The 144,179-nt window shown below is 36.9% G+C and overlaps 8 protein-coding genes across 61 annotated transcripts in view; 4 read left to right on the top strand and 4 right to left on the bottom strand.

The window, feature by feature from the left end:
* The first annotated feature begins 11,557 nt into the window (after nt 1–11,557).
* Nucleotides 11,558–12,718, top strand: LOC126727396 (protein MOTHER of FT and TFL1-like). Its single transcript, XM_050433063.1, has 4 exons — nt 11,558–11,888; nt 11,980–12,041; nt 12,158–12,198; nt 12,295–12,718. Exons 1-4 carry the CDS (start codon nt 11,688–11,690, stop codon nt 12,516–12,518), a joined length of 528 nt encoding a protein of 175 aa, XP_050289020.1. The 5' UTR covers nt 11,558–11,687; the 3' UTR covers nt 12,519–12,718.
* Nucleotides 12,719–18,945: 6,227 nt separating this feature from the next.
* LOC126727395 (uncharacterized) lies at nt 18,946–24,445 on the top strand. Of its 2 annotated transcripts, XM_050433062.1 has the most exons (6): nt 18,946–19,212; nt 19,763–19,872; nt 20,679–22,017; nt 22,870–23,139; nt 23,690–23,845; nt 24,030–24,445. In XM_050433062.1, exons 3-6 carry the CDS (start codon nt 20,686–20,688, stop codon nt 24,147–24,149), a joined length of 1,878 nt encoding a protein of 625 aa, XP_050289019.1. In that variant the 5' UTR covers nt 18,946–19,212; nt 19,763–19,872; nt 20,679–20,685; the 3' UTR covers nt 24,150–24,445. The 2 variants fall into 2 exon arrangements, with proteins under 2 accessions (XP_050289019.1, XP_050289018.1); XM_050433061.1 differs by lacking the exon at nt 19,763–19,872 and having other exon boundaries at nt 18,949–19,212.
* A 2,201-nt stretch (nt 24,446–26,646) lies between these two features.
* Nucleotides 26,647–34,177, bottom strand: LOC126727394 (lysine-specific demethylase JMJ28). Of its 4 annotated transcripts, XR_007656236.1 has the most exons (14): nt 33,320–34,176; nt 33,096–33,244; nt 31,827–31,932; nt 31,601–31,733; nt 31,453–31,516; nt 30,612–31,353; nt 30,141–30,470; nt 28,762–29,325; nt 28,614–28,686; nt 28,449–28,534; nt 27,870–27,989; nt 27,726–27,793; nt 27,077–27,222; nt 26,647–26,962 (listed from the first exon to the last, which is right to left on the bottom strand). XR_007656236.1 is itself a non-coding variant. In XM_050433057.1 (13 exons), exons 1-13 carry the CDS (start codon nt 34,028–34,030, stop codon nt 27,213–27,215), a joined length of 3,156 nt encoding a protein of 1,051 aa, XP_050289014.1. In that variant the 5' UTR covers nt 34,031–34,176; the 3' UTR covers nt 26,724–27,212. The 4 variants fall into 4 exon arrangements, 3 of the variants coding, with proteins under 3 accessions (XP_050289014.1, XP_050289015.1, XP_050289017.1); XM_050433057.1 differs by having other exon boundaries at nt 26,724–27,222; XM_050433058.1 differs by having other exon boundaries at nt 26,724–27,222; nt 30,612–31,350.
* An 18,737-nt stretch (nt 34,178–52,914) lies between these two features.
* LOC126727389 (pentatricopeptide repeat-containing protein At2g26790, mitochondrial) lies at nt 52,915–109,666 on the top strand. 50 transcript variants are annotated; one of them, XM_050433036.1, is made up of 9 exons: nt 52,915–55,845; nt 90,976–91,030; nt 107,974–108,027; nt 108,104–108,205; nt 108,355–108,446; nt 108,596–108,699; nt 108,982–109,076; nt 109,158–109,413; nt 109,521–109,666. In XM_050433036.1, exon 1 carries the CDS (start codon nt 53,231–53,233, stop codon nt 55,775–55,777), a length of 2,547 nt encoding a protein of 848 aa, XP_050288993.1. In that variant the 5' UTR covers nt 52,915–53,230; the 3' UTR covers nt 55,778–55,845; nt 90,976–91,030; nt 107,974–108,027; nt 108,104–108,205; nt 108,355–108,446; nt 108,596–108,699; nt 108,982–109,076; nt 109,158–109,413; nt 109,521–109,666. The 50 variants fall into 50 exon arrangements, with proteins under 50 accessions (XP_050288993.1, XP_050288997.1, XP_050288979.1 ...); XM_050433040.1 differs by lacking the exon at nt 107,974–108,027 and adding an exon at nt 107,928–107,973; XM_050433022.1 differs by having other exon boundaries at nt 107,928–108,027.
* Nucleotides 61,977–67,225, bottom strand: LOC126727393 (equilibrative nucleotide transporter 3-like). Its single transcript, XM_050433056.1, has 9 exons — nt 66,607–67,225; nt 66,367–66,471; nt 65,751–65,906; nt 65,503–65,646; nt 65,096–65,201; nt 64,626–64,801; nt 64,375–64,535; nt 62,195–62,453; nt 61,977–62,102 (listed from the first exon to the last, which is right to left on the bottom strand). The coding sequence occupies exons 1-9, from the start codon at nt 66,646–66,648 to the stop codon at nt 61,992–61,994; spliced, it is 1,260 nt and encodes a 419-aa protein (XP_050289013.1). The 5' UTR covers nt 66,649–67,225; the 3' UTR covers nt 61,977–61,991.
* Nucleotides 109,667–110,812: 1,146 nt separating the features above from the next.
* On the bottom strand, nt 110,813–115,937 carry LOC126727392 (equilibrative nucleotide transporter 3-like). Its single transcript, XM_050433055.1, has 9 exons — nt 115,395–115,937; nt 115,153–115,257; nt 114,539–114,694; nt 114,291–114,434; nt 113,884–113,989; nt 112,107–112,282; nt 111,856–112,016; nt 111,220–111,478; nt 110,813–111,128 (listed from the first exon to the last, which is right to left on the bottom strand). The coding sequence occupies exons 1-9, from the start codon at nt 115,434–115,436 to the stop codon at nt 111,018–111,020; spliced, it is 1,260 nt and encodes a 419-aa protein (XP_050289012.1). The 5' UTR covers nt 115,437–115,937; the 3' UTR covers nt 110,813–111,017.
* A 3,005-nt stretch (nt 115,938–118,942) lies between these two features.
* Nucleotides 118,943–120,941, top strand: LOC126728833 (uncharacterized). Its single transcript, XM_050434594.1, has 3 exons — nt 118,943–118,981; nt 119,283–120,134; nt 120,222–120,941. Exons 1-3 carry the CDS (start codon nt 118,943–118,945, stop codon nt 120,939–120,941), a joined length of 1,611 nt encoding a protein of 536 aa, XP_050290551.1.
* Nucleotides 120,942–143,990: 23,049 nt separating this feature from the next.
* The window catches only part of LOC126729195 (equilibrative nucleotide transporter 3-like), a 3,356-nt gene continuing 3,167 nt past the window's right edge, over nt 143,991–144,179 (bottom strand). Inside the window, exon 8 of the mRNA XM_050434880.1 lies at nt 143,991–144,179. This exon is cut by the window's right edge and continues 61 nt beyond it. Within this exon, the coding sequence (XP_050290837.1) occupies nt 144,130–144,179 (50 nt within the window). The 3' untranslated portion in view covers nt 143,991–144,129.

The raw sequence follows: 144,179 nt of genomic DNA, 5'->3' as shown, positions 1-144,179 counted from the left end.
TTTAACTTATTTTGTTTCTAATGTGATTTTATTATTTAAACTTTTAGGCTGACATAGCATTATAAATTTTCGTTGATGGGCCTCCTCTTTAAAGGGAATAAAGTGTGTATATATTAATTTTGGAAAAACTGCACTCATTTGTGAGTGTAAATGTGATTTATAAATATTTTTGTCCCAAAAAAAAAACGTGATTTATAAGTAAATTAATTTTACAAAATTTAACTAAAATGTAATTACATAGTAGGTTTTTTTTTTAAAAAAAAATATGATTCTATATTTACATCAATGGAGGGGAGATTTGAACCCGGATTCTATGTTAGCTTTTCATCTTGTGTAAATTCTTATTCTCATTCCGTCATTAATTACTACTAGCCAATGTCTCGCGCAATGTGTTGATATTTTGTAATTTCATTTTGAAATAATTTTAACTATTTTAATTGCCCATATACAATACCGATAATATAATATTTAGGGAGTTATCTATAGTTATCTATAGTTATAGTATGTCACTAAGAGGAGGAAAAAAAAAACAAAATTAAGAATATGAGTATATCCCCCGAGTGAATTAACAATTATTTAACTTGGTAAGATAAATAATATCATCCATCACAATAGAAGGTACACATAAAAACAAACATATCTGGTTAGCAAAAAAAAAACATAAAAACAAACATATCTAAACCTTAAGTAATAAAAATACAAATATACCAGAATTATGGCTAATAAAAAATAATGTGTAAATTGAAGAAATTTTTTATTAATTTAATTAAAATTAAATAATAAAAATAAAGTAATCTTTTACGCTGGGTATATAATGAATGCATATTGTGTAAGACTAAGGTTTTTATATAATAATAATAATAATAATAAAATATAAGTCTAGTAATGGAAGATGATAGATAACTATATAACTCTTTTTCTTTTCTTTTCTTTTTCCTGAGAAAAAAAAAGTATTCAGGGAGTTTGCATAATATATATTAAGCTTTAAATCTTAAGTACTCACCATTGCATATATAAATGCAAAAACCTAATATAAGTCTAGTAATGGAAGATGATGGATAACTATATATCTCTTTTTTTTTTTTTCTTTTTTCTTTTTTTTTTGTCTCTCTAAGAAAAAAAAGTATTCAGGGAGTTTGCATAATATATATTAAGCTTTAAAGCTTAAGTACTCACCATTGCATATATAAATGCAAAAACCTTGAATTCAGTAATTATAAACAATCCAAAAATAATAATTGAAAGCATATTTAGGTGGTAACCTTAATTCAATAGTCAAGAACAATCCGAATTACTAAACTTCAAAAATGAAAATGGAGAAACTCACATGATAATTTAATTTTTGTCTTTGAAAGATGGGGAGGAGACACTAAAACTTGGGCAAGTTTCTTCTTTAATACCTTTTATGCAATAAATTGTTTATATCAATCCAAATTAGACCAGATTGCTTTCACTTTAACCTTTACAACGGTTGCTTAGACCTTTTGGTTTTACTTTTGATTACAGACTATTAATTACTTATACACTAATAAAAAAATGACTATTAATTATATAGGCAAAAACAACATTCCAGATGTATGTAAGTTATTGTTCGACAATGATTGCAACAAGGATATTGCGATATGCAACCAAAAACATACAGAAAATTGAAATATTAACATTTAAATCTTTCATTGTTTTACGCCTTTTGGCTTAATTTATGTTTGAACATTTTAATTTTTTAAATTAACTCGTGAATGACATGTTTTTAAGATAATGTCATCCAAAATATCAATTTCCTCACCAAAAAATAAGAGGAATAATTCAAATATTGCACTAGTTAGCTATTAGTATTTATGTAATTTTAGAACTCCTATTTATGCCTTTCACGAATTGGCATGAGTGAAGCACTTACAGATTAGAACAGTACATATCTGGCAACTGGCAAGGTATGAGTGATCCACACCACTGTACTTGTAATTGTCAAGAGCCAAATTCGTCTTAGAATCACCCGCTAAGCCTGAACAATGGATTCCAAATTAATGGATGAGGATGATGCCAATTATGTTAATGCAAATAAAATATTGAAAAAAAAAAAAATCAAAGTCACAGATCATGCATGGAATAGATGTAAATAAACATGAAGAGATAAAATTAGATTAGACAAATGAAGAAGAACAAACATTGGAAAAATTAGATAAATGGGAAAAAGATAGAGGAACTTCACTTCTTGGAAATAGGAATTGCGAACACAGAAAAATCGAGTGAGGTTTGAGAGTGAAAGAGAAGTTTTTGTGAATGTGGAGACAATGTCAATGATGAAGTTGAGGGCCTTTGAACTTTGAAGTCATTACTATGTGTGGGTTTGGGGTGAGCTAAATTTTTTGAGTGTGGCTTCTGTTCAATGTCCTGTGACATTGGACTCTCTATGATCATGGCACGTCTCTGAAAATGGACACATGTCATGATCGTAATGGATCCAGTGCACTGGACAAAAGGTGTGCCCGAATTTTTTAACTTATCTCCACTTTTGGCTTATTTTTACTACTTTTCATGAGTCTCACTGCACTTTTTAGTATTATTCATAGATTTCACTGCACTATTCAGTTAATTTTTACCTTTATTCATAGTACTTTTAATAAAAAGTTTTCAACTTCAGATGTTCACAAACAGACACTGTATAAATAAATGTATGGGAAAGAGAGAAGACAAGAAATGGCAAAATTGTAAGAGTCGAACACACAAAAGAGCTAAAACCAAAATGATAGGCAAAGCAGAGAGTGAAGTCTAAAAAACTAGGTCTAGCAATATCTCCAAATAAGACAAATTGTTTTTACTTATTTACAGTCACTCTCTTTATCCGGAGGTTACTGTAGATGAGCAAAGCAATTTGTCGTCTTTAAGTTTATAAAGATAAACTAAAATACTAATATTTTCTCTTTCCTCTCTTCAAATCTTTGTATTTTTTAATTTTTTATATAATTGTTGGGAATGAATAAAAATAAATAAAGAAATAATATTCAAATATGATAAAAAAAATGTATAGAAACTTGCTTAAAAAATGTATTTAAAAAGGCATGTCGGCAAATTGTAAAATAATTGTTTACTCTTCAATACGGAAGATAGAGAGACCATCCTAAAGGAAAATGCCACTTGCAAAATGAGGTATTTGGTTGTGTGTGTGTGTATATATGTATTGATTGATTAATTTGCCCATGCTGCTTGCATTTTTCCTTCTGTCATTTCATGGGTCTTCTTGGCCATTGTCAAGGTTAACACACTTGAGAATCCTCTCATTATGGCCTGCCAGTTTTGCTGAAAGACTTATCCTCGTTCAAGTGGACTACATGTTGTGTGAAGTCTTCTCCTGTCCTGCGTTGAAATCTTTTATTGTACCTGTCATTTGTCTATCAAGTCAAAATACAAGTCATTAGTTCATCATAAGGACCATAGTGTTTCATCCATGGTGCTTTAAAACAGCGGATTTATGCTCCTGTACTGCTCTATTCATTGTAGCCACTTCCCAATCCAATGTTGGATAGAGCAAGGTTGCAAAAGAATTGAGGTTCGATCTTTGATCACAACCGCATGGCTTTTGCATGAGGAGTAAGGACAGGATTAAAAAAAAGGTGATTAACAATCTCTTCCTCAGACTGACACACATCACACATACTTTATCAGTCACTATGTTCCTTTGAGCTAAACAGGATTTCATTAAAAAAAAAAAAAGCATTATTCAACAGTTTCCACAGGAAGATTGTAAGTCTGTAAGGGATCTTAAATTTCCGTAACTGTTTCAAACCTCACCATCCATTCTCCTCCAATTTTTACCCTGCTGTGACTGCTGGATAATGGATTTGTATTCTTTTTTAACTTCATAGTTTCTACTGATGGATTAGAGGCCAAATGAGGTTGTCCTCCCTCTTTGTTATTGAAATGGGAATTTCGCTCATGGTTTTTTTAGCTTCTTCAAAATTATAAACTTCGGTTTGGTGATTCCTTGTTCCAAAGTTCTGATGTATGAGGTCAGCTACTCTATTAATTTAACACCCAACCCTTCCAGCTGAGTGTTATCAATTTTAGTAGTGAACCAGGCAGCATGATTTATCTCAATGCTTTTGCCTATGCCTATCCTCCATTTGGCAAGAGTTAAGAGGGGAATTTGTGTTGAGCATATAGACTTTTCCAGAACTAGAAATCCTAAGGTTTTAGTTTCCCATCAAGGGGGAACTATTAGGGAAGTATTTGGCCTTCACAGTTTTAGACAGAACAGAATTGGGTTGGCTGGATAGTCTTCAACCTGTTTGGCTAACATAACTTTTTTCAACCAAGATGCTTTCCTCGTGCCTAGTCGTCCACCCCTTTTGGCTGACACGAAGCTTCCTAACTCAGTAGGTGAAGTTTCCTTTTGTCATTTTAATGCTACCATCAAAAATTACAGAGGGTTCTATCCAAAGCTCTTCAAACAAACTCAGGGACCTTAAAACATGAAAAGATGTACAGGGTAAGGGAATTTAGGACAGATTTTATTAAGGTTAATCTACTCGCTTGAGAAAGGAGCTTAGGCCTTGTTTGGATTTTATTTTTTCACCAATCATCACTCCTCACTCAATTTCCGTCACTCGTTACTCATCACTCAAAATACCCCAACTCCCTACACCCAACCCGTTTGGCACCATCACTCACTTATCATCACTCAATATTTTTCAACTGCTTGTGGGCCCATACCTATAACTTGGTCAGAGCAAAGCTGTTAGCCTACCCGCCCATCAGTTTGTCATCTCTCTCACAGACGCAACCAACCCACACAACCACCATCATCAAGCAACCACCATCATCAACTCAGCCTCCGGCCTCCCACTGAGCAACAAGATTGACACCAGCATCAAAAAAAAAAAAAAAAAAATATATATATATATATATATATATATATATATATATAACCCAAAGAATAGATCGGCGATCACCAAAAATAGCCCACCACAACCTCAATCACTATCACGGCGACCCACACCCATCATCACTCATCACGGTAGAAAAACCTAGAAAAAAAAAAAGAACATATTGGCAGAATCACTACTGTGGCAGAAAAACCTCAAAAAAGAAAAGAATAAATTGGCGACTTAGTCTCTGATCGCCATGTCTAACACCAAATCGACAGCCTCAAGCTCAACCAAAAAACTAGATCGGATCGACGACCCACACCCATCATCACTCATCACGATAGAAAAACCCAGGAAAAAAAAAAAAAAAAAAAAAAAAAAAAAAAAAAAGAAAGAACAGATCAGCACAATCACTATCGCGGCAGAAAAACCCAGAAAAAGAAATGAACAGAAGCTTAACCTAGTCTCTGATCGCCATGTCTAACACTAGATCTTTCGCCATTGTTGGAACTGAGAGAAGCTTTTTAGATTTCAATTTCTGAAATCTCTTCTATTTCTCGTTTCTTTTAGATTGAGTTTTTGTGTCATTGCAAGGAATAAAACTAGATTGGCGATGGGGCTTGAATTGGCGAGAGTGAGTTGATCTGATGAAATGTGAGAGAGTTTATCGGTGAGAGTAAGGTGAGAGAGGGAGAGGCAGAGCGGGGACCCATTATGTAGTTTTAATTACAAAAATGCTATTGAAAACAGAGTTATTGAAATCCAAATGAGCTTTTGAGTCATGAGTCCCACCATTTTTGAGTTATAAGTTATGGAAACATAGTTATGAGTTATGGAAACTAGAAATCCAAACACCACCTTAGCTTTCCATCCTTGGAGCTTCAAGTTCACTTTATCTAAGAGAGTTTGAAATTGGAAAGCTGTATTCTTGCTTTAGTTGAAATTAAATCCTAGGTATTTCCTTGGTTGATTGACACTCACTATATTAAGAGCTTTTTCCAACATGGAGATAAATTTGTTTTATGGTTATAGATATACATAAAGTAGAAATAAACATGAACAAAACTTAGGTATAGTTCCTTATGTGTTGTACCTTGGATTTTCCATATAAATTCAAGGTGAAAATGCACTTTTCGTCCTTACATTTTAGATCAATTCCCATTTTGGTCCCAAAATTAATTTCGTTGCAAATTTCATTCCTAAAATTTGAAAATCATTTTTAAAATCGTCCTTGCTGTCAACCAACAAACGGAACCCTCCTACGTGGCAAATGGAATGCCCTACTTGCTGATGTGGTCATTAAAATATTATTTTAAAAAATTATTTGGCATTTTTTAAATACCATGTCAGCATTTAAATTTTTTTTTTAAATCACATCAGAAAATTTATAAAAAAAAAAAAAAAAAAGAAATTAAATTTAAAAAAAACCTTAAATCTAATTTAATTAAAATTATTGTTAAAAAAACAAAAATAATTATCCTTTTAATTCTTTTTCTTTTTCTTTAACCTTAATTCTTTTTCTTTTTCTTTTTCTTTTTACCTCATCAGTGATCAGATTTAAAACATCTCTAAACTCTCTCTGTCTTTAATTCTCTCTCTCTCTTCACCCTCAACGGAATCTCTCTCAGACCCATACTCTCTCAAAATCTCATCTCCGCCGATCTGCCAAACTCTCTCTAATCTCAATGATAAGGTCGCCGCTGCCGAACTTGTTCATCCGCCGATCTGACCCAAACTCTCTTTAATCTCAGTGATGAGGTCACCGCCATCGAAATCATTTAAGATCGGAGTTTGGGTCTATCGTTTCGGTAACTCACCATAGTCGCCGATTCAATATGGCTCCGTTATACGAAACCCCAGTCACTGATTCGGTATTGGAGCCTAGATCAGTGGTTATGAAGCCAAGATCAATGGTTATGAGGCCAAGATCAATGGTTCTCACACCTCTTTCTACCTCACTGTCTCTCTTTAAGGTTGATTTGGAAGTTTTTAGCTTAGGATTTTTGTAGATTTGATGTTAAGGCTTTGCTAGTTGCTAGGAAATTTTGGAAGATTTGATTCGGTGGTGGTGCTTTATTGGATGTTGGGTTTCTATTCTTTTGCTTGGATTTGATATTCATGTTCTTTGATTCGGTGGTGGTGATTTGGGGTGTTTTTGTTTGTTTTTCCTGTGGGTTTTTCTGTGTTTGTTTGCCAAGAAAATTTATAGGTTTAGGTTTGAAGGCTAAGGTTTGCTTTGCTAGAGATATGAGTTTGGCGTTTGGTTGAGATTTGGGTTTGGGGTTGGGTTCTTTGCTGGAGATTGATTACGAGAAAGAACAAGAAAGAATAAAATAACGAAAGCAATAAAAATAAAATAAAATAAAAGATAAGAAATACGTTATTTATTTTGTTTTGATGTGTTTGGTTATAAAGAAAGTACAAGAAAGACAAAGAAAATTATAAGAAAATAAGGATTAATTTGCTTTGCTATGAATATGAATCTTAGAGATTGGAATAAAAAAAAATTATTTTAATTAAAAGAAAGTAAAATTTTTGTTTAAAAAAAGAAAAAAAAATTATTGTTTTTTTTTTTAATTTTTAAATTAAAATTAAAGTTAAAATTGAGGAATTAAAATTTTTATAATTTAAATGCTAACGTGGCATTAAAATGCCAAATAATTTTTTTAAATAATATTTTAATGGCCGCATCAGCAAGCAGGGCATTTCGTTTGCGACGTAGGAGGTTTCCGTTGGTTAGTTGATGGCAAGGACGATTTTAAAAACGATTTTCTTTTTTTAGGGATGAAATTTGCAACAAAATCAATTTTGGGACCAAAATGGGAATTGACCCAAAATATAGGGACCAAAAATACATTTTCGCCTAAATTCAACCATGTATAGTTATATTGACCAATGAACCATATGATTGAATTTTGAGATAATTACCCGTGGTTTCAATTTTGACACTTTACCCACCTGTGATTCCCTTCGTTACTAATCTGTAACCCACCTCTCCTTCAGCCGTTACTCTAACACATAATATGTCAAAAACAAAAGCCTAGATCAAAACACTTCTCACTCCGTCCAACTTGCTCACCAAACTAAGATCATAGATATTACAATGCTAAAATGGCAACAAAACTACCAACAATGGGTGCGGCATGCTTAACAATGTTTTCGACTAAAATGAAAAGAGACTCAGCATCAAACTCTTCACCACCAGTAACATGGATTGCATCAATTTGCTTCAAGATCTCCTCCTCGTTATACCCATTTGGCACACCCATGATCTCAAACTCAACAGCTTGCTGCTTGGATCCTAGTGCTTCCATACTGGCCATATTGTGCTATACAAAGCAAGAAAAGGCCAAAAAAACTTTTGGGTTTTACACAAAATGTGATGTTCTTCCAGATCAAACTCTGGGATAGGTGGAGGACTGGGAAGTTAAGATGGCTCGTGTTCTTTGTTTTAGCTTTTACGTGGCCAAATTATAACCATTGAAACTGGGATGATGAGGACCCAAGCTAACACATCGCGTTAATTATTTTTTTGTCTATATTCTCTCGGTTTGAAAGTTAGCTTCAAGTGGGTCCATATCATCATGGAATTGCAGACATTAATACACGGGTGACTTTGTGCACAAAGTATAGTATAGTAATTACTCATGCAACAAAATCCACATATCTACCAACATAAAATGGTGCTTTGACAGCATTCTCAAATTCGCCATTTTAGCATTGTAGCATCTAGGATCTTAGTTTGGTGAGCAAGTTGGATGGGAGTGAGGAGAGTTTTGATCTGTTTGAGTTTTTTTTTTTGACATATTATGTGTTAGAGTAACGGCTGAAGGAGAGGTGGGTTACGGATTAGTAACGGAGGGAATCACGGAGGGTAAAGTGTCAAAATTGAAATCACGGGTAGACAAGTCAAATTAGAGGCAAACAACAGGTAGGTAAAGTGTAATTATCCCTTGAACTTAATTGTATGTAAAAAAAGATAACAATATTTATGTAAAATGATTAATATAACTATGTGGTTGAATTTTATTAAAAAACATAACATAAAACACCAAATAAACTATAATTTTGAGTTTGAAATATGTTGATACCCTTTATGCTAGGAAAAATACCCAATCCAGGACTTGGAAAGCAATTAAAAAAAGAACTTATTTGTGACAAAGGTTCTAGATGGCTAATAGGTAACAACAGTGGTCTTTCCTTTTGGCATGATAAATGGCTAAAAGAAGGGTCATTCAGAAGCTTCATCCATGGCCCTTTAAATAGAGAGGGCCAGCGACAAATTTCCAATATCTGTTTTATTGGGGATTGGAATTTTAATTTCATTTCCATAACTTTGCCCCCTTCCATCTCTCTTATAATTAAAGCCACTCCCATTAGAAAAGTCTCTGCTAAGTGCTAACATTGACAAGTTGAGTTGGATCTCCTCTGCAGCTTTGACCCTCAAAAATTGGCTTTTGATGACATGGATGCCACCTCTGACTCCAATGGCAAATGGATTATGAAACTTTCCACTTGACAAAATTCAAATATTTCTATGGAAATGCTTACATGACAGCCTGCCTATTAAACAAATTTTAATGAGCAGGGGCTTATTAAGCTCCAATATTTGTGATCTATTCAATGAGGAAAAATGAAAGTATAGCGCTCATGTTCTCGGAGACTGCACAATTGCCAAGGAGCTCTGGTTAATGCTGGAGTATCTCCTGCAAATAACTTCTTTAACTCAAAATATTTTGGACTGGTTTTAGTCCAATGCCCTTAGCAAAAAGACTAGTGTTCCTAATCAGGTTCAGTGGTGCAATTACTTCTTATTTGGAATTTGGTGCCTGTGGCTTCAGCAAAAGAAATTTACTTTCAACAATCAAACCGTCAATCCTTCCTTACATGCTGAAGTTGATAAGCATATGCTGGAATTTACTTTCTGCATTCAAGATTCTGGTCTTGTTAGAGAAAGAAACACCAAGCTAGTCAGATGGGACAAAAAAAAAAAAAAAAAAACCTGGGCCTAATTGTGTTAAACTCAACCATGATGACTCATTTGGAAACTTTGGAATGGCTGGTTGTAGGGGCATCATTAGAGATAGCCAAGGGAGTTGAGTAAAAGGCTATTCTAGAGAAGTGAACATTGCCTCTAACATTGAACCCTGGGGTCGCAGAGATGGGCTGCTATTAGGCTCCCAACTCAACTTTAGTGCCATAGAATTAGAGGTAGAGGGTGTTAGACAGTCCCAAGATTTTGTTGTTTTTTACACCCCCTTCTTATGTTGCTCTTAGTTATATTTAGACCATTTGGGAATGCATTATGATAGACATGGTGTGTCTTGTATCCAAATTATTTAGTTTTTCATGCAATTCCTTTATTACCCCCCCCCCCCCCCCCCCCCCCAAAAAAAAAAAAATGTAGCTAAGTTATAGGTAGTGTTGTTGTTGTACATGTTGCCACATTTTAGATCTTTTTGGTTGTTTTTTGCTAAGTAAGATGTAAGAGAGGATGAATTTTAGATGCATAATCTTGGAAATGAGTATTTTAACTCTTGAGGTTGCAACATTCACCAAAAAATCTACATTCTCTCTCTCACAATTTTTTAATGTGAGAAGCTTATGGGGCTGTTTGAAGGATTTTTTTTTTAATTATTAAAAAAAGTAAGAAGAATGAGAGGATAACAAAAACAATTTAAATCACTTAAGATATGAGTTTGACCCAAAAAGAAAATTAGTGTTGGTCCAACCAAAATATAGGTACTGTCTCAACCAAATACATTGGAACAACCTAATCAAGTTCAAGGCAAAAGGTGAACTTATCATTAGCTATTGTTTAATGGTTCAATGAACTTCTGTCCATCCACAGATTGCCACCTATTATTCAAAGCCTTTCAAATCAAATAACATAGAAAGATCAGGTGGGAGGGTATTCAGCATTGACTAATCCAATAACCTTAACAGGAAGCCACCACTTCATTTCAGTGGGAGCACGTTCAAAAAAAAGGAAAAGGAGTGTAGAATATGCTTATGTCTCTATAGTAATCTCCCTTTTTCTTTTGATTAAAAAAAATTATTTTGACAATTTTTCACATTTTTTTAAAATAATTTATTAACGAATGATCTTAAGTTACCTGTTAACTGAACGTTATTATAAATATAATTTTCAACTTAAAACATTCTGCATGATAATTGTTTTTTATTCTTAGATTTTGACATTAATCAGTTATTGATTTAGATGGGATTCAAATCCAGTTCTATGAGGAATGATTGTTCTTTATTATATTCTATTTCGGCGGAGAGAGATTTTACAAGTCAAGTTAATTAAAGTTATCTTGACAAATCGACAAAGGGTATATGGGTCCATTCGTAATAGCGGCGGCGAGAGTGCTGCACTTGTACATCAAAAGTCTTTATTTGCAACAGTGAATCAACAACCGACAGGCATTCACAAGACAGACACGTGTGTCATTGGCACTATCATTGTGGACAAGAACAGTGCCCATTCATCAAGCACTCTGAGCTACGTGTCACTCCCACACATGATAATTCCAAAACACATATGTTGACATCTCAATCTGAAAACATCAAAAACAATCTCTGAAGCAGAGTCAGCTAAAAAACATAATAGTAACTAGGGTCCCATATCTCTCATGGCATAGTTTAGTGGGTGCAACTTGCAAGTAATGTTGTGTGCAACAACAGCCTGTATCTTTTTTTCTGCTTCTCTCTCTCTCTCTCTCTCTCTCTCTCTCTCTCTCTCTGGCTTTGGCTTTCACTACTTATAAGTACCAAGTGTGTTTTGGTTTGCACCACTTACATAATCACATTTAGTCTTATGCTATGGCTCGAACCATAGAGCCACTAATAGTTGGAAAAGTGATTGGAGAAGTGCTTGACATGTTCACTCCAGCTATCAATTTTACAGTCCATTATGGGTCCAAACAGGTTGCTAATGGTTGTGATATCAAGCCCTCTATGGCTGTGGATAGGCCCAAAGTTCAAATTCTTGGTCCTCGTGTCTCTACAAATCTCTATACTCTTGTATGTAACTCTTTTATTTTCTTCATTTTGAAGTACCTTGTGAAAATTTGCATGTTTTTGTATGTGAAACTATAATGATTTTGTCTAATAGATAATGGTCGATCCTGATGCTCCTAGCCCTAGTGAACCAGCATTGAGAGAGTGGCTCCATTGGTGATAATTTTCTTTTACCCCTGTTTTAAATAGAGCTTATGTAAAAAATGTGAATTATTGTTCATTGCAAGGATACAATTTTTAAATATGCTTCTACATGTTGCTTCATTATTCAGGATTGTCGTAGACATCCCAGAAGGGTCTGATGTCACCAAAGGTTTAATTTTGTTCACCATTTTATTTGAAGTATGAATTTAAGTTATCTTAAGGTATAATGTTGAAAGAAAATTTATCTATATGGTTTGGATTGTAGGAAAAGAATTGGTACCTTACATGGGACCAAAGCCACCAACAGGAATTCATCGATATATTTTTGTGCTATTTAAGCAGAAAAGTGAAATGATGGTGGGTTGTTCACCTCCAGATGCCCGTGGCAATTTTAGAGCTCGACAATTTGCTGCTCAATATGAACTTGGCCTTCCAGTTGCCGCGGTTTATTTTAATTCACAGAAGGAACCTGCAACTAAAAAACGTTGATCAATATGTTAGTAGTTTGATGGTGTGTATGCTATTCGATCTTGTATGAACAATTATCCCATATGCCCAATATACTATACATTTATCTCTCATAAATATGGGTCTCATGCACAAGATCTACGTGTGGAGTCCATTTTTTCATGATGTAAGAGGAAAGTGTAGTATACTGGCTACGATAAATAATTTCACATTTTGGTATAGCTTTGGCTAGCAAAAGGGTAGAATTTAGATTCACATGGTTACTTGTATGCTGGTTTGGTTTGTGTAAGTTGCTTACTTGTCTTGGATTTTTAAAGTTGATGAAAAAGTACCCCCTTCCCTTCTTGTTGGAATTGCCAGAAAATTATAGGATAATGTTTTTTTTTTTTTTTTTCGAGTTCTCGGGTGATAATTGATTGCCATGATGACATAATTAAGAACTTCCAATTAGTTATCGGGGACTAAAATAGTAAAATGAGCACAACTTTTTGGAACATGGTCCCAAGACTTTTGAGCAACTTCGATTTTGCAGTTCACCATGGCAATTGTCAATTGGTTGATGCTCCTTTTGATTATCGCATGATAGCAATGTGTGCTTTTTTGTTTCTTGAAAAATGTAAAGGTGCTATGTGCCGCAGAAGGAATGGCTACACTAGAATAGATTGGGCAGTTTCGTATCGCTTTAACTAACTCTAGTTGACCCAAAATCTATGAGGCCTAAAGTCCATTCCTAAGCCCAACTGCGAAGTAAGGATTTGCCAAACATAGCGAGTACTTCAAATGCAACCCTGGTGACCATGTTTCGTTGGGTTACCTTAGCCCAAAACTCATTGAAGTGCAATGATTTCCAACCTAGATGTGGAGTAGTTTGGGCCATAGCATGGATTGAAATTGTGGATGGACACCTAATCTACCAAGACATGTATTTATCTTCTTTCATTGTCTAACTATATATCTTTTTTTGTTCTTCTTTCTAATAATTGCCATGGCACCTATGTACTCATGATTCTTTAATTTTTTGTATTCTTTGCATCTATCTTTTGGTGAAAAAGAGATGCCATTCTTTGTAAATAAACTAATGAATGTAAATATAAACTTTTTTCTTCCATATAGTCTCTATTTCAAGTAATCTCTCCTTTTGTATTTGTGTTATTGGAATTAGAGTCAAGGTTTCCTCATTGTTGGAATATTCACATGTGAAAGAATAATTTGAAGTCCAACATTGGATAATAATAACAATAATGAATGATTGATTTAATATAATTGGATAGGTTTCAATCAATTTAATAAGTAAAGTTTTTTGTTGTTAAATAAGAAATCTAAGATTTGAATCTTGCATACACCAAAAATCGATTGGTTTCTTGCCCCTGTTTGATATGTTAGTTCCTCATTTTTTTTTTTTTTTGAGAATCTAGTTCCTCAATTGAAGTGTTGTATCATAAATTCAATTTTTCCCACTATACTGCATATCATGTAAGCTTGTATTATCTATAAACTTTGTTAAAAAATTACATATATTAAAACTTGGAAAATATTCCATTAATAATTATGTGTGCAGTGATATCTATTAAATCTAACTAAATATATCAATCAAAAAATAAATTCATAGTAACTACAATCAAATTGATTGCACTTAAAAATTATATATTTTTTTGTATTGTTGTGGTTATATGAATTTCATAGAATAAAATTAATGAAAACAAAAGGAGGAAGAGAATAGATAATCAAATGAAAGAGATTAGTATATTTAAATAAATAAATAAAAGACCAGAACTGTAGGGTCTCGATTTACAGTCCAAGCCCAAAACGTATGGGATATTAGCCCAATAAGCTCAATACAATAAATTTGTAGAGAGTGGGTCGAAAAATTAGGCCCTAATGAGTTGAACAACGACTAGTACCGAATTGAATGACAAGCAAACACAAAATAAGAGATTCTAATGTCAATAGACTTTCAGTCCGAGGAGGTCACACTTGTATATATTAATCACAATTGAATACAAAGACAATTTTGATTGCCACAGTCTTCTTTTCCTCTTTCTTCCTCTCCTTTCTTGAAGGAGGGTTTCTCACATTATATAGTTCCCTTTGAAACATCTTGATTCTACACTTGTTGATCATCTGAACCTCCACTTAAGTACTTGTCCCATCAGATACCCTTTCTGACTTTCTGTGAGTTGTGGTAGCCAAGGTAACACTGTTCAGAGGTCTTCTCCACATAAATGCGGCCAGCAAAGTAGCTGTCATGCATTTAATGCGGTGGCAGCAGCTTTCCCCTAGATATTTTTGGGCTTCCTTCCTTCTTGTATGTTCATGAAGCATGTTCTTATCATTTTAGCTTCTTGGAGGGTCATTCTACTTGCTGGAATACATATTTGAGCTACACACGCCACATCCGAGGAGTAATTCCTCCTTGGACTACTTTTCATTGTTCCTTACTTATGAGACTTTAAATTGGGACCCTAAATGACTATTTGCCCCTCCTCGGACCATTCAGCGTCCTTGGACAAAAGCCCAAGGCCCAACATATTATCCTGGGCCTTTATCCCTACAAGAACTATTTATAAATAAGGAGAAAAAGTATATATGTATCATAAGCCTATTTTTACTAGAAATGCCAATTAAAAAGTTATATTTAATCGGGATAAACTGATCAACACTGTCACATATGCGAATCTATCTACTCATATCTATGGTTTTACTTTGGGTTTGGGGGGGGGGGGTGTGGGAGGTTAGAGTGACATAAAGAAGCAAAAGGGAGTTACACGAATAGAATGAGTAAGAATTAATATTAGTTCCATAAGGTTTTACCCATGCATTGACTCCCATCAAGAGTAGGGGTGTCAAATGGGTGGGTTTGGGGTAGACATAATTAGGTTGGGTATATAAAACTTATTTACCCATTAAAACCCATTTAATTAATTCATTCTAGCCCAAATCCAACCCAACCCAATTATTATAGGTAAACTCCAACTTACCAAATTACTCAATTATCAAAATTACCAAAATGCCATTAAAGTGAAAACCTCAACACTTTCTTGGACTCCCTTTTCCACTCTCTCTCTCTAGTCTCCATTATTGGGATTAAAATATTCCACATAAGCACGTCCACGTTAGCAATTATATTAAAAATTCAAATAAAAAAAATTTCTTTTCTTTTCTATTTTCTCTCACTTTCTTGGCAGCCAAACAGTACAACAAATACCCACATTGAGCTCACCAACTATAGCTTCCCAGTCGGACTCTTACCCTCCTTAGTCCATGGCTACTCCATAAACAAGACCAAAGTTCAATGCAATCTTCTGAACCTTTTTCTTCCACTAGCGCGCTCAATCTCTCGACGTTCCTCACCGGAACCACCACTTGGATCCTGACTACGACGATGAGCTACACGGCCGGAGAGATGTCAGACCGGAGGATGGTGGTGAGGCACAAGGACTTGAAGGAGATCGTGGAGGCGATCAAGGAGTATTTCGATAAAGAAGCCGCCGCCGGAGACCAGGTCTCTGAGATGCTCAAGGTCGGCCGAGCTCAACTTGATCAGAGTTTCAGACAGCTCAAGATTTTTTGCTTTCCACTTGAAAAAACTTGTTTGGTTACCGAGAAAATGTAGGAAAATGTTTTTAAATTAAAAATTTTAAATAATTATTTTTGTTGCAGAGATTGTGTATCATTCAAATAGTGTGTTGAGTAACTTAAGCTTGAGTGATCGGAAACGTCTAAGGGTTGGGTTTCCCCTCTCTTTTTTCCTTTTTTTTTTTTTTTTTTGTGTGTGTGTGTGTGTGTGGAAGGGTTGGGTTGAATTTGGGTATACTATTTTTTGGTTAAATGGGGTTTAATGAGTTTTTAGTTAAAACCCAATAATTATTAGGTCTAATTGGGTTGATACTCATTTAACCCAACTAATAATTGGGTGGGTTTGGATTTAATTAGAGTGGGTGGGTTTGGGTGGACAAATGAGTTTGAGCTTATTTTGCCACCCCTAATCAAGAGAGTCTGAATGGTTAGACTCAATTTCACAATTATTTCACTTTCAATCACTTGGTTTAGCATTCAATGAGATGCGGTCTGTCCCCCAAGCAGGAGTGCCAACTGTGTGTCTATTTTTTTTTTTTTTTTTTTTTTTTGAAGAGGAAGCTTTATAACATAAAAACCAACAAGGAATACAATAAGAGACAAAGACCACAACAAGCTACAAATACAACAGGAGCTAAACCAACGCCAATAGGTCCTTTTGAACTAGCCTAGACACCTCAAATGGGGTAACCCCATTCCACATGCAGGAAGACTCAGTTCTACGCGCAAGTTGAGCCAACTCATGCACAACAGCATTAAAATCTCTACTCAGATGTTTAAAAATACAGCTTTCAAAGCTCTCACACACAAGAAGAACTCCCTGCAGAATGTGTCCCAAATCGCTACCTATGGTATTGTCATTAATGGCTTGAATCACAGCAAGGGCATCACTCTCCACAATGATTCTTGACAGCTGCAACTCCTGAGCCAGTAAGACGCCTTGCTCCACAGCCAGAGCTTCCACCTGATCTGCAACAAATCTGCCTTGAAGGTATTTACTGAGGGCTACCACAACATGACCATTGCAATCCCTAATAATTACTCCAATGTTGGAGTTATTCCCCAGATCTGAGGTAGCCTCGTCAACATTGATTTTGAACACTCCCTGGGGAGGAGTTTCCCATCTGGATGAAGGATGACTTGGAGGGGTGAGAGCCAAAGAGTTGGCCTTTCTGAAATCCTCCAAAGTGCAAGTTGCCAACTGTCACACCTGAGATGGGGAAAGGGGGGAATCGTTATGCTCCAATTTATTTCTGTTAGACCAGATAGCCCAAGATAACACAAAAAATAATTCTAACTGTGGGGCATTTGATTGAAGAAGGTGCAGAACCATGTCTAGAAAGGACCACATGAGACACAAGGAACAAGATAGATCAACCCAGTGACTCCAAACTGGAAAGGCAGCTTCACAATGAAGGAGAGCATGATTGATATTTGAATCCCTCTTTTGCTCATATTCTCAAAGGTAGGGAGCCCATTAACACAAGCCCTCCAAGCAAAGATTTTTGTATCTAAGTATGCATTCTAGCTTGATTGCAAATGCATGTCACATTCACTGAGAGAATACAAAAATATTATGAGATAGACTAACACAAGTGCAAACTATGAGTATAAATACCCTCACTCCTCACTTGACATAGGTATGCAATTACCAAGCTCCCGTTGTTCTTTCAAATAACAAATTTTATCACTAGTGCCAGCTAAATTGTTGGAGTGCTCACCCTTAGCTAGATTCCCTTCAATTGAATTCTATTTCTAGCTAGATTTGCAATACGCGTTATTTAGCTAAATTCCCTCCAATTGAATTCTATTTTTAGCTGGATGCATTACGCGTTATTTATTTGATTTTTAAATACCACATATCTTACATCTAAATAAAAACTGAAGTCAGTGGGCCTAAGGGGTATATGTGTTCATCATGTACATAAGTTCGCTGAAGATACCTTGCCTTATTTGTGAGAGGATCCACTATATTTCTTAAATCCCATAAAAAAATTTTCAACCCACCTAGAGGGAGATTGATGATCTTATACTAAAATTTTGGCAAAGATTATAGGAAAATTCTTAGGTAGTCTGAGAGTATATTGAAATTGTGCTCCATTCTCTCACATTTATGGTGGATTTCACCATGAATTTAATGAGCAGACCCTACCATAAATGTGAGAGCAAGGAGCACAATTCTCTGTGCTCCAGGAGTACTTAAAAATTACTCAAGATTATATATGTGAACTTTATGAACCAAAACTTGCCAAAAAAACTTATTTTTTTTTATAGGAACTTATGAATTTAAATGAAAAAAAATACCATTTGTATATTAAAATCTCGGACTGGGGCAAAAGCAAGCATAATCTCTGAATTAAATTCGTCACTGCTGGATTCTCAAAAAAAAAAAAAAAAAATAATAATAATCGTCACTGCTGCTATCATTCATATTCATTGTATAGAGTCTATTGAAGTTTTACCAAAATAAGAGTCAATTGACTTTGCAAATGATTTTTTTTTTTTAATTTTTAGTTTCGGGTGCATGAAAATCATTCAAAATTAAAGTATAATAAAATTAAGAAAAAAGAAAAAAGAAAAGAGAAAAAATCTTCCATCTCTCAACAACTTCACTGGGGTCCTTCTCAATCTCTCCTTCATTCCATAAAGCTCGCAACAAAACTTTCTCCTTTTACTTTATTTCCATGCTTCCCAACCTTTTTGGTCTTGTCTATTTATTAAATTTCTAATTCAAAATTATTATTAATATTATTTGGGGTCTAAGATGAAGCGCTTGGCGTGAGGTCCACGTGAAACCTAAGGTTTAAGTAAAGCCAGCAAGCACACGCACCGCCATAAACCACTGTGGGCCCCAACGGCGAATCCCAAAAGAAGACCCCAAAACAAAAACAAAAAACGCACCGTTTCTACCATCAAATTCTCTCTCTCTCTCTCTCTCTCTCTCTCTCTCCTATGGTGGCTGAAAGCTAAACCCTAGACGATGAACAAGGCTGAGTCTCCAACGAAAAAATGCTTTCAACAACAACAGCAACAGCTACAGCTACAGCTACAACCATTCACCATCTGCGCATGTTAGCACGTACCACTCCTTTTAAGATTCTCATTCTCGTTCTCTCTCTCACGCCGCCGCCATGTCTAGGTCCGTCTTTCTCTCTCTCTCTCTCTCTCTCTCTCTCTCTCTCGCTCGAGATTTTAGGGTTTATTTTCTCAATTTTCGGATTTTTATTTTTCCGAGTTCGCTGCACTCTGCTGACTCGTTCCTCCTTTTTTCTTGGAATCTTGGGAAACTCGGTGCAAATATCAGTCTTTGTTTTTGTAACTCGTTGCACAGTTTTCTCATTCCACAATATTGAGGGATTGACTAAATTTTTTATATGAATGTAAATTTTTTTTTCTGGGTTCTCAGAGTGTTTGATTTATGGTTTATCTTTGCTATTTTAATGCAATATTAGCTGATTTCCTTTGTGTTGATTGAAAATATTTTTAGTGTTTTACTTTTCGATTATGGTAATCCCATTTTGTTGAATCTTAATGTATTTTATTTTATTTGAAATAGTTCATAATGGGGTAGAACCAAGGCAACAAATTAAGTGTAAAATTTTTGTTTTTTTTCTTGGTGGATAAGTTAGACATGCACCCAGTAGGTCTTGAAACCAAAATCTCACTCTTTAATTCTATTATTATGGTAGGTGGAAGTGCGATTTGAACTAGAGCTTATTGGCAAATTTTAAGATTTGAATTGAGGAGGTAGAGTGCATCGGTAGAAGTGGTCATTGGCGAATTGAGGGAACAAGAAAAGGTTGAGAATGACCAAAAATAATATTATTAGTAGTTTAAAAGGACATGTTATGTTAATTAAGGTAGTAAGTAACACAGACTATGACTTCAGATAGAATAGAATAGATGAAAGAAAACATGTGGTCGACCCTAACTAATGTTGTTGAGGACCTGTAGCCGACTCCAAAATTTTGGGACTTAGGCTTTGTTGTTGTTGTTGTTGTAGTCTGAGAAAGTCTTTTAAGCTTCATGGGTTACTAGATATTTCAAATTTTGAGGTTACTATTATTTTTTTTTATTGGTAAGTTACACATGCACCTTATTGATCTCAAACTCTTGATCTCACCCTCTACCTAGCACTTAAAAGGGAGGAGGTGCCACTTGAGCTAGTGCTCATTGGCATTTTGGAGGTACTATTATTTTTTTGTGACAGTTTTAGTATTTTGAATGAAAGGGCCCTTGCCGTTAGCCAAGGGCTGAAGTTATGGAGAAAGAGAGATTAATATGCTGAAGCGTGCATTCTCATCTTGACCTATCCAAAAAAAAGAAAAAGAAACATGCATTCTCATTTTGGAATGGTTCTAATGTTGGACTTATTTTGAATCGTAAAAGGCAATAAGTTGTGTTATTAACTGAATAATTAAGATATGTTAATTTGTTTACTTATTTTAATGATTTTTTTATAAGTAAAATAATTGGGATTGTAGGGATATACAATTTATTTTAGTGATTATAATTAGTTTAAAAAGATTTATGATTATGTTAGCTGTTGTGTAAAATTTTGCAAAATGTTTGTGGTGCTAAGTAACATAATTCTGAAAACTGCAGACTTTTGATGTTTCGAAATATAAAGAAAGTTGCGAATTCGGTTCTTAGAAACCAAGGGAGGAATTATCCAGAAGTAATTAAGTACACGGGTATTTCTACGGTTGGGCTGCATCTACCACAATACAATTTATACTCGTATAATAGGTTTTCAAGTAGGGGGAATGCTTCATTATCATTGTATAACGCCAACAAGAGTTTTGGCCGCAGTTGTTTACACAGGAATTACTCTGCCGTCTCTGCAAGTAGGATAGTAACAAATCATGCCCAGGTTGCTTGGAAAAGGCTTCACCAAATATATTCTTCCAATGGTCATTCTTTTACCCACTTAAATAGGATTGCTCAAGCAGTAAGCTTGGCCTTGACACGCTCTCACTTGCTAGTTCCTGGTATTTTTGCCTTCACATGTGGACAGCTAGCATGGGCCCAGAGAACATTGGCAGACACAGAATACTACCCATCACAGAACAGTTTGTATATGCGTGCACAAGATGGGCATGCATATATGACCTCATTACTGTTCTCAGTAGTAGAAGGTGTAATATTGTTCCTGAGAGCCCTCTATTTATCAATTTTGTTTTCGCCCAGCATCATGATGGCACCATTTGCAGATTCTTTTGGACCTCAGTTTAGAAAAATGTGGCTTCAGGTTGTTCATCGGACGCTTGAACAAGCGGGTCCTGCATTCATAAAATGGGGACAATGGGCAGCTACTCGACCAGATCTTTTCCCTAGAGATTTATGCATCAAGCTTTCAGAGCTTCACACCCAAGCTCCTCGACATAGCTTTGCCTATACAAGGAAAATTATTGAAAGATCATTTGGTCGCAGGCTCTCTGAAATTTTTGAGAATTTTGAAGAGGAACCTGTGGCATCTGGAAGTATTGCCCAAGTGCATCGAGCTTCTTTGAGATTTAGATACCCTGGTCAACAGGCGAAACCCATGGTAGTTGCAGTAAAAGTTAGACATCCCGGTGTTGGTGAATCAATCAGGAGGGATTTTGTGATAATGAATTTGGTAGCAAAAATTTCACAGTTCATTCCTACTCTTAAGTGGTTGAGGTTGGATGAAAGTGTACAGCAGTTTGCAGTTTTCATGATGTCTCAAGTAGACCTTGCGAGGGAAGCTGCTCATTTGAGTCGATTTATTTATAATTTCCGTAGATGGAAGGATGTTTCATTCCCTAAACCAGTGTATCCACTTGTGCATCCTGCAGTCTTGGTTGAAACTTATGAGCAAGGGGAAAGTGTTGCACACTATGTTGATGGGCTTGAAGGACATGAACGTATTAAATCTGCGCTTGCTCATATTGGGACTCATGCACTTCTAAAGATGCTTCTGGTAACATTTTCTATTTGGATTTGACATGGCTTGTATTGATTCTGTCGCTTTGGCATTTGGTGATTGCATTGCATTGACTTTTTAATTCTTGATTTTCATGCGAATCATGCGATGGTTTTATGACACATAAAGTCTAAAGATATCTCTATAACTTATCCCCCCCCCAAAAAAAAAAAAAAAATCTCTATCAATTAAAGCTAATGATTTTCTAATGATTGATGATATACCCTGAAAACATCCTGAATAACCTACACAATCAACAATTGTCACGGTATGATTGAGTCAAAGACCCCCAGTTTCATGCTATAGTAAATGTTTTTCCTAGGTTAAGATCCCCCCAGCTCCTTCATGAAAAATTTCTATAGGATAATTACTAGATGCCCCTTTGGCTGTGCATGCCTTGCCTCCTCATTCATAGTGTCATCCTTGATTTATTTTTTTGGATAAGTAGTGTCATCATTGATTACTCATTCTAAAACTCTAAATGTCTAGTTGTAATTGTGAACGTCTCTCTCTCTCTCTCTCTCTCTTGATATTTATAAACTTACAAATAAGAGAAGCATAGCATACCTAATATAGAAGCATATTTTCGAGGAAAATGAAAGAGAAAAACGAAGAAAAAATGGAAACTCTTTCTTTCCTTCTTTTGCATTTTAATGCACTGGTGATTTAATATGTTCTTGATTTTGCATTCTTGTTTCTTCTGTGATAATATCATTTTCCAGTTGTTAATTATTAGTTGAAGTTATTTATTAAAAAAAAAAATATTAGTTGAATTTCTGAGGTAGTTTTGTTTGAAATTTAAGTACGATATAGTTTTGGTTTCCAAGATATCAGAATTTTTTCTTTCAGGTGGACAACTTTATTCATGCAGACATGCATCCTGGAAATATCCTTGTACGGGTACCCCCGAGCAAGTCTCGTCGAAAAGGGCTCTTCAAAACAAAGCCTCATGTCATTTTCCTTGATGTAGGCATGACTGCTGAACTTTCTCAAAGTGATCGAGTAAACTTGGTGGAGTTTTTTAAGGCTGTTGCCCGTCGAGATGGCCGCACTGCAGCAGAGTGCACACTGAGATTATCAAAACGACAAAACTGCCCAAATCCCAAGGCTTTTATCAAGGTAAGATGTTGGGGACAGCTTTATTCTTAGGAATGATTGTTCAAAGTCTGTGTAGGTATACTCTCTACATAGGACCGTAGAAATTTAATTGTATATCTTTCATAGTTTTATGTATGATAAGAAATCATCCCTCCTGAATCATATGCATTTTTTTTTTTTTTTTTTTAAATAGTAATGAGAAAAGAAAATGTGTTTGTAATTTTCTAAATAGTTATGAGCATAAATCATGGTTTCTTTGTTTCTCTAATAATTACTTGGTAAATGAATAAGAAATGCTTAAATGTGGCACTTAAAACATGTATTTATACTGAGTGTTTTCGTTATTTATTTGACGACTTCATTTTCTCCATGATATTCTAACATTAGTAATTTCTTTTTATGCTAAGTTCATCCATAATATATACTTTTGTTATATGATCTTTGATTGATTTTGTCCACACAAGTTTTCTGAATATATATATATATATATTTAAATTTGTTTTTAATTTCTATTGTATGATTTTTGAATAGTTTTCTGCACACAAATTTCCTGAATATCTTGTTTTAACAGGAAGTGACAGATTCATTCACTTTCTGGGGTACTCCAGAAGGTGATTTTGTCCATCCTGCCGAGTGCATGGAGCAATTGCTTGAGAAAGTTAGGCGTCATAAAGTCAACGTTGATGGCAATGTCTGTACTGTGTTGGTAACAACATTGGTTCTTGAGGTAATTTCTTACTTCTTTTTGCCATATCAGCTCTTGTATGACATGCCTGTTATGACTTCCCTTAATTAGTGAAATAATATAATTTGGTTTGCTGACTGAAGTGCCTGTTTTTGCTGAAAGTAGTCCTCAGTACTAGTTTATGTAATGCATTTTGCTGATTTTGGTACTTGGTTTTATATTGTAGGGTTGGCAGCGTAAACTTGATCCTGCATACAATGTGATGCACACACTGCAAACACTTCTACTCAGAGCTGACTGGGCAAAGTCTCTTTCCTACACTATTGAGGGGCTGATGGCCCCATAAAAAAGGTTCTTATATGTTGATGCTCTTGAAAACAATTTTGACAATGCTGAAACCTAATGGTATACCAGTCCTAAGAATATACATGATTGTCTTAGGTTTGTTTTGTATTTTTTTCCTGCTGCCTTTTTGAAAAATTTTGTTTTTCTCCCATTCATTTTGTGAAGGTCTTATCCTTCTGTATTTAACGTGTTATTTACCCCGGCAACTGCTGTTAACTCATGCCTCACAATTGTCAAGCAGATACAGAAAAAATGAGTAATATAAAAAAAATAAAATGGTTATTTGAAATTCTTTCATTCTTAAGATTGTATAATTACCATATTTTTATGTACAATTACCATATTTTTATGTAAGACTGTAAGAAGAATAATTAGCTAAGTTTTATTTGAACTTCTGGTTAATGTATCTGCTTCAACCATTATTTGACTTGTATAAGTAGGGTATTGATAATCCTGTAGTTAACTAGCTTAGTTGGTTGAGAAATCTTTGGATCGATCATACAGTCAAATGATGGCAAATTTCGATGCAATATAGCACCAACTAAAGAAGACTAGTATTTCTTGTTTAAGCAGATATCAAGTTGATTGTTATCTAATTATTGATGCTACTTCCTCCCTCAACACCTGGCTTGATTCTGTTTGCCATGTCAATGTACAGCTGGAACTGATCATTCAGACAGAGCGGTGGCCTACCCAGTTACCTTCATGTATATATATGCTTTTTCTATCCATCTTGCTATTTGACACGTTTGTTTAAAAATATGTAGTTGAGTAAAGATAGGACTTTTAGCTAGCTAGCATTATATTGGGTCATTTCTGAGGTTTTGGCTGATTTTTGTAGCAGCCATTTGCAGGCAAAGTTTGCTGTCTCTTAAATTTACTATAACCCGTTTGTGTCTTTTTCAGACCCAAAAATAAAAATCCATTTACTTAAAATTGGTCTGCTACCTCTGACTGGGTTTGGATGAGGTCTAATTGCGCATGATTTGAATGATAATTACTAGAACATGTAGGCCCACTGGGTTGAAATATAAACCGAAGCCCGTTCAAATGGAAATGGGTTATATCAGGCTGAGGAGGCCTCCAGGCCCCCATGCTCTGATCTACGTGTTTAGCCAGCCAGCCAGCCAGCCAGCCAGCCAGGTACAACATCTCGAATTGAATTGAATGTCACAAATCAGCTGAGCTGTTGGGTGGTTGCTCCTATCTGGATCCGATGATTTCATTTTCATGAGGTCCCTAAATCAACCACCCTTAATTAATAGTAATACACCACTACTGGCTGTGTGTTCTATGGAAAGCTTGTAGTTAATTAGTCCAATCAATCAAAATAATAATAAATAAAGGTTCCTCTCTGGCTACTTTCTATTCTTCCTGCCTCAATGGACGTTATTTAATGTTCCTTCCACTACCTGTCCTACTTACCGTTCGCTTAACTCACATGCCTAATGCTAGTTTGCACGTCTCACCTTAGAAAAAGAAGGAACATGGAACATTTAACATGATTTGTTTTTTATAATTGAAAATATAACATGGTTGCCTTTTCAAATTCAGTAGGTACTCCATTACTCTCATTTTATTTATCTAGATACATTTAGGTATTTCATTTTTTATTGTCCCAAAATGCTCATCGGTTTTAATTAAAAGTCATAAATTTACTGACTTATCGACATACACCTAATCTTAAAAGTTTTAAGGACAATTTTAAAAACTTCTACAATTTTTTTTTTTGAAACAAAATTCAATGTTCCTTTAAAAGTTAGATTTTTCAAAAGTGAAGGAACAAAGCGGGACAAAAGAAGATACTTTAAAAGTTTAAACTCATTTCCCATAAGAATTAATAGATCATTATAGACGAGATTGCATCCACAAAAAAGATTCAGAAAACAGCTATACGCATGAATCAGAGCTGTTCCAAGTTATGGCTCTTTTTTCTCTCACTTTCTCGTATGAACAGCCGAGCAGAATCATAACCTAGAATTGTGATCTTATTAAAAAAATATTCTGATTGGTATATTTGCTGGTAGCTACGAGCATAAGCTATTATGCAACAAATGCCAGTAAATCAAAGATGAGCATTAAATTTACTCTGATTTCCTCATTAAATATTCCAGATGGTTTTTGTGTTCAATCAAAATCCATGCGTGCTGTAGACTGTTTGCTAACAGCATAATAACAAGTGGAAAATTTTCCGTGAATTGAACAATATCCAATGCAACAACAGAGAATTGAGAATAGTGAGATCTAGTATTCATTCTCTTGAGATGATCGAAGCAATTCCCCTGCACTATAGAAAAAGAAAAAAAGAAAAAAAAAACCAGCCGCTAGCCATCCCTTGTTCAAACTAGCTTTGGATGCCCAAAGGAATTTAAGGCACCGTGAAATCAATAGCGAACATGGTCATATGTGAATTCTAATTCAAAGACCAATATGATGAACACTCCATAGATAGGTTAAGGGCGCAATGTGACAAAAATTAATGACATGAAAGTCAAAACTTTAGAGTTTCAAGAGCTTGCTCATCCAAGCTTACTGCATAAGGTGGGATGAATACACACACACACAGCTATAAACGAGTTAATAATCACTCTCAACACAATGGACCATTACCGTATATCAATGGAGAGCAGTGTCCCAGAAAAAACTACAGCTATAGTCACATAAGTACATAACCATTGCCTCTCGTTGGACATGTAAGTCTGTCCTTTTCTTCTACCGAATGCAAGAAACATCTAATTATGTTAGAATGGCCCTTTTATGGATGGGTGCCCTTCTTAGCAACTGTAGTCTCTAAAATTAGAACCAACAATGTATCTACATAAAAAAAATTTCAAGTTTTTTATATGCCATTACTGCAATCATTCATAGGAACCATCCATAATAATGAACTTGAAAAATGAATATGTACTATAAACAGATTCAATGTACCAGAGTAGGAGCAGCCCGTCAATACACAAACGATACCACACTTTCTGAAGTACTCTTGAGCTTTTCAAATATATAGACACTGGATCTGGTTGTCTGAAATAACTCTATTCTCATTGGGGTGCTACTTTCTGAGAGGTCAGGAGGTCCTAAGCCATAGCACATTATATGCATCATCAGGTGATTAGTGGTATGTTGCAGCACATGTATACTTTTCAAGTTATATACAAACATGCAGATTCTTTTGGCTTTATATTATATAACCCTTCTTTCAGATTTGAACCCATCCCATCAGCTGTATTACAATTTATAAGGGACATGTTGGACCTCCAGCAAATTCTCAGACTCACACAGATATAGTCTTCTCTCTCTACCTGGTATGTTTTTCACATTTCTGATAAATAAACTCATCACTTCTGTTAAGTATGAAGAGAGTAATGCAGACCATAAAATGGTAATTACAGTTTTAGATGGCACCTAAAAGTCCAAGAATACAGCAATAAAAACAAGAAGTGGATACTCCACATTTTTTATTTGAATAAGTATCGTGCTACATCTTGACATGCTCATGGCAAATCTACCAATTGATACAAGTGCAAGCCATAGAGATAAACAGGCAAGCAGAATAGAAATAATCAGTAGGGACACTTACATAGTGCATGTAAGCTCACGGATTTCTTTCACTGCAGCACTTATACTATGAAGGGCCATTTTCTTCACCTGCTTTCAACAAAAAAATGGCCTCTCTATTATTGATCAATTCTAGATGATATATTAAGATTCTAATAAAGTCTACCTCTAGCTTGTCTACTTTTGCCTTGTGGTCTTCAGGAAGCAGCCGCACTTCATCAATCAAATGGATGCACTCAGTAACATTTTCAGGTGAGACAAAGTCCAACACCACATGAACGCAAGACTGTAGGTCAAAATAAATGAAGTATACAAGATTATGATGGGGGTATCACAGATAATATTAATATTATTTCTAAATTTAACCAAGAAACTGAAAAATATTCAAGTTTCAGATCCACTTGTAACAATATACCAAAATCCTAAAAATCAATAATCCAAATCAGAACAAACACGCATCATTCATCAATCATATATTTACTCCATTTAAGCACTTTTTTTGGGTTCCTGTTAAAAATTGAAAGAAGAAAAGAAGCATACAAAGAAGATTATCACATTTTTCAGCCAAAAATAAAAATAGTACATAAAGTCATCCTAAAGTTTTCACCAATATGCATAAATAATGCATTATATAGTGATGTATGATAACAGGCTGCACAATTATATGCATAAAATCCATTCATTCATCCAGAAACTATTATAACTTAAGAAGAAAAATAGGTATCAATAGAATTGCACACGTGACCTTGGGATTCCTAATCTGGTATGGACATCCAGCAGGAATGATGACAGCTTCACCAATGCGTTGCTCAAAAGTCCAGGGTTCAATTTCTGGTGGCAGTGAGACGTGGGTTATTTCAGTTATTCTTCATTGAAAGAAAAAGATGAAACCCATGGAACATATACTTACCAAACTCCTCCTTAAGCCTCATTTTGTGGGTTGTATCAAGAAAGACACTCTGATCAAGAATTGGATGAACTACCTGCAGAAGTATTTAAAGTGAATCAGCATTAACTCTGACCTGCTAATAGAACGTTTCTTCTTTTTTTGCACTTACATGCTTGTGTAAACCAGACATATGGCTGAACTCATTAGAGTGCCTTTGGAGATACTCTATAAGCTTTGGAACATCTTGCCTACGAAAGACATCCCATTGGGCACCAGAAGACTCGGAAAATAATTTCTTTCTATAAGAATTAGAGTTTTGACTGTGATTTCCAAACTTCCTCTTATCTGATGTTTGAGAGCTCAGAACAGGCCCATTAGAAGATAAAGAGGCTTCAGTATCAAAGTCGGAATCAGAATCATATCCCTCATCTTGGGACATCTTACTATTTTTGAGACTCCTAGCACATTTTTCATGTGAAGCAGGAGAGAAGCAAGATACTCTAGCAACTCTCTTTCGCAAGTGCATTTCCTCCCCAGTTATATTCTGCAATCCTGAGTCTTCTATGTTTTCACCATTTGACAATTTTTTATTTACTTTATTAGCTTTTATTTGATCAGTAGTCCTGGATGACTCCCTTTGACATTGAGAATTGTGCTTTTTCAGCAGTTTTCTTATTTTTGTAAGCTGTTCTGCAGAGATAGGGGCATCTGTAGTATGTGCCAAAATATTCACCTGGAATCACAGAAACAAACAAATGGCACAGATTACACAATTTTCACAGAAGCCTCGACTACATACATGCCAACCAATCTCTACCTTCTATAATATATGAAAGAATGAGCACCAATGCATATATATTCAGAGGGAATGCTACAAGGGGAAGAATAATGAAATAAGATGCTACATTTGAAGATGCTAGCTTCCCAGAATAACATAGATTACAGCAGAGTTAGATGCTTTTCTTTCAAAATATCATATATGACTAGAAAATTGGATAAGAATTGGTCAGGTTGATTCTCCTAGATCACTAAAAGCATGTGTCACAGACTCACAATAAACAAGAGTAAATAATTTAGGTTTGCTTGAACAACTAATTATTTTGATTAGGAATAAGGATAAGGGCACCACTGAACACATCATGGCTTGGTTACACGAACTATTGGCCATTGTCACATTATAGCACAAGGAACCTACAGAGAGAACAAGGAAGGTCATACTAAAGAGCATGCATGTTTCAACTGAAGCTTATTCTCAAAAGGATGAGAACTTCAACTAAAATCTTTGATCAGCATATATATAACACACATTATTGCAAAGATAATGGAAATCTGATCATCCCTAAATGATAGATTTTATTTTTCCTTCGGGAAAAGAGGTGGGGGTGGGGGAGGTTTAAAATTGTCAATTAAGTTAGAAACAGAGCATTTCTTTTTCAATTGAGTAAAATAGAGTGGTTTTGACCCAAAAAAAAGAAGAAGCATAAATCCAAAATTCAAGAGATGAATTGTAAATTTGATCACAATGCTGGGAGAAAGGACTAGGCATACCACATCATACGAGTCATAGCATAGTTTTGCCACGGAATCAGCCTGTATAAGTTCCTCAGCATAGCCATAGGAAATATAGACACATGGACCTAGGTCCGGCTTTGGGATTTCCTGAGGCAACTTCGCAGCTAAATTTAGAAGACCAGATATGGGATTCATATATTCTTGAAGTGGTAAAGAGTGGATTATTTGAGCATAATGAGATGGAAATTGTTCTTGAAATAAATGCGAAGAAAGCCAACCCTTCAATTTAAACTTCTCTTGCCACGTATTCTTATGTGTTTGCCCATTCAGAGAACCCATAAAATACTGCCTGATACCAATTTCTACCTGCCATGACAGAATCAGGATACATGAAGCAAACAAAAACTGTGAATAAGAACCATGATTTCATCCTAACAATATTAGCATGAATGCAAAAAAGTATATCACATTCTAACATGGCATATATTTTCATGGGAATACACTGACCTCGCACCAATCCAAGCAATTGGTAGCTTCGAGAAAATCTTTATTATTCTCATATCTGGCAATGCTTTGCTCAAGATAAGTGCAGAACATGACTACTGGATCCCAGTTCAAATCTGATGCAGACTGAAGCACGTTACGAACTATTACAGGATGGCCTCTACCCCAATGTTTCTGAAAGTGTTCAAGCTTATCATTGTGAACATCCAGAAGTGTGGGGTAATACAAATAATTGTCAATAGAATCTTCTCTTGCAGCTGCTTCTTGCAAATGCTCAATTCCATCAGCTTTATGATCTATGTCAAGACATACTGAGCAGCATGAAGATATGTCAAAAGCTTCTGGAACCTCATAGCTGCAAACTATTTCTTCAGCACTTACTTCCAGCTCTTTGATCCAGCTCAAGGAAAAAACACATCTCAAATCAAGGAAGCTATCACCACAACCACCAAATTCCGCAGGAGGACAAGATATCCTGCCATTAGCATTACAAGCTTTCCAGTCAGACACTGATGCAGGTGAGGAAAGGTATGTACCAGAATTTTGCTTGGCCAGCTTCTTCAATGAAAGTTGCTTGTCACCAGATATACAAGCTTTCCTTCCATTTGAGTTCTTTGAAATAAATGTGTCAATTCTTCCAGTGAAGCTCCCACAACAAAAATCCTTACAACAACTTAAACAGAGATTATATGAACAATTTGGACAGCTTCTATGGAGATCCACAATTGAAGTTTTGCAGTTACTGCTGTGCCCAAAGTCATATCATGCAAAAGACAGACAACAAAAGACAAATTAGTCAAATTCCATCAATGATATCAAAGCTTTCAAGAAGAATATAACATACCAGCAATTTTGCTCATTGCAGCCAAATTCAGACTGCTTGATATGAACTTCGGAAGTTTTCTTCCCTGTTGCACACAGATACATCAGAACAGAAAATGATGATAAGGTGAGGCACAAAACATCAATAAGTGGAGAATCATTGTCACTACCATTTGTATTTGCCTCTGTTTCAAGCTCAACACTCCGGTCGTGGTTCATTCGTTTTAATACAGGAAGAAGCATACAGATCAAATAATGGAAGCGTAGTATTTTTTCAACTTTATTTTCCTCCCCTAAAGAATCCTGAAACAATGCATATACAGAAATTGAAGAATCAGCACTCAAAATTGAAACAAGCATGCATAATTCACCTATCAGCCAACTTTAATGTCAGACCTTACTTTCTCTGTCTTTAGATTGATTAGCTGAACAATCCTTACAGGTGCAAGTTCCACGACAGACTGGACACGCCATCTTAACATCTTCTTGAGTATCAAAATACCTAAATAAAATCAATTGGGTCAGTGACCTGGATATAAGTTTAGATAATGTTGCTAAGGGGCATAAAGATGTTTCACTCATGTATAATTTCAATAAATAAGTTGGGAAAAAATATATAAATTATGAAGTATAGGAATAGTTTGAAAGAAAGCATGAGAGGAGGCTGCACGCACAAAGTTCTATAAACAGTTCTAAATGAAAAACCATGAATGAATGAATGGTTATGCTCCTCCTCCTCTTAAAAAGAGGCTTTCAAAGGTATGATTTCTTTGCCAATGTTGGCTGCAATATAAAGAATTGACCACTCTTTTCTCGATCTATGCCTGTGCAAGTGCATGTGCGTTTGATATTACTACTACATTTTTTTATTACTATCTAGGTTATTGCGTTCTTTATAAAATAATTTTAGCTAATCTCCTACTATTTTTCAGTAGGAGGACCTGTTCTAAAAGATTCTTCATCCTGGTCCACTTATGAGTTAAGTGTTGGGCCTACTCGTACATTCACAAGCTGAAATGCATCATCACATGACATGACTTTTGAAACAATGTTAAGACAAAACCGTTTTAAGCTTGAAAGGGAAAAGATATAGTATAGATAAGGGAATTTTTACCTGTAGGATCCAAAATTATCTCCGAAACTGTTTTTGCTTTCCTAAGTAAGTTCTGGCCCCCAAGGGGAGGGGACGGGGAATTGCTAACTAGTAACCTTTACTTCATGAGGCTTGATCCCTAACTAATTATCCTACCTATTATGTCATTGTTTTCAGAAGTGTGATATACAAAATTGGATAAGGAAATAGGTAAATAGTTAACTAAAGTGGCTAGACATAAATTGTTTATGCCTTTGATTGACATCAGGATTTAAATACATCCTGCACCAATTTTTATCATTCCAAACTCCTTTCATTCTTTTCTTTCATGATCTCACACTTGTACTATATAATATATAAATATGGATTGTTTTATGATAAATAGTTAACTAATTAAACCCTGCTTCTCCATTCTTTTCCTAGTCTCAACACTGCACCAATAAATTGAACATTTGTAGCAACAACCCACATTATTCTACACACAATTTAGCTAAACTCAATACAAAACAGAACATTGATAATCATTTTCAATTAAATGAAAAACGAAAGCCGAGTGAGCGAATCAAACAAACCGTTCTTTGATGCAATCCGCACAGAAGAACTCTTTCTGACAACTGGAACACGAAACAAGACTCAACGATCCGCTTTTTCGACAACAATGGCACCTCCTCTTCCTCTTTCCCCTCCTTGATTCCGCCACATTCTGACCACAAGGCATGAGCTACATTCAATAAAATCAATCAGAAACCAATCAAAAAGCAATAAACACAAACAAAGAAAAAATCACAATTAGTACCTGCATTGTGCCGAACGGTAAAGGCTCGATGTTCTTGGACCGGAAACACCGCCGCCTAGCCACTCCGTTCTCCACTCCTACTTTCACATCGCAATTTCCATCTACATTGTTGAAATTCCTCGGCGAAGGCGACGGTACTGGCGATATCGCCATTACTCCGTTCGGCAATTGTCTCGTCAACTCTTCTTCTTCTTCTTCTTCCTCTTCGCTATTGTCCTCCAATTCAATCTCATTCTGCTTCGTCTTCATATTCTTCTTCTTCTTCACCAAAGGAAAATCGCTTTTCTTCTTCTTCTTCTTATTCTTCTTCTTCTTCTCCAAGTCTCTCTTGAGCACCATTCTGATCAGCTCCAGCTGCAAATTCCCTTTCTTCTTCGACTTCATCTTCCGCAATGTCTCGTCCAGCAACGCCGCCTCCGAGCCCGAAACCCTCGCCGGTTTCTTCACCTTCCGCTTCATCTTCACTCTCTCTACCCTAATCCCAAACTCCGAAGAAGCCGTCTCTTTGCAGCCCTGCGATTTCTTGCTCTTCTTCTTCCTCTGGAGTTTCAGAGACTCAGGTACTTTCTCCTTGTACTGCCTGTGACGGCCTTGGAGATAGTGAATCTCGCAAAGCTTCATGTTCTCCATCACTCTCCTCTTGCACCGCCATTGCCGACCGTCCGTACGGCTACACCGTAGATGGTCCGCCAGAGCCTCCTCTTCCTCCATTGCAAATTTTTTAAAAATTTTCTCGGAAAATTGAAATTTTCTCGAGAAAATTTTGCTGGGGACTGAGAAACGAGAAGTGGCTGTGGTTTTTGGGGTCAGAGAAAAAGAAAAGGGCTTTCGTAATTTATTTAATAATAATTTTTTTTTTCTGTTATCTCTTCAGTGAGTATTTATTGTGACAGATTGAAGTTAGAGATGGCATATTCCGTAATTAACGGGAAAAAAAGAGTCCAATTTGGTCTCGATCTCTTCAATTTTTGGTCACAAGTGGGGATCAGGATCAGTGTAATTGCCACGAATCACGACTCTTTTAGATTTTGTTTTCGTTATTAGCAGATTTTATCTTTTATAGCAGACTGTCAATCTCAAAGCAGATTATAAATTTTTTTTTTTTTTTTTTTTTGGAGTGATTCTGGAAGCAAATTTTGTTGGTAAAATGAACAAATTGGAGAATATATAGGAGAATTTTTGTTTTTTGTATTATTGTTTCATATTTGATATGGTCTAATTTGATGTCGGGGAGTGAAAGCAATGCTATATAGACTATATTAATATGCTTTAATTAATGTTCTTGTCAATGTTCTAAGCTTTGGGACCAATTATTGGTAATGCAATGAGTAGGAAATGCAGTAACCAGTGTGGAATGAGTCTATTTTTTATTTTTTATTTGTTGATCTGGGGTTAACAGGTTACCTACTCTATTGGGTTAAATTTATCAATCTTTATCTTATAGAATAGGCTTTATAAAAGTGTGCAATTCATTGAAAGATTGCTATCTGCATTATCTTGTTGTGTCATATGTAAAGTTTGATCTGAAAGTTTCTGTCCATATTTGGAGTTATATCATATGATTAACAAAGTTATTCGTCCAACAATCAAACTCCATTTTGGTGCATGGTACAGCAGATTTTGATTTTGTTGCTGTAGAGGCTTGATTCAATAGGATTTAAAATCTATGACGTCCTTTGATTTTGTTGCTGTAGAGGCTTGATTCGATAGGATTTAAAATCTATGACGTCCTTTTCTAATTCGTGTAGCTGAATTAATTCTCATCAAGGGGATTATGTGACATAAACCATTTTCATAAAATTTGCTAATGTGGATTTCCTTGGCACATGTAAATGATTTTCTCACTTACTTACCTGGAGGAAAAAAAGGAATTTCTCACTTTGTTAACATGGGGCCTGCTAAATATAGTAAAGGGCTTGACTGCAATCCATTGTGTGTGTCATTCTGAGATGGTTAGGTCATAGGTGTAGGGTTTCATTTTCTTTTATATAAAGCAGATATCATACTCAGACGGGTTAGAATTTGTATAGATTCATTTGAGGCATTGGGTTCAAAGTTCGTGTAAATCTAAATTGAATGCTGCTGCTTAATCCTTGTTCGTTGCTATTGACATAAATTAAAGGCCTTTGATGCATTGCAGTAGCCAAAATGGATTTCCAAATAGCAAAAAAAATAGTAAAATGAACCATATTCTTATAATATGACAGATTAATAAATGAAATATATTTCTTGTACACTTTGTCAATTGTCATTGATGACCATATGTGGATATACAGAATTGAATGACATGGACTGACTGTTGGATATACAAAACTATGTGACAGTAAAGAATGCAATTACCCCCAAAAAAAAAAGTGTGCTATGTTTAAGCATATCTCGAGAAGCTCAATTGAACTCTATACTATAGAGGGCTCATTTATTTCTGGTCCCAATGCTTCACGATAAATTATACTGCATTGTTTCATAAAAAACGTAATAGTTTAATACTGCATTGTTTAAATCTGGCTGATCATCGATGAGGGCAATTTGCAACAGTGTTCTTAGTTCACGACCAATCCATCATTTCTGGAAAATAAAGAGAGAAATCAATTTTACTCTGAATTGTAGATAATGTTCAGTTGCATTAAGGCTCCAGGTGTTTGCTTGTAAAAAAAAAGGAAAAAAAAAAAAGAAAAAAGAAAAAAAGAGCTGTTCATGCTTGCAAGCTTGATTTTGAGAGGACTTGCTTGTTGGTATCTATTTCCTGCAACATGGTATATTGAAAACGTTATAAGAAAAAAATCTCACATTTTCCCTCTCCTTGGGTCAAAACTTGGTTGCAACTTGTATATATATATAGAAAATCGATTTAGAGATCATTTCCATTCCTTTAATAATGAGAATTCAGAATATCACACATGGATCAATCAAAGAAAGATTCAACAACTAAAAAGATATCGATTCTTTGGAATCTTTCGTTTCTTCAAACGGAATGTTAGAGATAGAATCAGGCCGATTCTCTAAATGACTCTCTAGATGTTTTTCAATGTCCTGACTATTCACGAAACATGTGAAGAATTTATGAGGAATTCGATATATATGTATATATATAATAAATGTTAAAAGGAAGCCAATTTCATTATTCTGAACAATTTCAAGATTTGCTATTTCCAAACAACAAAGGGAGCCTTAAAAAAAATTAAACAAGTGAAGAAGAAAGAACCTGTGATGTTTAGGTTTCTCTGTAGCATTGCCCCCATATAGCAAAAAAACATGATTGAGTGCAGCGCTAATGAAATTGTCCCACAACACTGGCCCATGATTCTCCCTATAGAAAATAGGAAACAGACGCACACTTTCATCAACGCTGCACTCAATGATGTTTCTTCAATCTGGGAGTCTCCAATGCTTACTATCAAACTGAATCACATCAAATTAAGCATCTTGGTGTATTAAATTTGTATGTATATATGTATATATATATATATATGCAAAGAAGCCTATATAGTGTAGTACACGATTTGTACTACCATTTTTTACTTGCCAGATCCAGAGCTAGTGCAACTCTCTACTAGGCTGATAAATCAAATATAAAAATGCTTTATCAAGATGATATTTGTACTAGTAAACTGTACTGGAATCTTCAATCTTGTACTACATTTCTTCCCAAGCCCCCCAACTGTCTCATTCTTGACAGGTATACCAAAATATTAGTCCCATTTTTTCGTTTTTCATTCATTCCCATATAGTTGGTAAGGTTATTTAAGTATCCTATTGACGTTTTCATAAGCTTGACATATTCATGGTACATGTTTGGAAAGGGACCTTTAAGTGGTTGGTACATATCTGTCATATGCATAATTTTTAAGCTACTTACTTGTCATCTAGAATAGGACTTCAAGATGTTCCGGAAAGACAAAAAAATTACTCTATTTTGTGTTTCACATAGCAATAGTTGACTCACAAACGCAGTGCCTCTCTTTCTTTAAAATTTATGGTGTTTATTCTATGATAATTGCTTTGTGTTTATAGAAATATCATTTAAAATGAAGTGGCAGTTGTAGTATTACATATTGTGGTATAAAAATGACAGTGACTGGTGAGTCGTGACTATGCTTGAAGTCCTATATAGGGAAACAACTTCATGAAAATAAAATAAAGTGAGGTAGAAGATCCATGAAAATGAAATCATTAGAAAATGAAACAGAAATGGAAATTTGCTGAGCTGAAATGAGTTATTTTAAGTAAATTTGAGGAAAACTCAGAAAGCAAAATGAGATGAAAGGAACATTCTAAACTCATTTTTGATGGTATAGCACGCACATGGTACTACAGAAATGATTAAATTGTTATTTTTTATGAACGAAAATGATTAAATTGTTATAAAAAGTCAAAACGGGTCCCCTTTTATAACTTTTTTGTTTTTTGTTTTTTTTTTTTTTTAGAAGAATAACTTACGTTAGTTACATGTGTGCCACGACATTGACAAACTATTTATATGTGAGAAATCTGACATTATAAGAAAGGGCCTAGATCAATTTTGCAGTGCATAAACACTAATTTGTACAATACATTTCAATAAAATTTATAACTAAATACATTTTGGCGGGTATCCAATGAATTGCATATACAAGATAATTAACCATGATGAAAGATGCTTATGAGAAATGTTAAGCATCTTACACATGAAAAATGAAGAATTGCTATATACGTCTTCCTAGCTAGCAATAAATGTACAAACTAATAAATAAACAAAAACTAGTCCTATAATAATCTGCTTATCTTAATCGAAGTACAGTCTTACCCTCAGCATCGTCTTTCATAATGGCTAAAAGTTCATCAGGAGGGACATTCCTCCAAATTCCAGGCTTCTCCATATGATGGCCAATCTGAGCAAATTTATCAGCAGCTCTATTACCTTCTCTATATACATGAGTCACAAGGCAATTGTCTAGCTCCAATATAATCAAATTTATGTCCCTAATATGCCTTTGCACTTCTGAGGATTTAACTTGTCTCCTTTTTGCAATAATATCAATCAATGTCTTGGCATCTCCTTCAAGCCACACGTCGTTCCAACCATTTTCGAGCACCAATTCAAGGCCTCGTCGAAGTGCAGCCAATTCAGCAATGGTGCTATTAGCCCTTCCTATGGATTCTGCATAACCAAGTATGAATTCAGCCTTGTGGTTCCTAAACACCCCTCCAATGCTGGCCTTGTTTGCTTTACCTTTGGAAGACCCATCAAAGTTCAACTTAGTCCACCCTTTTTCAGGCTTTTCCCATACCACAGGAATTGCTTCTTTGTGCCAATTGCGTATCAAAATTCGAACTGAGATTTGTTTTGTTATTGGTCTTTGACACCTCAATATATTTGTAATAGATAACATGGTTTCTCTAATAGTTTTTGATGATGGGAATTAATCAAACCCAGAAATGTTGCAGGGAAAGATGGTTTATAATGTTCTCAAACTCAAAAAAATATATATAAACAAAAGTAATAGAGAAGACCATCTTTGTTGTGGTAACATAATAAGGAAATGTTGCTACACGTAAGTTCTTATTAATAAAGTTGGAGTATGGGAAAAGTAAGGGAGAGATTCTGAATTTCACAAACACAAGGCAACAATTTGATACACGGACAATGAAGATGGACACACAGATTTCTTCAAAAACTCTCAAGCATATTCTGTTAATGGAGGAATTTTTAAAGAAGCTAGGGGTTACGTGCATGAATAGTTATATCTCTCATAGAAGAAGGGTTATTGCACTGCATGAGAAGAGAAGAAAGAGTAGCTACGCTTCAATATTGCATGTTGACAGTTAAACTGTAACTGTAAAAGTAACTGCTTTTGTCCTAAAGAGGAAAGTGGAAAGATTGACTATAACCATTAAGGTCTAGAGTTTCTAATTAAAGTTTAAAGTTTATTTAAAGGTTGGTAATATGGTAAAATCCAATTCATTAATTTCAAAATGGGTAATTGCTAATTAAAATTTTTAGAATTCTACGAAGTCTTCAGATAGTTTTAATCCAACTACTATAACTATTATTATCTATAAATTGGTGTTTTACCTAAATCTTAGGAAGATGCCAAAGCCGATTGAGATGTGAGAGAAATGTTATTTGCATAAATCCTGTAGAGTAATGCTAGAAATTAAATACTATCAGTTTTACTATAGAAAAGTCTTATCAGCGTCATTTTTTTTTTTTTTGAGTGGATAAAAGATGAGAAAACCAATGTCAATGTAAACATAAAATGTAATCAAAATTTTATTTCTTACATTATTAATTCAACACTAATTACATTTCTTGTTAAAAATTTTGTAATAAAATTAGTAGTAAATATTTTTTTTGATACTTTTTTAAGTAGAAGATGATGGGATTGAAACCTCAAGGTCTTGAATATAAACCCTAGGAAATGCCATAATATTGAAAGTATGTTTCAATCTCTTATGCACCAAATAATTAGGGCCATGTTCAATCTTTTAATAAAAAAAAAATTAGGGCCATGTGAGGTATGTGGATGGTGGCGGGTTACAAGGGCTGAAATCTTTAACTTGCTTAAAATATTTGTACTCTGTGTAAGAAGCAAAAACTAAGAATTAGTATTTTGACATTTTCAGATAAGTAAGAATTAAAATAGAAAATCAAATTAAAATTTTGACATCTTGGCAATTAGTTGACCCAGTTTTGGTAATCAGTTTTTCTAGCAATCTTCTAGCAAATTTTTGCCACGTGGCATGGGTACTTTTCGTATACAGTGGGGTTTTCAATGTACCCACGTTAAGAATCACAAGTTCATTTGATTTGGGATGATGTACATTTAATCAACACCATCTGTTTTTAGTATTAGTATCAAGCTGCTAACACTTAACAGTCGTGTGGGTTCGGTGCTTGCGTGCTAATACTGTCTATATATATTTGGGTTCCGTCTATGAAATCAACAATACTCCTTTCGGCACGTTTCGTCTCAAAATACAGGAAAATCAGTATGGATATCCCCTTAAAGGTTAGGGCAATCTTGGATGGGCCTCTTTTTTTTTGTGGGGGAAGAAATGGGCCAATAATGAATAAATATAGGGCAAAAATGGCCCATTACCATCAATTTTGGAAATAATTTGCCCAGAAACACTGTTTCTGAACTATATAGCAATGTACCACTTTTTCGGGTACTCGAGCTTGGTGAGCTCGAGTACCATGTTTTTTTAATCCACTGTCGCCCCATATTCAAGGAGCCCTATAGTGGCGTTTTTAAGCCCTATAGTGACGTTTTCGGGCCCTATAGCGGCGTTTTCCTGCAAAATTTTTTTTGTAAGTCCCCATAACAAGTTCAAGGGGCCATATAGTGGCGTTTTTAAACCCTATAGTGACGTTTTTGGGCCTTATAGCGGCGTTTTCCTGCAAAATTTTTTTATAAGTCCCCATAACAGGTTCAAGGGGCCCTATAGTGGCGTTTTTGGGCCCGAAAACGTCACTATAGGGCTTAAAAATGCCACTATAGGGCTTCTTGAATATAGGGCGACAGTGGATTAAAAAAACATGGTACTCGAGCTCACCAAGCTCGAGTACCCGAAAAAGTGGTACATTGCTATATAGTTCCGAAACAGTGTTTCTGGGCAAATTATTTCCAAAATTGATGGTAATGGGCCATTTTTGCCTAAATATAGAGTAATTCCAAATTTGGTCTTTATTAATCTTTAACATTTATTTCAAAATTTTCCATTTTCTTTTTTGATTTTATTGATCTCGAAGTTTGGCAAACAGATCTTTCTGTCTAATATCTAGTTGTATTGGATCCATCACGATATGGTGACACGTATTTATTTTTGGTCACATGTCATCATCTCAACAGTCCAATACACTAGATGTACTGAATCCAAACCAAACCAAAGTTAGACATATTCGATCACCATGCAATTAGTAAAAACAAGAAGAATAAATATAATTTCCTACCCTAAAGTTTCAAATTAAATCATGAAGTAGACCGTAGACATTCATTATCAATTAACCCTTACAAACTTTTAAAATCATATATCAATTTAAACCCTATACTTTGTGGGTTCAAATTAAATATATATATATATATATATATATATATATATATATATATATGATTTTACAAGTTAAGGATCTTATTTAAAAGTAACAAAATTATATTGTTTAATTTGTAACTATCTTAAATTTTAAGATCGCATTTAAAAACTTAGAAACTATAGTGTTTGACTTGAAACCACCTTAAAGAATAAGAGATCAAATGTAATTTGTCCCAAAAAAAAAACGGTATGTTAAATAGAAGAAAAAAAAAGAAGATCTACACAATCTACACAATCACTTTTAACACCGTAACAGATAATATTTTTTTAAAAAAGAAGAAAAAATAGAAAGGAGGAAGGGAGAATAAGAATAAATTTATAAAACTTTTTTTTTTTAAATGGTGATCATAATTAAGCTTGTAAAGATAGAAAAATAATATCGAACACTCATACTACTTTGAACTTTTCACTAAGCTACTCAAAAAGGCAGCCTGAATGATACTCTTTGCAGGTAAAATTCTTCTAGATTGATACATGCAATTATGGAGACTAATAATGATGCACTCACTGCACACATTCCTTTGAAATCGTGTTTTAAATTTGATTTTAATTAAAATTATAAAATCGTGTATTTTAAAACATAATTTCAAAAAAAAGCATGTATATACAAAGATCTTGTAATTTAAGTATTTTTAAGTGAGATTTCAAGATTCAAATCCCCAAGTAACTATCAAAATATTAAAAAAAAAAAAACAAAAAACGAAAAACAAAAACAAAAACTAAAACTAAGATGATCACTCTCACTTGCCATCAAAACAAAGAATGGTGGAACTCATTACAATGCGTTTCCCTCTGACGCAAACAAAACACGCGGCCGAGCATGAGCAGGAGCAGGAGCCGTCGACGACGGCGGCGTTGTTGAACCCATGGCAAAGAACATGAGGCGGCGGCAACGCTTGTTGCGGCGGCGAATGGGAGTGGGAGGCGGAGACGGGGAACTCATCTGATACTCTTCTTCTTCTTGCTGATGGTCTCTTGTTGCTGCGTTGAGATGACAGCTGTCGAGAGACAGCGTCAAGAAATCTTGTTGCAAAGATCGCTTCCTTCCCAAAATTTTCTTCGTTGGAGTTTTCTGCAGGCAATTCTTGGCCTCTATCTCGGTCTCTGTCACTGTTGCGATTTCTTCCATTGATATTCCAAAGGGAAAGAAAGACGCAGAGCAAAAGAGGGTATTTTTCATTGATTCTTTTTGTTGGATTTGTGTTGTGGGTGCCTTTGGTTTTGATTTTGTAGTACCTGCATATACAAGGCGGTTTAACGGTCATATTATTATTATTTTTTTTTTTCAAGAACCAACGGTCATATACTCATGCGCGTTGGCCCAACCTAAGTCCTATTTGTATTAGGAATAGGATTGCCCATTTGTATAGAGATTGAATTTAATCAATATATATATATATATATATATATATATATATATATATTTGGCAGAAATTTAATCAAATAAAAAAAAAAGTCCACTTAGAAGATATCCAATTATTGATTTTATTTTTATTTTTATTTTTTGAGAAAAATATTTTAATTTTAATTTTTTAGTTAGAAGACCTTCACGGGTTTATGCTTTATACTAACATAAAAAATGAAATTCTTTCATGCTCAGATGCTCTTAACAACATTACATTATCTATTTATATATATATATATATATCTGTATATATTAAGAGGATTCAGAAAGGTAGTTATTGCTTTTTTTACTGTTAAAAATACCCCTAATCTAATCAGATAACCCTTATTCTTAAAAAATAAAAAATGCGGTTAAAATTGTAATTCAACAAAATTCAATAAAATAAAAAATATCAAATAAACTTTTTTCCTAAAAATTAGCACAATCTTTATTTAAATATATTTCACGCATGTTTGACATATTTTTTTTCTTAAAAAGTAGCAAACACTAAACTAGAAGTTTACTCCATTTCAAATCCTAAATTTTAGGGTAGTTTTTTAAAAATTCATTCCCGTATAAACTCACTAACAATAGATAAATTCAAATTAAAAAACTAAAAAAACTTCCAGATAATTCTCTATATAACTTCCCACTAGAGTCCTAAATAGATTCAAACTTCTCTCCTATTTTTAAAAAACAAAAAATCTTTTCATCCGACGAACACAAATAAAACCACCACCCCCTACTCCTTCCCAAATACAGTTATTTCCAACCTATTAGATTGAGGAAAACTGCTATTCACCTAAATTTCCAAATACAGTTATTCACCTAAATTTCGCCTCTTACTTGCTTTTCGAGGACAAACACTAAACAACATCTCCATTAGATTTATAAAATCCAATTAATTCTCATGTAACTTTTGTGGGTTTGATTTTTTTTCTTCTCAATTGGAATTCACAATGGACTTCTTCGATGGTCAAATAAACCCATCTCTTTTGTTAATAACAATTTCTTACAGGCAAGTCTTTTCCCTACAATAATTATTTTTATTTGTTTAAAAAATAAAAAAAATATTTCTAAATTATAATAGAGACATATTAAAAAAAACAAAAACAAAAAAACGTAATAAAACTACAGCAAACCACGATACTCTACCAGCTCCTCCTCGATGCTCTCTGCCATCCCCTACCATCTCCTCCTCAATCAGACCCAGGGCAAACCTACAGCAAAGCATTGCATCGCATACAAACCAAATCCACTTTTATTTTCTTCAGCTCCACTCACACACAACTCTCAAACTCTCATTCTTCTCAAGCTTCCTAAGAACCCCAGGTCCAAAAATTCCCACCACAGACCCAATTTTCGTGTTCTAGCTTCTGCAAACCCAAATGGGTCTGATGGGTTTTCATGGCTGAGTCTGACTCGGTCGGTCCGGTGTGGCTTGGACCGGCTATGGTCGAAACTCGGCGAGTCAGGGAAGAAGGAAACTGGGTTTGCTTGGAAGATGCCAATGTGAAGGTGGGTGAGTTTGTGGGGCGAGCTAAGGAAGGGGTCAACAAAGGTCGGGGTGAGTCGGAACGGTTTAGGAGTAGTTAGTGCCTGAATTTTTGAGTTAGAATCGGTGGGAGCGTTGGAAGGTAATTCTACACTTTGAGACCCTTTTGTTTTAATTTTTGTTTGGTAGATAAGAAACTGCAGGAAAAGGATAGAAAATGGACCAGTTTAAGTATTTTCTTCTGAACTGTGGAGTTCATTGATCTGGAGCTCTCGCGTTTTATTGCAGCTATGAAGCTTCATTGTAAGATTGATAAAGTTTCAGGAGTTCTTGAGACTAATCGTCCAAAGGCAAAGAATGCTCTTTACCAAGCAACTATCAAGCGAGGGGACTTCCTATTGAACCGGATCTAGAAGCTATCTCGTGTGGTTGATCTGTGAAGCATTATTATTATTATTATTATTATTTTTTCCTGTTTTGGAAACAGTGCCAAAATTTGCTGTCACTTCCCAAGGATAGGAAAAAATGCTCATGGTTAGTTAGTTATTAAACTCATTAGGATTATTTTAGCAATATTTAGTCCACTATTTGTATCTGAATGCTATATCAAAAGTGTTGATGTGAATTTTTGTAGCTTTGTATTGGAGATGTGTTAACTATGAGTGTACCTTGCACAACCAAAAAAATAAATATATATACAAATAAAGATAGCATATATGAACTTGGTGGAAATGGAAAATTTTGAGCATTCCATGTAATCTATATATATATATATATATATATATATATATATATATATATATAACCGAACACTATGAAGTTCTCACAATTTTTCACATCAGCACAATATTTAAATAAAATTATTTTTATATAATCCAAACTTAATAAGGAGTGAAACTTTATCTCTCTAACAAATCCAAATTAAACCCAAACTCAAACTCATCAGTATCATTTTTTTAAAACAAAATTATTTTTGCTCAATCCAAACTTAACAAGAAGTGAAACTCTATCTCTCTAACAAGTCCAACTTAAACTCAAACTCAAACATTGATAATATATCTCCAAATTTGCAAGGTTAATGATGAACACTATAAAAGCAAAGTAAACCCCAATATATATATATATATATATATATAAATATTTTTTTTTTAAGCTGAGTAGAGGTATAAGCTCTTCTTATATTATTTTCTTCTCCTTTATTTTGTTAGAAAAAAAATTTTATTTTATGGTTTTTCATGTTTTTTTTTAAAAGTAATTTTCGTACATAAATCACAAACTCTCTTTAAGCGTTTTTTACGAGATAAAAAAGCTTGCAATAATTGAAATTATTATTTCAAATGTACCCCATCCTTCTCTTATATTTCTCTATTGTTTAGTCACATATATTTTGTTTTGTTTCAATAATTTCTAAGTAGTGAATCATTTGATTCTTTAATATTTTTTGGTCTTTCAGAAGTTTTAATATCTAGATTTTTGAGTTATTTTTTGCAGTATCTGAAATTTCTGACAAATTTTTTATAATTTATTGCACGTTCAAGTAATAGCTTCTTCATTAAATTTTAACACAAATTGAAGTTATATAAGAGCAAATCATGCAAGAGTGTAGTTTCTTAAATTTTTTATAAAATTATTTTAATCTACCTTACAAATAGGTAGGTTCCCGTGCATAGCACGGTTTGCGACTAGTTAATTTTAATATGATAGGGACCGTGGTTATGTACGATGAAATAAATTTAACTTTGTTAATTTCTATCAATTTGTTTTTAACTTATGAGTACATTCTGGGAATTTCTGTAAATTTCATCAACTTTATATTCTAAATAAATCTTTATTCCCTTTTAGACTCAATTCTACTTTTTATAAACATATCAAACAAGTATTTTTATTTTGGTAAAATCACCAGTTCTCAAATTTGTAATGTGCTATTAAATTGTTATCGAACAATTTACATGAGGTGGGTTGCAAAGAGGGTGTAACTAATGCGAAAAAGAAAAGAAAAGAAAACTCTCCCTCTCTCTCATTCTCTTGGATTATCTTAACCATTGTTCTTAGATCGCAGATTTCATGCATCTTGTTTACAACACAATACAGCTACATACAAGGCTTTGGAAATACGTATTTGATTTCTTTTAGCATACGAGAATTATGGAATTATATAATACTAATAAGTTATTTAATCATTGTCACCAAAACCTTCTCAATAAAGTTACTTATTATGTCTAGCCTATTACCTATATTATATCATATAATAGCATTGGTGTGGGAGATTGCCTTGTTAAAAGGCACCTTAGTGAGGTGGATGGGTGCCCCATTTGTCTAAGGGAAGTTGAGACCATTATTCATAGGCTTAGGGACTGTGAGATGGCAAAAACAACTTGGACCAGCCTGGGGGTTCGGCCAAACAGCAGGTTTTTTGAGGATAACCTCCATATTTAGTTTGAGAAGAATTGCAAAGTAATGAGTGCAGAGTGCCCAATCAGCCCCCTTGGAGAATTCTATTTCCTTTTGTCATTTGGTTGTTGTGGAAAGAAAGGAATAATGTTGTGTTTAGAGGCCAAAACTTTCGGCCTGGTGTTCACAGTGAGGCTATGTTCCAGGCGCTTGAGTTTTTGCATTGTGTTTTGAATCCTAAAATTGCAGGTAGCAGAAGGATGATTCGGATCAGATGGGAGAAGCCTTCACTTGGTTGGGTTCGTTTAAATATTGACGGATCAGCCTTAGGGAATCCAGGTAGAGCTGGTTGCGGTGGCATCATTCGGAATGATCGTGGAGAGTGGCTTGGTGGTTTCTCTAGATGCATCGGAATCACCACAAGTTTTATAGCTGAGCTTTGGGCTCTTCGCGATGGTCTTAGCCTCTGTCATAACATGCATCTTCAAGCTATTGATATTCAAATAGATGCCAAAGCCGTTGTTGAAATTATGGGAGATCCTTTTTATTCTAACTGGGTTGTTATGCCTATTATTGATGATTGTAGACAGCTGATATCCCAATTTGGCCAAGTCCGGATTGGGCATTGCTATCGTGAGGCTAATTTTTGTGCTGATTTCTTAGCTAGGAAAGGGGCATTGCATGATTGTTACCTATGTGTGTATCAGGAGCCTCATGTGGACCTGCTAGCTAGACTTGATTAGTGTGGACAAGGAAGGTGTTTTTTGTAACAGGGCTGTTCTTGCTATTGCGGGTAGCTTTTAGCTTCTTTTAATGAAATTTCCAGATTACCAAAAATATATATATATATATATATATATATATTATAAAAGTTATGTCTTTTTTTTTTTTTTTTTTTTTTTTGGGAGAAAGAATAAAATTTATGTCCTATACGTTGTGGTTATGTTAAATGGACACTCTTTTTTTTTTTTTTTAATTAATCTTTTCCTCTCTTTTCTTTCCCTTATGTGTCATGTGCTTAAGTGAACCTTTGTTGTCAAAGTATGTTAAATTAGTAACATAATTGTTATAAGTGAACCTTGTTGTCAAAGTTTCAGAAAGTTTAAAAGGTACTACTATAATAAAAAATAGTGTATACAATTTTTTTTTAATAATTCTAATATTCTATCATAATTTTTTTTTATTTAATGATAAAATTATGATATAACATATACAACCCAACTTTAATAATTCTAATATTCTATCATAATTTTTTTGATTTAATGATAAAATTATGATCTAACATATACAACCCAACTTTAAAGTTGGGTTGTATATGTTAGATCATACAATCTCACTCAATGCAAGTATTAGAAGTTATATGGTATAATATTGTGATTTTTTTTTTTTGATGAAATAATATTGTGATTAATATGTACATTAAATGATTAACACACCTTAAATGAAACTCTACTACCAAAAATAAAAAAAATAAAGATACCAATGCGATTAAAATTCAATAATAACAATCTTAAGATATTTAAAATGAGTTCCATTATTTTTTTAAAAAATATTTTATAATCCATTATAATTTTCGGTTTTTGATAAAAATTTAGAGTTATACTATACTCATTTGTCATGTAGCTTAAAATGAAAAATTTTTAATTATAAAATATAAAATATATTAATGAATATTTTTATAAAACATTTTAACATTATTCTTGATTAAAGTGTGCATCTTATGAGCATAATACTAATGTAGAATAAAAGTGGCAAGTAATGGAGTTACATGAAAGTTTCAACTTGCCATCTCATACTATCGCGAGGACAAAGTTAGAGTAATGATTATCACACATGAGCTATTGCACACTTATCATGCACACTATCACGTGGGTTGAAATTGTTCTTTCATGGTATCATAATTTTAATTGAAATTGTTCATGATTTCATAAGAAGTGTATTCAGAGTGTGTAGTAAGAAGTAGGGGTGTGCATGGGTCGGGTTGAAGGGATTTTTTGACCCAACCCACCATGGTGGGTTAAAAAAAATTCAATCCAACCCAACCCACATGGGTTCTGTTGGATTGGGTTGAACCCATGGGTTGGACAAATTTTTTTATTACTATTATTATTAAATTGAGTAGAAAAAAAATATATCAGATTTGCCACCTGGGTTGATAAACAAAATATACATTAATACATAAACTAATATTCCGACTCAGTTGTAAACAAAATATGTCTAAGTATCCAACTAAGTTGATAAACAAAATATAAATAAACTAGTATTCTAATTCACTTATAAACAAAATATAAATGTGTTCCTAACTCATTTATAAACAAAATATACAAAACTAATTCTATGAGTGGATTTTAAAAGAGTTTTATACTAGTCCCACTAAGAACCAAAATATCCAAACTATCCAGCATTCCAATTTCCAACTAATCTTCCTCTTCCACTGTTATGGTGCTTTGAGATGCAAACTTTAGACAAATCAAAAAAAAAAAAAAAGAAAAAAAAAAAAGAAATTCAAAACCCAAAAGGCTTCTATAACAATTAAAAAATTACTTTGTTGAAAAATTATCTGACTCAAGACCCTCATAGGATTCAACTTCTTCATTGATTCTTGAAGATCAATTATATTAGTAGCTCTTAACCAATTCTGAGCACAAATCAACATTTCAACTATGTTAGGCAACAAAGAGCTTTGAAATGGATCCAACACACAAACCCCAATACTAAATGTGGACTCAAAGGCAACTGTAAAGAGAGGAATGGCTAACACATCACGAGCTACTTTTGAAAGAAGCCGATATTTTGAGGAATTCACCTTCCACCAATTCAAAATACAAAAATTTGGAGAATCTTCTTCCACACAATTAGCCAAATATCTTTCCACCTCTGATTTGCTTACCAAACTATTCATTGCCAAATGCATCTTATAAATAGATTTTACCAATGCATGGGGATCTTACACAGGTCTAGTCTCAACATTGTTTGAAAAAAAGCCATCTTGACCTTGCCCATTTGAATACCCACCACAATCACAATAGTGCTCATACATACAAACAAGAGCCCTTTTCACCTTTTTTGTCATGTTCTCTACCACTATCCCTGGATTCCATTTGGTAAACCAAAAATTTATAAACCTCAACTTGTACCTCAGGTCTAGTACAATAGCAACAAACATCATCAAATTAAGCTTCTCAATTTCCCCCCAATACTTATCAAATTTCTTATGCATATCCCTTGCCATCATACTTAAAAGAGGATCTTCACTTTTACACAACTTTGTCAATTCAGTTTTCATCACGCAAAGTTCATAAAAAAATACATTAGATGTGACATATAGAGGACTAGAAAATCGTAATGTAACTTCATAAAACAACTTCAAAAATTTCACAAACACCTTCACATTATCCTAATCCTTAAAATCAGGTGGTCCTAATATTTTTTTCCCACTTCCATCATCCAAGAAGTAACGAATATATTGTGCATCATTAACACGTAATCTTTCAAATGCCCTTTGAAATTTTTCTACATTCTCTAGCATCATGTAGGTCGAGTTCCATCTAGTTGGAACATCAAAACATACACAACCCTTGCTAGCAATCTATACTTTTTCCATACATGCCTTAAACTTATCATACCTAGATGGAGAGAACTTCACATACCTTACCACATTACGGACTTTGACAATTGACTCATGAAGGCTTTTCAAACCTTCCATCACAATAAGTTTCACAATGTGTGCATGACATCTTATGTGAATAAACTCACCACCTAAGATAGAAGCACCCCACTCTTTAGTTATCCTATTCAAGTAGGTTACGGTCCCACTGTTAGAGGCAGCATTGTCAACTGTGAGGGTGAAAATTTTATCAATGCCCCAACTAAGCAACAATGACTCCACCACCTTTCCAATGGTTTCACCTTTATGATTAGGGACTTGACGAAAATTTAAAATCCTTTTGTGATATTGCCAATCATCATCAATGAAATGAGTAGTGAGGCACATATAATTAATATTTTGGATTGAAGTCCAAGTGTCAATGGTGAGGGAAATCCTTTGAGTAGATTTTTCCAAAAATATTTTCAACCTATCCCTCTCTATTGAATAAAGTCTTATTCAATCTCTCGCAATAGTAGTGCGAGTTGGGACAGTGAACCTACGCTACAACACACCACTATAGTTCCTAAACCCTTTATGCTCAACAAATTTAAATGGCAATTTATCCACAATTATCATCCTAACAAGTGCTTCCCTACACATGCTCTCATTGAAGCTTACAACAATAAGACTATTACTATTAGCACCCTTCGCATCATCACTCTCTTTAGGTCTGAAGGCTAAAGTCATTTGAGTCTTATCCTCCTCCTTATTCCTACCATAAGGATATTTTTTACACCGAACTTCCAAATGAGTTCTTAAGTTAGTAGTGCCATAAGTTTTTGACCCATCAGCATAGGTTTTGCCACAATACTTACATTCAGCTCTCTCACCTTCTAATAAGATGAAGTGACCCCATATATATGATCTTTGGTTAGGTTTTTTTATACCTTCTATGGGAGGGAGATTTAAGGTAGCAGCATAAGTATCTGTTGCTGCTATTTGAGAGCCTCATTTGTGGGAGTGGGTGCCACAGGAACCTCATTTGTGCCGCATTGAATTTCATATGCCATCTATAAATATAAATATATTTAAAAAAAAATGGAAAGATTAGTATCAATGTAACTCCTTAAAGGCAAACAACATTAATGACTAAACAACAATAGTAAAAACAATAGGGAGAGGGCCAAACAGAGACAAACTTGCAAAGCAAGATAGAGAGAAAGGGACACAGCAAGTCAGCAAGAGAAAATATTGTAGAGTAAGAAATACACCTGTAGGTTGAGACAAAGCAAAAACATTTAAAAATCAACCAAAAGAAAACTAAGAAATGAAAAAAGCAAAAGCCAAACATTGATCCACCACAGTAAGAGAGATAAACATATAGAATGAGTAAGAGAGAGAAAACATTGAGAAACTTTACCTAACACCGGAAGAGAGAGCTACCACCAGAAAGATAGAACCACTGTCGAGGCAGAGATGATAACTGATGGATGGCAATGGCTCAATAGAGGGAGAAAGTGTTAGAGTTCAAAAGGGAGTGAAGTGTGAGAAACTGAGAGGGGAGGGGGAGAGGGAGGCGGCACATTTTTGTGTGATTGTGAACTAATAGGATTTTATATATGATATAGGAGGAAACCGAGGAAGTGTTGGACAACTAGTTTTTTAAAATTTTTTATTAATTATATAATATATTTAAATATATATTAAAAGAGCTGATAGGATTTTATATTATATATGATAGTAGGAACCGAGGAAGTGCTGGACAGTTGGTTTTTAAAATTTTTTTATTAAATATATAATATATTTTAAATATATATTAAAATATGGGTGGGTCGGGTTAGGTTTGGTGGGTTTATAATTTTATGACCCAAAGTCAACCCGATCTGTTATAAAAAAAAAAAATTTTGTAACCCAACCCAACCCACCAAACCCTAAAAATTGACCCAACCTGCCGGGTTGGGTCGGGTTTGGTGGGTTTTCTGCACACCCCTAGTAAGAAGGGCATAACAAGATTTAGCCAAGCTAGAAAGTATTTCAAACTTTGGCTAAAGAAACTCATTGGCATTTTGAGCAATTATCACGTAAGTATCAATTAAAAAATGGATAAAGTTTGGGGACAAAACTCTATTCAATATATTTTTATTGAATGTAAATTTTGACAAATTCACAACTGGATTACATTTTCTTCTTATTCCCTCAATGCTTGCAAAATTTTCAGAAGATTAAGATTGATAGCTATATAATCAATCAAATATTTAAATTTCAAATTTTTGTAGTTTGAATTTATGTATAAAAACTAATTTTATGATTTGAATAGTAAATAACATAATTGACACAAAATTTGACATGTATATTAAAAACATAAAAAATATACAATTCAACGATTAAATTTTTAAAATATATAGCAATGTTAATTTTGTTAGTAGAAGTTTAGTTACTAGTTACAACTAATTTTGTAGCAAGATTTTTTGTTCTTAAAAAAAAATTTGTAAAAAAAGATGATTTATTTTTATTTTTATTTTAAAAAAATCTAGTCTAAATAGTGAGTGTCCAATTAAGGACTGAGATTGATTTGAAATAAATCCATGGTTTAAAATATGCCACGTCATTTAAAATCATTAACCGAGCAAATTTAAGCTAAAACAAACGTTAGCTTCTCAACACCTAGGTTTTCTTTCTCTGTCTTGACTCTCTATCCCTCTCCTCTGCTCAAACCCAGCGGTGGTCTCGGTCGACCTTCTCCTTGCACCCACCACCACCACCGCCGCCGAACCGCCATCATCCGGCGGTGATATTCCGAATACAGGCTGTGCACCACCAACTGTGTTGAGTTGAGGTAAGGTATAACACTTCCTAAACACACATTTGAGTTGTAGTGTTCATTGCTTGGTTTTGGTTTAGTTTTCATTGGCATAAAACATAGTTGTATGTATGTTTGTGGTGTTTGGGAATCTCTCTCTGCTTTCGATATGAGTGTTAATGTCCATGTGGTTTCATCCATCAGTTAGACTCAATTTGGGTTTTCCCAGAATATTGAGTTCCACTTCTTCTTCTTTCAAGTCCATCTCTACTGCCCTTGCATTCCTCAACCCAACTCAATCTTCTGATGATGAATATGCATCATCATCATCGTTGTCCTCATCTACTGCCTCTTCTTCTTATGCTAATAGTACTGCAACTGATATTTCTGGTTATACCCACAACCTTAACACCACCAAAACTAGCACCCCTGTAGCTCAGGACTTATTTGATGCGTCCCGGGTTGTCCAAATCTTGAACTCTATGAAAAGGGATCCCAAGACCGCAATTTCATTCTTTGACCGGTTAAAGGAACAGGGTTTCGCGCATGATGTATCCACGTATGCCGCGCTTGTTAGGATCTTATGCCATTGGGGTCTGGATAGGAAGTTGGATGCTGTGTTTTTGGAAGTCATTGTTGGGTCCTCTAATGGCCATCGTCAACACCCGGGTTTTGAAATTTCTGATTTGTTTGAAAGGCTTGTGGTGGTGGAGGGATTGCAGGCTGATGAGACATTGGTTAGAGCATACAATGCGTTGGTTAAGTCTTATGTTAGTATCGGTATGTTTGATGAGGCCATTGATGTTTTGTTCCAAACGAAGAGACGGGGGTTCATTCCTCATATCTTCACTTGTAATTTTCTAATGAATCGATTAATTGAGCATGGCAAAGTGGACATGGCTGTGGCTATTTATGAGCAGCTGAAGAGATTAGGTTTGAGCCCTAATGATTACACCTATGCAATTGTGATCAAGGCACTCTGCAGGAAGGGTGATTTGGAAGCAGCTGTTCATGTGTTTCAGGAGATGGAGGTAGCAGGGATTACTCCTAGAGCTTTTGCTTACACTGCATATATCAAAGGGCTTTGCACCCATCAGAGGTCGGATTTGGGATATCAAGTGCTACAAGCATGGAAAGGGGCAGATGCCCCTATAGAAGCGTATGCTTATGCTGCCGTCATTCGTGGATTCTGTGACGAGATGAAATTAGATGATGCAGAGAGTGTCTTTCTTGATATGCAAAAACAAGGGGTGGTCCCTGATGCACAAAGCTATGGTGCATTGATCCGTGGGTACTGCAAGAGTTGCAATTTGCTAAAAGCTTTGGCTCTCCATAATGATATGGTGTCAAAGGGTATAAAAAGTAACTGTGTGATTGTTAGCTCGATTCTTCAATGCATGTGTAACATGGGCATGTCTTCGGAAGCATTGAGTCTATTTGAAGAATTTAAGGGGTCTGGAATTTTTCTTGATGAGGCGTCATACAATATTGTGGTGGATGCTTTGTGCACACAGGGGAAAGTTGAAGAAGCTGTGCAACTGCTTGAAGAAATGAAAGGTAAGCGTATGAATTTAGATATTATGCACTATACAACCTTGATTAAAGGGTATTGTTTCATAGGAAAAATTGTTGATGCCTTGAATCTATTTGAGGAAATGAAGGAAAACGGTTTCAAGCCTGATATCATTGTTTATAATGTACTTGCTGCTGGGTTTTCTAGAAATGGCCTTGCATCTGAGGCACTTGACCTTTTGGAATATATGGAGGCACAGGGTTTGAAACCAAACTCTGTTACACACAACATGATTATTGAAGGTTTATGTAAAGGTGGCAAAGTAAAGGAAGCTGAAGAATTTCTAAGTACTTTAGAGGATAAGAGTGTGGATAATTATTCTGCTTTGGTTAATGGGTACTGTGAAGCCAACTGTACAAGTGAGGCCTATAAACTTTTTGTTAGGCTGTCAAAGCAAGGATTTTTAATTAAAAAAAGTTCATGCGTTAAACTACTCACTAACCTTTGCTTGGAAGGTGTCTGTGATGCAGCTCTTATGGTGCTTGAGACAATGTTGGCATTGAATGTAGAACCAAGTGAGATAATGTACAGTAAAGTCTTAGCTGCTCTTTGTCGGGCTGGAGATATGAAAAAGGCTCGATGGTTTTTTGATTTTTTAGTTGAAAAAGGGTCAAGTCCTGATGTCATTTCCTACACAATGATGATACATGGTTTTTGCAAAATGAATTGCTTACAAGAAGCACAGGATCTCTTCCATGATATGAAGGAGAGGGGGATTGAACCTGATGTCATCACTTACACGGTTTTGCTAGATGGTCTTTCCAAAACGAATCTAAGAAGGGTTTGTTCCCCTTTAGATGCAAGGGAAAATAAGGAAGGGAAAGTGGATGCTTCAACTGTTTGGACAGAAATGGGGGACAATGGTATAAGACCTGATGTTATTTGTTACACTGTTTTAATTGATAGGTACTGTAAGACAGAAAACCTTCAGGATGCTGTTGCCCTCTTTGATAATATGATTGACAGAGGACTAGAACCTGATACAGTGACATACACAGCTCTTTTGTCTGGCTATTGTAATAAGGGAGATGTGGATAAGGCTGTGGACCTCTTTAAGGAGATGTCTACTAAGGGAATACTGACAGATACCCGCACTGTCTCTATTCTACACCACGGAATTATAAAAGCCAAGAAACTGCAATTTCGGAGATAGCACTCTATTGACTGCCAACGGTCAGATGAACCCAAAATCCAAAAACTAGTTCAGTCAACTATTCAAAGGTAGATCGGAATGAATCATGCTATAAATTGATTTTCAGTACTTTACATGGGAAAACTTTTTGTTGTAACCTTACATTGAAGGTGGCTGTTGATTTTGCAGGCAGAGCAGAAAGGAAGCTCTATGGGTAGGCCTCTCTAAAGTCACTCATCTTCAGGTATCAGAACTATATATTTGAGTCAAAATGGAATTAACTCTGCATTCAAGTACTTCTGCATATATTTATTTGATGAATCAGTAAGAAATATTATTGCAAGCTCAAAGAAAAACAGTACCTACATATTTGCTCTTTCCTGTAATATGGGGTATATAAAATTACTGCAAATAAAGGAGGAAAACCACTTTTGTATGAGCATATCTGTCATGCATTTCTGTAGCGTGTGTTCTGTCTTTTTTTTGCCCCTGCATGTCTTAGTTTTTGTTTAGCATGACTTCTTCCTTTGCTTCACTAGAGAACTTCTTGGTTGCAAAGCTTATGATTGGCTGTTATGCTTCCTAAAAAAAAATAAATTATTGTATAAAGATGGGAGGTTTGAAGCTTGTTTAAGTTGTCTTTTTTTGAATGTAACCTTTCTTTTAACTTTCAAATGAAATATAAACATAACTTATAGGGAAAAAGTACTTTATTTCTCAACAAATCTTGACTAAACTTCTTTATGAGGCTGGAAAGTGGAAACTAATAAACTGTACCATCATTTACCATGAATTAGTGTTTTAAAAAAAAATTTTAATCATTAGAAGTGGAAGATTTAAAGTTGCAAATAGACTCTCTCTCTCTCTCTCTTTGTGGAGTTGGATATCAAATACTTTGATCTTGGTCTCCCTAATTGTGATGCCATCAACAATAGAGTTATAATTGAAAATGCTTAAGCCACTCTTAAGTGTGTCTACTATCTTTTACCTCTTAGCTTCTTGTTCATAACATTGTTTCTATTGTTATATTATACACGCAGCCAATGGCTATCAAACTCACGACATAACCCTCCACATGTTTTTTCTGTAATTCTTTAGTCTACTTAGTGCCCGTTGTGAATGAAGTAGGTTTTTTTTTTTTTTTTTTTGGGTTAATATAATTACTCTCACCTATAAGGAAAAAATTGATTATCATCTTCAACAAAATGTGGCTTGTTGCTGTGTCCATTAATGCTGGTTTTCTTTTTGAACAATGTATTAGAGCTGTCGCAAAGAAAGAGATTGTAATTGCTTGCCCTTACTTTTGTTATTTAAATAGCTTGCTTGTAGAGTTGTTAAATGCTGTGTCTTGTATTTCTTAAAAAAAAGAAAAGAAAATGCTGTGTCTTGTTGCCAAATTATGTGTAGGCTACTTAGATAATTTGTAAACAGAATTTAGGGGTATGACAGAATTTAAATTTAAATAAAATAAAATTCCTTGTTTGGGTGTGCTGTAGGAAGAAATTCTAAATTCTGTATAGAATTTTAGCCAGAAATCCAGTTCTTAAATTTTGATTTACAAATTCTGCCTATTCAGTTGTTATTTCTAAACTCCTCCACGTTTCTCGCTCACTCGCTTGTTATTCAATACCTCCTTCCCATCTCCTAGGCCCCTACCAGCTTGTCTCCAGCTCCCACGTCATCACCTGCTGTTAATACTCTGGGGGAGATCTAATGAGGTCTTTAAATTCTCACTTGTTGCTTGGGAGAAAGTTGTGTGGCCAGTGGAGTCTGGTGGCTTGGGGATCCGGAAAATTGGGCTGTTTAACCAAGCTTTGCTTGGGAAGTGGCTCTGGAGATTTGGAAATGAGGTCACACGGTTGTGGAGGCAGGTTATAGCTTCCAAATATGGGGAGGCCAGTGGGGGATGGTGTGAGTTGTTAGAGGGACTCATGGTTGTGGTATGTGGAAGAACATTAGGAAGGGGGTTGAGAGTTTCTTTGGTCATGTGTTGTATGCGGCAGGAGAGGGTTTTTGTATCAGATTCTGGCACGACCCTTGGAGTAGCCCTATTGCCTTGAAAGATTTATATCCAGCACTGTTTGCTATTGCGGTGAACAAGGAAGCTATGATTTCAGAAATGGTTGATTATGATTCAGATGGGGGTGGTAGAAGCTGGAACTTATGTTTCTGTCGTGCATTTCAAGATTGGGAGACAGGGATCTTTTATGATTTCTTTGCGTATATCTCTTCTAAGTTACCTAGGGGGGGTGATGTTACCATGATATGGCAATTGAATCGTAGTGGTGTTTTTGATGTGCGCTCTTTCTATAATTCATTGCTAGCAGCTCCAGTGGTGTCTTTTCCTTGGAAGAGCATTTGGTGTGTTAAGGTACCTAAAAGGGTGGCTTTCTTCTTATGGACAGCTGCTAGGGGTGGGCTTCTTACTATAGACAACCTCGTTAAGAAGACATTACCTCTTGTGAATTGGTGCTGCCTTTGTCGATGTGAAGAGGAAACTGTGGATCATTTATTGATCCATTGTAAGTATGCTTATACTTTGTGGAGTGAAGTCCTTCGTTTGTTTGGGGTTCAGTGGGTGATGCCGAAGAATGTTGTTTCTCTTTTTATTGCATGGTGGAATTGGTTGGGGAGTCACACTTCAAAAGTGTGGAATATGGTTCCAGCTTGTATTATGTGGTTAATTTGGAAGGAGCGCAATGCTTGTACTTTTGAGGAAACTGAGAGACTTGTAGACTGTGTGAAGTCTTTGCTACTCAGGACTTCGTTTGAGTGGTCCCGGGTTTGGGGGTTTACGCAGTGTCACTCTTTGTTTGATTTCCTTAATTCTGTTAGCCTTTTTGTTTGATCGGTTTGTATTCTTTTCAGTGCAGTGAGTTTACTATCGTAAATTCATTGTGCTTTTTTATCAATAAAACTGTTATTATCTATCAAAAAAAAAAAAAAAAAATACTCTGGCTCCTCTGACCTTGGTCAACTTGTCACTGACTGAAATACTCCTTGCTATGCCACAACCTTGATCAAAGTCAGCACCACTAGATTTCTCTTTCTTACCTCAACTTTTCCACCATTGTCCCAGATTTGTTACAGTTTTGTTCCTCACTTCAATTAATTGCATCAAAATCACTCAAAATCGCTCTTCTGATGGGCTTTTCAGTTTAGTATCCTCAATTCAATTTGGGCAAACTTTAATTGAGCATGACATGATTAAAGATTAATTCTTACGCTTTCACCATTAAAATACGCATAAAACAATGTGGATTTGCACGCCAAATCTTGCTGATATCATTCCATCAAATATTTTATTTTCATTCTGAAGGTGTCTTGACTGTGGCAATGTCATTTAAGTGCCAAATTTTCACAATGCATGCCCCCAAATAGTACATTCATTTTCCAGTATATTTTAGAGCAGTGAGCTCGAGATTCTGTGGTTTGGCCCTTAATTATCAAGGCAGCTAGCAGCTTTCCTGTAACATACCCTGTTGCACTGTTCTGCGACAAATATATAAATAATTTTTACCAAAACATGGCCACATAGTATTTTTATACAGAGCAATAAGTATTTGATGGGATTCAGGGTCCCCCCTCCTCTCTTATAAATTTGATAAAGTAGAGCAATAACTGGTCAAGGAATTTCGGAATTTTTTAAACAGGGAATTTTACGTAGATATTGGTACTATTTCCTTGTATTTATATATAATAACGAAACAATGAAATTGATAAATGATGGGGTTTAAACCCCATTCTTTTTTCTGTGTAAAGATAAATTCTTTACCCAAACCCATGGTAATGGTTTTTTGCTTTATTTTTTTTTTTTTTGCTCCAGATTTTTATTTGATGAAAGAGGACACTGTGCTTTCCATTTACACCAGGTACTCTTTTCAAAGAACCAAATATCTTCAAAAACATCCCCCATCTTGAAAGAGGTTTCTAACGTTTTCTTGACTTGGTTTGTAATATTAAAAAGCCAAGGGCCCAGATTAACTTGGTTTTCTTTCTCAGGTTGGACTGAGCCTATGTACATTAAATGTCATGCTTTTGGTGATCAGTACAGGACAAAAGATACAGTTATACCAGGATCCAGAAAACTTAAATTGGTATTTGGTAAAATCCTCTCCCAGTTTTCAGCATTTCAATGATCTTATTAGTTTCACTTTTTATAGAGACTTGTTACGGCTTAGATTTTTCAGTTCTATATTTCTATCAATGCCTTCGTATGTAATCATGCTATTAAGGGAAACTGGAATATCTGCAGTACTGGATAAACATGATGAGAAGAAAGAGTTAGAGGTTTTCGACTTTACTGGTGCTGGAGGTGTAGCCTTGTCCATGGATAACACTGATGAGGTTCAGATCTCACAAATGCTATTCTTTTTTCCTTTGTTTCTTTCATACTTGGTGCCTGGCCTGAATTTGACTTGCTAGAAGAGTGTTTTTAGTGTTATTATTATTATTTATTATTTGTTTTTTTATAATCTTTTTGAAAACAGTCCATTCATGCTTTTACCGAGGCTTCAATGAATACTGCTTACCAGAAAAGGTGGCTACTTTATCTTAGTACTAAAAACAATATGATGGAAGGTATGCTGTTACCTTGTTAGACTTTCTTGGGTATTCTAATTCTGCCCAATTTTGTTCCAACTGAATTATGCATGGCCTTTTTTCTTCTATGTGGAACTTTAGTGTCTGTCTTACTAATTATGTATTGAGAGGCATGACCTTTTTCTTCTATGTGGACCTTTAGTGTCTGTCTTACTTATTATGTATTGCCAGTTTCTTATCATGTGAATTTCATGAAGATTCAAGGACATATTTCAGGAAGTTCATGAAACTCAATGGAAATCTAAATTTGATGCTGCAGGGATATGGTGAGATATCCAGTTCATCATGCTAATTACTTTATGAAGTTTGAGTAGTTTGTCATCAACTTATGTGGTTGAATTGCTAGGAATGAATACCGTCACTGATAATATGGTACCTTAGGTTCTTAAAGTGAAAGAGGTTACGTGGACTCACAGAAACTATGATTGCAGTGTGCAGAGTGATTGTTTCGCCCAATGTTTGTATCAATGCGGGAATTGTATGAAAAGTTTTTAGCTCTTGGAGTGTCCTAACTGAGTGTGAAGTTATTCATCTAGTTTACGATAAAAACTCTTGCCATTGGTACAGGATTTGGATCTCTTGGGCTGGTGACATCAGTGCTGGTATGTTTCACTGTTCTCATTTTTATTTTTCCTGGTATTTTTTTTTAAAGCCTTTCTTTTTGGTCCATTTTTCACTTCTAATACATGTGACGTTGGTCTTGGGTTTCAGGGGTGTGCCTAGATGGAAAGACAATCAAACCTGAAGCAGCACATGGGACAGTTACCACTATTACTGGCTCCATCAGAGAGGTGGTGAAACCAGCATAAACAGCACGGCATCAATATTTGCTTGAACAGCACACAGGTATCAGATTAATTTCTTCTTTTATTGATGAGTTTTGTATAATTTTAGTTCTGTGAATTTGAAGTTTTAGGAATTGGATTTTTCATTTTTCTTATTATATAAATCATCAGGTGAAAATTGAGCAGGGCGGATGACAACACAGAACTTTTGGATTTACTGTGAAACTGGGAGCAGCATGTGTTGGAACAGTCAAATCAGGGAAGATGACGAAGGATCTTGAACTTCTTATTCATGGGCCCAAGTAATTGCTGCCAAAAGCTATTTCTTTTGAAAGTTATGCTGTTGTGCTTAGTTTCTATACAACAACAACAACAATAATGCCTTAGTCCAGCTGTTGTGCTTAGTTTCTATAAAACAACAACAATAACGCCTTAGTCCCAAAATTTGGAGTCAGCAATGAATCCTCAATAGATTAGATTGGATTGGCTATGTGAATTCTTTTCTTCCATTCTATACTATCTAAAGTCATGCTCTTGGTTCATAAAATTTATTGTACCTCCATCAAGTTTAATTATGAGGTTTTTGATAGTTTAAACAAAATTAGAAAATGTGATGGCTATAAAATTAACAATATAATTCAAATGCATAAAGTTTATTTATGAGGTTTTTGATAATTTAAACAAAATTAGGAAAGGTCATGGCCATATAATCAACAATATAATTCCAATGCATAAAGTTTAGTATTTGGCTATTCATCTAATGATTTTCACTCTGTTATGTGATAAATGGACAAGAGGAACTGACTTTGCTTCATTTATTACAACAATAACTTGGATAACTTGGATCTCTAAAACCTTCCTTTACTTATGAGCCACAACCAATCAAGAGCTACTCCTGCAAATAAACCACATTTAAGACACAACACAAGCAAATTGCCCAAAGCATTTTGCTCAGGTCCCTACAAAACAATGAAACCAATATGTATTAATGAGGAACCACTGGAAAACTTTATATTTGCTGCACATTATGTAGCATTCTATGTCAACTAACCTTGTAACCTTTGGGTGCCACTGTAAGGACACAGACATTAAGGTAGCCATTAGATACTCCCAATAAGGATGTCAGCAGGATCATCCATCCCTTATCACCATATTTTGCGCAAAAGTAGAACGCTGGGATAAATAAGAAACGAGAAAGAATTGCGATCATAAGGCCCTTCCTTGATTCTAACTTCAGGCTTTTGATGAGAGGAATGTATCTTGATATCAGATCCCCGACATTGTACATTGCAATCAGAACAGGTGAATACCTGAAAGATCATCATCAATGTGCTAGTATTGTAGTTTCACTTTTTTGGTTCACTAGACAAGGCAAACATATAGGCAACCAGCACATAGCCAGGCATAGAAAGAATACTATGGTTTGAAACTGCAAACTTTATTCAAAGTGCAATTTGAAACAATGGAAAGCTGCAAAGACATCATTTAGAGAATGATAGTGTTAAAGAACTGGACTAATGGAGTATATATATCCAAATGCTACAAGTTTTTATTTAAACTAGTCGTAGACCCGCGCGTTGCGCGTAAAAATATTATTGTAGTTATTATTGGTTAATAGTTAGTTTTTCATTTTCTTTCAAGTTAATATATTGACTTTTAAAAAATATACAATCTAATATATTAATTCAACAACAATAATAATAATGTTGAATAAAATAATATGAGAAGAAAAAAAGTAAAAATAAAAGATATAACAATAAACACCAAATTAATTATCTCTAAATAAATACCAAATTATTTAAATCATATTATGTAATATTAAAATATTACATTCTTATTTACTATCTTAAATTCTTTACAATGCAATATGATAAATTTTAACAACCAAAGTGAAAAAAAAAAAGAAAAAAAAAAAAGAAACAATTAAATTGCATCAACTTAAAGTAAAGTTCTAAAAAATACAAAAATTTCTCAACCTAAAGCAGAGATGCAAAATATATATATATATATCACCAAAAATTGAGAGAGAAAGAGAGAGAAATAAATTTTTTTGTGAAGAAAAATTATGCATATAATGGAAAAGAGAATGCCAAATTTATACTAAAAGGATAACAATAAGAAGAAACAAAATAAAGGGAAAGATGAAGAGTGATATTACGAGAAAGGGTAGTGGGGAGATGAAAATGTAAAGGGAAAGAGAAAGGTTGGAGAAAGTGTAAATGTTAAAAAAAGTGAGTACAGTTTAATTTATTTAAATTTAAATAAAATATTATATGTTTAATTAAAAAAAGAAAATATAAATAATTTAATTATATGGAGGATGTGACTGAGTATTGAATAAAATAAGATGAAAAGATTAAAAAAGTAAAAATATAATATATATATATATATAACAATAAACACCAAATTACCCAAATCTTGTTATGTAATAGAATAATATATTATATATATATATATATTATATTTTTAATTTTTTTTTATAACGCAATAGTATAATATATAAGAATCAAAGAGAACCAAAAAAAAAAAAAAAACTTAAAACATAAAACTAAATCGTACCAACCCAACGTAGAGTTATAACAAACACAAAAATTTATCAACTTATGCAGAGATGCAGGAAAAAAAAAATACTCCAAAAATTATTGTGAGAGAGAGAGAGAGAGAGAGAGAGAGAGAGAGGGAGGGAGAAACAATATTTCTGTGATGGAAAACTATGTAAAGAATGGAAGAGAGAATAACAAATTTATAGAAGATGGCATGAATGTGAAGAGACAAAATAAAGGAGATGAATGGAAAGATAAAGGGTGACATTAAGTTTGAGGGTAGTGGGGAGATGAAAAGGCAAGGGAGAGAAAGATGAAGAGACAAAATAAAGAAAGATGAAAAGTGATATTAAGGTTGAGGTTAGTGGGGGAGATGAAAAGGTAAAGGCATAAGAAAGGTTAGAGAAAGTGCAATTATTAAAAAAAAGTAAATGTTAAAAAACAATTATAGGAAATTGGAAAGAAAAAAGATAATGACGTGGATGCTGATGTGGCTCAACGTGAGCACAGTAACATTAAACGCCACGTTTTAGCTTTTAGTAATATATAGATATAGATTAAAAATGAAAATGATGGTTTTTGATAAAAAGTAGGCTCACTTAGAATAGAGTGAAAAACATTTACTCATTCAACTTCCATCGTTTGAAAAAGTAAACCAAATGTTCCTCTGTGATAATTGAGCACTTACCATGAGCCTAGCCCATGTGTTCCAGTATTTTCATACAAGAAGCCGGGGAAAATTGACAGTGTTAACACATAAATCAGAAATAGGCCAATTGCATAATCTATATTCTGAAAGAACAATTGCTTATTGCCCAGGCGCTCTAGTTGTTTTACGTCATCTTCATCCTGTGAAAATTTCTAAGGCCATTAGGATATTGCAATCTCAAAACTTCATTGAGCATGATGCATTATGAGGTTAAAGAGAAGGTGCATTACTCCTTGGTTAGAGTTTGTTTGGATGCCAGCAGCAGCAAGGTCAGATGATACAGTTTTTGATCCTTCCGATGCTGCCTTTGAGCGATAGTACTTCACTATTGGCAGTTTAGCGAAGACAATTGCATAGAGCAGAATACACAGAAACTCAAAGAATGTGGAAATTGCAAGGAACAGTACTGCAAAATAAAGATGTTTTTTTAGTCATCTTAGCTTCAGAAAATTTATATAAAACCAAAAATTTTATTTTATGCAATTTAGTGAAGCTCAATTTCCTTTTCCTGTATGCTTAAATTCAACTCGATATTGTTGGCTTCTCAATACTAATAATAATAGTGTATGAGAAAGATTGAAATTTGAAACAGCACAAACTAGTAAGGAACATCATTTTCCATCAAATCAGCAATGACTACATATGAACGAAATTGTGAAAACCATAACAGTCGACTACTAGTAAAATAAGAGCAACATACTAGCCCCCTTGCGAAGCCCACTATGAGTTTTCTCAAAGGATACTTTTGTGAGTAGCCTTAAACCAGAGGCCAGAGCCCCTGATGCAGCTAGACCACCAAGGAAAGACTGCAGAGCATAAAAAATGGACATGTATTAAAGTTAAGGTTAAACAGATGAAGACAACAATGAAAATTGTTGAAAACATTCAGCTCAAATATATTATCGATCCCTATACTTCTGCCCACAAGAGATTTTATTTCCTAAAGTTTAAAATGGTCACTTTTAGTCCTTATATTACGTGGCCAAACTAAAACTGACATGTCATCACTCCATAGGGACTAAAAATGAACATTTTAAACTTTAGCGATTATAATCATTCATGGACTAAAATTTAGGGACATAAATAGAAGAACTCGAGAATATCAACCTGAATGAATTCAGGGCACATGAAAGACAAGTCTCCAAGCATTCCACCTTGAACATGGGCATCTGCAACTCCAAAACAAGCAGAAAGCACGCATATACCAATAAAAGGTCCAATTCCACCTTCCCCTGATGTGGCCAAATCTAACTGTCACCAAACATGTAGGAAGGGTAATTACAGTGAATGCAATATGAATTACATGTATTAGATGGCCAAAATTAAGAATATAAAATGGGAAAAGCTGTACTTACAACTAAGACTAACAAACTGCTTGCAAAGAAAAGAGTGTATCCAAATATGTTGCGCTTCCTAGTATTAATCTTTGATTCATTGTATGCTAGTATCGCCATTGTTCCAAGTGTGAATGGTTGATAAACAATCGTAAGTACCCTTGAAGGATGGTATTTCTTCCAAAGAGAGGGAAAACCTTGTAAGTCTAATTAATCTCAAAACTCATCTTACAATAAATCAAATGAAGTACAGGATGCCATAAACAATAGTTTTGTCCTTAAAACTATTTTGTAAAACAGGAATAGGTACCCCCATTTTTAGGCTCTAAGCAATTATACCATAGAACTATGGTTGAAGAATCATTTTTTTCTCACCCCCCCCCCTCCCCCCCCCCCCCAAATTTTAGTTTACTAGCTTTTCAAAGGGCATATATAATATAAAATATAAAACAAATAAAAGTAGAAAAAAGTTTCAGTTGAGCCTGCCCCTTCTCATACAGTATCAACATTGAATTTCAAAAAGCTGTAGTGTCTTCCTTGCTTCAAAAGATTAAAGTACTTGTACAATATCTAAAGGGAGCAGTTTATGCAGTCATCTTTAGCCTCAAAAAATATATTGAAAATAAGCATGACTTACCGGGAACAATTGATAATAGTAATCTCCAATTGTCAGCATACTATTCCATGACACAAGAGACCCAAACCCGAGAAAGAAACAAACTACCATTGCTCTATGCTTTCCCTGCTTATTACAGATATTAATTAAATATTAGATATAAATGTTCTGATTGAAATAAATTCCACTCAGTCTCTTCTTTGAAAATTTGCAAAATCCCCCATGTTAATGTTCTAGCAATGAAACGTGTGAAGTACAAACCTCAAGCCTTGTTGGAGCCTCAGTTTCTACAGCAATAGTCATGGCTATTTCTCACAAGTGAAGACTCTGCAATAGTTATATACTTTTATTGTAACTGATACTTATAATGGTCCATTGGAAGCAAACAAAACATTGAAGGAAGATCTATAAACTGAAGAGTTATCAATTATCATAGCATGATTATGGGAATAAACATCTATATTTATGCAGCCTACTTATGATAAAAAATAAATGCTAGCATGAGTTTCAACAAGCCTTGTTTATAGGTTTTGAGTAGTGACTAGCTCCTTCCAAGTACAAGCCTTTCAAAGAAGATTAAAAAAAGTGGTAGGAATGGCTTTAAGAATGCAAAAGGAGGAAAACTCATGAACCAAATGTTCACTTTTCAATGTATTAAAACAGAAGGCTAGAACTTACACAAAAGGAAATGCAAACTATAATGCAAAAGATGGATATAGAAACCTTATCAAGACTATGGAAGCAAAGAAAGGAGCTTTAGTTAATAGTTATATAGAAGTATGGAGGTGGACTGCAAAGTTTTAGAGCAAAAATGGGCGTGGACCATATAATTTTATAAATAAAAAGAAAAAGAACTAAGATCTCAACAACACAAATTGGAACCCACAAATACACAACTCTCAGATAGTTGCGGCAGTAATTTTTTTTTTTTTCAATTCTTCCTCTCCACCGCCAAAATGCTTCTTCCTGGATCGGTCTTACAGAAAATCGGTCACGCGAAGAGGCAAATCGGTCTCGCGAGATTTAAAGAAAGAAAGAAACAGAAAAGAAATAAAGAAGAAGAAGAAGCAGCAGAGGGAAGAACTACGCCTGAAGAAAAAAGAAAAAAAAAGAAAAGAAGGAGAAAAGAAGAAAGTGAAGTCGGTGTGAAAAGGAAAGAAAAAAAAAAAAAAAAAGACCCGTTAGTCTGACTTGATTAGACCATTCATGAGGTGCGTACTATTTATTTGCTTGTTTTTTATAATAATGCCCTTGTAAAGAAAAGAAGAAAGAGAAGTGGGTGCAAAAAGGAAAGAAAAAGAAAAAAAAGAAAAAAAGACCCGTTAGTTTGACTTGATTAGAGCATTCATGTCTTTCAAAAAAAAAGAAAAGATTAGAGCATTCATGAGAGTGGGTCCTTTTATTTGCTTGTTTTTATAATAATACCCTTGTAACTTATTTCTCATCATCTGAAAACACATAAAAGTTGGTATCAGTTTTCTCACTCTATGCTCAAAAAAAAAAAAAGTTTTCTCACTCTAGGTCCGTATGTTTTGCGTGTCTGACATCCATGTTTTACGCGTTTTGTGTTTCAGCATTTTGCACGGTTCATGGGAATTAAATAATACAATTATTTTAAGATCAAGAGGCATTAGACAAGGGGACCCCTTGTCTATGTACCTTTTTATTATTTGTATGGAGTATCTCAGTCAACTCATAAAGGAAAAATGCAACCAAAAGCTCTGGCCCCCGGTTAGAACCTCCCAAGGAGGGATCCCTATTTCCCATCTCATGTTTGCTGATGATGTGGTGCTTTTTGCTAGAGCTGACCATGTTAGTTGTTCAACTATAAGGGATGTTCTCGACGATTTTTGCAGCAAATCTGGCCAATTCATTAGTGAAGCCAAGTCTCGGGTTTTCTTTTCTCCAAATGTGGATAGAGACCAAAGGGAGTCTCTTTGTAACATTTTGGGTTTTGCTTCTACTCCAAATCTAGGAAAATATTTAGGGATTCCCATTAAACATCCAGGTACACCGATGGATGTCAGTTTTGTCTTGGATAGGGTTAAGCAAAAACTTGCAGGATGGAAGGCCAATCTTTTATCACTAGCTGGTAGGTCTGTTCTCATCCAGTCCTCGTCTTCAACGATTCCTTCCTATGTCATGCAGTGTGCCCTTCTGCCTAGTAAAATCCTTGAGGGTATTGATCGGGTTAATCGTAATTTTCTATTGGGGATAATCTGAAACAGCCAGGAAGATTCATTGGGTGGGATGGAATAAGGTGACTAAACCAAAAAAGGAAGGTGGTCTTGGGCTACAAAGTGCTAGAGGAAGAAACACGGCATTGCTAACAAAATTAAATTGGAGGTTTCATACTGAAAAGGAGAGTTTATGGGCGAGGGTATTGAAAGCAAAATATGGCTCCAATCGTCGTATTAGTTCCAAAGATCCGAATTGCCTTCCTTGCTCCCAAACTTGGAAAGGTATGAAAAGGGGAGCGGATTTGTTTCGGCAAGGTTCAAGATGGGTGATTGGAAGAGATAGTAATCTTAGTTTTTGGTATGATAATTGGACTCACAAGGGACCTTTAAGGCAGCTAATTCAAGGTCCTCTGCCATTGGGGGTTTCGGATTGGAAAGTTAAGGATATAGCAGCTCTAGGAGGTTCGAAGTGGGAGCTGGTTCCTTTTGTTGTCCCTCAGGATTTGAAGTTGGAAATTCAAGCCATTCCTTATGCGCTTGTTGCTAGTAGTGTGGATAGGTTGATGTGGAAGGATTCTGCAAGAGGTGATTTCAACATGAAAAGTGCTTATAGGATGGCTGCTGGGTTGGATCAGATTTCGGATTATAAGGGGCTTTGGATTTGGAAGCTGCAATCTCTCCCAAAGATCCAGTTTTTCTTGTGGAAGTGTTCCCATAATAGCATAGGAGTTAATGAGTGTCTAGCTGCCAGGGGTGTGAACATTGACTCTACCTGTCCTTTATGCAGAAAGGAGCCGGAATCTATTCTTCATGTTCTTCGAGATTGTGATTTGGCAAGGGCGGTTTGGAATGATTTAGGAGCAATAGGTGTTGATAGAGGTTTTTTCGCCTCTAACCTTGGGGACTGGATGGTGTCTAATGGAAATCTGGATATTGCTCTTAACCAATTCTCTCCTCCTTGGAAGATTATTTTCTCCTTTGCCGTGTGGAATTTATGGAAAAATAGGAATCAGATGGCGTTTAAAAGGCGGCCACACAATCCAAAGCTTGCAAAGGACATTATTGACTATGCCACGGAGTTCTTTCATTGTGCTGTCTCTACAAAGCATATTCAACCTCGGGTGACTATCCAGGTGCGTTGGGATAAGCCTGAACAGGGGTGGATGAAGTTAAACACAGACGGGTCATCCTTGGGAAATCCAGGATTGGCGGGTGGTGGTGGTGTTGTTCGGGATTGGACAGGTAGATGGATCTTTGGGTTCACCAGAAAAATTGGCATTATAACCAGCCTGTTGGCAGAGCTCTGGGCCATCCAAGATGTTTTAATGTTGTGTATTGAGCGCAAATTTTCCAAGGTTGAAGTCGAGCTAGATGCCAAGGCAATCGTAGACATGCTAACAAATTTGCAGTATGATAATATGTCAATTTCTTCAATTCTAGAGGATTGCAAGCTTCTGGTATCTCAAATTCCGCAAACTAGGATTAAACACTGTTACCGCGAGGCCAACAGATGTGCTGATAGGCTAGCAAGGAAAGGTGCTGAGCTGAATGAGAGTTTGGCTATTTTTGATAATCCTCATTTGGATATTTTAAATGTTGTTGAGGCTAACATCAGGGGGGCTTGTTTAGATAGGCTCTGCCCTGGGTTTTCTGCTTTAGCTTAGTTCTTCCTTTTGTATCCGTTTGACCAAAAAAAAAAAAAAAAAAAAAAAACAATTATGAATAGTACTATTCATGCATATGAATAGTAATTTTAAAAGGAAACAGTAACCGAAAAATGATTTTTTATTGTTTTCAGTTTTCAGCAAAATAAATAATATTCAAACGCACACTCTTACTCAAAAATGATTTATGAGTAATGGACGATGAAAATTGAAAATAAAACTAAACCAAACAAGCTACCTTGAAGTGGGGCCCACAAAATTTGAAAATTGAGTTATGAAAAGTGAAAATTGAGGGCCCGTTTGGTATATGTGTTTAAAAACTGAAAATTGTTGTTTAAAAACTTTTGTGAAAATACATGTGGGTGAAAAAGTGTGTGGATATATGTGAAATGTTGTTTAAAAACTGAAAATTGTTTAGAAACACTCATCAAACACCCCTGCAGGGATTCTTTGAATTTAGTGTTTTTATCACCCATCACTCTATTTTCATCACTTATAATTCAAAACTGGTGGCTCCCATGGTTGTTTGGTTTGTTTGGATTTGTTTTAAGTTTTTGTTTCCATCACTCAATTCTCTGATTTTTGAATGATGAGTTATGGAAACTAAAAAAAACTTTTAGGTGTTTTTGAGTTTTGGAAATAGAGTTATGATGGCATTTTGGTAATTATACATATTTGAGGGACCCACAGTCAAAGAGTAGTCAAATCTAGTCTAGTCTTTTTTTTTTTTTTTTTTTTTGTTTTTCATTGGGTTCGGTGAGTTTAGGTATTGGGGGTTGAAGGAAAAAAAAAGAAAAAAAAAAAAAAGTAAAAGCTGCACCAAGTCAATCGGAGGGTCCCACAAAAAGCAAAATTTTTTGAGCTATCAAAATTGAAAATAAGTGCCAAACATGCCACCTCAGGAAGTTGTGATATTTTCAGTGATAAGTGATGAGTTATAGAGTAATGAGTGACAAGTGATGCAAATTGAGTGAGAAGTGATGAATGATGGTTTTTTAAAAACCAAACAAAAACTAAGTGATGAAAACAAGCTAACTAAATATGGCCTAAGATTCTTTTGTTTTAGAATCATGATAGGACAGAAAGTAATTGCGATTGATGAATGACTAATGAATCAAAAGGATAGCCAAAGAATCTTGGTGGGTGAGTTTTGACCAGTGAATTAAAGTTTTGGATGAAGGAATTGTTTTTGCCAGAACTACATTTACTACTTGATCCAAGACAACCTAGTGTCTTTAAAGTTTGAGTCGTGGGTGAGGTCAGGATTGCCATAGATTCATCTAAGAATGTTGGCTCAAATTTATAGTCAATCAGTGGGATAAAATTCTAGTAAAGGCCAAATGTTAAAAAGCAAAGGAGTCTACTAAAATAGCAAGGCCAAATACTACCATTTTGCAAAATTTGTAGCAATTTAGCACTGTTTCGAAACTAAATAGCAATCTACCACTTTTCTAGTACTCAAGTTCTAAATGGTAGTTGAGTTTATGAAACTCGAGTTCCTAGTGAGCATTCCACCATGGCACTATCTGAGCTGACATTTGGGCATTAAAAAATGCCACTTGGTACTTGAGTTCCCAGGACTCGAGTATTGTGTTAGCGTGGTACCCAAGTTTTTATAACTCGAGTATGGCTCGGGTATAATAAGCGAAATAAGTGAAATCATCCAGATTCATACTTGAGTTTCATGGACTCGAGTATTATGTTAGCAATACCCGAGTCCACTAAACTCGAGTATGGCTTGTCTATGATGTAGTTATGTTGTTGAAAAGGGAACCGTCGACATTTATTGTAGGTTCCGGCTAGGAGAGCTTGCCAATGTTCTCAAAGTGAGCACCTTGGGATCACTGTTGTGTTGAACCTCTTGGTATTCTAAGAGAAGGTTCAGAGCTGCTTCAGCTACTTTCACAAGCAGTATTTCCATTAAGTTCTAGCTCTCCTTTCTCCCAAAAAAAAAAAAAAAGTTGTAGCTCTCCCAGGTCTGGACCTTTTGATCAGACATAATGGACATTTTTAGCTCCAGGTTCCCTAATCACATAGATAGGAATACATTTGAAGGAAGAGGCTTTGTTAGAGCCATTACTGTTATCCATTTCAATTTCATTTTCCCTAGGGAGGAGAGCCATTATTGAACAAAAATTTTTCAAAGAAAAGGAAAACAGCTATGATTATGAAAATAATATCAGTAAATTACGACATGGAAGAGCTTTGATTCATTAGCAATTGGGAAGTTGTACTGCCTCTTTCAAGAGGAATTGCAAGAGACAAAGAAGAATATTGCAGTGAAAGTAGCTACTCTCTGTTATACTTCAACCTTTGATCTATTTCAAAACAATTGAAAATGAATCGTGATGGAGATGGATTGGTAGAGCCATTTGGGTTTGAAGGCAAGATATGTACAAGTTCATGCCTTACTTCAGTTTTGAGTATATTTTTCACAGAATGACAAAATAGCATCCTTAGTCAAGAGCCAACAACAGCACAGATCGAGCCAACAACAGCACAGATCCATCTTTTTTAGAGTCGCTGAGGGATTGAATAAATTGAGCCCACTGTTTGACAACACAGCATCATGAAAGCTAGGGTTTGTTAGCTTTGGGAGAGATGACAGGTAGTGCAGGGAGACATCGAGACAAGTTTCTCAACTCTTGGAAGCTTGTTAAAGGTTTAAGAGCTGCATCCCTGACATGAGTCTGATCCAAATTCAACCTTTCCAAATGATTGAGACTTTCAAGTGCTTTCAGTGAGAGAAACAAGTCTGGCTCAACACCTTCCTGGTGAATGAAACCTGAAAATCTAGAAAGAAGTTTCACAGTATAACAAACAAAAACAAATATCAATTCAGGTATACAAAGTACAAGTGAAAGAACTTGATGTTACATTATCAGGAAAAAGAGTAGAAAGTCTGGCTCAGCACCTTCCTGGTGAATGAAACCTGAAAATCTAGAAAGAAGTTTCACAGTATAACAAACAAAAACAAATATCAATTCAGGTATACAAAGTACAAGTGAAAGAACTTGATGTTACATTATCAGGAAAAAGAGTAGAAAGTCTGGCTCAGCACCTTCCTGGTGAATGAAACCTGAAAATCTAGAAAGAAGTTTCACAGTATAACAAACAAAAACAAATATCAATTCAGGTATACAAAGTACAAGTGAAAGAACTTGGTGTTATATTATCAGGAAAAAGAGTAGGAAATAACAAATATATGGTTTGTTAAATTTCACATAATCAACATATATTTAGAGTTTAATTGGTAACACCTATTAGTCACCCAGAAATAAAAGAAATCCTTCAACTCATTGATCATCCAAAAAATTTCATTAAGGAATTGGCACAGAAACAATGGCATAGGGACAAGCCAAGCCAACACAAGACAAGCCCTAGTGCTAATAGTAATAGGTACACAATAAGCAACTGCCATTTTACAAGCATTTTTTAACCTATCTTGTCCTGCAATGGGAAAGCAAAAGGGGGGGGGGGGGGGGGATGGGTGTGTTTGCATGCACACATATGGTTGATCATTTAGCAAGCAGGGCAGGGGAAGCAGATTAGGTTTTCAGATGATACTGAACATCCTATGATTTAATGACATAAAAAATATGATTAAGGAACACTGTTCTAAAGGTACAAGCGTCATTCTGATACAAGGGGCCTACAACACACTGCTGTGGTATGCACTTTTTATTTTTTATTTATTTAAAACAAGTGTATTGAATAATTTTTACCTTTAACATTGGTATTGCTTAAGTCGACAACCCTCAACAAAGAGCTTCTCTTTCCCTCTGAATTTTATTGATGCATAGGTGATAGGTCTGTTCTGGACTTGGATGCATAGGTCTGTTCTGGACTTGTGTCAAAATGCTTTTATCTTATTCTCCATATCTGATCCTAGCCCTTTCTCAATATCTACAATGAAAAGTAGTTGTTTCAATATAACCTAAATTAGGCTCAGTTTGAACCAGAGAAATCACACATAACTAAAACTGAACTTCTTCACAAGCAAATAAATCACTAGAATAGAAGTAGTTTGAACTTCTTGCTGTTAGTAATAAATTCCATCCTCAATGCCAAATTTTGTTGAACCAATCACAAAAATAAGTAATGCCAGTGGATAAGCATACAAATCAAATAGTCTCATAGCAATTTAAAAGATCTAAAAACGTTACGAAAGAGCCTCTTCAAAACTCATCGAGTACACATTTTTTGAGTAATACAACTTGTAAATGGGAAGAAAAAAGCATCCATAAGGTTGCCTAAAGTAAAAGGAAGTTTCAGTTTTCAAGACATACTGATGACAAACAAACAAATTGATGAACATAAAGTGAGAAACAGCGAAAACCATACTTACAAGAAAGCAAGCTGAGGGATTTTGGCCAAAAAAGGGGAAAAGGCCTAGACAAGCTATTGTTGTTTAGCCTCCCAGTCTCATAACAATACAAAAATAAACAGTATTAACTAAGATCATATAATTGATTACATAAAAAATCCTAAAGCATAAACTATACACAGAATATATATATATATATGTATATACATATATCTAAAATTACAAATTTTGCCTTAAAATAGTGTATTACAACTGTATGACTAATTGGTTGTGAGCATAAAAATTTGACACCCTTAATTAGCAATGTACTTGAATGGTAGGTTACTTGAAGATGATCATGTTAACAGAGGCCAAGTCAAAGTTGACACCCTTAATGGTAGGGTACTTGAAGATGATCATGCAAAGGAGAGTGCCTTCACAATTGTAAAATATGCAATCAGAGAAAACTTCTAAGATTCAATAGGTTAAAAGTGGAAAAGTGAAATCATAGCCAACCCACAAATGACCTAACACCCTTAAGAGGAAGAAAAAAAGAAAAAGAAAAACATTACATTACACATAGGGCAGTTACACATTACATTAAACAATTAGTATGCAATTTTTGCGACAAACCAAATGGCAGTGCTAATGACTTTTTGTATGCATCCTATAGGGAAAGTAGCTTATAGTATAAATTCCATATTTGGTCCTTAAAATTTTATCCAATTTTTCTCAAGTTTCAAAAATACATAATTGAATGGCATATAGCATGCATTTTGATCTAATGACATATATCATGCATTTTGTTTCAAGTTGCATTTAGAAGGATGCCACGGTTCAAGAACTCTATCTTTGCCAAATCGTAAACAATGCACTGGAATGTACTGGAATGTGAGAAAAAGAAATCTATCTTTGCTAGAAGTAACAAACAAAATAGATTAATTTGACTTGTCTGTCTTTTGGGCCATAGCATAAAAGATCATCAAGTCAAGAATTCATTACCTCCACAATAAATCCAAAAATAGAATTTAATGAAAGCATTTCTTTGGTTACAATTTCTTCAAGTTGCCAGTGGATGGAATACTCCAGAACTCCAAGCAAGCAACAAAATGTAAAACGTTGCTATAGGGTATCTATAGGTCTGAAATGGAAATTTTTGAAGTTCATTGCCAGAATTTTGCAAGTTACCAACAAAAAATATATCAGCTTGTAAGCCCAAATCTTCAAGTTCATTGCCAAAAAATCACTCAACTCATATTCATTTGTTAAATACAATAAAATCTATCCTAACACAAACTCTTGAAAAACTTTGTAAGAAGAGAGTTTATGACAAGTAGACTTTGACAATCAGTATTTTTGAAACATTTTAAACAAAACTCATCAAGGCATTTTGGTGTGAAACAGAAATAATAGATTGCATACATAATATACGAAACATGTGTATAAAGATAGAAAAGAAACAACACATGTGAGGATAGGTGAAAAACATACATCAATATATAAAGAATATAAGTACAATGTATGTCAAAATGGTCACAAAACCAATATACAAGATATAATATATTTGAAATGGAGAGAAAAGAAAAAATACATCAAATCCTCATTACACCCCTCAATGTACACTCCCCTTAACAAAAATATCCTATACTAACCCTCCCCCTACGAGTATGATTACTCTTATATCCAAAACTACTCCCCCATTTTGTCATGAGTGACAAAGGGTAAGAGTATCAAATAGACATCTCGTCACTACTAGAAGAGCTAACATCTCCATCCTCATCATCATCTTCATTGTCGGAGTCATCATCGTCCTCAAATGCCTTGGGAGGAGGAGAGGGAGACTCCACAAAGCCACCAAGGCGAGTCTAGCAATATGGCTTACACGGGTGTTTACCTGATACAACTTAGTAGAGAGTGTATCAAGGCAAGCATCCATGTGCTGAAGCTGTGCCATGATCGCATCCAAAGTCACACCTCTTGCAAACGTAGAGGGAGTGGAGGTAGATGGAGTCGAAGGAGTGGGAGGAGTTGCCGACTCGGACTGCCTCGAATGAAACTATGCCTCGCTCCGTTTAACGGTAGCGGCGTCAATGGCACACATAACATGGAAGTGGTCGGAAATGGGAAAGGGAATAGAAAAATAGCGTAAAATCCTTTTGATAGCAGAAGGGAAGATGAGCTTATCATGAGATGCCTTATCCCTATATATGTCTAGAATAGAAAGAATGAAATGAAAGAGAAAATCTATAGTGAGATGCTCTAAAAGAGAAAGCAAAAATCTAGCACGGGGCTCAGTAATAGAGTTATAATGAGAAAGAGGATGCAAAACAAAAGTCATGACTATGTTAAGAAAACAAAGGCCTTTAGTAAAGGCCGAACAAGGAGTGAACTGACGATCACCCCAATTAGAGGGACACTCACAAAAAGCAAATATGAGCTCGTCTTTGGACACAGTCCTCAGATGATCACAATTGGGGTAGTCAGGATGCGCTACCCTCGGGACATAGAGCACATCAGATACAATATCCAATGTGACCACAATGCGCGTACCTTGAATGCGAGTAGAAAACTGAGGTACTGAAAATCAAAACCATGCATGTTGGATTAGAACTCCTAAACAAGCACGGATGGACAGGTAACTGGGACATCACATAGTGACTCCCATCCCCTACTGTGAATGATAGTGGGTAGGTCAGTGTCGAAGAAGTCTGACAAGATGACTTGGTGTTCCGAATGAATGCCTCGTTTAGAGAAGTTCTCAAAGAGGTCTGTTTTGGCCTTCTCATCATGGAACCGGACGTGTGAGGGAGTAGGATCATAAGAAATGGATGCCCTGGAATGAAGAGGGTTTTGGGATGGAATAGACTTATGTTTTGGTGTCATGACGCATTAACGTAAACTAGAGATGTACTCCTACCAACACACATGTTGACAACAAAGTAAACACACATCTAAGAATGCATGAAACAATGTTATAATGCAGATGAGATGCAATGCATGATGTTTTAAGATAAAAAATATACAACCCATCCCAAAAATTTTGCAAAAATCTCTTTGATTTGGAAAAACCCCAAATTTTTCATCAAACCCCAAAAGTTAGGTCATAAAAGATGAAATGCATGAAAAAGAAAGGATTAGGATCCTTACCAAGTGAGGAAAACCTTGATCTAGGCTGAAAAATCCTTGAGGAAGAGGTTTGGAGTGAGAGAGAGAGGTTTTGGGAGGTGGAAAGTCTAGAGAGATCGAGAGAGATCGAGCAAAATGAGTTTCGGATCGCGCTGAACAAATATATAGAAGCTTAGTAATTCTCGACAACTATGGGTGTCGAGAGGTGTCGAGCTTTAAAAATGGTCGACAGGTGTAGCTATCGAGAAAGTGTCCAGAGGTGTTCATAGCAAAAAGAAGCTCGATGGATAGAGGAGCTATCAAGGAGCTATTGAGGGGACAGAAAGTTTCTCGATCGATCGACCTAGCTATTGAGAGGTGTCAAGATTGCGATAAAAAGAAGCTGAAAAGCTTGATAGATAAGCCACGTGTCGAGAGGTGTCGAACAGCTGCCGAGATTGCTTTAAAGATAGTTTTTCAAGAAGGGAAAAACACAGACATGAATGCAATCAAACATGCAACTCAACCAAGGATCCAAACAACATTTTGAACTCTCAAAATCATATCTCTCAACAATAAAAATGATAAGCATTTATATCTCAAAACACACACACACACACACACTAAACAAGTCTAACCAATTTTATATTTCAAAAACAAGTTAAGACAGTTTAGTGAGCATATATTATTGTAAGGTTGAATTTATTCAACCATCTAATTGGCTTTATTCCGTGCCAAATTTGCTTGTAATTCAGCATTTAGTAACCCTGTATTTAGGTGGGATTGCTGTAAGGGTAGTGAGTGAGATAGAGTGAAGATTGCTCAAGAGTGTGCAAGAAAACAGAGTGTCGCGGCTGGGACTCGCGGGTGGACTCGCGGCTGCAAGCCGCCAGAAGCTGCACACGTGCCAAGCGTGCTGGAAGATGAACAGTCATGCTAGCTGGAGCACTACAGGACAAAACAGGACAACTGGCCATACGGTTAACTCGCGACTGGATCTCGCGACTTTGTCAAGCCGCGAGGTCAAGCCGCGAGCCACCCCTGTTTTGGAAAAACCTGACGTTTCACATTCCTCTTCACTCCAGTATAAATACCCTTTTAACCCACGATTGAAAGAGAGCTTCCAGAGAGAATTTTGAGAGAGAAACCCTAAAGAAAAACAAGATTGTTTCATACACAATCCCTACCTTAGAGTCTCATCAAAATCCCTCACTCTCTTCCTCTCCATTGTTAAATCCTTGAGAGGCATTATACCAAACCTGGTTCTCACCATTATCATCTCTGTGAGACAGTCGTTTGGAGTTCTGGGAAGCAGTTAGGAAGGAGCCAATCTTCATTGGTTGATGCTACGGTGTAGTAGTGGAATCCGGGAAGCTAGAAAAGAAAAAGGTTCGGCGCAACCTCGTTGGAGCAAGAAGCTTGGAGGGCTTAGGTGCACTGGGTAGATTAGGCTTGGAGGGTCTATTGCTGTCCTTGTATCCCAACTGTATTTTCTAGTGGATTGATTACCGCTTGGAGGGCGGCGGAGAGGTTTTTCGCCGAGGTCTTCGGTTTCCTCTTCGATAACACATCGGGTGTTATCTTTGTGTTTGCTTCTTCCTTCCTCTCTATCTCTGCCTTTACATTATCTGCTGTGGTTTATTTTGTTATGGCTTAGATAGTTGTTTAACCAATTTCATATTATAGCATATGTTAAGTTTCCGCACACTTGTTGTTTGACATATTGCTTGTGTTGGTTAAGTTGGTTTTTGGGGGTCTAAACGTTCAAAAGTGTTTTTGTACACGTTTTTGAACTTTCAATTGGTATCAGAGCGGGTACACTGCTGTTTGGTTTCATTACCATTTGTGTGATCCTTGACTCCCTTTTGAGATGGATAGGTCTCAATCCCTTAATGCACCTCCATATTTTGATGGAAGTAATTATGCGTTTTGGAAGGTTCGTATGAGAGCCTTTTTGTGTTCTATTGATGAATCCGTGTGGGATGCTGTTGAGATAGGTTGGACCAAACCTGAGGCAGCCAAATCCACATGGGATAAGGCAGCACTTGCTGCATCTAATGCTAACAGTAAAGCACTAAATGCTATTTTCTGTGGTGTGTCTCCAGATGAATTTCACAGGATTTCTCACATTACCTTTGCCAAAGAAGCATGGGAGATTCTGGAAACCACTTATGAAGGCACGAAGAAAGTGAAAGATACCAAGTTACAAATGCTGACCACTCGGTTTGAGGAGCTCAAGATGAGTGAGGATGAGTCTTTCGACTCTTTCTATGGGAAGCTAAATGAGGTGGTTGTTAGTAAGTTTAACTTGGGGAAGAAAACGGAGGACTCAAAGATTGTAAGGAAGATCCTTCGATCATTGCCGGAAAGTTTTCGTGCTAAAGTGACTGCCATTGAAGAGAGCAAGGATCTTGACGACATTAAAGTACAGGAGCTGGTTGGTTCTCTGCAGACTTATGAGATGTCGCTGCCAAATCAACGGAAGAGTAAATCCCTTGCTCTAAAGACCATTAATGAGAAGGTGGAAGATCAAGACTCATCGGGAGATGATGTGGTTGACAAAGATGTAGCCTATCTTGTTAAAAATTTCAGAAAGTTTTTGAAATTCAAAAACAATGGAAAATTTGATGATAAGAGAAAATTCCAAAATTCTGGTTCTGGAAGGGAGAAGAGAGATTTCAAAAGGAAAGATGGAAAAGAATCCCAATCCACACAAGGAGTCACTTGTTTTGAATGCAACGGGCATGGACACTTTAAGAAGGAATGTCCGAATTATTTGAAATCGAAAGGCAAAGTGTATGCCACGACCTTGAGTGACTCAGACTCGTCTGACTCAGAATCTGAAGAGAGCTGTGATGGAGAGGGGAACTATTCAGCTTTCATGACTATTGCTCATGTTGAGTCTTCGGATGAGTTGAATTTGCTTGTTCAAGACCTTGGAGAACATAGTGATGATGACTCACTAGGAATTGTTGAAGAATCAGAAGCTGAAGAAGAAGAAAGCACAGCAACTCTTCAAGAAAATTACAACTCACTCTTGGAGAAGTCGGGTGAATACACAAGGGTAGCCAAGGCTGCTGTAAGAAAAATGAAGAAGGCTGAGGAGGACTACAAAAGTCTTCTAATCCGGTATAGGGAGGCCAAATGCGAGATTGAAACACTGAATGGTGAGCTGTCCGAAGCTTACACTAAAGTGAGATTTCTTGAGAATGAGGTTGTTCAAGCAAATGCAAAAATAGAGAGGGTCACCACCAAGAAGCTAGATGATGTTATATCATCTCAAAAGAGCTTTTCAGACAAATCCGGACTGGGATATACCGGAGGAAGTAGTTCATCTGGAAATGTCACCAAAGAAGTGAAGTTTGTAAAGGCCAAAGATCCAGTTGTAACTGACCGTACTGGTGTGAAGCTCGAGGTGGAGGAGAAAAAGAATGTGGTGGACCAACGGATGCTGAATCATCGTAATCAGTATGCGGGCAGATCTGAATCTCGTGCCAAGTCACGTCCACAACCACAAAGAGGTCCTAGAGGAATGTATGTGTGCCATTATTGCGGACTTCAAGGGCACACTCGACCAAATTGCCAAAAGCTGAGAGCAAAGAACAGTGCAACTCCTCAAAGGTCAGGAGGACCAAGAATTGATAGGAGAACTTGGGCAGGTGATCAACCTAGAGAGCAAAATGGAGATCCCGGAATGATGAACGTGATGAAGATGATTGGTGCATTCACCAACTGCTTGGAAAGCTTCTCACGAAGGTTTGAAAGCCCTAACTCCCATACCTAATCCTTTAAGGAAATCACCCCAAACGCAAGTGACGTGTGGGTGAAAAGGGGTACTCATGCATAAGCATTACAACATGTCCATGCATTAATACTTCCTATGCTTTGTGACTATGTTTGTTTGGTATGCTTGTTGTTGTTGTTTTTGGTTGCTTGCTTGTTTTCTTGTGAATATTTATTAATTTTGTTCTATCAATCTTTTTGTTTCATGTGTCAAAAATCCAAAAATCACATAAAAATTAGAAAATCAAAAAGCTTGTTTGACTTTGTTGAGTTTTGTCTCAAAACTTGTTTTGCCTTGTACCTTTGTGCTAATGGCTTTGTGCATTTTCGAGCATTGCTTGTTTTCATGCACTCATATCACTGTGGGAAAAATCTTGAAATCTATGTGATTGTTGTAAATAGATCTTCAAACTTGTCATGAATGATTAGTGAATGGTTATGTTGATCTTGAGACATGCATAGACTTGTGTCTATATATCTTCCCACTTTTTATTTTTGTTTTTGCTAAAAAGAGCTCACCAAATGTAAATCTCCAAATGAAAAGAGATATTGAGCTGCAAAAGCCTGTCGCACATTCTAGTATTTGACTAGGAAAAAGGGTAAGCGACCTTATATTAAAAGTGAAATTTCATTCAAAAAGGCCAAAGGCCTGTTCTTCAAAGAGAAATGTTATATATCCCTCTCACAATGAGAGATGATTGCCTCAAAAGATCAAAAAGATCAAGTGTTATGATTGTTAGTGGAGTCAAATGAAAAGCTCCAAGTTATGTTATCAAGTTGTGTGGGAGGTCATATATACATATTTCTATAATTGAGATGGGTCACATGATCTAGTGCTAATTGTGTATACCTTGGTTGAATTGATCATTGAAGCTTCACATTAGACAAAGGACTATCTCATTGTTGATATCCACACACAACACACAAGTTTATGTTCAATAAATGCCATATTCATTTGTGTGATTGTACTTGATAAAATGTGTTTTTCACATGCTCAATCTTTGTTAATTCAAGCACAAAAAGATTTTTGAGTGTTTTAGGTGTTTTTGGAAAGTATTTTGTTTGAAAAATCTGAAAATTTCAAAAATACATTTTTGCCCTGTTTTGGCGGCTCAGTCGCGGGTATGTCAAGTCGCGAGCCTCAGTCGCATCTTCGCTGGTCATTTTTGGCGACTTGTTCGCGAGTGGAAGGTCCAGTCGCGAGGTTCACTCAGAGATTTTCGCGGCTCAGCTCGCGACTCACTCGCGGGTAGACCTTCCAGTCGCGAAAAACACTTAGAAAAATTTTTCAAAATTTTGTTCTTGAGTGCTTTGGCGGCTTGAGCTGGCGACTATGTGGCGACTTAATCCAGTTGCGAAAATCGCGTGTTTTGCAGAAACAGGAGCAGTTTTTAAACTTTTTCAGTTTTTCCCTCGAACTTTTGTAACTGTTCATCTTCTTTTTAAACTGTTCTTCCTCCCAAACACTTCGTGAATCCATTTTTCAAACCCCTTTGGTGCTTCGGTTCCTATCCAAATCATCAAGAAAAGGTATGGGTTTTTGCTTTCTCAATCTCAGTTTCTTTTTCCTGCATATTTCTGTTACTGTTTGGACTGGTATTGTGTTCGTTATTCTTATCTCTGTGTGTAATGGGTATGGAGTGTCTTGTTTGATATTGTTCTCACCAGTTTTCATGCTGAGCAGTCAATGTGTATTTCATTGTTCTGATTTTTTTTGCCTATTATTGAATCTGAGAATCTTTTCTGAAATGGGTTTGGTGTCTATTTGACTTACTCATTACACTTGCCTGAATATTGATGTTGGTGTTTGGTTTTGGTCACTGAGTGGTTATGTTACCGTAATGTATGTCTCTCATCCACGTGCTTCAGTGTGGATGTTTGGTTTATTCATGACTGAAATATTTTCCCCATGTTCTTGCCTCTGATGGAGTGATTTATGTTATCTGCTCTAAATGTTCAAATGCTGTGTCTTATTGCATATCATGGTCATGTTAACCTGTCTCAATGACAGTTTTGTCTGTTGTGCCGTCTATCTTTGTCTTGGTGCACTTTCACCAAGGTTGATACACGTATTAGTTTGTGCTTCTGTGTATTGTTGAAAGTTTTGGTTGGGTCTGCATTATCTTCAGTTTGTGTTTATATATTGAAATATTGTTTACACTGAATCCTGTTGACAATCTTTTTGTGGGGTATTGTTGCTTGGTTCTTTTCTGTTGGCCTTGTTCTCTTGCAGATGTCTCGTCGATCTTCCAGGGGCAAAGACATTGTTGCTGACGAACCAGCAACACCAGTTGCTAAAAGGACTCGTCTATCATCTCAGGCATCTCAAGATCCCAATGAGGACAGATTCAGAGTTCCCCTTAACTCACACGCCTACTCAAATGTGTTTGACAAGTCAACCACTATAGTGGAACGGGTAGTAGAGTTCAACACCTTAGGGACTACTTTCATCCCTCGAATCTTTGAGAAACGAGATTGGGCAAACTTGTTCGGAAACTTTGATGATCCAATGGATGAGCTGGTCAAAGAATGCTTCTCCAATGCAACTGATCTTGGACCTAACCTCATTTTCTGGGTCAGAGGAACAGAGTTTTGTGTTACCCCAGACTCCATCGCAGATCTTCTCGGCATCACCAGACCTCAGAATGTGAATTTAACTCCCTATGATGAACGAAATCCTGAGGTTGGAGAAATTTTACAAATCCTAGGACACGATCATGAGGTATCCAGTGCAGGAACTTCCATCAGCACCGCAAAGTTTGCACCTGAGCTGACCACACTGAAGTTGATCATGTTCACCAATCTCTACCCACTGTCCAACACTACATTCATCAATCTTGGGAGAGCTATATTTCTGTGTGACCTCATTACAGGAGCCCCCATTGATATATGTGCTCACATCTACTACAACTTGAGGAAGACCGCGTGTCGATCTACAGCTCGAGGAATCATTCCATTTTGCAGTCTCGTCATGAAACTCATTCTTAGTGCTGGCATTATTCCTCCTGCAGATGGTAAAATGTTGACTCGTCAACGTCCCATTTCCTTGTTCACTCTTCAAGCGAGCAGAAGTCACTCCTCTAAATCACCAAGAAGTGTTCACATCTCTTCGTTTACTCCATCTGCCCCTGACTCAGAGACACCTGCACATACCACATCTGCATCACGTGCTGTTCCTGAAGCTTCACCGACTGGTATTCCGCAAGCACAAACTGCTCCTCATACTGACAGAGTTGGCAGTGTACTTGAGCATATTCAGAAACGCGTTGATGAGCTTGTGGCACTCCTCTACTCCACAAACAACCATGTCCAAATGCGCCTCGAAACTATGGAGAATCAGCTAGATGAGATTCAACGAAAGTTGGACGAGAGTCTTTAGCTATTCGTGACAAAAAGGGGGAGAGCATTCAGTAAGGGGGAGAAAAGTTCAAAGGGAAGTGTGCATAGTGATAAGGGGAGAACACACATACTTCTGTCATACTTTTGTTTTTAGTCTTATCTTCTAAACTTATGGTTTTTATGGTTTTGATACACTGTGTTTTGGTGTATAACTGTTTCTAACTCTTTTCATATATTCTTGTTTTAAACTTTAAAATATGTTTGATGATGTTATTCAGGAAGTTGTTGGTTTGTACCCATATGCTTATGTAAGCTTTTAGGGTTTATGGTTTATGCATAGTTTGTAGGCTTTATGGTTTGTACCTTGCTTAAGTGCAGCCTTTATACTATGTTTGAAATCAGTACTTTAATCTAAATGTTATGCATTTTGGTTTATGTACTGTCACTCTTGTGCCCTTGTAGGATTGTTCCTAGATGCATATGCCATGTGTGCTATGCATTGGTTGAGTGTTAAGCATACAAGTGTCTTGCCTTGTGCTTGTTAACTTGTATGTCCTTGTGTTCATTCCAAGTGTGAATGAGCACTGTGATCACTACCTTGTGGTGTTCACTTGGTTGATCAAGCCATGGTTTGTTTATTAACTCCATCTTTGCTTGATCTCATATTGCCTGTTTCATATGCATTTATAATTTTCTGCTTACAATGATCATGGTGTATTGTTGTGTTTCAGGAGTTTATGTTCATATGATTCAAGTGCTTCACAGCTTCTAGAGTTAGGTGTGAGTGAGTTTTGTTCAACTGTTCCCAACTCACATGTTAAGTCTAGAGTCTGTTTTAGGGTTTTGTCACGGAATAGCCAAAGGGGGAGATTGTAAGGTTGAATTTATTCAACCATCTAATTGGCTTTATTCCGTGCCAAATTTGCTTGTAATTCAGCATTTAGTAACCCTGTATTTAGGTGGGATTGCTGTAAGGGTAGTGAGTGAGATAGAGTGAAGATTGCTCAAGAGTGTGCAAGAAAACAGAGTGTCGCGGCTGGGACTCGCGGGTGGACTCGCGGCTGCAAGCCGCCAGAAGCTGCACACGTGCCAAGCGTGCTGGAAGATGAACAGTCATGCTAGCTGGAGCACTACAGGACAAAACAGGACAACTGGCCATACGGTTAACTCGTGACTGGATCTCGCGACTTTGTCAAGCCGCGAGGTCAAGCCGCGAGCCACCCCTGTTTTGGAAAAACCTGACGTTTCACATTCCTCTTCACTCCAGTATAAATACCCTTTTAACCCACGATTGAAAGAGAGCTTCCAGAGAGAATTTTGAGAGAGAAACCCTAAAGAAAAACAAGATTGTTTCATACACAATCCCTACCTTAGAGTCTCATCAAAATCCCTCACTCTCTTCCTCTCCATTGTTAAATCCTTGAGAGACATTATACCAAACCTGGTTCTCACCATTATCATCTCTGTGAGACAGTCGTTTGGAGTTCTGGGAAGCAGTTAGGAAGGAGCCAATCTTCATTGGTTGATGCTACGGTGTAGTAGTGGAATCCGGGAAGCTAGAAAAGAAAAAGGTTCGGCGCAACCTCGTTGGAGCAAGAAGCTTGGAGGGCTTAGGTGCACTGGGTAGATTAGGCTTGGAGGGTCTATTGCTGTCCTTGTATCCCAACTGTATTTTCTAGTGGATTGATTACCGCTTGGAGGGCGGCGGAGAGGTTTTTCGCCGAGGTCTTCGGTTTCCTCTTCGATAACACATCGGGTGTTATCTTTGTGTTTGCTTCTTCCTTCCTCTCTATCTCTGCCTTTACATTATCTGCTGTGGTTTATTTTGTTATGGCTTAGATAGTTTTTTAACCAATTTCATATTATAGCATATGTTAAGTTTCCGCACACTTGTTGTTTGACATATTGCTTGTGTTGGTTAAGTTGGTTTTTAGGGGTCTAAACGTTCAAAAGTGTTTTTGTACACGTTTTTGAACTTTCAATTAACATATGTATTCCTTGTGATGGCCAAATCATATTGTACCTGCACATGTATCAAGAGTAGCAAAAAATTTTGCGTGTTGTGTGTGAAAAATATCGCAAGATTGTATAAGTGTCTACATGTTATGACGATTTGAGATATGAGAAAATCACTTTAACTCACTCACAATTATAACTGTTTGATGGAGACTATCACCTTCAAGGTACATCCTATAACTCCCACATCTCCTAGAAAACACGTTTGCAATCATATATAAAACATTTTTATTCTTTTTGCTTTTCATTTTTCTTTACGTATTTTTTCTTTTAAACAAATCATGCATGGGCATATAAGAGAAAGAAAAGAAATACCCAATGATGTTAAGCTTTTGACATTGCACTTTTACTATGCTGAAGCATACAGATGTCATTGACATTGCACTTTTACTATGCCGAAGCATATAGATGTCATTTCATGATTGGCAAGCAAAAGTGGTGAGATGGTTATTTATGCTTTTCTCTTAGAATTTTCTAGTCCTTCCCGTCAAAAAGAGTGATACGAGTGTTAAGTTCAAGTGATCACTTAACCTTACTCACCACAAACACGAGCCACAAAGCTTATTTGTTTAGTTGTGCATAGAGATGCTCATCTAAGCTACAAAAGATACAAAGTTTAGAAAATTTTGTTTCAATGGCCATCCAAGGTACACAAGTACCAATGTACACAAACACACACTGTTTTTTATTTTTCTAATTTTTCAAATTTTTTTTTTTAAATTCTTATATGAAAGACAAAACAAACCAAAACTAAAAAGAAAACAAGCAAAAACAATTAAATAAGGCAATGCATAAAACTAGACTGACTCAAAAATAATAAAGCAAAACACACAAGTAATGCAAACAAAAAAACAAGAAGAGGAGAGAGAAAAAGTGATAGAATCACTTGGAGCCCTTTCTTTCCACACCTTGGAAGAACCTTTTCGTTTAGCGAACCCTTGATCCGGTGGTGAGGGGGAAGAGTTAAAACTATTCAAGTTCGAAAGGAACATGAGGGCTTTGAGAAGATCTCCAAGGGGAGCAAAAGAGGATGGAAACTGATTATGGTTTCTTGATGCGATCATGCCATTACTTTGTTGAGTGGCTAACCACTTATAGCAATTAGGTCGAGTATGACCAGCAATTCCACAGTAATGACGGAGATGTTACTTCTTCTGTTTAGGCTTTTGAGAGTTAGCCTTCTTAACCATAGGGTTTTTAATCTATTTTTTATCAAGCTCAGGGGGTGCTCTTAAGATAGATTTACCCTTGTCTATGTTCTCACTAGCTAATTCATTTTTAGTAACATTGTTCTTAGTTTCAATATTATTAGTAGGAGGAACAAAAACAGTAGTACTAGTAGAAGCAGTGCTAGAAGAAGAGAAATCATATTCTAAACTAGTTCGATCGGAAGTAGATTTTCGAAGACTGAGCATTCCATCGAGCTTAGCGCTTGAAGTTCTTTCCAGCTGAGCTCTGACTTGGAACAATTCTGCCTCAAGCTTCTTGGTCTTCTTAGCCAAGAAATTATTCTCAAATCTCAGTGCTCTAATAGTCTGATTTGCTTCATTAAACTTTGTAGAGATTTCTTCTCACTCAAGCTCCACATCACTAAGCTTCTTGGTGGCCAACCTATACATCTTCTCATGCTTTTCTAAGACCTTCTATAACTTTGCATATGCTGTGTGGATGTCATCTTGTTCATCCATCTTCTCAAACTTAGACTCCACCAATTCCTCTTCTTCATCCTCATTTTCAACAATCCCCTTAGTAGGATTTACAGTGGCAATAAAGGCATTTAAGATCCCATCATCCTCAGGCTAAGTGTCACTCAACATAGTAGCCAGTGCCTTACTCTTCCCAATGGTCTTGAGATACGTAGGGCACTCTTGTTTCATATGTCCAAAGCCTTGATACTCTAAGCACTTTGGTCATGAGGGAATAGTGTACTGACCGCCATCCTTAGCATCCTTCATCCTTCTTCCCTTTGTCTTGGGTTTTGAACTATGAGGAGCTAGATTGCCTACGGTCTTTATCGAAGCCCTTTCCATTGGCATTTTTCATGAACTTCTTGAATTGTCTTGTAATATAGGACTTCATCTTAGAATCTTCATCGTCTGAAGACTTATCAGTATCACTGCTCTTGGCTTTCAATGCTATGCTCTTGGCCTTCAAAGGAATTTTGTTAGTATCTTTCAATTCTTCAATTAGGGTGATCTTGGCATGAAATCTCTCAGGTGGAGATCTGAGCACCTTTCTCACAATCTTAGGTTAAGAAATGGTTTCCCTAAAATTGAAAGCTGAGTTCACTATGTTCTTGAGCTTGTCATAGAACTCATCGAACGACTCATCCTCCTCCATCTTGATCTCTTCGAAGCTAGTAGTTAGCCTTTGAAGCTTCGAGTCGTTAACAGCCTTTGTTCCCTCATAGGTTGTCTGGAGAATGGTCCATGCTTCCTTCGTAGTTTCAGTTAAGGATATCTTCTTGAACTCTTCATTTATAATTGCACTGAATAAGGAATTCAATGCACTACTGTTAAAGTTTGCCACCTTAATCTTAGCATCATCCCAATCGGTCAGCTCTTTTGTAGGCTTAGTCCAGCCTATCTCCACAACTTGCCACACTTTCTCATCTAAAGACTGCAAGAAAGCTCTCATGCGTACTTTCCAGTATGCATAGTTAGTGCCATCAAATAAAGGAGGTATAATAAGAGACTGTCCTCTATCTATTACAAACAGGGGTCAATAGATCGCATAGCAAAGATTAATCATAATCAGAGTGTGCCCGTTTTGATACCACTTGATAGACCAAAAACATATTGACCCATTGTGATAAATTAATTGATTAATTAGCCAAGTTTATTAATTAATCAAATTAACAAGCAATATACGTGGTAGCACAAACAAATCACCAATTAAATTAAGTATGCAATGGAAACTAAATTGACATGGTGATTTGTTTATGAATGGGGAAAACCTACACGACAAAAATCTCATTGAGTGATTTTAAGGTCACCACTCATAAGAATCCACTATTATCAAAACAAGGGGTTACAAGTAAAGGAATCCCAATACCTTATACCAATTTACAGTTGAACCCTTATCCCAATACCTAATTAGACTTGTTCTGTAGTGACAATCTCTCCTTTCAGTGCACGGCTCCCAGTATGTGACTAACTAATTGATGCACGAATCCCAGTACACGACTTGATCACCAACTAGAGAAAGATGTTGGCTGCAAAATTCTTCTGTTCATCAAATGATGAAGATCATGAAGTTGCTTGGTCACAAAACCCTATGGTGTACAAACACAGCATCTTTTTCAAGAGAAAGAAGAACTAGGGCAAACTAGATTTCCGGTTACACTCTTCTTCATATTTGTGCAATTGTGCTCTTGTGTAACTGTGCGTAACTTTTTATGGCCCTTAAAAATAATCATTATATATATGTTTAGGGTTGTGAAAAAAGAAAACTCAAACATACATTCACGGATTTGATGAAAAACAGTCCTGAAAAACTGAGTTTCATAAATCTCGATAGGTAGCCATCTATCGAGCTAGCTATCAAGGCACAGGCTTCACAGCTTTTAAAATCTCGATAGATGCTAGCTGTCAAGTTTTAATGAACAGCGCTTTCTGACTTGGTTCTTGGACAGACTTGCATGACTTTAACACTTGAACTTGAAACCTTGTTTCTTGAAGAATTAAACACATCCTAGATCTACCCAATTACAAATGCGTTTTGTCAAAAGATTAACTAATTACATAAAATGGTGACATTTGAATCATATATGTCCTAACATTCTAAGTAACTCAGCAAGTAATTCCCTTGCGCTGTTCAAGTTTAAGAAATCAATGAGGGCTAGTTCCCCCTTCTACTAGAACCTGATAATATGATCGACAGAGGACTAGAACCTGATACAGTGACATACACAGCTCTTTTGTCTGGCTATTGTAATAAGGGAGATGTGGATAAGGCTGTGGACCTCTTTAAGGAGATGTCTACTAAGGGAATACTGACAGATACCCGCACTATCTCTATTCTACACCATGGAATTATAAAAGCCAAGAAACTGCAATTTTGGAGATAGCACTCTATTGACTGCCAATGGTCAGATGAACCCAAAATCCAAAAACTAGTTCAGTCAACTGTTCAAAGGTAGATCAGAATGAATCATTCTATATATTGATTCTCAGTACTTTACATGGGAACACTTTTTGTTGTAACCTTACATTGAAGGTGGCTGTTGATTTTGCAGGCAGAGCAGAAAGGAAGCTCTCTGGGTAGGCCTCTCGGAAGTCACTCATCTTCAGGTATCATACAACTATATATTTGAGTCAAAATGGAATTAACTCCACATTCAAGTACTTCTGCATGTATATATTTGATGAATCAGTAAGAAATATTATTGCAAGCTCAAAGAAAAATAGTACCTACATATTTTCCCTTTCCTGTAATATGGGGTATATAAAATTACTGCAAATAAAGAAGGAAAACCGCTTTTGTATGAGTATATCTGTCATGCATTTCTGTAGCGTGAGTTCTGTCTTTTTTTTGCCCCTGCATGTCTTAGTTTTTGTTTAGCATGACTTCTACCTTTGCTTCACTAGAGAACCTCTTGGTTGCAAAGCTTATGATTGGCTGTTATGCTTCCTAAAAAAAAAAAATTATTGTATAAAGATGGGAGGTTTGAAGCTTGTTTAGGTTGGCTTTTTAAAATGTAACCTTCCTTTTAATTTTCAAATGAAATATAAACATAACTTATAAGGCAAAAGTACTTTATTTCCACAACAAATCTTGACAAAATTTCTTTATGAGGCTGGAAAGTGGAAACTATTAAACTGTACCAACATTTACCATGAATTAATTTTTTTTTTTTTTAAAAATTAATCATTAGAAGTGGAAGATTTAAATTTGCGAATAGACTATCTCTTTCTCCCTCTTTGTGGAGTTGGATATCAAATACTTTGATCTTGGTCTCCCTAATTGTGATGCCATCAACAATAGGGTTATAATTAAAAATGCTTAAGCCACTCTTAAGTGTGTCTACTATCTTTTACATCTTAGCTTCTTGTTCATAACATTGTTTCTATTGGTATATTATACATGCAGCCAATGGCTATCAAACTCACGACATTACCCTGCACATATTTTTTCTGTAATTCTTTAGTCTACTTTGTGCCCATTGTGCATGAAGTAGTTTTTTTATTTTATTTTATTTTATTTTTAAATATAATTACTCTTACCTATAAGGGAAAAAAAAATGATTACCATCTTCAACAAAATGTGGCTTGTTGCTGTGTCCATTAATGCTGGTTTTCTCTTTGAACAATGTATTAGAGCTGTCGCAAAGAAAGAGATTGTAATTTCTTGTCCTTATTTTTGTTATTTAAATAGCTTGCTTGTACAGTTGTTAAATGCTGTGTCTTCTTGTCAAATTATGTGGAGGCTACTTAGATAATTTGTAAACAGAATATAGGGGTGTAATGAGTAATATGGGCAAAACAGTAATATCATGTACTTTATATATAAATAATATTTTATGTGTTAGGGTTGACTGATCAAATCCTAAAACACTTTCACAGTTAACAATATGGTATCAGAGCCACCAACCCGTCGCTGCCGTTAACCCTCCGACCACCACCCACCGATATTGTTGTCGCCGGCAACCATAACCTTACTCGCCAGCTCCGATGACCTTAATAGAGACCTCTGACGATCTCGATTTAGTGGCCGAAGGAGTTTTCTAGTGCTGGTGACCCTCTCTTTGGCCTCGTGACACTAGATTGACGTCGCTTGATCGCGAGAGAGGTAACGTTTTACTCGCCCTCCTCCGGCGACCTAGCCTACCTTACTCGCCGGTCCTCGCACCGCCTCTCCTGCACCTTGCTTGCTCACTCCCAAGTGCAGGAGATCGTAGCAATATAATTCTCGGAGTATCGAGGTCGAATCACAAGGAATATGATAGATTCAAAGACAATATAATTAAACAAAAATTTGGGTAAAGAAGAAAAATACTTTTGTTTGGTGATTGTTAACAACAATAATAATAAAAACTAATTTAAATCAATAATGTAAATACTAGGGCATCGGGGTGTTTCCCTATATCGATATGAAATTCTTTGTGTTCTAAGAAAATATATATTTCATAATTGATTGTTCTTATACAATTAAAAATTTATGATTCGGTTGAACTGAGACAATTCAAGAACGCATGATAACCTCGATTAATAATACGGTTAGAAAAGTTTTCAGAAAAACCCATTCACTTTAAAACCTGATTTCTATTTGAAACTATTAGAAATTCATCTAAACAATAAGAAAAACATGATTGAACTTATTGAAAACATGGAAGAACTAATACATCAAAAGTAATCTAATTGAACAATCAAATATGTTGTTGATAAAATCCTAGAAAAAATCACATTAAATATTCATACCGTATAGAAGAAACATAACCCCTAGCCCTAGCAAAGAGTTTAGGCTGCCATTAGAGAAAGAAAAATACAAGGTTTGCTCTCCCAAATTCGTTCTCACAGCCTCCCTTCTCCACCCTCATGTCTAAGTGTCCAAAGAAAATAAAACATTTACTATTTTAATTTCCGTCCAGGTTTACAGCAGTAACTTGTGAGTTAATTTCGGCCATCAGAAATTGAGAATTTCGAAAAACTCAAAACTGGAAAGTTGTAGATATTTAAATCACAGTTCCAACCCATCTGACCTTGTATCAATTGGATTTTTGAGGAGAGAGATACGTCCAAAATACTGATCAGTGCTCAAATTAGATTTTTCCTTTTCAGATTCTGCCTCTTTGATTTCTTTCCTTATTTGAAGCTTCCAATCATGGTAGACGATCCAAGCACTCCAGCTGCACCTCCTTAGACATTTAAGCATGGTCCTTTAGCTCCACTTTAATTCTAGTTTGGCCTCCATTCTCTCACAAATTCCTGTAAACTCATCTTTCTCACATGATTTCCCGAAAGTAGAAAATTACACACAATGAATAGCATCTTATTCAAGAAATTATGTAAAGATAAATAATAGGGACTAATGCAAATCATGCCTTAATTATACAAATTAAGCATAGTAATAAGGAGATAACACCCATATAAATATATAACAAGTATACATTTTAAGGTAGGGGTGTGCAAAAAACCGACGAACCGAACAAACCAACCGAACCGTTGCCAAATTCTTGGTTTGGTTTCGGTTCGGTTCGGTTTCGGTTTCATTTTTTAAAAACCGAAATTTTCGGTTTTGGTTTCGGTGTTGGATTTTTTCATCCGAAACCGAACCGAACCGACCGAATATATATATATTTATGTAACTCTATTACGTATCTGATTAGTGGCTTAGTGGTATGCTACGTTGTAGTTTTGCTAGTGATCCCAGGTTCGAGCCTTCGCGTGGGGGCTTGTGTTTTTTTGCTATTTAATTTTTTAAAACCCTAGGGCATGAGATAAAGACAGAAATACCCCTCCCCTCTTTTATTCTTTTCTTTTCTTTTCTTCAGTTCAGCCGCCCCCTTCCTCAACTCTTTCTCTCAAATTTTTTTTTTTTTTTTTTTTTTTTTTTTTTTTTTTTTTTTTTTTTTTTTTTCTGTCTTTCAAAGAGTTCAGCCCTCAGCCCCTCCTCTTCTCTCATCGCTCCATGCCTCCACATGCCACCTCCACACATCGGCCTTCCTGCACCAGCCTCCACGGCCTCCACACGCTGGGCTCCCAACGCCGGCTAATCTTTTCATATTCACGGTGACCCCCTCTCTCTCTTTAATTTCTCCATAGTTTCCTCTCTCTTTTTTATATTCTGCCATTTTGGGTTTGTTTAATATTGAATCAATGCTGTTTTTTCAATTTTTATGTGCAAAGAAAGTTAGGGTTTTGAAAAAACCCATGTGCTTGGTTGTTTATTTTTTCAATTTCTTCTCTCTTTTTTATATTCTGCCATTCTGGGTTTGTTTAATATTGAATCAATGCTATTTTTTCGTGTTAAAAAAAAATGCTATTTTTTCAATTTTTATGTGCAAAGAAAGTTAAGGTTTTGAAAAAACCCATGTGCTTGGTTGTTTATTTTTTCAATTTATTCTCTCTTTTTTATATTCTGGGTTTGTTTTTTTTTCTTTGTTTGCTTTCTTAGAAAATAAATGTTAAGGAACCGAAACCGACCGAAAAACCAACCGAAACTGAAACAAACCGAAACCGACAGTTTTTCAACTATTTCGGTCGGTTTCGGATGAGACTTCTAAAAACCGAAAATTTCGGTTTCGGTTGGCTAGATAAAAAAAAAACCGACCGAACCGAACCGATTACAGTCCTATTTTAAGGCGTTATCACACCCCCCAACTTAAATCTTGTTAGTCCCTAGCAATCCACAAATCACCCATGTCTACTAAAAGTGAAAAATTAAAACTAAAATACAAGCCACTTTTGTAGGCTACACGACTGAACTTCCCATGTGCAGCAAGTCTTTGAACCCCTAGGTCACCCTAGTGGACGAGTTTACTCTCGTGAGGGTTTGTAGTGACTCTATCCACAAAAGTCAAAGGTTTCCTGAAAATTCCTACAGCAAATGTTAGTCTGCTTTATCATTATATCATACAAATGAACTCTCAATTTTGAGTTGGGATACTATTCATCATATTAAAGAGCTTTCACTAGCTTCACTTTTGGAGTGTGTGTGTGCATAGCCCATCCAATCAAACCGGCTTTTCGAAACATGCATAGACCAAGAATAATCTAGATTAGAGCCTCTACTCCAAAACCTCTCTTAAGTCATCAACACTCTGAAAGAAAACACATAGAAGTAATGGTTTCTCTCTTCAAATCACATGTGAACAAAAAGGAAAGAAGAAGTCTTAAGAATATCACATGTGTATACAAAAGCAGCCGCTAAAACAACGGAAAAAGATCTCTTGGAAAGGACGTTGAATTCCTGGAAACATGAGGTTATTACCATTCTCATCCCTAGTTTTTATCCCAAACACATACCAGCCATGCACCTTTAAGATCAAGTAGGACTTTAAGCTCAGTGGTAGTATAATCTTATGGCTAGATAAAGGCAAACTGCTCTCTTTGAAATATGAGGTATATGAATCAAATGTAGAAAATTCAAGCCAAACCCAATTCATAGCAGTAACAACCAACTTGAATCAAAACAATCTTTACTCAACCATATAACCCTTCTGAAATACATGAAAGATGTGTAAGACACCAATGATTTATTGATTGATCATGTATGTCTCTTTTTTTTTTTTTTTTTTTTTTTAAAGAAAAGAGAGACAATGGTGGTATCTAAACACATCAATTGCTCAAAACTTGAACCCCCATGAGAATACCCATAAATAAAAATGTTTTGTGGTATTGTAGAAGTATTTCTCATGGCTCAAATGATGGTGACAATGGTTAATGTAAAGGTAGGCTGAATATTTGTTTAGCAGGTGACAAAAAATTGGTGGCCTTAGGCTCTCAGCTCCTAAAATTCCGCATAAACCAGCATGCCTAAGGAAAAAAATAAGTAGGATCATGGTATATCTCCTCATAATGTTTCCAGTAGTCAACCAAAAAATGTAGAGATCTTTTACAAAAACTGAAGCATATGAGAGAAATTTAAGAGTTCAAACTAAGATATACTCTCACAAAGAAAAGTAAGGCTCAAGAACTCTCCATATGGGTTGAGTTTCAGCTTATATCTAGCTTGTTCATGATCAATGCATATCCAACATCCAACCATCCGCTAACCTGGCTATTGTGCTAAAAAATTTCCAACTGTGCTCTTCATGAAAAAGTCTTAATATAGCAAATAGTATAACCAACTCAGCATTATTCATTCCATCACATAATATAAAAATAAAGCTTATAACTCTTCTGCATTCAAATTCAAGTTATTTATTTATTTATTTATTTTTAAGAATTGAAAAGTTGCAACCAAAAAGAAAGAAAAAAAAAAATCATGCAAGGTGCAGCAAAATCCCCCCAACTAAAATATTGCATTGTCCTCAATGTATCAAAGCCAAAATAAATTCAAGTATAAAGGGAAGAAGTTACCTTAAGCATTTATTTTTATCTTTTATTTTTTAATTTCTTTCACACCTGCAAAGGTTAGCTCACCAAAAAAAAAAAAAAAAAATAATAATAATAACAAAACAAAAAAACAAAAACCAAAGGCAAAAAGAAAAAAGAAAAAAAAGAAGAAAGAAAAGAAAATTAAGACAAATATGGTACAACTTCATTAGGCTCTTTCAGAGTTCACGTAGCATCCTAATTGGCAGGGATCTCCAGTGACATAGTCTCCTCCTCAGGTATAACTCCCCCTAAGAATGGTTTTAACCTTTGTCCATTTATTTTCAAAATCCTACCATCTCTAGGGTCCTCAACTACTACAACTCTATGGTTAAACACTTCCCTTACAATGAAAGGGCCATCCCACCCAGTTTTTAACTTACCTGGGCTTAAATATGCATATTTAAGACCACCGGGCAGCGGCTTAAGCTCCAACTGTGGTGCCTCTTCACTTGAATGCACGAGCTTTTTTTCATTTTCTAGTAGCTCCTCAAAGCAAGGCTTCCATCCTTTATTAATTGCCATCATCTGTTGTTCTTCCAAAACCTGTGAGGAATTCCAACAAAGAAAAATTTTTCGAAACATAAATATCACATTCTAAATCATAAGAACCAACAGAATTATTAAGAAGAGTTTCAAGAGGATCAAAAAAACAATTCTTATTAAACTCTTCTTGAACCACCGCCCCAATGAGGTTCACATAAGCACAGTCATCATCCTCATGTGGTTATTTAGCCACATGAAATATGTTTAGCTCCAAAGTCATGGAACCAAAAGTGAGTTGCATTCTTCCATTCCTACAGTTAATTAAAGCATTAGCTGTGGCAAGAAAAGGTCTACCCAAAATAATAGGGGTATGAACACTAGGATGTAAAACAGGTTGGTAATCTAGAACAATAAAATCAACAGGATAATAAAATTTTTTAATTTTTACCAACACATCCTTAACAATCCCTCTCGGCTCCCTTACAGAGCGGTTAGCCAATTGTAAAGTTATTGAAGTAGGTTTTAACTCATCAAGTCCAAGTTTTTGATATACACTGAAAGGGATCAAATTAACACCTGCCCCAAGATCTAGCAATGCATGCTCCATGATGTAATCTCCAATAGTACAAGAGATTGTTGGACAACCTGGATTTTTATACTTTGGTGGGGTCTTATGTTGGATAACTGCACTTACCTGTTCTGTTAGGAATGCGATCTTCTTCACATGATGCTTTCTCTTGATGGTGCATAGGTCCTTAATTACCTTGGCATATACAGGCACTTGCTTGATAACATGCAATAATGGCAAATTTATCTTGACTTGATGCAAATGCTCTAATATCTTAGATGTGGTGTCCAATTTCTTAGGTAATTTTAAGGCTTGTGGAAATGGTGGAGGGATTGGGCATTTTTCAATTTCACCAAATCCATGTGACTCAGTTTCATCCTTCTCTTTTTCAACTGGGGTCTCCTTAGATTTCTTAGTTACTAAAGGAGAACTTTTATCAATCTCTTTACCACTCCTCAAAATGGTCATAGCTTTTACTTCCTCATGTTTATCCTTAGAGCCAATTTTTAGATTTTGATTGATGGGATTGGGTTGAGTTTGGGAAGGAAGCTTCCCTCTCTCTATCCCACTCAATGAATTTGTAAGCCTAGTTATATGACTCTTGGTCTCTCTTACCTCTTCATCTAGCCTAGTGAGCATGGATTCAAACTTTTGGTTTTGCTCACTTTGCCTTTGAATGAAAGTACTAAGTGCATCCTCCAAGGAAGGTTTAGATGATGATGATGATGATGATGCATGTGGTGAATTAAAATTCCTTGGAGCAAGAGGATTCAACACATTGTCACTCTTATAACTCAAATACGAATGGTTTCACATATTTGGGTTATAATTGTTAGAATATGAAGAATTATTTGGCCAGTATGAATTAAATGCATGTACTTGTTCCTCTGGCACATTCAAGAATGATGAAAGTGATGCACATTCATTTGTAGCATGGTTTATCTCATGACAGATTTTACACACCTCCATTGGGTCCTCTCTAAAGACAGCACTAACATTCAACTTCCTTTCATTTTGAGTGCCTCAATTTCTTTAGTTAACATGCTGATTTTTGCACTCATGTTATCATCTTCCCTCAACTTGAAAACACTTCCACTAGAAGTGGTAGTGTTAGTTCTAGTCCTATTAGTGGAGTCCATTAAGCTAGGTCCAGTCCATGTGTTAGAGTTTTCAACTATCTCATCAAGATAATCCATTGCATCTTCGGGTTTTTTTTGGTAAAAAGTCCCCTCCGCATGAGAGTTGAACAAACTGTCGGTCCCTAGGTGTAAGTCCTTCATAAAAATAGCTAACCAACCTCCAATCTTCATACCCATGAGTTGGGCAGAAATTGAAAAGATCTTTGTGCCTTTCCCAAGCTTGGTATAAGGTCTCATTTTCTCCTTGGACAAAACTAGCTATCCTTCTTGTTACTTGTTGGACTTTGTGGGGAGGAAAATGTTTCTTAAAAAACTCTTTGGCTGTCTCCCCCCAACTACCTATAGACCTAGGTTTCAAGGTGTAAAGCCAACTTCTTGCCTTATCCTTAAGTGAAAAAGGAAAGAAACGTAACTTAGCAGTCTCAATAACATTTTGTGCATAGAAACTACTAATTACCTCTTCAAAAGCTCTAACATGGACATAAGGATTTTCATTTTCTTGTCCCCTAAAGTCAGGAAGTATTGCTAATAAACCTTGTTTCAGTTCTACATGTGGTGCATTAGGTGGAAACATGATGCACGAAGGAACAGAATTTTGTGTAGGATGCAAAAATTCATACATAGTTCTTCTATTCTCCTCATGATTTTTACGTGTTTCATCACCCATGATTGATGAAGAAGGTGAGGGCAAAGGTGTGTCAAAAAGATTACCAAAGTAAGTTTCAAAATTTTCTAATCTTCCTCTCTTGTTTCTAACCCAAATGCTCATGCAACAATGAATGCACAATAAAATAAAAACAAACAGAAAAAAAAAAAAAAAAATAGGGAAAAAATGGAACGAAGATAGCAATAGAAGAATTTCCACCAGCTATGCTTTGCTCCAAAAAAAAAAAAAAAAAATTGCCTCTGAATACACAGCAGCTCCCCAGCAACGGCGCCAAAATTGCTTGCTCACTCCCAAGTGCAGGAGATCGTAGCAATATAATTCTCGAAGTATCGAGGTCGAACCACAAGGAGCAGGATAGATTCAAAGACAATATAATTAAACAAAAATTTGGGTAAAGAAGAAAAATACTTTTGCTTGGTGATTGTTAACAACAATAATAATAAAAACTAATTTAAATTAATAATGTAAATACTAGGGCATCGGGGTGTTTCCCTATATCGATATGAAATTCTTTGTGATCTAAGAAAATATCTATTTCATAATTGATTGTTCTTATACAATTAGAAACTTATGATTCGGTTGAACTTAGACAATTTAATAACGCATGATAACCTCGATTAATAATGCGGTTAGAAAAGTTTTCAGAAAAACCCATTCACTTTAAAACCTTATTTCTATTTGAAACTATTAGAAATTCATCTAAACAATAAGAAAAACATGATTGAACTTATTGAAAGCATGGAAGAACTAATACATCAAAAGAAATCTAATTGAACAATCAAATATGTCATTGATAAAATCCTAGAAAAAATCACATTAAATATTCATACCGTATAGAAGACACATAACCCCTAGCCCTAGCAAAGAGTTTAGGCTGCCATTAGAGAAAGAAAAATACAAGGTTTTCTCTCCCAAATTCGTTCTCACAGCCTCTCTTCTCCACCCTCATGTCTAAGTGTCCAAAGAAAATAAAACATTTACTATTTTAATTTCCGTCCGGGTTTACAGCAGTAATTTGTGAGTTAATTTTGGCCGCCAAAAATTGAGAATTTCGAAAAACTTAAAACTGAAAAGTTGTATATATTTAAATCATGGTTCCAACCCATCTGGCCTTGTGTCAATTGGATTTTTGAGGAGAGAGATACGCCCAAAATACTGATCAGTGCTCAAATTAGATTTTTCCTTTTCATATTCTGCCTCTTTGATTTCTTTCCTTATTTGAAGCTTCCAATCATGGTAGACGATCCAAGCACTCCAGCTGCACCTCCTTAGACATTTAAGCATGGTCCTTTAGCTCCACTTTAATTCTAGTTTGGCCTCCATTCTCTCACAAATTCCTGTAAACTCATCTTTCTCACATGATTTCCTAAAAGTAGAAAATTACACACAATGAATAGCATCTTATTCAAGAAATTATGTAAAGATAAATAATAGGGACTAATGCAAATCATGGCTTAATTATACAAATTCAGCATAGTAATAAGGAGATAACACCCATATAAATATATAACAAGTATAGATTTTAAGGCGTTATCACACCCTAGTGCCACCGCCGGAGTTTTTCAATTGAGGGTTTCAACCATGGTCTGATTTTTCTTCTCTTCTTCAATACGTTCTCTGATTATCTATTCAGGCAGCCTTAGATTGATGTTTAGTGGTGGATTGGGCATTTCTTTTTGGTGTTGGTATGGATTTGTTGCTGCCTTGTTTTTGGAATAGTTTGGTGTTGATTCTTTGATAGATGAGTTGCTGTTGGCAAGTCTGATTGGTTGAAGTACATTGGTTGTTGGTTGGAGTTTGTTTTAATTCAGTTCAACATATCTCTTTAGTGTTAGTTTGTTCTTCAGATTGCTATTATGGAGTCCAAAGACAATGCTCAGCCCTCTAATTATTTCCTATCTCCTAATATGTTATCAATTACCTCCATTCGTCTAAATGGTAGTAATTATGCTCAGTGGGCACAGGTAGTTGAAGTCTTTCTTCTTGGTAGAAAGAAGTTTGATTACGTGATTAAGGAACCTCCTATACCTATAGACTCTAAATTTGTTGATTGGAGAGCCGAAGATGGACAAATTAGGAGTTGTTTGTGGAATAGCATGAAGTCTAAGATCAGTTGTAGTTTGGTTTTCTTACCAACTGCTAAACTTGTTTGGGAACAAGCCAAGGAACTTTACTTTGGTGTTAACAATTTGAAGCGGATTTATGATCTTCATCAAAATTATTTCTCCTTGAGTTTGAGTGATATGTCTTTGGAAGACTATTATAACAAGTTTAAGGGTGTAAGTGAAGAACTCAATATTTATCAGCCTATCTCCTCTGATGTTAAAATTATGAAGAAACAACGAGATTCTATGCATATTGCTCACTTCCTCTCTGGATTGCCTAAAATTTTGAATCCAGTAAAATCACAAATTTTAGCTAATCCAGACCTCCCTTCATTGAGTGAAGTTTTTGATAGACTTCAACAGGCCACATTATTTGATTCGAGTATTGACCCTTTCTCTTCCTCCAATACTGATGTATTACCTTCTGGTGATAAATTTGCCTTTACCCCTTATATGGGGAGTAATAGAGGTGGTCGTGGAGGTCGAGGTCGTGGGGGCTGAGGCCATGGAGGTCGTGACCTAGGGGGCTGTGGTAGTGAACAAGGGGGTCGCGGTAAAGGACGTGGTCTTCGTAAGTGCACTTATTGTCATGGTGAGAATCATACAGTAGACTTTTGTTGGGAGTTGTATGGTAAACCCTCAGCTCACCAAGCTAGTTTTCAAGTTTAAGAACTGCCTTCATAGTCACTTCCACCAACATCCAGAGTAGTCTCTATTCCTGAGGAAGAGTACAATCGCCTTTTGTCTCTGCATTCCAACTTTGTTGGGTCTGATTCTATTGCTACTTTGGCTCAACAAGGTACTTCCGTTGCTTGTCTTGCCATTCAGGACCCTTAGGTCATTAACTCAGGTGCTACTAATCATATGACAGGTACCTCAGGTTTACTCTCTGACCTTGAGCAATCTAGTAGTCTTCCCAATGTTACATTGGCAGATGGCTCAGCCACTACAGTTTTTGGTTTGGGCACTGCCAATCTCAATCCTAATCTCTTTCTCTCTTTTGTCTTATATATTCCTGATTTTCCTTTTAACCTTTTTTCAATTAGTAAGCTTACTAAAATTTTGAATTGTGCTGCCATTTTTTTATCCACTCATTGTATCTTTCAAGATCTCAAGATGGGGAAGATTATTGGTGGAGGGCATGAAGCCGGTGGACTTTATTACTTGGATCGATGTGGTTCTTCCCGTTTAGTGGCTTCTCATTTATCTTTCTCACCTCTTCAACATCATTGTCACCTTGGTCATTCATCTCTCAAGAATTTGAAGTCCTTAGTTTCGTCGTGTTTTCAAATTGAGTCTTTACAATGTGAAGCATGTCAGTTGGGTAAACACCATAGGGTGCTTTTTGCCTCTAGGCGTGAGAGTCGTGTTAGTAGTCCTTTTCATTTAGTTCATTATGATATTTGGGGTCCAATAAACACTCCCTCATTGTTGGGATTTAGATATTTTGGCATTTTTGTTGATGATTATTCTAGAGTCACCTATCTTTATCTTATGAAATAATGGTCTAAATTGTACTCAATTTTCAAATCATTTTATATGGAAGTAAAGACTCAGTTTAATGCTTCACTTCGTATTTTTTGGTCTGATAATGCTCGTGAATATTTTCATACATCTTTGTCTCAATTTTTTGATGATCATGGTATAATTCACCAATCTTCATGCCCCCATACTCCATAACAAAATGGTGTTGCTGAACGCAAAATGCGTCATTTGGTAGAGGTCATTCGTGCCTTAAAGTTTCATATGCATGTTCCCAAATCATATTGGAGTGATGCTGTTCTCACTGCTTGTCACCTAATTAATTGTATGCCTTCCACTGTTCTAGGTGGTCAGATCCCTTATACTGTGCTCTCTCTTGATGCATCTTTGTTTCATCTACCTCTTAAGATCTTTGGTTGTGTGTACTATGTTCATATCTTAGGTCCAGGGAGTGACAAACTTGATCCTAGATCCATTAAATGTGTTTTTCTTGGGTATTCTCGTACTTAGAAAGGATACCGATGTTACTCACCTACTCTTCGACATCTTTTCATTAGTGCTGATGTCAAATTTGATGAATCTCAGTCTTATTTCTCTCCTTCGGTTGCTAGTGATAGTTCTCCTCGTCTTCCTCTCCTACCACCTGTGTCTCCTATTGAATCTCCTCAGAAACCACTCCAGGTATATTGTTGTCGGCAGAAACCTCTAACAGAGACTTCTACCCCGCCTAGTGATTCGACTCCTGATCTTGTCTCTCTTCCAATTGCTTTGTCCAAAGGTAAGTGTTCTTGTACCTCTCACCCTATCTCTCAGTTTGTCTCTTATGGTCACTTGTCTTAATCTCTTTATGCCTTTACCACATTCTTGAATTCTACTGTTGTTCCTAAGTCTGTCTAGGAGGCTATGTCCATCTCTGGTTGGAAATTTGCTATGGAGGCAGAAATGTCTACCTTGTCTGAAAATGCTACTTGGTCTTTAGTTACTCGTCCTCTAGGGAAAACTACTATTGGTTGTCGTTGGGTGTATACTGTGAAGTATTTGCCTGATGGTTCTATTGAGTGTTTGAAGGTTCGCTTGGTTGCCAAAGGGTATACCCAGATATACGGTGTTGACTATGCCGAGACATTCTCACATGTTGCTAAAATTTATTCTGTCCAGATTTTGATCTCCTTGGCTGCTGATTTGGGTTGGCCATTATTTCAGTTAGATGTTAAAAATGCCTTCTTGAATGGCGATTTGAAGGAAGAGGTGTATATGGAGCAACCACCTAGGTTTGTTGCTCAAGGGGAGTCTGGAAAAGTGTGTAGGTTGCATAAGGCCATTTATGGTCTTAAACAATCTCCCAAAGCTTAGTTTGGTAAATTCAGTGAAGTAGTGTTAAAGTTTGGATTGCAACGTTGCCACTTTGATCACTTTGTGTTTCCTCATACCTCTAATATAGGAAAGATTTTGTTGATAGTATATGTTGATGATAGTATTGTAACTAGAGATGACAAGCAGTGTATTGATGATTTGAAAAGATACCTTCAAAACTCCTTTCGAACTAAGAATCTGGGTAAACTTTGTTATTTCTTGGGTATTGAGGTAGCACGATCTAAAGAAGGCATCAGTTTATCACAGAGGAAGTATGTGTTCGATATTTTGGAAGAAACTAGCTTGTTAGGATCTAAACCAGTGGAGACTCCTATGGATCCTAATGTCAAATTGTATGAAGATCAGGGGGAGCTATTATCTAATCTTGAGAGATATCGTCGTTTGATTGGTAAACTAAATTATCTCACAATTACTCACCCAAATATATCATTTGCAGTTAGTGTTTTGAGCTAGTTTATGAAAGATCCTTGCCTTTCACATTGGGAGGCAGTTATTCGAATTGTGAGGTATTTTAAAGCACATCCAGGCCGTGGTCTTCTGTATAAAGCTAATGGTCTCCTACGGGTAGAAGCCTACACTGATGCTGATTGGGATGGATCACTGTTAGATAAAAAATCCATTACTGGGTATTGCACTTTTCTTGGAGGAAATATGATTACTTGGAGAAGTAAGAAACAAACTATTGTTGCCAGGTCTAGTGCAGAGGCTGAGTATAGAGCCATGGCACACATCATGTGAGCTTTTGTGGATTAAGCATTTACTTGAGGAATTAAGATTTGTTGTGAAACTGCCTATGACTATGCATTGTGATAATCAAGCAGCAATTTACATTGCTTCCAATTCTGTGTTCTATGAGCGAACCAAGCATGTTGAAGTAGATTGTCATATTACTCGAGAGAAAGTAGAAGATAGTGTAATTGCTACTCTATATGTTTCTACAAGAGTCCAGATAGCTGATATGTTTACTAAAGCCTTATGTAAGACTCGTTTGGGTTTATCATGTAACAAACTAGGATTGTATGATCTATACTTTCCCCCTTGAGGGGAGTGTTATGAATAATAGAGACAAAACTATAATATCATGTACTTTATATATAAATAATATTTTATGTGTTAGGGTTGACTAATCAAACCCTAAAACACTTTCACAATTAACAATAAAGGGGTATGACAGAATTTAAATTTAAATAAAATAAAATTCCTTGTTTGGGTGTGCTGTAGGAAGAAATTCTAGGCCAAAATGGCCAACTGGCCCTAAAATTGTAAGTATATAGTTAGTTGGCTTTGTTTAGAAACACTATAGCTTACTAGCATCTCGAGTCTTTCAGACTCGATTTTGGTGTTCAAAATCGAGTCTTTCAGACTCGGTTTGTAGCTTGGATCAGCTCTGATGTGGCAGAGCTGCCACTTGGCATCCACATGGAAATCGAGTCTCTAAGACTTGATTTCTAACGCCTATATATATCACCAACTCAGACCAAACACCAGAGCATCAGAGGAAAAACCCAGTGAAAAAAAAGAAAAAGAAAAAAAGAAGAGCATCAGAGGAAAAACCCAGAGAAAAGAAAAAAAGAAAAGAAAACCAGAAATAGAAAGGGAGAGAAGATCGAGATCGGAGACCCAGGCGTGTGCGGCATGACCAGAAACAGAAACCGCCTGGGTCTCGCGCGAGCCTAGGTCGCGTGCGGCCAGGGGCTCGCGCCGGCCTGGGGCTCGCGTGCTGCCTGGGGCTCGTGCGAGCCTGGGTCGCGCGCGGCCTGGGGCTCGCGCAAGCCCCAGGCCGGTGCGAGCCCCTGGCCGCGCGCGACGCTGGCCGGCGCGAGCCCCAGGCCTCGCTGGTGAGGTTCTCTCTTTCTCTCCCTCTGATTTAATCTGAGTAGCGGTGAGTTTCTCTTTCTCTCCCTCTGATCTGATCTGATCTGCGTAGAGGTAAAGTTTGTTAAATTTGTTTTGGGTATTTCTGACATGTACAGACTTAGAATTTAAAAAAAAAAATTTGGATTGGAAATCGAGTCTTAGAGACTCGATTTCTATGTGGATGCCAAGTGGCAGCTCTGCCACATCAGAGCTGATCCAAGCTACAAACCGAGTGATTTTGAATGCCAAAATCGAGTCTTTAAGACTCGAGATGCTAGTTAGCTATAATGTTTCTAAACAAAGCCAACTAACTATATACTTACGATTTTAGGGCCAGTTGGCCATTTTGGCCGAAATTCTAAATTCTGTATAGAATTTTAGCCAGAAATTCAGTTCTTAAATTTTGATTTACAAATTCTGCCTATTCAGTTGTTATTTCTAAACCCCTCCACGTTTCTCGCTCACTCGCTGGTTAGTCAATACCTCCTTCCCATCTCCAAGGCCCCTACCAGCTTGTCTCCAGCTCCCACGTCATCCCCTGCTGTAAATACTCTGGCTCCTCTGACCTTGGTCAACTTGTCACTGACTGAAATACTCCTTGCTATGCCACAACCTTGATCAAAGTCAGCACCACTAGATTCACTACCTTAGTCGTCTTTGTGGAAACTTTTTTGTTCCAGATCCCATCGGAGCTATATTTCTCTTTCTCACCTCAACTTTTCCACCATTGTCCCAGATTTGTTACGGTTTTGTTCCTCACTTCAATTAATTGCATCAAAATCACCCAAAATCGCTCTTCTGATGGGCTTTTCAGTTTAATATCCTCAATTCAATTTGGGCAAACTTTAATTGAGCTTGACATGATTGAAGATTAATTCTTAAGCTTTCACCGTTAAAATCCACATAAAACAATGTGGATTTGCACGCCAAATCTTGCTGATATCATTCCATCAAATATTTTATTTTCACTCCGAATGTGTCTTGACCGTGGCAATGTCATTTAAGTGCCAATTTTTCTCAATGCATGCCCCCAAATAGTACATTCATTTTCCAGTATATTTTAGAGCAGTGAGATTCGAGATTCTGTGGTTTGGCCCTTAATTATCAAGGCAGCTAGCAGCTTTCCTGTAACATACCCTGTTGCACTGTTCTGCTACAAATATATAAATAATTTTCACCAAAACATGGCCACATAGTATTTTTATGCAAAGCAATAAGTATTTGATGGGATTCAGGGTCCCCTCTCCTCTCTCATAAATTTGATGAAGTAGAGCAATAACTGGTCAAGGAATTTCAGAATTTTTTAAACAAGGAATTTTACGTAGATATTGGTACTATTTCCTTGTATTTATATATGATAACGAAACAATGAAATTGATAAATGATGGGGTTTAAACCCCATTCTTTTTTCTGTGCAAAGATAAATTCTTTACCCAAACCCATGGTAATGTTTTTTTTTTTTTTTTTGCTCCAGATTTTTATTTGACGAAAGAGGTCACTGTGCTTTCCATTTACACCAGGTACTCTTTTCAAAGAACCAAATATCTGCAAAAACATCCCCCATCTTGAAAGAGGTTTGTAATGTTTTCTTGACTTGGTTTGTAATATTAAAAAGCCAAGGGCCCCGATTAATTTGGTTTTCTTTCTCAGGTTGGACTGAGCCTATGTACATTAAATGTCATGCTTTTGATGATCAGTACAGGACAAATGATACAGTTATACCAGGATCCAGAAAACTTAAATTGGTATTTGGTAAAATCCTCTCCCAGTTTTCAGCATTTCAATGATCTTATTAGTTTCACTTTTTATAGACTTGTTACGGCTTAGTTTTTTCAGTTTTATATTTCTATCAATGTCTTCGTATGTAATCATGCTATTAAGGGAAACTGGAATATCTGCAGTACTGGATAAACATGATGAGAAGAAAGAGTTAGAGGTTTTCAACTTTACTGGTGCTGGAGGTGTAGCCTTGTCCATGGATAACACCGATGAGGTTCAGATCTCACAAATGCTATTCTTTTTCCTTTGTTTCTTTCATACTTGGTGCCTGACCTGAATTTGACTTGCTAGAAGAGTGTTTTTAGTGTTATTATTATTATTTATTATTTATTATTTGTTTTTTTATAATCTTTTTGAAAACAGTCCATTCATGCTTTTACCGAGGCTTCAATGAATACTGCTTACCAGAAAAGGTGGCTACTTTATCTTAGTACTAAAAACACCATTCTTAAGAAATATGATGGAAGGTATGCTGTTACCTTGTTAGACTTTCTTTGGTATTCTAATTCTGCCCAAATTTGTTTCAACTGAATTATCAAAGACACTCTTTTACCTTAATATGAGGCATAGCCTTTTTTCTTCTATGTGGAACTTTAGTGTCTGTCTTACTAATTATGAATTGAGAGGCATGACCTTTTTTCTTCTATGTGAACTTTAGTGTCTGTCTTACTAATTATATATTGAGAGGCATGACCTTTTTTCTTCTATGCGGACCTTTTGTGTCTGTCTTACTTATTATGTATTGCCAGTTTCTTATCATGTGAATTTCATGAAGATTCAAGGACATATTTCAGGAAGTTCATGAAACTCAATGGAAATCTAAATTTGATGCTGCAGGGATATGGTGAGATATCCAGTTCATCATGCTTAATTACTTTATGAAGTTTGAGTAGTTTGTCATCAACTTATGTGGTTGAATTGCTAGGTATGAATACCGTCACTGATAATATGGTACCTTAGGTTCTTAAAGTGAAGGAGGTTATGTGGACTTGCAGAAACTATGATTGCAATGTGCAGAGTGATTGTTTTGCCCAATGTTTGTATCAATGCGTGAATTGTATGAAAAGTTTTTAGCTCTTGGAGTGTCCTAACTGAGTGTTAAGTTATTCATCTAGTTTACGATAAAAACTCTTGCCATTGGTACAGGATTTGGATCTCTTGTGCTGGTGACATCAGTGCTGGTATGTTTCACTGTTCTCATTTTTATTTTTCTTGGTATTTTTTTAAAGCCTTTCTTTTTGGTCCATTTTTCTCTTCTAATACATGTGAAGTTGGTCTTGGGTTTCAGGGGTGTGCCTAGATGGAAAGACAATCAAACCTGAAGCAGCACATGGGACAGTTACCACTATTACTGGCTCCATCAGAGAGGTGGTGAAACCAGCATAAACAGCATAGCATCAACATTGGCTTTAACACGAGGTCTTGCACACAGGTATCAGATTAATTTCTTCTTTTATTGATGAGTTTTGTATAATTTTAGTTCTGTGAATTTGAAGTTTTAGGAATTGGACTTTTCATTTTTCTTATTATTTAAATCATTACGTGAAAATTGAGCAGGGCGGATGGCAACACAGAACTTTTGGATTTACTGTGGAACTGGAAGCAGCATGTGTTGGAACAGTCAAATCAGGGAAGATGACGAAGGATCTTGAACTTCTTATTCATGGGCCCAATTAATTGCTGTCAAAGGCTATTTCTTTTGAAAGTTATGCTGTTGTGCTTAGTTTCTATACAACAACAACACTAATGCCTTAGTCCTGCTGTTGTGCTTAGTTTCTATACAACAACAACAATAATGCCTTAGTCCCAAAATTTGGAGTTGGCAATGGATCCTCTATAGATTAGATTGGATCGGCTATGTGAATTCTTTTCTTCCATTCTATACTATCTAAAGTCACGCTCTTAGTTACTTCCCTAATTGACATGCCCTTTTTAATACTTCTACTAATGTTTCTTATAAAAAAAAAAATTACTTCTACTAATGTTAGTTTTTATTTATGGTAAAATCTTTCATGTTTTTTTATAGGATTATTCTGTCATAGAGTCAAAATAGACGTAAATGACCATCTAGAGTCTATTTTGATTAGTTGGGGACAACTTTTACTTGTTATTTTTTAATGATATAGAGACAGACTTCATTTATGTGTATGTCTTGGTTCTATATGTTAATTGCTACAGAATTTTGAACCCTAGCTGCAAATAATATGTTACATTTTCAGCTGTATCAGAAAAGGCATGTATGAAGTATTTTTGCAAGCATACGGATTTGCTGTGAGAAAATCCTATTTGCCATCAACTATTTCTTTTAGCTTATTAACTTACACATTTTTAAAGCATTACTTATTTTTTAGTTAAAACTATACTTTAACTAAACTCTTTTTATATTTTTATAATTTAAATTTATGTAAGGAAGTTGTGTCCCTGCTTTGGTTTGACTACAAGCAAAAAATCAGTTGCAATGGATTATATGGTGTGTCCTGCTCAACTCAATTCTATGGTCTAAATCCATATTTCTTAAATGGGACCTTTTTGATAGTTTAAACAATATTAGAAAATGTGATGACTATAAAATTAACAATATAATTCAAATGCATAAAGTTTATTTATGAGGTTTTTGATAATTTAAACAAAATTAGAAGAGGTCATGACTATATAATCAAAAATATAATTCCAATGCATAAAGTTTAGCATTTGGCTATTCATCTGATGATTTTCATTCTGTCAGGTGATAAAAGGTCAATAGGAACTGACTTTGCTTCATCTATTACAACAATAACTTGGATCCTTAAAACCCCCCTTTACCTATGAGCCACAACCAATCAAGAGCTACTCCTGCAAATAAACCACATAAAAGACACAACACAAGCAAATTGCCCAAAGCATTTTGCTCAGGTCCCTGCAAAACAATGAAACCAATAAATATTAATGAGGAACCACTGGAAAACTTATATTTGCTGCATATTAGGTAGCATGCTATGTCAACTAACCTTGTAACCTTTGGGTGCCACTGTAAGGACACAGACAGTAAGGTAGCCATTAGATACTCCTAATAAGGATGTCAGCAGGATCATCCATCCCTCATCGCCATATTTTGCACAAAAGTAGAATGCTGGGATAAATAAGAAACGAGAAAGAATTGCGATCATAAGGCCTTTCCTTGATTCTAACTTCAGGCTTTCAATGAGAGGAATGTATCTTGATATCAGATCCCAGACACCGTACATTGCAAACAGAACAGGTGCATACCTGAAATATCATCATCAATGTGCTAGTATTGTAGTTTCACTTTTTTAGTTCACTAGACAAGGCAAACATGTAGGCAACTAGCACATAGCTAGGCATAGAAACAATACTATGGTTTGAAACTGCATACTTTATTCAAAGTGCAATTTGAAACAATGGAAAGCTGCAAAGAAATCATTTAGGGAATGATAATGTTAAAAAACTGGACTAATGGAGTATATATATCCAAATGTTACAAGTTTTTATTGAAATTAAAAATGGAAATGATGGTTTTTGATAAAAAGCAGGCTCACTTAGAATACAGTGAAACATTTACTCATTCCACTTCCATCATTTGTAAGAGTATACCAAATGTTCCTCTGTGATAATTGAGCACTTACCATGAGCCTAGCCCATGTGTTCCAGTATTTTCATACAAGAAGCCGGGGATAATTGACAATGTTAACACATATATCAGAAATAGGCCAATTGCATAATCTATATTCTGAAAGAACAATTGCTTATTGCTCAAGCGCTCTAGTTGTTTCGTGTCATCTTCATCCTGTGAAAATTCCTAAGGCCATTAGCATATTGCAATCTCAAAACTTCATTGAGCATGATGCATTATGAGGTTAAAGAGAAGGTGCATTACTCCTTGGTTTGAGTTTGTTTGGATGCCAGCAGCAGCAAGGTCAGATGATACAGTTTTTGATCCTTCTGATGCTGCCTTTGTGCGATAGTACTTCACTATTGGCAGTTTAGCAAAGACAATTGCATAGAGGAGAATACACAGAAACTCAAAGAATGTAGAAATTGCAAGGAACAGTGCTGCAAAATAAAGATGTTTTTTTAGTCATCTTAGCTTCAGAAAATTTATATATATCTAAAAGTTGAAGTGTAGCATTTAATGCTACTGAGCTTCTATTGCGTCACCTTATTACCATGTCATTGGCCACATAATTATTATATTTTTTACTTATTTTTTATTCTTATTTTTTTACCAAAAAAATATAAATAGATTATTGACTTTACACATTCATCTTCAGCGGGTTTAACATTATATATAATTTTGTCTTTACATATTCCTACTTTAATTTAGAATTTATTTTATTCCTTTTTTTTTTATTACAAAAAATAGAAATAGATTATTGATTTTACACCTTCATCTTGGATGGTTTTAACATTACATATAATTTTGCCTTTACATATTCATCTAATTTAATTTAGATGTTTATAACTAAATAATGAAATCAATGAAGAATCAAAAATAAAAAACAATGTCTATACATATCTATATTGATCCGAGGAGGAACTCTTCCTTGAATATGATGAATACAGCTTAAGTATGTACTTCAGCAATTAGAGTGACCCTCCAAGAAGCTCCAATGATAGAGACGTGTCTCATAAACATACGAGAAGGACGGAAACCCAAAAATATTTAAGGGAAAGTTGCCACCACCGCATTAAATGCACTGTAGCTACTTTTTTGGCTGCATTTATGTGGAGAAGACCTTTGAACAGTGCTGCCTTGGCTACTACAACTCATAGAAAGCCAAAGAGGGCGTCTGATGGGACAGGTATTCAAGTAAGGACTCAGATGATTAACAAGTGTAGGATGAAGATGATCCAAAGGGAGATATATAATGTGAGAGACCCTCCATGAGAGGGGAATCGAAAAAAGAGAGAGAAAACACTGTAGCAATCTAACTTGTTCTTGTACTCAATTGTGATCAATTTATAGAAGGGTTCCCTCCTCGGACAGGGAAGTTATTCAGCTTTATTTTCTTTGTTCTTACTTGATCATCTTTCAAATCCATACTAGCCGTTGTCAAAGTCATTAGGGCCTAGTTCTTCCACCCATTCTTTACAAATTTATTGTATTGGGCTTGGGTTGTAAATCGTGACTCTACAGTAGTAACGGATTTCCTCAAAAAAAGAAAAAAAAAAGAAAAAAAAATAATGGAAGTTTTGTAATAAATTTTATCAAGCTCTTTATGCACTATACCCTTGGTGCGATGGTCACTCCACAAATATAAGTGCTTGTGGGGAGTGAGGGGCAAGGATCGGAGTTCAAGTCTCTAGGAGGGAGCTTCACACATATATACACTTAGATTAGGCTAGAATAGAAATTCTATCTTATATCAAAAATTATCACGCGCAACACGCAGGTTCGCAGCTAGTTTATATAAAATTAAGAATTTATCTTATGCAATTGAATGAAGCTCAATTTCCTTTTCCTGTACGCTTAAATTCAACTCCATATTGTTGGCTTCTCAATACTAATAATAATAGTGTATGAGAAAGATTGAAATTTGAAACAGCACTAACTAGTAAGGAGCAGCATTTTCCATCAAATCAGCAATGACTACATATGAGCGAAATTGTGAAAACCATAACAGTTGACTATTAGATAGATAAGAGCAACATACTAGCCCCCTTGCGAAGCCCATTATGAGTTTTCTCAAAGGATACTTTTGTGAGTAGCCTCAAACCAGAGGCCAGAGCCCCTGATGCAGCTAGACCCCCAAGGAAAGACTGCAGAGCATAAAAAATGGACATGTATTAAAATTAATGTTAAACAGATGAAGACAACAATGAAAATTGTTAAAAACATTCAGCTCAAATATATTATTGATCCCTAAAGTTCTGCCCACGAGAGATTTTATTTCCTAAAGTTTAAAATGATCACTTTTAGTCCTTATATTAAGTGGCCAAACTAAAACTGACATGTTATCACTCCATAGGGACTAAAAATGACCACTTTAAACTAGCGATTATAATCATTCACGGACTAAAATTTAGGAATGTAAATAGAAGAACTCTTGAGAATATCAACCTGAATGAATTCAGGGCACATGAAAGACAAGTCTCCAAGCATTCCACCTTGAACATGGGCATCTGCAACTCCAAAACAAGCAGAAAGCACACATAAACCAATAAAAGGTCCAATTCCACCTTTCCCCGATGTGGCGAAATCCAACTGTCACCAAACATGTAGGAAGGGAAATTACAATGGATGCAATATGAATTACAAGTATTAGATGGCCAAAATTAAGAATATAAAATGGGAAAATCTGTACTTACAGCTAAGACTAACAAAGTGCTTGCAAAGAAAAGAGTGTATCCAAATATGTTGCGCTTCCTGGTATTAATCTTTGATTCATTGTATGCTAGTATCGCCATTGTTCCAAGCGCGAATGGTTGATAAACAAGCGTAAGTACCCTTGAAGGATGGTATTTCTTCCAAAGAGAGGAAAAACCTTGTAAGTCTAATTAATCTCAAAACTTATCTTAAAATAAATCAAATGAAGTACAGAATGCCATAAACAATAGTTTTTTCCTTAAAACTATTTTGTAAAACAGGAATAGGTAACTCCATTTTTAGGCTCTCAGCAATTATAACCTAGAACTCATGGTTGAAGAATCATTTTTTTCTTTCCCCACCCCCCCCCAACCCAAATTTTAGTTTTCTAGCTTTTCAAAGGGCATATATAATATAAAATATAAACCAAATAAAAGTAAAAAAAAAGTTTCAGTTGAGCCTGCCCCGTCTCATACAGTATCAACATTGAATTTCAAAAAGCTGCAGTGTCTTCCTTGCTTCAAAAGATTAAAGTACTTGTACAATATCTAAAGGGAGCAGTTTTATGCAGTCATTTTTAGCCTCAAAAAATATATTGAAAATAAACATGACTTACTGGGAACAACTGATAGTAGTAATCTTCAATTGTCAGCATACTACTCCATGACATAAGAGACCCAAGCCCGAGAAAGAAACAAACTACCATTGCTCTATGCTTTCCCTGCTTATTACAGATATTAATCAAATATTAGATATAATGTTCTGATTGAAATAAATTCCACTCAGTCTCTTCTTTTAGAATTTGCAAAATCCCCCAAGTTAATGTTCTAGCAATGAAACAATGTGTGAAGTACAAACCTCAAGCCTTGTTGGAGTCTCAGTTTCTACAGCAATAGTCATGGCTATTTCTCACAAGTCAAGACTCTGCAATACTTATATACTTTTATTGTGACTGATACTTAAAATGGTCCATTGGAATTTGGAAGCAAACAAAACATTGAAGGAAGAGCTATAAACTGAAGAGTTATCATAGCATGATTATGGGAATAAACATCTATATTTATGCAGCCTATACTTATGATAAAAAGATAAATGCTAGCGTGAGTTTCAACAAGCCTTGTTTATAGGTTTTGAGTAGTAACTAGCTCCTTCCAAGTACAAAACTTTCAAAGAAGATTAAAAAAGGTGGTAGGAATGGCTTTGAGAATGCAAAAGGAGTAAAAACCATGAACCAAATGTTCACTTTTCAATGCATTAAAACGGAAGGCTTCAAATTATACAAAAGGAAATGCATTCTATAATGCAAAAGATGGATACAGAAACCTTATCAAGAGTATGGAAGCAAAGAAAGGAGCTTTAGTTATATAGAAGTATGGAGGTGGACTGCAAAGTTTGAGTGCAAAAATGAGTGTGGACCATATAATTTTATAAAGAAAAAGAAAAAGAAAAAGAACTAAGATTCTTTTGGTTTAGAATCATGGAAAAACAGGTGGTGGTTGCGATTGATGAATGACTAATGAATCAAAAGGATAGCCAAAGAATCTTGGTGGGTGAGCTTTGACTAGTGAATTAAAGTTTTGGATGATTAGCTCAAATGTATAGTCAATTAATGGAATAAAATTCAAGTATAGGACAAATGTTAAAAAGCAAAGGAATCTACTATAGTAGTAATTTGCCTTTTTTTTTGGCTGACAAAACTTCATTTTCAGCAATTTGCTTTAGCCAGTGTTAGATATTGCCATTTCTTAGGAAATTGGGTCAGGGTTTCATACTTTCATATTAAAAAATCTTCATCCCAGACAAGGACATCAACGTGATCGTAGTGGAATCTTGGATGGACCGGAGTTGAAGTTTTTAACAAAGAGTAATTGTTTTAATTATGTAGACTTTAATAGCATTTTATTATTACTTTACTAGGTAGATGGATCATAATAACTACTAATATGAATCCCAATCTAATTTTGAGCACTCTCTGTACTCTGGGTTTGCTTCATGGTAGGGCCTGTTGTTGTTATTTGCTGAATTGTTAGAAATATGGTTTTGAGTTTAAACACTGTCTCCACTATCCACTCCATCTTCAATTTATAAAGTAATAAAATTTTGTACGTTAGGTTAGACTTATTAAGAGAGTTTGAGTCTACATATAAGAGAGTGTTTGTAACATAGTTAAATGATTTAATTCATAAATTTTTGCACTTTTATTGGTGTGACAATCAAAACCCTTAGTCTCACTCCTAGTTAAATTCAGCCTTAATAATGAGAAATTTAATACCAATACACACAAGTATGGTACCTTTTTTTTTTTTTTTTTTTTTTTTTTTTTTTTTTTTTTTTTTTTTGGAAGAGGAAGGCAATTTTGGTGTTTTCTGTTTAAGGGGCAGGGAAGGGAGGGGTAATTGTTTTCAGATGAGTTTTTCTTTTTGGTAAAATTCTCCTCTAATCTGAGAAATAAAACTATAAGCTATACAAGTTGGATAAATCAATGCATTTTTTTGGTATACATTAGATGTCTCATTCAGAACTTAATAAAGTGGGATAGGATTTTGATTGTCATGCTAATGAAAGTGTAGGGTTAATTAAATTGACTTAAGTATTGCAGTGTAGCATAGGGTTTTGATGTTATTTGGATTGAGGACTCTCTTCCCCATGCTTTGGAATCTTTGTACTTTAGTTTAACTTATATTTAGTTAGAAATGAAGTTTTAGACTGTTTTCCATATATATATATATGTAGGGGGGCGGTTTTGGGGCTCAGGCCCAACAGGTGGGTGATTCTGGCCCAAAAGTCCCTCAACAATGAATTTGTAGAGAGTAGGTTACAGAACTAGGTCCTTGACAGAGGAAACGTAGTTATGACCAAGCCATGCAACCAGTTGGACGTAAGGATTATTCCTTCAAACTTTTTGGAGTAACGATCCTTGGGGCGGTTTCTTCTACTTCAGTCTCCTTCCTCTTTCTTTATCTTTTTCTCCCTTCTGCTCCCGATCCCCTTTCCATGGGGATCTTCTTCTCTTATATAGCATCCTTCCTAAGATCATGACCCTACACTTGTCAACCATCTGACCTTCCACTTGAGTGCCTGTCCCATAGGTCATCCTTTCTCTTTTCTGTGAGTTGCACTGGCCAAGATGATTCTGCCTTCCTGTCCCTTCCACATTAATGCGGCTGGAAAAGTAGTTCCTTGGCATTTAATGCGGCAGTTGTGGTTGCCCCCCTTCCTGAACGCCACGCACCATTCCTTCGTATTGGGTGACCTTTCGCCAGGTAGGGGGTGCGAATTTGACACTCACTTGGCGAGTCCGAGGAGGTACTCCTCCTTGGACGCCCCTAAGCAGGCCCGGCCCATCATGGTTAGGATGGGATATCCTGCGCCCATGCCTTTTCTTCTTATCGTGGTTAGGCTTGGTACATGAACTACGGCCCAACATCAGCTGACAGATTTTACCCCCCACAATAGCCCCTCAAAATGCCTGCCTTTTTCTGGGTCCGAGGAGAAAAGGCGGGATTTTGATACCCACTAGACGGCTCGTGGTGAACCACTGCTTCACACGTGTAGGGGGTGAAGGTACGCCTTTATGTGCCTCATTAATGCTGTGGGCAGTTAATGACTCTGGGGATAGTAACCGCAACTTTCGAGGTTTTACACTCGCCCAATCCAACGGTTGGAGGCAGGATCTACGGTGGACAGCGCTTCACGTGCCTTAGACGCGAGTGCGTCTGTTCAACTTCTACCGAGTATAACAGGCTTTGAGGGTGTTCGTCCCTCACTTTTGACGAGCCTTTCAGTATTCAGAACTTCTCAGAGCTTATTCCTTCAGTCCGTTCTTACTTCCGCTGCCATTCTCTTGAAGACTCATTCGTGCCTCTTACCCGTAAGTGCGTGCTTCTTCTCCATCATTCTTCATTAATCATACTGCCTTCAAGTTGTTTTTTTAGGATTAGAGGGGATGGGTAGGCTTGAGAAAATGATAGATTCTCCGGCCGGTATGGCGGGCTTCAGGGCGAAGTATCGTATCCCACCGGAGGTAGGTTTAGAATACTGTCATCTGGAGGACATTTTGCTCAAACGGAGAACATGAGAGGTCGCAATTCCAATGATAGCCTTCGTGGAAGGAGGAATGACTATTCCGATGGGGAGAATAACTAGGGATTACCTACGTGGTCATAGGTTGGCCCCCCATCAATGCACTGCTAATCTGTTCCGGATCCTGGGGTGTGTCGAAACCCTGAACGATCAGATGAACCTCGGCCTCTCATGGCACGATGTGGTTCATCTTTATGAATGCCATAAGCTCGGCGACACATACTATCTAAAGTCTAGGAATGACGAAGTGAGGTTGATATCCCGCCTTTCGAAGTCCAGCAAAGGCTTGAAGGACGACCATTTGATCGTCTCCGGGCCATGGTATGACGGACCTCACTGTCCGACTAGGGCGGGAGAGCCAGGTGGGGTGTCGTAGGACTAGATGCCGTGGGGAGGACTTTGGTTTCAAGCTCCTCCCCCTCTTTTTCTTTTTCTCTCTTTTTTTTTTAATTTTAAACTTGTTGGTTTGGTTGCATGTCTCCTCGGACTAACATAAATCTTTTAACGGCCTTTGCAGACAAGGGACGAACAACTCCTCGGCTGAGCCTAGTCAATATCCCAGCCCTAAATTACCTCCTGAGGTCCGAGATTTTTGTTAGCGAGGACGGACAACTTCGGTCGGCTCCTTTGATTTTGGATTACACTCCGCTCACTCGAGCCCAGGTAGAAGCCGGACAAGCTATTAGAGCCGGTAGTCCGAGATTAGCACGGATTGACGTGTCCATACCAGGGTTCCTCGCTGATACAGACTTGCCTCCTGTTCAGTTACCTCCCCAACGTGTCTTTCCCCCAGTAGTTATCCCAGAGGAGGAGGCCGGCTCTTCACATTCATCCTTAGAGGATCAGATAGACCAGTTCCAGTTTACTGAGGAAGGGGAGGCTTCGGTCAGAGTAGTAGAGATCTCCGATTCTGACGCTGATTTAGACCGTGCCTCAGCGGCTCCTGGTACTGGTTTGGTCATCGCACAGCCTGATATCAGCGAGGACACAGAAGAGGAAGAAGGAATGGACCTCCAGCCGAGGACTGGCCTTAGGGGTCTCCTATCCAACAGGTCCAAAGGGCAGACATCCAAGGAAATCTCGAAAGGACAGATTGTCTCCAAAGCCCCTGCTCCTCCTCTCCCTCCCTCGTCGGGTGCGGCGCTGAAGCCTATGCCTAACCTAAGGCGAAAAAGGCCTGTAGAAGAGGCGGAGGAGGGAGAGGTTGCCCGTGAGAAAGCCGGGCCTAAAAAGAAGGGCAAGGAAATGAAAGAGCCCCGAGAAAAAAGAACCAGGTCCACTGAGAGCCGAGATGAGGCGGCCACTCCAAGGGGACCACGAACATGGTCTCCTCGGATCGAGCTAGCTGGCGCTCCAATCCTCTGGGATGCGACCCTATGGGAGTCTCAGCGTGAGCAGGCTTCGTTCATGGCTGAGGCGTTGCAGCAGCCTCTTCTCTTGCCCCGTGATATGGAAGTCCTCAGGAAGATTCGTCAGCCAGAGCTTTTCATGTCACTGAAGAGGGACATGGCTGTGGTAAGTGGAATCTTCCATCTTGTCTTTGTGTTGAGAACCTTCCTATTGCCTTATCTTGGTATCGTCTTCATTTCCGTCTGAGTGCAGGTCACCCAACAAATTTATGTTGCTGAGGAGTGGGCCAAGAAAGCTCGTGAGGATGCGCATAGGGAGGCTCAGTCCCGTGCTGCAGCTGAGAGGGCCACTGGCGATCTCAAACGAGATCTTGATCGTCAGGATCATGAGCTAAAAGAGGTGAAGAAGGCTAATGCGAGTGCAGAGGCTGGCCTGAAGAATGCTGAAAAGCAAACCGAAGAGCTGTGCAAGCAGCTCCGACACTCCGAGGAAAGACTGTCAGCGGAGCAACAGGCGGTTTCGGAGCTTAAAGCTGAGCTTGCAAGGACCAAGGAGGAAGCCCGCTTGTCCAGAGAGGTTGCCGAGAAAGCTGTGGCGGCTTCATATGAACGTGGGGTTCACGATACTGAGGAAAGACTGGCCGAGGAAGTTGCCACCGTCTGCAGGGAATACGTCACCTCGACCTGGGGATTGGCCATGGATCAGGCAGCCGTTCCCGCAGATTCTGATCTCAGGAAAGCTGAGAACATCTTTTTCCCTGCGGAGATACGTGAGATTCCTGGTGAGGTTGCGCCCACTGAGCTTCTTCCAGCAGATTCCTCCATCCCTGAGACTGGGGGCACGGAGCAAGCTACGCAGGGCCAGTCACCCGAGGACAGTCTTCGCATCAGCGAGATCCTTGCCCAGGCCCAGGAGATCGCCCCGGAGAACCCAGCAACGGATGATCAGCCTGCCCCGACTCAGGGCCCTTAGGGACGTGGAATAGGAACTCGTCTGTTTTACTTTTTGTACTCCATTTTGTTTGATCCTCGCTAATATTCCTGAACTGAGTTACTTTGAACATTATATGACGACAGTTTTTTCATTACATATATCGCTGTTTTATTCTTATTTGTTTTCATCATGAACGGATATTGAATTTGCCTTTTTATTACTGAAAGTCAAGCAATAATGAATGAATGCGTTAGAATGGCGACGCTTTGTAGTTGGGCAAAAACGATTACAATGCTGACTTCTCCCAAGCCCGTGGCTAAGAATCCACGCAGGGCTTGGGCTCCCTTGAACGCTTTTGAGAATCATAAACGGTTAACACTTACTGAGAATGTTGCGTGGTTAATTTCCCCTAAGTCTGTGGTCCGAGGGGCCATGTAGGACTTGGGCTCTGTTTAACACTTACTGAGATTGTTGCGTGGTTAATTTCCCCCAAGTCTGTGGTCCGAGGAGCCATGCAGGACTTGGGTTCTGTTTAACACTTACTGAGATTGTTGCGCGGTTAATTTCCCCCAAGTCTGTGGTCCGAGGAGCCATGCAGGACTTGGGTTCTGTTTAACACTTATTGAGATTGTTGCGCGGTTAATTTCCCCCAAGTCTGTGGTCCGAGGAGCCATGCAGGACTTGGGTTCTGTTTAACACTTATTGAGATTGTTGCGCGGTTAATTTCCCCCAAGTCTGTGGTCCGAGGAGCCATGCAGGACTTGGGTTCTGTTTAACACTTATTGAGATTGTTGCGTGGTTAATTTCCCCCAAGTCTGTGGTCCGAGGAGCCATGCAGGACTTGGGTTCTGTTTAACACTTACTGAGATTGTTGCGCGGTTAATTTCCCCCAAGTCTGTGGTCCGAGGAGCCATGCAGGACTTGGGTTCTGTTTAACACTTACTGAGATTGTTGCGCGGTTAATTTCCCCCAAGTCTGTGGTCCGAGGAGCCATGCAGGACTTGGGTTCTGTTTAACACTTATTGAGATTGTTGCGTGGTTAATTTCCCCCAAGTCTGTGGTCCGAGGAGCCATGCAGGACTTGGGTTCTGTTTAACACTTACTGAGATTGTTGCGCGGTTAATTTCCCCCAAGTCTGTGGTCCGAGGAGCCATGCAGGACTTGGGTTCTGTTTAACACTTACTGAGATTGTACAGTAAAACGACGTTAGGTAAAGTATTTTCCATTAATAAAAGTACCTTTTCAGGTTATTTACATTCCATGGACGTGGCACTACATGTTCGTCCATGTCTTCCAAATAGTACGCTCCAATGCCTGCCACAGAGGTGACACGGTATGGACCCTCCCAGTTTGGTCCGAGCTTTCCCCATGCAGGGTTCCTCGCGTTGCCCAGGACTTTCCTCAGCACCAGGTCCCCAGGCGTCAAGGGTCTCGACTTCACCTTTGCGTCATAGCCCTGCTTGAGCTTTTGTTGATACTGAGCTAGATGCACCATCGCACAGTCCCTTCTCTCGTCAAGGAGGTCCAGGCTTTTTTCTAGAAGTCCATTGTTAACAATGGGGTCGAATGTAGCAGTCCTCTGGGAGGGAAAGTTTATCTCTAATGGGATGATGGCCTCGGCCCCGTAGGTTAACGAAAAGGGGGTTTCTCCCGTGGATCGGCGAGGTGTGGTGCGATACGTCCACAAGACGTGGGCGAGCTCTTCAACCTACCTCCCTTTCGCGTCGTCCAACCTCCTCTTCAGCCCACTCACTATGGTTTTGTTGATTGCCTCTGCTTGCCCATTACTCTGCGGATAGGCTGGGGTAGAGTACCTGTTGATAATCCCCAGTTCACTGCAATATTTCCTAAAGGCCTTGCTATCAAATTGCAGGCCATTGTCCGAGATTAGGGTGTGTGGGGTACCGAACCGGGTGACAATGTTTTTCCATATAAACTTCTTGACATCAACGTCCCTAATGTTTGCCAGCGCTTCAGCCTCGACCCATTTCGTGAAGTAATCGGTGCCGACGAGAAGAAACTTCTTGTTCCCGGCAGCTTTGGGGAACGGGCCTAGTATGTCTAGGCCCCATTGTGCGAATGGCCAGGGGCTGGACAACGGGTTAAGTACCCCACCCGGCTGATGTATATTCGGAGCGAACCTCTGGCATTGGTCACACTTCTTCACATATTCCAGAGCCTCTTTATGCATGCTCGGCCACCAGTAACCCAACGTCATAGCCCTGTGGGAGAGGGACCGAGCCCCCGTATGGCTTCCACAAATCCCCTCGTGCAGCTCCTCCAGAATGAGTTCAGTAGCCCCTGGGTGCACACACAGCAAGTATGGTCCGGAGAACGAACGTCTGTAAAGCTTGGAGTCCTCAGACAACCAGAATCGAGGAGCCCTCCTCCTGATTTTGTCGACCTCGACTTTGTCGTCCGGCAAGGAATCGTACTTCAAGAATCGGACAAGAGGGTCCATCCAGCTTGGTCCCTCAATGACGCTATGTACCCGAATACCATTAGCATCCTCTTCCGTGGGGCGGCAGAGGTCCTCGACCAAAATAACCCGCGGAAGGGGCTGAGCCGAGGATGTGGCCAGTGTTGCCAGAGAATCGGCGTGGGTATTCCCGCTTCTGGGTATATGTGTTAAATGGAAGTCTTCGAAGTGCGCTTGTAGGCGTTTAGCTCGGGCAAGGTACCGCTGCATTCTTTCATCTTTCGCCTCCAATTCCCCGCTTACTTGCCCCACTATGAGTCTCGAGTCCGAGAACATGCTCGCGCATTTTCCACCCAACCTCCGGATCATGGACATCCCCTCCAGCAGTGCCTCGTACTCGGCTTCGTTATTCGTTGCTGTGAATCCCAGTCTCAAAGACTTTTCCAAGATTATACCTTCGGGAGAGATTAGAACGAGCCCCACTCCGGAGCCCTTCTGGTTCGCTGCACCATCGATGTATGCTCTCCACTTATCGTGTTCTTGCAGAGAAATCGTGCTGACCAATCTCCTATCGTCATTCGGCGATCCCGACACTTCCACCCCTTCCAAGGTAGGCTCCGCAAATTCAGCTACCAGATCGGCGAGAACTTGACCTTTTATGGCAGTGCGTGGCATGTACCCAATGTCGAAGGCGCTTAAGATGGTTCCCCATTTGGCTACTCTCCCCGTGTAGTCAGCGCTATGGAGGACTGATTTCAATGGAAGCTGGGTCAGTACAACCACTGTATGTGCCTGAAAATAGTGGGGAAGCTTCTTTGTAGCTTGCACGACAGCCAATATTGCCTTTTCGAGGGGGAGGTACCTGGTTTCTGCCTCATGTAGCGAATTGCTTACGTAATATACGGGCCGCTGCGTGCCATTGTCCTCTCGGATTAGTACTAGGCTCACCGCATGATGGGCGACTGCAATGTACGCATACAGCACCTCATCGGCCTCGGGACTGGACATGATCGGAGGTCGGGCGAGGTATTCCTTGAGCTGTTGGAATGCAAAATCACACTCTTCAGACCACTCGAAACCCTTCCATTTGTGCAATAGGAGGAAAAAGGGTCTGCATCTGTCCGCTGAGCGGGAGATGAAACGGTTTAAGGCTGCTATCATGCCGGTAAGCTTCTGGACATCTTTGGGATTCCGAGGAGGTTGCATACTATGAATGGCCCTTATTTGATCAGGGTTGACCTCGATCCCCCGGTGGGTTACCATGTAGCCAAGGAACTTCCCCGATCCCACTCCAAACGAGCACTTGGATGCGTTCAATCGCAGCTTGTACCTTCTCAGAATGTGAAACACCTCGTCAAGGTCCCTGATGTGGTCGGTCACCAATTTACTCTTCACTACCATATCGTCTATATACACCTCGGCAGTTTTTCCCATCTGTTGCTCAAACATCCTAGTCATCATCCTTTGATAGGTCGACCCGGCATTCTTCAGGCCAAAAGGCATCACCTTGTAATGAAAGTTGCCAATTGGGGTGACAAAGGCAGTTTTTTCCTGGTCTTCCGTGGCTAGGATATCTGATGGTACCCCTGGAAAGCGTCCAAGAAACTCATTCGGGGATGCCCGACAGTTGCGTCGACCAGTCAGTCTATCCGCGGCATTGGGAAAGGATCTTTCGGGCAGGCCTTGTTTAAGTCTGTGAAGTCCACACAGACTCGCCATTTCCCACTCTTCTTCTTCACCACGACTGTGTTCGCCAACCATTCGGGGTAGAACACTTCCTTGATAGCCCCAGCTCTTTTCAATTTTGCCACTTCTTCCCTCACGGCGTCTGCATGCTCCCTTGACGGGCGCCGTGGAGGCTGTTTCTTTGGTGTAATAGCCGGATTAACGTTAAGGTGATGACGTATGAGGTCTGAGTCAACCCCAGGGGCTTCATAAGGATCCCAAGCGAATACGTCCTCATTTCGGCGCAAAAAATTAATTAGCGCCGACTTCTCCTGTGCTGGTAGCTCCGAGCCAGTCTGGAAAAATCTCTCGGGGTCTGACCCAACGAGCACTTTCTCCAGCTCTTCACAGCTCACCTCCATGGCCGGTCCTTCACTACTCGTAGCTAGGACCGGGGTCTTTGATTGCTATAAGGTATTCCCAGCTGAAGTGGAGGGCCCGTTGCTTAATTGTCGAGCAATTGCCGATACCATGCATTGCCTGGCCATTCCTTGATCCCCCACTATCTCTTTGATTCGGCCCTCTGACGGATATTTCACCTTCTGGTGCAGGGTAGACGACACAGCCCCTAGGGTATGAAGCCATGGCCGTGCCACAATAGCCGTGTAGGGTGAGTATGCGTCCACCACGATGAAATCTACTTCCACTACTTCTATGTCTGTTTGCACTGGCAACCTAATCATGCCTTTCGGGATAACGATTTTTCCCTCAAAGCTAAGTAGGGGGGAATCGTATGGCGACAGGTCCTCCTGCTTCAAATTCAGCCCCTTATACAAGTCTGGGTACATCACCTCCACGGCGCTACCCTGATCAACTAACACCCTCTTCACGTCATAACCTCCTATTCTGAGCGTCACTACTAGGGCATCCTCGTGGGGTTGAACAGTTCCCTCCTTGTCCTCCTCCGTGAACCCAATTAATGGCAGGGCCCTCCCTCTAGCACTCCTGGATTCCCTTTCACCTGGCTCTGTCGGGGACTTACCCACTGACATCACTCTGAACGGGCCGGAACCGGTTCTCCCAGGTGCGGCAAGAATGACATTTATCGTGCCTATTGGTAGCCTCATGGCGCTTTGCCTGGTATCGACATTTGATTGCTCAGGGCGTTGCAACAGGTGCCTTAGCTTTCCTTCTCGGACAAGTCGATCCAAATAGTTTTTCAGGTTCCTGCATTCGTCAGTGACATGACCAGGCTCTTGGTGATACGCACAATATAGACTCTGATTGCGTTTTGAGGGGTCGCCCGCCATCCTATTCGGCCATTGAAAAAAGGGTTCGTGCTTTATCTTCTCCATGATCTCGTGCAATGGCTCTCGGAACACAGCGTGGACTACCTGGGCCCCTGTAGATCCCGATTGTTCCGTATAATCTCTTCTCGGCTTATTACTGCCACTGAAGCGGTCCGACCTGAAGTCCCTTCTCTCCTGAGGGACAAACTTCGCCTTTCCCTTCCCAGTTTGCTGGTCCTCTTCGACCCTTTTATACTTGTCTATCCTGTCCATGAGTTGCCGCATGCTGGTGGCTGGTTTCCCAGTAAGGGACTTTCTTAAGCCATGCTCTGTCGGCAAGCCCCTTTTAAAGGCACTGATGGCGACGTCATCGTGACTTCCTTCTACCTCGTTGTGCATCTCCCAATATCTGTCCGAGTAGGCCTTCAGCGTTTCTCCTTCTCGCATGGACAGGGATAAAAAGGAATCGAGAGGTCGAGGGACTCTAGTGCTGGTGATGAAGCGGGAGCCAAAAGCCTGCGTCAACTGTTTAAAGGAATCTATGGAGTTTGGTGGGAGGGCATCAAACCATCTCATGGCCAGGGGCCCTAGACTGGATGGAAACACCTTACACATTAACGCCTCGTCCCTGGAGTGGACGGCCATCCTTTGGTTGAACTGGCTCACGTGTTCCACGGGGTCAGTTCGACCATTGTACAAGGTAAACGTTGGCTGATTAAACCGCCGAGGGAGTACCGCCCGCTCTATCCTTCGGGTAAACGGCGACTGGGAGATTCGATCCAAGGCCTTGCTCATGGCGTCATTGACCAAGCCTTGGTAAGGTGGGCTTTAACGACCGCGTTTGTGAGGCCGCTCTTCCTCATAAGAGAACGTCTCGCTCGGAGGAGTTCTCGTCCTACGTCTGTATTCATCATCCTCACCGCTGCTAGTATCTGAAATGGGCGAAGGATGTTTTTGTTGGGCTTGACGCAGCTTTCTTTTTAAATCCTTAATTTCTTGCTGTAGGGCCCTCCGCTCGTTGTGCTGGTGGGACGCGTGATCTTTCCCTTTCGAGCGACTTCTACTCGTGTGAGAGGTGTTCACACTGCCCTCTCGTTGATTATCTTGGTCCTTTGCCCGTTCAAGGTTTACAAAGTTGTCCTGTCGTTGAGATTCTGCACGTCCGGCTTGGCGCGGACCTGATCCTTCCATCCCTTACTGTTTCACTTGTCGAGACACGAGTTCTCCCCACAGACGGCGCCAATTGTAGGGGGGCGGTTTTGGGGCTCAGGCCCAACAGGTGGGTGATTCTGGCCCAAAAGTCCCTCAACAATGAATTTGTAGAGAGTAGGTTACAGAACTAGGTCCTTGACAGAGGAAACATAGTTATGACCAAGTCATGCAACCAGTTGGACGTAAGGATTATTCCTTCAAACTTTTTGGAGTAACGATCCTTGGGGCGGTTTCTTCTACTTCAATCTCCTTCCTCTTTCTTTATCTTTTTCTCCCTTCTGCTCCCGATCCCCTTTCCATGGGGATCTTCTTCTCTTATATAGCATCCTTCCTAAGATCATGACCCTACACTTGTCAACCATCTGACCTTCCACTTGAGTGCCTGTCTCATAGGTCATCCTTTCTCTTTTATGTGAGTTGCACTGGCCAAGATGATTCTGCCTTCCTGTCCCTTCCACATTAATGCGGCTGGAAAAGTAGTTCCTTGGCATTTAATGCGGCAGTTGTGGTTGCCCCCTTTCCTGAACGCCACGCACCATTCCTTCGTATTGGGTGACCTTTCGCCAGGTAGGGGGTGCGAATTTGACACTCACTTGGCGAGTCCGAGGAGGTACTTCTCCTCGGACGCCCCTAAGCAGGCCCGGCCCATCATGGTTAGGATGGGATATCCTGCGCCCATGCCTTTTCTTCTTATCGTGGTTGGGCTTGGTACATGAACTACGGCCCAACATCAGCTGACAGATTTTACCCCTCACAATATATATATATATATATATATATATATATATATATATATATATATATAACTATAGTGGGTTTTTTTCCCCCAAAATTTTATTTAAATCCTTTAATTTTATATTATCTTTCGTTATTATTACTTATATATAAAAAAAAAAGATATATTATCTTTCCTTGTGGGTAGATCCATGGGATTACAGAACCGTTTTCTCAAAATATTTTATTATTTGTAAGCATCACAGATGAACTATATAAATATAATTCATAAAAAAATAGTGGAACTATAAATACTAGTCAAACTATGGTCGGAGATGGACTCATATTCCATGACTACTCTTCTCTTGTCTTTTGTTGCATTTCTCTATCTTGTTATTACAAGTTGTCACAGCTCTCATGACTGAAAAGCAAGCAAGCCAACCCATGATAGCATTATAAAGTAAAGGTAGGCTGAAAAGCCAACCCAACGTGATAACTCTAAACACCAATTGGGTTGGGTCGTTGAGTTTAAATTATTTTGTAAAGCCTGATAAAAATAATTTAGATTTTTATTCAACTCTTTTAAACCCATTTCTCAACATATAATTACAACTTACGCCTACCTGATAAATTATTACAATTTAGACCATAATCGGGTTGGTTTGTAAATTTTTTAGAGGATTTAGATTTGAAAAAGTACTTTTTTTTTTTTTTTTTTTTTTTTTTTTTTTTTTTGCTGAAAAAAAAAAAAGGGTCTTTAGTGTGGGCTCATCGACCTCGTGCCATGTAACGGTAATGGATAATATTACGTGTAGTACTGTAGGGCTTTCCTGGATCTATCCCTCGTACTGTTCCTCTTTGGATGTTAAGAGAAGGACTCCTACCATCAAGCCACAATCCTGTGTGGTCTTAAAGATAATTTTTAGTATTTAGAATTCCTAGTCTCAAGTTATATTATTTAAAATAATTAACGGTTCCTAATCCATAGTCTTGTTTCAAATCAACTTTCCAATCAATTAAATATTATAATAAAATAGCACTAAAATGACCTAGTACTTTTTTTGGGTCATGGAATATGATTTTCACCTTGAACATACTCGGACTAGAGTGTGCTTCTATTTAGATTGTGCTTAACAAGATTATATACTTTACACAAAAGGCAAAAGGAAATTATTATTCAAATATGAGATATAGCAGGTAGAGGGATTAAATATTTAAAAAGAAGCTATATGGTATATAGTTTATACTTAATTCTCGGTGGGCATTGTACAAATCTTTTGGCCATATTGATATGGGTGATACCCAATTTTGCTATTAAAAAATATTTGTAATATATATATATATATATATATATATATATACAGCCAGCATTGTACATGCATGGAGTCCTCACCAAGATATTATGATTTTTTTTTTTAAATAATTTTTTTATGGGAACAATGGAACACTGTCAATTTTATATTTTTATTAATCAACTAATGAGATATATCCACAGAAAAAGCAAGAAGAATAAAGCTTGGAGCCTCTTCTACCCAGGTGAGATAGTTGTCTACATCCTTATCATATTGAGCCAAAAGAATGTGTGTCAGAGAGAAGGATATAATCTTGTGTGGGAGAAAAGAGAAAAAAAAAAATGCTGAACTTTGTTGTTATTGGGAGTCGAAGTCTGACACTATCACATTAAATGTGGTGGATTCATTAAACAAGTGCATGTTTCATCTATATATAAATCTAAAAGCTGATACATAAAATTTAATATTATTATACTCCTGTTGAGTCACTTTATTAGTCACGTCATACTTAAAAAAAAAAAAATCTTTATGATTTTTCTTAATTATTTTATATAAAATAATTAAATATAGTTCATGGATAAACTTATTAATGCACTCCATTACTATTCGACAAGTTACTATTTATTTGTTTTAAATGCAAATATTTGATTATTTAGCTACCCAAAAGTGATTTCAACTTTTCATTTTCTTCTTTTTAATTTCAAATAATTGTTAAAATTGAATAATTCATTATCTTTTTAATGGATATATGTACATGTTTGACTATTCGTTATAAACGTTACTATTCATTAGATGCAAATGTTAAACTGTATTCAGCTATCCAAATTGATTTCAACTTTTCATTTTCTTCCTTCTAATTTCAAGTAATTGTTAAAATTGAATATTTAAACTTTTCATCTTCCTATTCTTAAAAAAAAAAAAACTCTTCTTCTCTTCCTCCAACCTTTCCTCTCACTTTTTGCCTCTTTATCTCCCTACCACTCTTTACTTTACCATTGAATTAACTTCCATTATCATTTCCTCTTTCTTATATTTTTGACTATATCTTCTTCTTCCCATTTTATTTTGTATAAATTTGATATCACTTATTCCATTCAATCAATATTTTTTCCACACAAAAACTGTGAGTACTCTCTCTCTCTCTCTCTCTCTATTGCTTGATTTTTGTTCTTTCTTATTACTCTAATTTAGATTGATGGTTTTTTTATTTAATTTTTTTGTGTTGTATTTTTAAAATTTCCCATCACAAATCACTATTATAGCTTTGATTGAATTTTGGTTTGAGTTAATATGTAGTTAAAAAAAGAAAAGAAAAAAGAAATTTGAGTTTATATCAAAACAAAATATACATGGCTACGAATGTCAATGTGCCTACCAATGGACTTCCATTGAATAGAAATGTATTCACAATGTTTTTAGCTTTATATGCTTGGTAATGTGAATTTGAGAAAGATAAAAGGGTAGGCAAAGGATGTACGGTTTTTCATAATCCCCTATCTCTTGAAGAAAGTGGAGGGCCTATTAGTTTCCTTTCTTCTGGAATTTTGTATCGAAAGCCTTTTGCTATAAGTTCCTTAATTTTTTAAAATTTTTTTTATTTTATATTTTATAAAGAAATGAGACTGAATTTTTCCTCTGCTTGACTAAATAGCTAGAGACAAATATACAAATACTTTTGGAGAAGGCTGAAATGACTCTTAAAAAGTACAAGATGCATATGGTTGTGGCAAATGAGCTTTTAACTCGCAAACTCGAGGTTGTAGTTGTTAAAAGCAATGAAAAGATATCAGTTCGCTGTTACAAGACTTAGGTTGGTGATGTTGTGGAGAATCCCCTGATTAGACTTATTGTGGAGAAACATTCAGTTTATGTTGAGAAGCTGGATCCATGATATCTAAGCCTAAAATATCATCAAATGTTTGATATAGTAGACATTTACCAAAAATTGCTCTATGGTAGTAGGTCTTTATGATAATCATTTGGATTATTTGGTAGGCTGACTTGCCTTTGGGAAAAAAAATAAAAATAAAAAGCATATTTTGATTTCAATCAAAGTGCTTATAAAATAACCTCTAAGGGGGAGATTATAATAAACATTGTAATCGCTTTATAGTCTATACTACGACAAAAAGTGAATAAAGTTGCTTTATTTGTAGAGTATCAAAAAAGTCAAAAAAATTCAGTGTAGTAATTTTGTATTGTTGCATCTCATGTGTTTGGTAAAATTTCTTTTAGAAATCTTATGTGTTATTCTTAAATTTATTTGTTATTTTTATTTTGGTCATTTTATAACAAATAATTAGCATCTTCACCATCAAATTTTTAGTTCATTTGAACTTTCTTGGTAAGTTTTTACTTTCCTTAGTTTATCATCTTTACTGAAAATGCCAAAAAGAGAATAAGATAAAATATAATTTACTCTAGAGCATCATTGTGCTATTAATGTTTTTATGTATAGATACTTAAGGAACTTATTCTTTTTGCATTTTATTTTATTTTATATTTCCACTTTATGATATATGATTTATTGATAATGATCTATTGCATAGTTATTTTTATTTACTTTTCACTTAGTTTCAATTGTGAGTAACAAAGAGATGTGAATCTATGTTTTGGAAAAAAATATACATATAAAAGTTGAAGCGCATACATCTGTATAGTAATAAACAAAGTATACACAATTACAACTTGGTCTAGTAGTTCTTACACTATCAATTAATTTATTTTTTATTTTTTTTAATTGAATTGTGTTTTAATACATATCTCACTATTTGTAATATCTGATTACAAAATATATTTTGTTACACTACAAAAAACTTCTAATTTAAAACATAATTTCAACTAACACATATTGAATTTTTAAAAATATACAATCTAATATATTAATTCAATAATTATCCAATAAAAAATAATCATATTAAATTTTCCCAAGCATTTTGTAGGTCTGTGATTAGTATCTATAAATTGAAAACAATCCTTCACCTATTTTAAATTTCCTTTGCAAAATAGGAATTAAGAATAATTTTTATTTTCTATTAATTTTAGGTTGCCAAACAATAAGTTTTCTAGTCAAAATCTGAAAAATAGAAAACTATATCTGAAAACTGATAATAGGAGAAAAAAACAATTAACAAACATGCCGTAACTGTCTACAGACTTGCAAATGGAAGTGTAAGGACACAATTCGTAACGACCCCAAGATAATATTGGGCTCGTACATAAAGAGGGCCCAAACAATATCATTTGTAGAGTGTGGGTTTGAAAGGCTAAGCCTTGGTCACCAGACGGTGGTTTGTCGTGGTATTCATATAGAATTAAATCGTGTTTGCTCGAGGAGTCTTTCTCCTAGAGGTGGGTTGGGAGGCTCTGGTTCTTGGCCATTTTTCCCAGCCCCTTTATTTGGCGCATCAACCTTCACATTATATAGCTCTTCTTGGTTGATCTTAGCCCTCCACTTGTTGGTCAGGCAGGTGCCTATTTCAGTACCCGTCCCATCAGCTGTCCCTTCTTGCTTTTTGTTAGTTGCGATGATCGAAGTCACCCTGTCCAGGCGTCTTTTCTCATTAACATGGTTAGGACGTTGGCGGGTGCATTAAATGCTGAGGGGACGTATCTACCCTGAACCAGTTTCGCACCGTACCCCCCACGTGGGTCCCATTTTACTCGCATCTCCTTCATGGGGCTTTTTGGGAGCAGCCTTCAACGAGATGTTGCTCTTCCCTTTGAAGTCTTGGAGTGCCGAGGACAGGGTCATCCTCGGCTGTGCCCCCTGCATTTCGGCCTTTCCCCATTTGTCCTCGGCAAATACCCTCCTCGGCACGAGCCTTGGGCCCTAATAGATCGTGGGTCGGATCATAAGTTCCCCGACCCCACAATAGCCCCTCAAAATCCTTCTATCCGGCTCCTCGGACGGATAGGAGGTTTTTGATGACATCAGACATCTGTCAATGCCTGTCAATCCTTATCACTTATCGGTTTCCGAGACTTTTCGTCTGCCCGAGACACGTCCCTAGAGACTTTGGAAGGTGAAGCGTGGCCTCATTAAATGCGGGCGGCTCTGTGTTTCCCACGTTCTACGGCATGATGGAGATCTAACGGTGGGGATTCCTTGGCCTTTATGGGCGGGAGAATTTGTGCAGTTACTCTCAATAAGAAGCATAAATGTTTTTTGGAACGGATTTGTCTCTTCAGTTTTGCACTTAAGAGTTCTAGCGCGTATACCCTGGGTTCATCTGAACTTTCGTCCAAACTCAAGTCTATCTCCAGCACAAAAAGCTTGTCCGAAGCATCTTTTCTCTTTTCTGTAAGTTCCCTGCCTCCATTAACTCGTGCTTTTTCTTTTCTGGGTTTATTTTTCTTTGGTTCCCTTTCCTCTCCCGTCGCTGGTTGAGTTTGTTTAGTAAATCGTAGAGATGGCTAAATTGAGACTGAGGAAATTAGTTGATACTGAAGAGGCGATGAAAAAGTTCATCGCCGATTACAAGATTCCTCCCAACGTAAGTCTGAGGCATTGTAAGATGGGGGAGTGGCATTATAAGAGGGAAACGGGCGAGGTAGTAATTCCCGTCCTTGCCTTTGTAGATGGGGATATGAGAATCCCTATAGGGCTGGTAACGAGGGGTTACCTTAGGCACTTCCGATTAGCCCCCACCCAGTGCACCGGCAACATGTTTAGGATTCTGGGTTGTGTGGATGCTTTAAATGAAAAGATGGGGCTAAGACTGACGCACCATGACATGAATTGGTGCTATAGTCTCCAAAATTTGAAAGGGAAATCCTACTACATGAAGACGAGAGACAAAAGGGTTCGACTAATTCAATGCCTCCCTGATTCCAACAAGAGATTAAACAAGGATTTCCTTATCGTCTCCGGTGAATGGCATGATGACAATTCGTGCCCCATAGTAGAAGGAGAACTAGGTGGGGTATAGGGAATGGAAGGGCGCCGACCCTTTGCGTCATTCTAATTTGATGTGGTTTGGTAACTAACCATGCGTATGTGTTTCTTTTTTTGCAGATCCACACGCTTTTCAATGGCATTTTCACATAGTTAACCGGGTGGACTTGGAGACTGTTCTATAAGCGGCAGTTTTCGTAAATGACGGAGATGGTCAAGTCCGAGCCGCTCACAAAATATTAGGGTACGCTCTCCTTTAGAAGTCATTTGCCGACCCTAGGCATGTGATCAGCGACAGTCGTCCTCAGCTTCCAAAAATTACCGTGGTCGAGTCAGGATTTTTAATCTCCGAAGGATCATCTGTCCCAGAGGGCATCCCACTGGTGGACCTTTCCTCATCTCATCAAGGAGCGGAAGACGAAGGCGAGTTAGATCAGTCCGAGGAGGGGTTTGGGGTATTTGACCTAGCCGACTAATCCGAGGATCCTTCTGGTGATATAAGTGACCCAGCCTTGTCCGAGGCGGAATTGTCATCAGTAGGCACATCTTCTCAAGCCGAGATGGGTTTTAAGAGAAAGCCCCCGACCAGATTATTCGACCTCTTCGAGGGTCAACCGGGGAAGGGTGCGCAGGGAACGCCGCAATCCAATGCTCTGTCCCCACCACCTCAGCCCCAGACTATCCAGACTAGGTCATCCTTCACAAAGCCACAACCACAATCCCCTCGCCCCAAACTTCCTGCTCCTTCCCAACCAGCTCCGCCTCCTTGGCCGGAGAGCACTGATTCAAAGAGAAAGATGAGTCCTAAGGGTAAGGAAACCACGGATGGGGGAAAATCCCAACCTTCTAAAGAGAGGGAGGAAGCCCCGCGTGCGAAACAATTGAAGATTGGGCACCAAAGCAAGGGTAAAGAGATCGAAGCCCAATCTTCCCAAGGCAAGGGAAAGGGGATCGAGGCCCAATCCTTGCCAAGCGCCTGGCTTCCTGCCCCAATGCTTCACGGGGGGCCACTGCTGGAAACCGCGTCCATGAGGGACCTTGGAGATGGCGAGGGTGGTTATGTGGCAGACGCACTAGGGAGAACCATGCTACTTCCCACCGACGTGGATGGGTTGAAGAAAACGAGGATGCAGGAGGTTTTCCTCAGCACGAAGAGGCACTTGGGCATGGTAAGGCTCTTGAACCCTAAAACTTTATTAACTCTTACTCCCGATTCATCATTCACGATGTATTTATCTCCCTTGACAGGCTCTCCAGGCCACCTATAGGATGGAGGAGGAAGTAAACAAGCAGAGTAAGGCGGCCGAGAATGAACGCTCCAAGCGCTTAGAGGCCACGCGGACTCTCAAAGCTTCCAAGGACGACCTCGCCAAGGCCAAGGCTGCCTTAACAAAAGCTATCCGAGATAGGGATAGCGCCTCGGCAGGTTTAGCTAGCGCCCAAAAACAGGCCGAGGACCAAACAAAACGTCTGCTAGAAGCCGAGGATCAGTTGCGAATAGCCAAGGAGCAGATCAGTGATTTAAATAAAAGACTGATCTTGGTAGAGAATGACAAAGGTGTGGCGGAGTATGCCTGGGACGAAACCATGAGGGCCAAGCAGGAGGTTGAATTTGCTAGAAAAGAGGCTGAGGCTGCCAAGGAAACGGCCGAGGATAAGGGTTACAACGCGGGGGTAACTGACACCCAAGCCTCCCTCAAAGCCCAAATTCTCGGAGTATGCAGGCTTTACTGCTCCCAAGTTTGGGAAGAGGCCTTGAAGCGAGCTGGGGTGGATGCTTCGTCCGATTTGTGGAAAGCGGAGAACATATTCTACCCTACAACCATCCGTGCAGCCACCTCCACGAGCTCCAAGGCTGTGAGCGACCAACATGAGGAAGGGGTCACTCAATCGGAAACTGTACAGGTCGGCACCTCTCCTGGCGAGCCGCTTAAAGGGGGAGAGCTTCAGGATGTGACAGAAGCACCTCAGTGTATGGATCCCGAGATACCCAAAGAGGTTGCTGAGCCTGTGGTCGGCACTCAGATGCCTAATGCCGAAGAGCCAGCCATACTTGCCCTGCCCCTACAGGCAATTCCCTTTGTTGTGGTCCCTAAGAGCACCAACACCGATCCTGCTCAGTCTTCCCTAGAAGGGACTGTCCTCCAGGGCATCGAAGCTGATCCCGTTCCGCCTTCCCAGGATGTGGCCGATGCAAAATTAAAGAAGTAGAAACCCCGGCCAGGCTTCGTATTTGTTTTTAGTTTAATGATTAACTAGTTTTTTTTTTTTTTTTTGACAAAACTTTGTAGTCTGTTGGTAATTTGAACCTGTTGACCATATATATGAAATTCTTTTCTTCCTTTTTCCTTTTGGTTACTTGTCAGTTGCCCTCGTCGATACTTACTACCGTTTATGACTTCTGAACTAATTATCGTAACATGTATGCATGGTTGCACATATGACATGTTTAGGATCCTGTTTCAGAATACTAGCATGCCTGCCCTCATAGGGTATTGAACTCGTGTCTGGACCTATTTCAGCGGGTACATAGGCATCACCTGAAATGTCATATGTGCCATTAGGACCAACTTGGTGGACTATGCAATACCTTGGTTCTGTCCAAAACTTGAATTTTAAGTAGTTGGTTTCCCCATAGGTTTGAGTCCGAGGACCATGCAATACCTTGGTTCTGTCCAAAACTTGATTTTTAAGTAGTTGGTTTCCCCATAGGTTTGAGTTCGAGGATCATGCAATACCTTGGTTCTGTCAAAAACTTGATTTTTAAGTAGTTGGTTTCCCCATAGGTTTGAGTCCGAGAACCATGCAATACCTTGGTTCTGTCAAAAACTTGATTTTTAAGTAGTTAGTTTCCCCATAGGTTTGAGTTCGAGGACCATACAATACCTTGGTTCTGTCCAAAACTTGATTTTTAAGTAGTTGGTTTCCCCATAGGTTTGAGTTCAAGGACCATGCAATACCTTGGTTCTGTCCAAAACTTGATTTTTAAGTAGTTGGGGGAATTAACCCCTCGGCTATGGCGTGGGACCTTGGCTTAGGGGGATTAGCTTCTCGGCCAAGCCCCTAGAACCATCCGTGCTGTTGACGCTACGAAGCGCAGCCCCTAGTGAAGAAACGTAGCCCCTAGTGGAACTTTACACTAGAACACTACGTCTGACTGTTGGAAATGATGTGAGGGATTGTCTCAACCTACTACCTGTGTCAAGACACAAGCCTTCCCCACAGACGACGCCAATTGTAAGGACACAATTCTTAACGACCCCAAGATAATATTGGGCTCGTACGTAAAGAGGGTCCAAACAATATCATTTGTAGAGCATGGGTTTGAAAGGCTAAGCCGTGGTCACCAGACGGTGGTTTGTCGTGGTATTCATATAGAATTAAATCGTGTTCGCTCGAGGAGTCTTTCTCCTAGAGGTGGGCTGGGAGGCTCTGGTTCTTGGCCATTTTTCCCAGTCCCTTTATTTGGCGCATCAACCTTCACATTATATAACTCTTCTTGGTTGATCTTAGCCTTCCACTTGTTGGTCAGGCAGGTGCCTACTTCAGTACCCGTCCCATCAGCTGTCCCTTCTTGCTTTTTATTAGTTGCGATGATCGAAGTCACCCTGTCCAGGCGTCTTTTCTCATTAACATGGTTAGGATGTTGGCGGGTGCATTTAATGCTGAGGGGACGTATCTACCCTGAACCAGTTTCGCACCGTACCCCCCACGTGGGTCCCATTCTACTCGCATCTCCTTCATGGGGCTTTTTGGGGGCAGCCTTCAACGAGATGTTGCTCTTCCCTTTGAAGTCTTGGAGTGCCGAGGACAGGGTCATCCTCGGCTGTGCCCCTTGCATTTCGGCCTTTCCCCATTCGTCCTCGGCAAATACCCTCCTCGGCACGGGCCTTGGGCCCTAATAGATCGTGGGCCAGATCATAAGTTCCCCGGCCCCACAGGAAGTAACATAAGTTATGAATAACTTACCGGAAACAGGCTATAGCAGTAAGTAGTAATCTCCTACAGTCAGCAAACTGTTCCAAGAGACAAGGCACCCCAGTCCAAGAATCCAGCAAACCACCATTGCTTTAAATTTTCCATGCTTTTAACAGAAATTTTGAAAAATATTATTACATAGTTTGAAATTTATAATATTCTAAAGAAATTCAACTCTCTTTTGAATCAATCAATGTAACAAAGATTAAGCACAAACCTCAAGTCTTATTGGAGCCTCATTGTTATCATTAGCCATGAATACTCCCCTATAAAAATCAGAAAACGATAAAAGACAGACCGCGGAGTATATATATCTTTATGTATATATATTTTATATAGTTATAGAAAGTTAGAAACACTTTATGTTTATTTGAATTTTTCAAAAATAAATAACAATTGTGAAAATATTTTAAAATAAATATTGAGTCAAAGCATTTTATACAATAAAATATATATTTTTCCAAGGATTTTTTTTCCCCTCCCAACACATTAATTATAGGCAGGAATGTCTCCAACATGCAGATAGTCATTGACACCGGGAGTCAAACATTGAAACCATGCATAGTCCCTGAACTTTTGCACTAATCAAACTTGGAAAAATGAAAATTTATCATTATTTTTCCGATAAATCAAGCAAGATTTTAGGAAATTAGCAACAGCATCAAAGATGAAACACAGTTACAACCACAAACAAGTTACAGACAGGGCTACCAGCCTACCATCAACAATTACACCAAAGCAACGTGTCCACGTGGAGAGAACAAATACACAACAATCAGGGGCGTAGTCAGGAATTTTTACATGGGGGGCCGATTCGGACCATGAAGGTTGAAATTGACGACGATGAGTATCATCGTTGTATGGATAGTCTATATTTTTAGGTTGATATGGACTTTCTTTGAGATAACCTCGTCGGATTTCATCTTGTTTGTTGATAGGGAATTCACATATTTGTTTACGTGATCCTGGATCACGATCTTCTCTTCAGATTGAATTCTTCAACATTTGGAGGGGTCAGGGTGTTCATCAGGCATCGAAGTATCAACATTTGTTTCTACAGCCATAGGTGTCCTAATTTCTGAATTGCTAACATCTTTTTTCTTAAAGAATGCATCAATTGTTTTTCGTTTGCTTATAATTCTTTTAGCTTTAAGAATATGAATCAAAAATTAACCTGAAAAGAAGTTTAAAAAATAAAATTTTAATTAGAAATTTTTACTTAGTTATATGAATGTTATTCATACTCAAGAAAAAACAAAATTTCCACTATAATTTAAACATACAACCCATTTTTAATACGACTTTAATTAATAATAACCCCTCAAACAAAAACAAAAATTAAACACATAAGTATTGGTACACAACATAAACCAAACAATTTAACAACACCCACGGCCACATCTACAGCCACATGATATCTAACTAATCAAAAATAGGTAATAAATCAAAACAATTTTACCTTAGAAACTTTGTCTTCACAAAGTGCAAAGATGAGTCACCCATGTGGCAATGCCTATTGTCTCTGCCTGAATGCCTATTGTCTCTGCCTGACTGCCTCCAACTTTAGATATTCCCTTCAAGACCCATCACAAACAATCTCCCCATGCCTTCAATCATGTATTTCTCTAAAAATCTATGAAAATATAAAGAGCATGTGAATATTTAGGTGTAGATAGTTGAGAAAATAAAAAAAAGACACTGAAAAGAGATGAATGTCTAATACTTAAGAAAGAGAAGAAAACTCACTAGTCACCAAGTTCCAAAACTAAAGCTGATGAAGAAAGAAAAAATTGGTTAGGATTTTTTTTTTTTGGGACTGTGAGTACAGAGGATGGGAGTTTTGGGGGCTGGTAGGTAGACAACGGTACCAATGCAAATGAAAGTGTATCAAAGAAGACAAAACAAAAGAATAAGAAGTAAAGAAAGGGATTTCGTGGGTCAGTGGGTGGATTTTTTGAGATGAAGAGAAAGTGAAGTTTTGTTTTTAATGCTTGGACTTGAGCGGGCTAGCTAGTTTTATTTGGAGTACATAAGGTGATAAGGCCTAAAACTAAAACTGGGCTTGGGAGAATAGTTGAGAATTGGGCATGGGGGGCCGACTGTCCAATATTGGGAGGCCCAATTTTTTTTTTTCTACCTGCTCTAATGGAATTTTTTTTTTTTTTTTTTTTTTTTTTTTTTTTTTTAAGGGGCCGGGGCCCCCAAGCCAGTACGTGGCTCCACCCCTGACAACAATCAACCAAAAAATAAGCAGGAAACTAACCATACAGACTGAAACAAAACAGCAGGTATGTTGTGAACCATGAGAGAGAGAGAGAGAGAGAGAGAGAGACCTTATCAAGTGTACTAGGAAAAGAAATGTTTTTGGAACTTAAAAGAATGAATTAGAGTGAAGGGTCTTTGCCTTTTATTAAGATAGGATTCAAGACTGGCTGTCAATGACAAAATATAGTACATAGTACATACTATTGGATTAAGTAAAACGTGAAGGGTATGGAATGTACACACCTAAAAGTGAGAAGCGTAAAATGAAGACTAGAAGAAGAAACACATGGCTTGAACGTGTCAAGAAGATGAAAGTATAACTTCATTCTTCCTGTTAGTATTTACATTAGTCTAGCAAACTAATGTAGTACATTCACATTACTTATACTTCACACATACGGTGTCTAAATAAGGCTTCCTATTGTATAGCATATATACAGAATATATAGTTTATTCTCTCAGCCTTTTTGTCTTTATATTGTTAACACTTCCATAAGTGTCAAGAGAAAGCTTGGTCAGTTACTAAGGCAGGCTTCTTTTTTTTTTTTTTTTTTAATTTTTATTTTTTTAAGACAAATTAAGGAATATGAAGATGCCCTCTACTGTTCTACCTCTTACATGCAGAAGAGAGCATGTTAGATAATAGGGCAACTACCTACCAGAAAAGCAGGTCGGTGTAAAATATATATATAGATATATATATATATATATATATATGGAAATTTGAATTTGTGCAACCAATATAAAAGGCATATATGAGTAACTTGACAGCATCACAAGAGCATTCGCATCCATTTGTGCATACAATTTTATTTATTTTATTATATAAGAACTTACCTTTTCTATTTTATATATTCAATTTTTAAAACATCCCATACTAAATTATCTATTTCATACTATATTTTATTTAAATATTAAATTTTATTAATTTTTAAAATTGTTTCTCTTTTTTTATTTATAAAAACTATCATTCACTCTTTACTGTTATTCTTAAGATACGTAAATAAAGAATAAAAAAATAAATATAAAATGAATAATATCAATGTAAATTTACACAGTTATTATAGTAAGTTTGTAAATTTAACTACACAATTCTATAATCACTGACGTGATTCATTTTTAAGCAAAAATATGCAAATTTTACATATTTTTCAATTATAAGCCTACTGGTCAATCACTTATACTTGGACTAATTTATTAGTTTTAGCTTAAAACTGATTTAGTCATAAAAAATATAGTTTAGAGTTCTAAAGTGTTATTAGGATTGCTTTAGCATCTCTCAAAGTACATTTTAATTAAAGATGCAATTTCACATAGACTCCCAATTTGAAGAGACGATTTCAAAAAGTGTATTTTCATATAAAGGTAAAAATGTATTTTACTCCCTCTTAGTTTGTGTTTATTGTCAATTGATCCCTTTTTCTTTCAAAATTAATTGTCAATTAATTTACACCGTTGACTTTGAGAACAGATTCAATTTGAGCCATCCGTTTAAAACTTTAGTTTGTCAATATTTCACCATTAACATCCTCAGCTTTATTATTTTTCATCATTAATTAAAGAGAGAAGAAAAAAAAAAAACCCAGTTCAGGCTAAGAAGAAAGGGGTGGGTTGAATTTTCTGTTCATCTTAATTTGTTCCTTCCCTTATGTTTTAAGATTTCTAGAGTATCATATTGATGAATAGGTTAGTTCTGTTCATGCCACATGATATGGGTGATATCGAAGGACGAGTTTTGATGGTCAATTTCTATCCTTTTCCATACGGATATAATTGTGTTTTGTTAATTTTGTATGGACATTTGTGTATAAGTCAAGACATATATAGTGGTATACTTCATACTTGTGTGCATTGGTTGACCCTCTCTCCATGCTTCATGTAAGAAAGATGAGGTCCATACATATATTCCTCTTATATGGCTTTTCACTTTTTTTTTTTAGTTGCCAACCAGAGTGATCCTATAGATGGTAGATATATGTGAATTGACATTCTTATTCGTTAAGAGGATCTATAGACTATAGTTTGGGATATTTATGATCTGTGTATAGTTGGATTAAGATTGGTTGTGTCATGTGTGTAAGACAAGCATATATATAAGACCCATGGGAAAAAGATGACTTTTATTACCCCAATATATATAAGGAGAATTTTTTAAAATTGGCTTCAAGGTCAATAAATAAGGCCAATTTTTTTTAAGGTTAATATGTATATGGCTTTGTTTGTTGTTGTTTTTGGGTTCAAAGTCAATAATTTCATCAAACTTCTATAACTTGCCCTCATTATAACTAGTCACAGACCCACATATTGCGCGTGATAATTTTTTAGATAAAATATTATTTTAATCCCTAGACTTTATAAAGAGTTTTTTTTTTTTTTTTTTTTTTTTAAATAAAAAAAGTTTTATCATATTTTTCATAATCTTGTCTATAACATTTTTTACCATTATCATATATTCATTGGTTGATGATTTGCATAACATAGACATTAAATAAGAGGTAGAACTATTCATTAAATTTTTTAAAGTCATGGTGTATGAAAATTATGATTTTACATATATATATATATATATATATATATATATATAACTTCCCTAGTTAGAGTTTGATTAGTTTTAAGTTTAAATTTTGTATTATTATATTTAATTGTTGATTAATATTTTTTTTTTGGAGAGGGTTTCAACTTATGACGTCCGCTCCTAATGATAGCTCATTATCATCAGACTAAAACACCAATCAGTTTTTGGTATAGGCGAGAATTGAACCTCAGATCTCTTATACAACCATAAAAAAATTTACTAGTTGAGCTAACTGGAACCCACATTGTTGATTAATATTGATTTAATTAAGTGAATGTAATGATTGATTTTATTGCATTATAAAGTTTTCAATGTCCTCCGTATAGCCATTTCTATTTTATTTCTTACTCCTCTTGACCACCTTTTTATTTTCCAAATAACGGATTAATTAACGTTTGATTTTTTTTTCCCCTTGGTAGTTGTAAATTTTATAGTTATCAATAAGAAATAGACATCATGGATGGCTTAAATAGTTATAGATGTAGTTATACAGATGAAGTAATTAAGTGGATGTAATGGTTGGTTTAAGATTGGTTGTGCAAAAGACAAGCATAGAAGATCCTTGTTGAATAATATTTTAGAAGAAATGGATGAATTTCCACTTGCTAAAATTGTTTGTTGCTAAAATATCTAAATTTTCACATTCACATATTTTTCATAATTAAGTGAATGTAATGGTTGGTTTAAGATTGGTTGTGCATAAGACAAGCATAGAAGATCCTTGTTGAATATTGTAAAAGAAATGGATGAATTAAAATGCTTAATCAATAATATAAGGCCATTAATGTACTAAGATTTGATTGGTGAGTCAATCCTTTCATCAAGCCAGAACAACTTGCTCTAATTATAATTATAAGAACAGTTTTACAATCAAATGAGGCAACTGGATTTCTTCAATAATAGCATTATGGACTTGTCACTTTAAAAGTGGCCATGACCTATTAGCCACAACCAATCAAGAGAAACACCTG

This window comes from Quercus robur, chromosome 5 (genome assembly GCF_932294415.1).
Source record: "Quercus robur chromosome 5, dhQueRobu3.1, whole genome shotgun sequence".
In the NCBI taxonomy this organism is placed as follows: Eukaryota; Viridiplantae; Streptophyta; class Magnoliopsida; order Fagales; family Fagaceae; genus Quercus; species Quercus robur.
The sequence above is the reverse complement of the archived record's forward strand: the minus strand, read 5'-3'. Positions and strand labels throughout refer to the sequence as shown.

Coding starts and splice junctions, on each gene's coding strand:
- LOC126727392 (XM_050433055.1), bottom strand. CDS start 115,436: ATGACTATTGCTGTAGAAACTGAGACTCCAACAAGGCTTGAG. Junction 114,435..114,538: donor GCACTTTGTTAGTCTTAGCT/GTAAGTACAGAT, acceptor GTTTGGTGACAG/TTGGATTTCGCCACATCGGG. Junction 111,129..111,219: donor TGGCACCCAAAGGTTACAAG/GTTAGTTGACAT, acceptor ATTGTTTTGCAG/GGACCTGAGCAAAATGCTTT.
- LOC126727393 (XM_050433056.1), bottom strand. CDS start 66,648: ATGACTATTGCTGTAGAAACTGAGGCTCCAACAAGGCTTGAG. Junction 65,907..66,366: donor ACTATTATCAATTGTTCCCG/GTAAGTCATGCT, acceptor TCTCTTTGGAAG/AAATACCATCCTTCAAGGGT. Junction 64,536..64,625: donor AAACAAACTCTAACCAAGGA/GTAATGCACCTT, acceptor AAATTTTCACAG/GATGAAGATGACGTAAAACA.
- LOC126727396 (XM_050433063.1), top strand. CDS start 11,688: ATGGCTCGAACCATAGAGCCACTAATAGTTGGAAAAGTGATTGGAGAA. Junction 12,042..12,157: donor TTGAGAGAGTGGCTCCATTG/GTGATAATTTTC, acceptor TTCATTATTCAG/GATTGTCGTAGACATCCCAG. Junction 12,199..12,294: donor AGGGTCTGATGTCACCAAAG/GTTTAATTTTGT, acceptor TTTGGATTGTAG/GAAAAGAATTGGTACCTTAC.
- LOC126728833 (XM_050434594.1), top strand. CDS start 118,943: ATGACGGACCTCACTGTCCGACTAGGGCGGGAGAGCCAG. Junction 118,982..119,282: donor GACTAGGGCGGGAGAGCCAG/GTGGGGTGTCGT, acceptor ACTCGAGCCCAG/GTAGAAGCCGGACAAGCTAT. Junction 120,135..120,221: donor TGAAGAGGGACATGGCTGTG/GTAAGTGGAATC, acceptor GTCTGAGTGCAG/GTCACCCAACAAATTTATGT.
- LOC126727395 (XM_050433061.1), top strand. Junction 23,140..23,689: donor ATCCCAAGGCTTTTATCAAG/GTAAGATGTTGG, acceptor TTGTTTTAACAG/GAAGTGACAGATTCATTCAC. Junction 23,846..24,029: donor TAACAACATTGGTTCTTGAG/GTAATTTCTTAC, acceptor TTTATATTGTAG/GGTTGGCAGCGTAAACTTGA.
- LOC126727394 (XM_050433057.1), bottom strand. CDS start 34,030: ATGGAGGAAGAGGAGGCTCTGGCGGACCATCTACGGTGTAGCCGTACG. Junction 27,990..28,448: donor ACCAGATTAGGAATCCCAAG/GTCACGTGTGCA, acceptor TTTGACCTACAG/TCTTGCGTTCATGTGGTGTT. Junction 27,794..27,869: donor CAAAAGTAGACAAGCTAGAG/GTAGACTTTATT, acceptor TGTTGAAAGCAG/GTGAAGAAAATGGCCCTTCA.
- LOC126727389 (XM_050433036.1), top strand. CDS start 53,231: ATGTCCATGTGGTTTCATCCATCAGTTAGACTCAATTTGGGTTTTCCC.